General features: G+C 39.4%; 1 protein-coding gene across 4 annotated transcripts; it reads right to left on the bottom strand.

Annotated features, from left to right (window-relative positions):
- Nucleotides 1-4989: 4989 nt before the first annotated feature.
- On the bottom strand, nucleotides 4990-113480 carry SLC36A4 (solute carrier family 36 member 4). Of its 4 annotated transcripts, none has more exons than XM_037377294.1 (11): nucleotides 113372-113480; nucleotides 100048-100171; nucleotides 99184-99274; nucleotides 98009-98097; nucleotides 96596-96691; nucleotides 94889-94973; nucleotides 86545-86772; nucleotides 84630-84728; nucleotides 65852-66021; nucleotides 58746-58915; nucleotides 4990-5804 (listed from the first exon to the last, which is right to left on the bottom strand). In XM_037377294.1, exons 1-11 carry the CDS (start codon nucleotides 113397-113399, stop codon nucleotides 5497-5499), a joined length of 1488 nt encoding a protein of 495 aa, XP_037233191.1. In that variant the 5' UTR covers nucleotides 113400-113480; the 3' UTR covers nucleotides 4990-5496. The 4 variants fall into 4 exon arrangements, with proteins under 4 accessions (XP_037233191.1, XP_037233194.1, XP_037233193.1 ...); XM_037377297.1 differs by lacking the exon at nucleotides 113372-113480 and adding an exon at nucleotides 112265-112933; XM_037377296.1 differs by lacking the exon at nucleotides 4990-5804 and adding an exon at nucleotides 23486-23691.
- Between the last annotated feature and the right edge of the window lie 6229 nt (nucleotides 113481-119709).

Below are 119709 nucleotides of genomic sequence, written 5' to 3' on the forward strand. Positions count from 1 at the left end.
GAAAATGACATTTGTGCATTCATTTAGGAACTGAAAACTCAGGTTAAAATGACTTGGACTCAGAAGCAGGAGTGCTGCTGAAAATCCACTTGTAAAAGTACGTAGCCCTAAACAGATCCATGAGGGAATTTGACCATACTTGTGATTTTGCTCCTCCTTTAGGGAGATAAGGATTCAAATTCTTCTTGGCTCCCAGGAGACCGAAATGCATCTTTCCAGTCTAACAGCTACAGTCTCTCTGCTGGTGTTAGAGGACTTTCAGACCATTCTAAGTTTCTTACTTATAACACAGGTTTTTGGTGGGTCACTCTCAAGGACATTTGTATACTACTTCTGTCTAAATTGTATTTATACAGGCAACTCTGTAATGGGTCGAGTGTTTCTGGATGCCTCACTGAGCATACCTTCAAAGGGCCTTGTATTAAAGTGGGGAATACAAGTACTTTTGTAAAATTAGATCTCCAAATGCGTATCCAATAACTGGTGAGAACATGAAAGATTATGCTGCCATTTTTGTTTCCAACTATTAATCAAATTTAAGACAGAAACTCCAGAACTTTCATATCGGTTCCTCCATATCTAATTATCCAACACTCCATACTTAAAGGCCAAGTCCATACCAAGTATGTAAAAGCTTACCCAATTTTTAAAAGTCTGCCATTTTCTTTGCAGTTCTCCAGGTGGGAACTGGAATTTCAGTGGAAACTCCTGGATCCTTTTGCACATTTAGAAATTAACTCATTTACTAAAGCACCTCTAAAAAGATGCAGTAAGCCTGACTTTAACTGTGTCATCATGGAAAACCTTGGGGTGGAGGTGGGATTTTTCAGGAGCGACTATGTGACTTTGAAACTAGATCTATTATCAATGACAAGTCAGTTCTTGAGCTTGTCTGACAGTCTCAATTCAATCGCTTGCCATTCCTTGGAAAACTTCAAAGACAAATTCTGCATTAAGACAGCTATTTCTTCTACTGATGTAGTAGTGGTGTGACAGGCAGGATAACAGTGAGTTAGCAGGGTAATATTATTGTAGTCTTTATTGATACAGATAAGTTACAGAACATTAGGCAAACCCACCCTCTTATTTGCCCAATATTTGAGGATGAACAGTTACAGACAAGAAAATGATCCAGTTACTTATAGTGCAGCTAAAGATTAAATTACATTAAAACAGTTATCAATATTATATTGTAAAATATAATTGCGTGTACTTATATATATATACAATAGCTTTCTGTTCCTTGTCAGGAACATAAGCCACTCACTCATATTTTTCAGTTGAATTTAGCTTATGCTAAAGTACATTTCCATCTTAAATATATATTAATGTAAACCATACCTATTAAATCTCTCAGTTTCACTTAAATTGTGATTTATATTACAGTACTTTAAAAGCTGAATGAAGACTCTTATTCAGAAGAGGTTTCTGACAGAATTTCCTATCTTTTACATCTTTGGCAATGTTTCACAGGAACACTGTTACTATTCAGACTTAGTAGTTTTTTACTACATGGTATTTTCATCTTATTCGAAGGAAGATACTCTGATTCCTGACTCTTTCTGTTTGAAAGAGCAGGCCACACAAATTCACTGCGTGAGTGTTAACATAATGAAAATCCTACCCTATAGAGGAAGATCAGCATTGTGCAAAATATACCAATAAACATTTTAAAGATTCAAAAGACACAGTGTTGTAAGACATGGCAACGCTGGCCCATTGCATAAACACATTACTTCATACCTGCTCAGTCAGTGGCAATACATCAGTCCGGAAAGCTGCTCCTTGACAGGCTGCTCCCTGGTCAGACACGGCAGTAAGATGTGTAAGGGTTTGTATTCGGGCCAGGTTATCCAGAGTTTGATGGCTAAGATTAGATTCCTCAAACCTGTTGAGCGTCTAAACGAGCTGCCTGACTTTCAAAAAGATATGCTGCCTTTACCTGGGTACCAAAACCCCCTGTTTAGGTTCGAGGTACCCAGTTCAGCAAACCTTCATTCATAGTACTAGACCGGTATTCACTTGCACCAGCCAAAAATCACCACCAAACTCTGAACGGGTCAAGTCCTCCTGCACCCTGGCAGAAGCACCTTCCCAGAGCTGCTCTCTAGGACACAATGCAGAGTAGATAACATGAATGGACTTGACAGTTCTTCATTCTCCAAACATACATGGGTTAGAAAGATGCAAAACTAACAGGAAAAATAACTTGCATTTAAATCCTCCGGTCCTATTAAAAATGTTCCATGCAGAAGTATTTAATGTCAAGTAAAATATGCTGCACATAAATATATTCTATCAGTGTGTAGTGTATGGTTTAGGTAAACATTCATTATGAATCAGATGGAAACACTTAGATTCGATATCTTTTAAAAGAGCTTGAAGACTAAAAAACCTTTAGGATAAAAAGCTGGTTACCTTTTGCCTCTCTGCTAACCACCTAGGTTTGCTCCTCTGTGGCACTTTCAGAAGAAAGGTTAATTCTGTAGTATTGTAACTGCAGACACTCAGCCCTTTAGAGTGCCTGCCAAGTATTTAACTTTGTCCGTACTAAAAATAAAGCAAGAGCATTATGCAGAACTCTTGCTTGAACAAATACATGCAGTTTGAACTATATACTACAACGGAACGCCCTCATCAATATAAAGATGAAAGTGCTCAAATACAGTCATCGCATGGTATATGACTAGCGAAATATTCTGAAGACAAAATATAAGTACAGATATATCTAGCAGTATATTACTCTAGCACTGTAGTGCCAAATAGTAGATTACCAAATGTTAGATTTCTGAGGAATTTACTGAAGGCAAGCAATATGAATATATGTATGAATATAGTAGAGAGGTTTTAGCATACCCTAACTCCTGGGAGAATACTGTAATTAAAAATATTCCTTAGAAAAAGGAGTTTCTTGATAGTAAGAATGAATATATAAATACAGTTCTATTACTGTACAAAATATAGAATGTTTTTAGAAAACAAAACCAAAAATATAGATTTAGCATTTGGAGTGAAAGTAATCTATGAAGCGTAAGCCAGAAGGTCAAATACAAACCCTGAAAATCACGATTCTGGCTGGGGACTCAGCACGCAGTCTTGCTGAACAAAATTATTTTCTACCCAACTTATCAACTTGTTCTTTTTTTCTTCTAAAATAGACAAAAAGCAAAAATCCATCAAAGGCGTGTTAGATCCTATTTAAGGCAGGACAGAAGAACGCGAAAATAATTATTATATGTTCCAACAGAAATACAGATAGGCAGTCTACAGGCTTCTAGCAACAGGTTAAAAAGCTTACAGTATTTTGATACAAATACATTTATATTGATATAAATACATTTGTATACTTGAAAACAAGGATAAAGAAATGGTCTAAAAAATGGGTCAGGACAGCGGTTACCAAAAAGTACAAAAATAAACGGCTTGTCATTTGTGGTGTTGAATGGTTTTGCATCACAAATGTAATATTGCTCTGATAAACAACATCCTGTAACTTTTCATTCAAAATCCAAACAGGATATATGATTACTTTCTAAAAAAAAAAATCCTATTCTCACATGTATACCCTACGTCTCATATGAACTGTACCTACAAAGTACCAGTAGCTGAAAGCAAGTCCTGAGTCACTTCTTCAGACAACCTCCAGGCAGGTGGTGCGCTTGAGGAGGAAAGGGCTTCAAAACAGACATCCTCGGTGCTCCCCCCCAGCTCACAGTGCTGTGAAATCACAATTTCTTTCACAAATAACCCCCAGCTTCTATGTATGAATGTATGGGACAAGCTCCGCTCTAGAAAGTAGTGTCGCATCCTTTCCTTCCTCCTACAGAAATTAACATCATGAATCTTTAAGCTGCTCTGGACAGTCAGACCTTTGTGGCTCTACGGAGCATCACAGTTGCCATTTCCCAGTGGCAGGGGTCTGGCCATGCTGAACAGCTCACAGTACGGGAACATATAGTAACAGATCATATAAGATGGCAAGCACACTCCTAACTAGCTACCTTTTGGTCTAATAAAAGATGCACCTTTACCTCTAAACCTTACCTTACAGTCTTGCCCATTTGTCAGCTTAAATCTTAAGATGGTCAGCATGAAAAAATGCTTTTGTACTTACTGACATGGAGCCCACCACCAGCAGTGGTCTGCTGTAGTAACCAGGGAGGGCTTGGTCCTTCCAATTGCTTGAAGAACGCCCCTTGGAGCCAGTGTGAAAAGACTGAGTAAGTGTGTCCTGGTTTCAGCTGGGACAGAGTTAATTTACTTCCTAGTAGCTGGTGCAGTGCTGTGTTTTGGATTTGGTGTGAGAACAGCGTTGGTAGCACACTGATGGTTTTGGTTGTTGCTGGGTGATGTTTATACTCAGTCAAGGACTTTCCAGTTTCTCAGCCCTGCCAGCAAGAGGGCTGGGGGGACACGGGAAACTGGGAGGGGACACAGCCAGGACAAGTGACCTGAACTAGCCAAAGGGTGACCTGAACTAGGAAAGATACCATGGGGCATCATGCTCAGTATATAAATGGGGTGGGTGGGGTGGGTGGCTGTTGGCTGGGCATGGCTCAGCGGGTGGTGAGCAGCTGTATTGTGCGTCACTTGTTTTCTTTCCTCCCTTCCCTTTGGATTTCATTCCCCTGCCAGCCTCCCTCCTTTTCATTATAACTGTCATTGTTAATATTATTATTGTTCTTTTGGTTCCATTTTATTTCAATTGCTAAATTGTTCCTATCTCAACCCCTGAATTTTACATTCCTTTCCGATTCTCCTCCCCATCCCTCTGGGTGAGCGGGGAGTGACTGAGCAGCTGCGTGGTATTCAATTGCCAGCTGGGGTTAAATCACAACAGAGGGTCACAGGTTCTGCGCAGAGCACTCCGATTCCAGACACACTGACTCCCAGGAACCAGAGCCAGGCAACTGCAACTACCCAAACACTTCTCCATGGCAAACGTCTAGGTTCCCACAACAGAAATTAAAAACACAGCTGCTCTTTTTTAAAATGAAAGCATCTCTGTTCACTGGGGTGCAATTCCCCCTGTCAGAGACAGCCAAGAGAAGGCCTATGCATCGCCGAGCTCCCAGTTGGAGTTGGAGGGAAAACAGTAGTGACTTAACAGACTTGCTGCCTGGTTATGATGAATGGACTGGCTTCCACCTCTTCTGAAGAGGAAAGCATCTTGACTTTTTTATCTTTATAAGAATTCTTTTTTTTCTTGTAAATAACTTACAATCATATTTCCTTCCTATATTCATGTATATATTTTAAATCCTGACATCAACTCAGTTTTTCACTAGATAAGGCAGAGGTTGAGAGCACATGGGGTTATTAATTCAGGTAGCAATGGGAAGGAATGAAGGAAAGAACAAACAACAGAATGAGGAAGGGCTGCATGTTATCTTTCAAAAATTTATGTAAAATACACTGGAATATGTCCCACACATAGGTCTGCCATCCATCTAAGAATTCCTGTCAAGGAACAAAATAGCTCACAGCACCCAGTTATTACTTTAAACCAGTCACCAAGTCTGTAGCATTTAAACCCACAGAGATGCTCTCTGTTGAATTAACTAGAACTGTGGATGCAGGATAAATTATTTCTTCAACTGTCACATACGTCCCTGTTAAAAATCCAACAACTCCGATGACAGCTATAAAAATGTCTTTAAATATCATCCATAAACTTAAGTTTTCCTTGTAGAAAGTGAGAATTTCAACCAGAGGTGGCAGAATCAGTGCCAGAGTGCTGCTGCTGACAGCTCCGACAAAAGAAATCACCAGGTCTAGGCGAGGGATCAAAATCGCTACAGCACCTAAAACACAAAAGTAACAGTGGCTTCAGATTTAATATCCTCATGAAAAACAAAACTGCAACACACACATAATCTAGTGGCTCAGGCTTTTTAAAAAGTTCTATCATTCACTAGTTTTCCAGCTACAAGTGGCATCCTCTATACAGATCAATGCATGTATTTGTAAGATACACCTTCGTACTCATGTGAGATACTCAGTTTTGATTCTGAATTTTTACACAAGCTGGCAGAGCTTCAAGCTAAGGTGTTCTTGTACTTAGCAGGTAAAAAATTCTGGTGCACAAATCGTAGAGAAATGAGAAATATGAAACTGTATGGAGCCGTTTCAGTTTATTAGTAGTTGTTGGGTTTTTAAGATGAAAGAATAAAGTTGAGGAAGAGCAGGGCAAGGGGCTGTTGCATGCTGCCTAGGAGACAGTGGACAAAAACGCATCCCTATTAATTATTATATATTACTAATAATCTAAAAGTGACATAAAATTATTCAAAATGAACCAAACTTGTTGGTCACTTGGCAGTCTCATAATCATTTAAATCACTTTTACCTACAAACTTGCCTCTTGAGAAATCTTGGTCTATACAATTTCATTCAGTTTCTAAATGCTACTGTAAGAGTTGCCCGCTTAACTAAATGAGAATTTAGCTCTTCCAAGAGATGAGTCTGAACACAAGACCCACTAAGCCTTTTAGCATGGTATGGCTGGTCTCACCACCTGAAACTGTACCATTCATAGAAACAAAATCCACCATGCTGGGCAACAACCACTTCTGGTTTTAACCCCTTCAGCCGGAAAGCCTAGGCAAGGGACCCTGCTATTAACTCAGATACACCAGCCGACATGTATGTTTTGAGTCCTTTATTAGAAACCAGCTTTCAAAGGTTAACTGAGCCCATGTCTCCATATGATTCACGGTACGTCATAGAATCACAGAGTGGTCAGGGTTGGAAGGGACCTCTGGAAGTCATCTTGTCCAACCCCCTGCTAAAGCAGAGCCACCCAGAGCAGGCTGCACAGGATCACGTCCAGGCAAGTTCCGAATGTCTCCAGAGCAGGAGACCCCACAGCATCTCTGGGCAGCCTGTGCAGGGCTCTGTCACCCTCAAGGGAAAGAAGCTAGTCAGGTAGAACCTGTTGTGCGTGCCCATTACCTGTCGCTGGGCGCCACTGAAAAGAGCCTGGTCTCGTCCTCTTGACTCTCACCCTTAAGATACTTGTAGACATTGATGAGATCCCCTCTCAGCCGTCTCTTCTCCAGGCTGGAGAAGAGATCCCCTACCTTTTAGAGCCCTAACCCAAGGAAATGTCTTTTTTCCCTTCCATGAATATATCGCCTTCTAGCTGTCAGACATTAGCGTAAACATCCGCAGCATCTGCCTGCTTGCCATTTTCTATCGGTTCTCATCAAGACAAGGAAGGAAGCAATCAGGAAGAACGCCATTCAAGCCATGAAAGCAGGCACTGTGAATGCCCAAACAATATGGGATGAGTGCTCAGACCAGAACGACTGGCTAGCATGCTTGATATTTGTACAGCAATGCACAGTCCATAAGTAATTGAAAAGTGCAGCTGAAGTATTTTGGCAATGACTGGTAAGACTCTCAGCTAATGAATATGTTGAACATGTTCTTCTGAAGGAAAAGGGAGGGCTGCACATTTATTATCTTGCCAGTTTAATAGATGTAGTGGGTGTATGCATTAAATATAGATTTTTCAACTTCTGTAATAGACTCTTTCAATTCTACATATGTCCTGAATTTAGAAGGTACTCATTAATTTATACTTCATAGTTTTGTTTGAAACATCCTGCTTTAATACAAATAATGAGAATGTTTTTCATATTTTTTTAATTGGACCCCCCCTGCAGTTCATAATTGCTTCAGGTTACAGAAAAGCAAAATGCTGAGTGTTGGTTTGGATCTCATCAAATGTTTGCCTGGCTCATATAAATTTATATGAATCTGGATATTGCTGTGGGAGGAAGGTTGGAAACGTGTTTCAAGGTTTTAGTTAGTGTCTTATTTATCCTCTAATAAACAAGAGAAATACAACTCATGTTTATTACCTACCAAAAAATGTCCTCAAGAGTTAAGAAAGTTACCCAGTCCCTAGAAGTAAACAAGGGGCATTTCTGCAGGTAAGGAGCCTGATTTTCCCTGTCCTGCATGGGTTTTAAAAATACAGTGTCAAGAAGGAATTCTGAACCTTTACCAACAGTCATGAAACCTTCTGGTTCATAAGCTCTGGGAATCTCAACTGAAGAAATAAGCTACACAATATTAATAGTGTAAAAAATTACTTTCCAGATAGTACCAGATTTTAGATTTTACCTAAGTATTCAAACATAATTCTGACAAAAAACCCCCAACAGGTCAGCAGTATTTAAACATGTACCTCAGAAGAAAGGAAGTAATAGGTATGTTACCAGATCAGTAGTATGGCCCAAGCAAATTGTCCTAACAGCAGATTTTATAAATATGCATGGTCAAAAAGACCAAGGGTTTCTTAAGTATGAGAAATATTGGCTGTTACTAGGAAGTGGCAATTTCAAATAGTTGAAGAGCAGCATAACTGTCTCAAGCAGTTTTCTTCAAAGGCAGTGACAGTGCTGAAGAGGTCCCCGTTCTGCAGGAAGTCAGCGCGTCCTGATCTTTGTCCACTCTTCCAGGACCAAATCGGATGACTGGAGCATTGATGTATTAAAGATGGGTGTCCGACACACATACAACTTTCCAAAAGCATAAACCAAAATTGTATTTTTAAGAGGCAGATGCCTACAACAAGAAGAGAGTCCCTTCCAGGAAGAAAAAACGCCTCCAACAAAACATCTGCCAAAGAATCCTGTCTGTAGGCAAAACGGCACTTCAAAATGCCAGCCCGAATCCTCCTTCCTCTTCTCGTATCCCAGGCTATGCTCTCTGTCCATCCTTCCCTACTGCAGTAGCCAGTCAAACCGGCATCCTCTTCCGTTCTCCCTACTGCATTGTCTCCTGGATCCCCTCCCCTGCTGCAGCACCTCCCCGTTTTCCTCCAACTCACCCCTCCTTTTCCACAACACTCTCCTCCACATTGCCCGATATTTTTTTTTTCCTTTACCTGCTAAGAGAATAGAAAACCATTTCTCTGCTACAGACTACTCCAGACGGCTTAGCAGCTTTGGGTGCAAGGAGTTTATACGTGCAGGCTGGGCAACTAGAAAGTCAATATAGCTATGTCTTCTCAAGTGGCCGTTTGAGCAGGGGATCCGTGTTGTGTTTTCTGTGTAACTGTATTTCCATGCTCTGCACAAGAGTCATATCTTCCACCTTGACTTGCAGGCAGACAAAACAGTGCGGGCTATACTTCAGACATCAGCTGGACATTGCAGACTTACTTAAGAGAACCACAAGAAATCATTTATCTCTTTCATAAAAGTAACATGTTACATCACAATTTAAAAAAACCCCACATTTTAAAAACGAATAACAAAATCTTAAAAAATTTAGTATTTCAATAAAAAGCTGTTCATTTAAATAAGTAACAAAAAATAATGCCTTCTCTGAGAGGTCCACAGTGAAAACTAAACTGTGTATTGATACATAAGTACAAAGGACTATGAGACCTGTAGATACCTGTAGTAGATACTAATCTGAAAATAAACTAATGCAAATAATCACTTAAGAGCATTTATGAATAATTTACAGAGCTTTGCACACAGGTAGAAAGGAATCTACATATTGATGGATGCAGTTTAAAAAAAAAAGGATTTTGTATAAAGACCCTGATACTATGTAATTGTGAATTAGAAAATTATTTTTTCTGGCTAGAAAGGCTAATTAACATAGGGTTTGAGTTGGTGTTTGTTTTAGCTATTAAGACATCAAAAGACTATAAGATACATACAGAGGATAATTTAATTAAAAATTATTTAGAGTCAGTCTTGACCAAAAATAGTTTTCTTAACCCAATTTCTTAAAAAGCATGCTTTTAAATACCAGCTCAATCTCAAAACTAAAACTGAACAGAAAAAGGAACAAAGCAGAAGATAAACTGCAGTTATACTACGAAGTGACAAATTCTACTTTCACACTGGAGAGAAAAAGGGATACAGCTTGCATGCAGGACAGCCATATACATCATATGGTTTGGTTTTATTCCCTTTGGAATGAAAATCTCTTTTTATCATCATCTTCCTGCAACATACTGAATGCAAAGACAGAAACTACTTCACGTCATTTGCCCTCACGCTACAACTCACTGTTTATAAGTGCTTTGTCCTGTTAGTGGAAAAAAACCTAGAAAGACCAGACTCATACAGGAGAAGATGGTTTAAATATCCTCACCCTTCACAGTGAGAGGTAATCCAGGACTCTGCCCCGACACACAGCAGAGCCCTAATAACCAGTTAGGGAATGGGCAGGTCCATCCCTTCCCAGAGCCCTCCGTTATCAGTTTCTCAAAAATGCGTAAGTAAATTCTGTTTTTACAGCAAGCACTTTGCATCAGAGATTTCAAAGCTATTTACAAAAGGGTTTGCATTTAGTCTTTTTATTCCTTATGCAGAAAGATGCATAAAGAATGACATCAGACAAAACAGCAATTTAATGGGGGCACCGAGTCCAGTTTTCTTAATAGATTACCTAAAATACCAACAGTCAAAGCTAAGGATTGGTTAATGCCACTGGTATGAGAGCCCCCTTCCACAACAGCGCTCCCCCCATGCTCCACTAATACATCTCTCCCCAGTAGCTGTCTGCGTTTTACACAATCCCAAAATTCAGGTAGTGTAATTTGTTCAGGCTTCAGTTTAGGCACCCTGTCTGCATTTTACACAATCCCAAAATTCAGGTAGTGTAATTTGTTCAGGCTTCAGTTTCCAGGACCTGCACCCATTTTAAGCAGAATTCAGCGTCACAACAATCCCGTGCAGGAGGAGGCTGCATGAGCAGTTACAAATTTACAGGGACAAGGACGGAGTTGCAGTGACGGGGCTATAAGGCGATTCTTCCCACCGCTCACCTCCTCAGGACTACTAAGCATGACTTGCTCACTCCTAGTCAAACGTCAAAGTGGTAGTTACTAAACTGCTTGGCCTCCTCATCCTGTTCTTTCTGCCCCCCATCAGATCTTCAGAATTAATGCCTTTTTACTAAGCACGCTTCTTGGATGCCTAGTAAACGCATACAGCAAACCAGGCAGCGAGATGCTACGGAAGCTCATCACGCTGCAGGTTGCCTGGAGCTGCAACACCAGGTGATCTTTATAAAACCAGCAAGCACAGGTACGTGGCACAGCACATGCTGGATTATGTGCAAATGTGGGTCACCGTTTAATTAACTACAAACCGTGGGCTCACAAATGACATCAGGTTGGACTGTTACATTTGAAACATTGTATTTATCCATTCGTCTCTGCAGTAGACTTATTTGAGCTTTGCTACCAATACTTTTTCATAGAAATTTTTTTAAACATACTTCCACGAAGTAATGTAAATAACTGCTATATGGAGCTAGATTCAACAAATGAATGTAAAGCACACAGCAAAACTCATTAATATTGAGCTCCAAATGGATTATCCTAAACCATTACAGTACTGACACTGTTGACACCACCACTCGCTCTCCTTTAGACATGTGAATCTATGGACCCACCAGAAATGAGTCTGCAATTAAACTTCTGTACTCTTTGTCTCAGTCTGTTAAAATAAATTGCAACTCTCAGACAGCTGAAGGCCTCCCAAAAGCACAAGCAAAAACTGCTATTTGCTCATCCAAGGACAAGACTGGTTTTGCTACAGGGAGCAGAGGTGAAGTAAAATGTTGAGAGCAGCAGCTAAACCTTGAGGAGCCAGCCATGCTGCTTCTGATGCTGCTGGAAAGTCATCTGTTGCTCCACTTAGTGTAATCACTCTATACTCCCCAATCGTTCTCTTGGATGCACTATGTATATCAAACTATGTCACAGGAAGGTAGGCAAGTGAGCCATGGCTACTTTGTTGTCTCGTAACAAAAACAAGACTCAGGCAATAACAAGTTAAAATAATTTTATATAAAAAGTTTGTCTTGCCCTCACCCTTGAAAATAAAAATAAGTCATTATATACCTTTTATGTATATATCATATATTTACAGTGAGCAAAAATGTCATTAAGATTAAATTGAACATACTTAGCTTCAATCTGAAGCTACTGTACTTAGCTCCATAAACACTAAACATGTATGAGTATGTAGCTCCATAAATACTAAACATAAATACTAAACCTATGAAGGAGAAACATTGCCAAAGACACCTTTAAGGGTCCTATTTCATAATTAAATTTTGCATTTCTTTATTAAAGATGATTAAAGGAACAGCTGATTAAAATGACAATAAATATCTATGTTACTGGAATCCTTTTGTCAAAGTAGAATCCATCAGGATGCCATAAATTGTAACAATTATCTCAGATAAATTATCCTCTCTAATTATCATCTAAGGACTAAATATTTATTAAACAACAGATTGTTAGCTCACCCTCCTCCCCCCATGTTTTAAATAAATTATAGAACAAAGAGATTCTGTTCTGGATAACTTTAATAAAACTTCTGAGCCAAGAGGCTCTAACCTGTGTTTGGGTGGGGTTGTATGTGCTACAACTTCCATTAGCAAGAACACATTAATTCGCAAAATTTCAAAACAAGAAAATGTATCAGACCAGCTTGCCTCAGGAGGGAAGTCATGACAAAGCTCTAACCTAAAAAAAATCAGCACAGAGGATATGGAAGCAGGGATATGCTACAGAAGAGAAATTTAGAGATATCACATGGACGTATCTCGATGGTCTCAGGAAAGCTGAAATTCAGATGAAGCCAAGGGATGCCAAAGGCAGTAAGAAGAACTTTTAGAAGTTCTTGGTAATTGGTAATTAAAGGACATTGGTAATAAAAGGCTGAAGGACAGCGTGAGCCTGCTGCTGAATGGGGTGTAGGGCTTGGTGACAGCACACACAGGTGAGGCTGAGGTACTCAGCGCTGCCTTTGCCTCAGTCAGCGTCCCAGCCCCTGCCATCACTGAAAGAGATCAATAATTGCCATCAGTGGAGGAGGACTGAATCAGCAAATACTTGAGAAAACTCAAACCACAAAGGTATACAGAACATGACGGGCTGCATCCAAGAGTGTTGAAGAGAACTAGCCAGTGTCCTTCTAACACCGCTCTATGTTGTCTTTGAAAGGTCATGGAAACTGGGGGAGCTCCCTGGTGACTGGGGGAAAGGAAATGTCAAGAAAGGGCGAAAGAATAACCCAGGGTAATCCAGGCAAGTTAGCTTCAATTTGGTCCCTGGAAAAATCATGGAGCAAGTCATCTTGGAGCACTTTCTGGGCATGTGAAGGAGAAAAGGGTGTCTGGGAACAGAAAATGGATGTAGGCAGGATAAGTCATGCTTGACCATCCTGATTTTCTTCTCTGGTACAATGACTGGGTTTATGAACGAGGGGAAACCAGTAAATACCATTTACCGCAACTTCAGAAGTCTTTGACACTGCCCCAATACTCTTGCATCTGGATGGAGGGAAACCAGATGAGTATAAAACTTACTGGACAAAAAGAACAGTGGTTAATGGCTTATAGTCTACCTGGAGGCTGGTAAAAATCCTACGGCTAGTAAGGAAAGTAAAAGTTTCCTGTCATTGATAAAAACATGAAATGATCACTTAAGATGACAGGAATGATGTTCTTTAAGCCTAGAAAATGAGAATGCCCTTACTACAATACAAATGTCTCACAAAAACATCCCTGTAGCACAAAGTCGTAGTGCTGAAAGTGGGCTGATAACACATTTAAGTCCATATTAACTTAAATCATTGATATTTAATCATGATTCAAAGCTGGATTAAACTGATATTTTAACACTGATACTTCACAGGGTATTTTTTTTTTTTTACAATGGCTTAAAAATATATCCATTATTGCTTATTTAAATAATAGCAGTGCTAAGTATCTTACAAATCAAATACTTAAGTCCTCAGAGAACTTTTAGCCACTTTCAAAGGGGAAGTCACGCTCTGATTTCATACAATGTTAAAATCTTTTCATAATAAGCAAATGCTTGGATTTTCACGTAGTTTTTAAGTATCTGAGTTGGCCTGCTTATTTTGGGCTGCAAAACCACAGAGCTTTTTGGTATGATCAGTACCTATTGCATATGACACGTACTATATTATTACCAACATGCTAATAAATAACTTAAGAATTTACTGCAACATATCAAAAGTAAATTAAAAGATAACGCCCACAGGGAGATAACAACAACGCTGTGGTGGGATGACCAATGCATTTCCAAAATAATGCTTTGCAACAGCTGGTGTCACAGGCATGAGTTAGCTGCAGCCTGCTGTGTTGATTGATGATACCGTAAAAACAAGCTGCCAAGTGCCTTGGCTTCCCAGAGAGAATCACGTGCAGTAGCTAGTTGAGGTTCAGCTCCCTGTGTTGACAGGCTTAGGCAGATTAAATACTGAATTATGGTCTGCAGTCCAAATCCATCAAAAAAAAAAAAGAAAAAGAAAAAAGAAAAAAGCGGTCATCTGCAGATGTTTTTAATCTTAATTTGTTGACATTTCACCTTGCAAAGTGAAGTTGGGAGAGAGCAGCTTGCTTTGTTACATAGGAAAACTCAACTGCCAATTGCTTAGTGGCTTCCAGCTCAGCAGAGGGAATTTCAGGCACACATGTGTCTGAAGCACCGTCTTCTCCCAATGTCAAGCCAGCTGCACTTGCTGCACTGGACACTTTGCCAGATGTCTGGAAACACCCGCTGTGTGCTATGCATGCCCAGGAGAAGGGATCATCCTCCTTAGCACTCATTCTTAATTTTCTGTGACCCAAGTGAATCAATACCCAACATAAATATGTGACTGCATATCATAAACCTGTACTGCCACATACTGTCCTTTAGCCGTCATTTTCAAAGAGCTCACCATCATCTTTCCAGCTTGATGGGAGAGGGAAAACAATCACCTAGTGGTTACACCGGGATAGGTGGACTCAGGTTTGATGTTCTCCTCAAGGGATTGAAGTTTAAATCCAACTTCCAGTGCCCCAGACGCTGGGTTTGTAGGTGAAAACTATAAAATTACCTTTCTTTTTTTTTTTTCCTAAACATAATGCTGTTAATTATGTTACCCAAAGAAATCTGCCAAAAATTTTATTTTATTCTTGATTCAGAAGATTACTCAAGCTATGTCAGTTTTGGTTTAGGGTTTTTTTTTTGTTTCTTTTTTAAAAGATCCCCGAATTGCTGATTTACTGAAGTTCTGTCAGAATTCTCGGAATTTCTGCAGGGTATTAAAACACAACTCCATTTCAACACTTCTGAAGAAAAGAACACGCTTATAAACCTGTGTGTGTTGTCAACATACAAATGATATAGCTGTAAGTGTCACTATGGCTTCTAAGGAAGCAGTTTTCTGAAATGAACATGTTTTCTACTGTTCCTAAGTTCAGTAAACTGAAGTTATATTTCAAATTGACTTTTTACTTAAGGATGAAACAGTTTAATTTCCTGCCCTATAACAGTCAACATAAAACAGAAGGCAGCCTTCATGTCATGAAATTTTCTCTTAAAACCAGTACTTGTGAGGGCCAGTAATTTGACAGATCTGCACAGGCTGTAGTCACAGGCTGTAGCTTGGTCAGAAACAGCAGCACACCAAATAAGCACTTACCTGAGAAGGAAAGACAGCAAAGGAGCACAAAGCATCTTGATGGACTACAGGCTGAAAATTAACATTTTCACAGTCCATCAGGGGAAACCCAGTGCAGCTAGTTTAAAGAAATGGTCAATGAAAGTTATTTTCAACACTCTGTTGAAAGTCTATTCAACCTCAGAACAAGATGATCTCTCAAACAGCTTATAAATCCCCCACGGTTCTAATGTTTGGGATTGTAGGTCCTGTAATTTTGTATCTCCATAAGCAAAGGGCATGCACCATATCCTTAGAAATAAAGCTTTTAATCCGTGCACAGGAAACCTGTTTTCAGTATGCTTCACTTGCACTGGGTTGTTCAGTAGCTTTGGGCATAATCACAACAGCAACAACAGTGAGTTCCTTTGTAAGGCCCTTCATCAGTGACAGATAAAAACAATATGAAAATAATAATAATAAACTTTAGCATAACTGCAGTACCTGTTAGAGCTTTAATACTTATTCTGGAACTCTGATACCAAAGAGCTCTACTCTTACTTGTCCATGTACCTACACAATAAATGGTAAATAAGAAACTGAGCTTGTGTTACATCATCAGGCACCTTTTTTTTTTTTTTTTGGCTAACCTCAAATGCTCTGCATTCTATTTTTGGGGTAGTTTTCTTCCTATACCAAACTCTACCATAATCTTTTGGTAATGCTTTTAAGCGGACAGTGAAATGATTATGTGTAAATAATACTTTATAAAGCAGCATGGACTCCCACAGGATAAAAGGCAATACTAAATATCAAACATAAGCTATTACACTGCACTATAATGCTATTTTTTAACTAGCAGGCATTACCACCACCGCTGCCAACACCCTTGAAAGCAGCAGTAACCCAAAATAAAAATGGTGCCTGCTGGGAGCATTCCAAATAAAGATGCAAAAATCTGGTAAGTCAAACGAGTATGCTTCCAGTTATAGCTCATCGGAGATGAGTGTGAAGCATGGCACTGATGTCTATCCTACAGCTCTGTAGATAATCATTATCTAATTGTCTGCAAGGGGGGAAAAAAAACCCATAAGTTTTTTTCCCCAACAGTTACTATTGAGTTAATATTTAAACTCAATGTCCCTATCATTCTCAAAAAAAAAAAAAAAGTGTTTAAAAGTAAGATTTCAGATAAAAGTCATTAAATAAACTTTAATTTATATTAGGTATTATTATTTTACTTAGCAGTATAATTAAACAATTACTGATTAAGAGAATAGGATTTTCTTTTTTATTGTATAAACTGTTCTGTTACCCTGAAGTTCAATATCAACATAAAAGGACATGTGAAAGGAGACATAGAACATAGGCATTGGCTTCAATTCACCTGTTTCAGCATGGGCTCATATTAGACATAGCTTTTAGAGAACATTCTCCCTTGAACTTCGGAAAAAATACCATGTTTCAGTACTGCAGGAAAAATGGCTTTATGAGAAAGCCTCATCCCTCTGAAGAACATAAGCCAATTCAGACAGTCCCTCAAAACCACCATGCTTCTTTTCAATTAGCACGAGCTATGTGATGGTGACACCCAGGGATAGCATCACTCATGGCGCGATCCTGGCTGTCTGGGACAAAGGCCCGCTATGGAGCTGGTTTGCTGCTACACACATCCACAAGTACTATCACTGCAGCTAAGCTGAGCACCTAAAATCCCACTACTCACATGAATCTCTTTGGGACCCTAAAATCTCCATGTTTACGCCCCTTCCAGACCTTGAAACAAAGATCTATTTTGGTGGTGCTTAATATTTTCTTGTAAAGATGAGTCCAGCCCAATATCCACATCTCAGAGAAGTCAAGCTTGCCAGCTCCCATTGCTCAGGACAGTGTTAAGCATCAAGCTAGAGAAGTGTCTGGAAAATAAGTATCATCTACCCTCTTTTTAAACCTGTGCCCGAGAAAATACAAAATACAAAGGGTATAAGATCAAAATGATTCCCTAGCCGAGTCCCCTGATGTCCTAGGCCATACGTTAGATGTTGACATTTTACTGACAGATGCAACACAAATGAAATTACACTACACACTTATTTATACAACATTGTACATACATGTACCTACACTTGGGTCACCTAAAACAGAGAGCCCCTTACAGACCTAAACACCATCCCTGCTGGGAGCATACACTACCTCCACAGGTGAGCAACCTCTGTGGCCAAGTACCCTTGACACTAGAAGTTTGTGTTTTCTAATATGAATTTGTGTGATGCTAACCTCCAGACAAGAAACCTTTGCTGTCTGGCCTTGGTGATTAAAGCTCTATCCACTATCAGAAGTCACTTAACCATTTCTTTGGTAAAGACAATAAGCTGAGTTTTGTAATCCTCCTTCGATCAAGCCTACTTTCCATCATCTTTTTTTGTTGTAGACTGTTATTAATGTATGACACTCCTCTGCCTAAAAAACATTAGTACTATGTCCTTTCCTCAGTCACAACACCATACTTTGAGTTCAGGATCAAACACTTATTTCCCTCGTTATCCTCCCTTTCTTCTTAGAATGCCATCTTCCCACAGATATATAAAACATTATTCAAAATGCTTGTGTGCTATGTGTTCATCATTATTGTTGTGTTGCTCTTTGTATTGTCTGTGCAGTCTATCAGCTTTAACTCTAATTTTCAGATGATGGGCAAAAACACCAACTAGTGTCACATTTAGTACTGATTCCACTAGACAGTTCTTTAAAAATAGCCTGAATTCTGTATCTGGCCTCAATGACAGCTTCTTTATGAGATATAATCACTACTTATTTAATCTGAAATGGTTACTTTACAATGATAAATTACCATAATTTTGTGTGATGATAACCTAAATTTAAATCTGTCTCTTTATAAATTATTTTAAATCTAGTAATCCCACAGAAAAAAATAATCACATTTAATTGGAAAGATCAAGTTTGCATAAAACTATTTTGACTGCCAGCAATCATATATTCATCTTTTTCTTCTAGCTAACAGACTTCCCAAATAATGTCCTTTTTGCATGACTGTTAACACTTGTCACTTCCTAACAGCAATAAAAGCAAATTTCATTGTCACATCATTGCTAAGATTTATTTTACTTCTGATAAGCCCCAAATTAGCTGTCTTAATTAGATCAACTAACAAAGACAACAAGAAATCCTGAGAGTATGCAATACCATCTCCATACTCTGATACAAATGCTTGCATTACCTAAAATTTATTGGAATGTTCTTGTGGAAATTACTATGTACATTGGCTGTCTGTGGTCTTTGCATTACTAAAGATAGTGGAACACAAAAATGTGAATTATGGTATGTTTGAAATTCATCAAACCCCTAACTTTTTACTGTCAAAAACATTGCTGCATTGACTTCATTGTTACCTCTGGATCACACTGCATTTACAATGTAATAAACAAATTTAGAGTGCTTTTGTTAAACAAAACTAACCTTGTGGGGTAAGTACAGGAAAGATCTTACACTGCTTTTTGTTGCCAAAACATTGATGTGGATGCTGGAGCACTGCTTTACTCTCAAATTGAGGGAGCAGTTTATTTCTTGCCAAGAGCTTTCTAGACACTGATTTAAGGATGTGATTATAACCATGGAGTTAGAATATTGATCTACCCATTGTCAGTACAAGAATTAATTTAGAAAACAAGTGAATTATTAAGAACATAAAATTCCCAGAAGTTTTTTCAATTAGAAGAGATGATACTGCTGTTTATAGATCAGATGGGGAAGAATTTACTCTCATTAGTTTTCCTCTAAAGAAGTCGGGAAAGAAACAAGAAAAAGGAATTATGAAAACTCACAGAAGAATGGTAATATCAAACTATACATAGAATGGACTAAGAGGATTTTCCAACGTAAGTGAAAGAAAAAGGATGAAAAAATATAGTAGATGTGAATCTAACTAAAAGGGGCTTATGGCAAGGTAAATCAGTATCGACTGTTGCTTTTGCGGATAAACAAAAAAAATATGGTTGGATTATTCTTGAATATAAACAGCATGTCACAGAAATTCATTATTTTATAGGTTAGGCACAGCTGAACACCACAGAGCACTGTGTAGGAGTGTTAAATGTGGTCAGAAAACACAGTAGGTCAAAATTTTGTTCTCAGCCCCATTAGCGAATATCTGTACCTCAGTGGTAATGCTCTGTATTTGTGTAAATACAAAATTTAGCGTGTACCCCATGGACTAATTTACCCAGTATGTTTATTGGGTAATTATAAGTAATTATTAAAGTGTTATGTATTTTTGAAAGTATTTTTTAAATTTGCATGTTATATAATTTATATTTATTATATAAAAAAACCCTAACTTCTGTTACTGCAAAAAGGTATAGCAAGAAATATGTACTTAATTGCAGTGAATATGGACAGATTAGGCACAAATTCAAGACTGGATTGCTTTTACAGACTTCATCTCAGTGAGGTGTATGAGATGCTCTCCCAAAGACCTTGAAGGATTTATTACAAATGAAATTAAGAACCGTTTTTGTACTAAGGATGCTCAGATTTTTATCCCTCTCTTTTGTTATCACAAAGTATCTTACCCACTTCCAAGGTAAGTGATTCTTTTTGGATTAAGAAAGCCCTTCAATGAGGAGAAAGAGTGAATGACAAGGTCCTATCCAGCCTTTCTGCTTATGTCATGAATTGATCAAGTATATCCACATGAGCAGAGCATACAGCCATTTGTTCGTAAGCATCTTCCCCTTCACAGCGAGTTGCAGTGTTTCAATAAAGCAGGGAAAGGAAAATCCCATAAAAAGAAAATAAAACAGTAATGTGAAAATGCAACACTGCAAGGATGTAATTCATTTAAATATGCTATACATTCTTACTTGATTTTGCTCTGACGTTTTAAGGCTATGTACTGCTGTTATGACAAGTGATCTTTAAAGTCCCAAGTCATAATGAAGTCATGAAGGACTTAATTCTCATCCTGTTCCATCTTTATCTCAAAATTTCAAGTCAACTTTGCTGCCCGTTACACACAGTAAGTGTAGAGGAAACAAAATAAATATGTAAAAATTGCTAATTTTTAATGACAGCAGTTCAGAAGACACAAGAAGCTGCTATCACCCAGCCATTGCTCTCCAATGCTTTATAAAACAAGACAGACATCTGAAAACCAGTTGTGAGGATCAACTTATCAAGGCACCAATCTTGAATAACACTAAGACATCATTAGTATTTTAGCTTTTGTGCTTATTTGAAGCACTAAGCAAAGAAAATGCCTGGAGTGATTAATTCCAGCTATGAAATATTTTTTTTAAGAAACAATTTAAAGCAAAGAAATGTTTCACTTCTCTTGAAAAGAAAAAGAAGCACTAGGATGCCTGTATACAAACTAGCAGAAAAGTTGTACTTCAATGGCCCCAAGTATTTTCTTTATTGCTAATTGTTTTCAATATACAGTGAAAAAGCTCTCAAATATTTTTCAAGAAATGCTTTCCCTACCTTTACCCACTGCAATCTTCAAAAGGCTTACTTGCAATCTACCTATCATTCCTAGGGTCTTGACAGAAAAACTGCACATTTGACTCTTTGCAAAACGATCTATCAGTGCATGAGGAAAAAAAATTTCCACCATCTATATAAATTAGGAAATTATTTTTAAAATAAAAACCTTTTCTAATTAGAAGTCTGCATTCAGAACCTCCTGCTAGCTGCAACCCCACCTTAGCAGCAGATGTCCTGCTGGGGCTCATTTCAAAAGACTTCCAATTGATTTCTGAAATTTTTTCTCTCCATATCCATTAAATATGGTATTTCACTATTCAAACTTTAAATCCTCTCTCATGTTAACCTAGCAATACAGATGGGAAAGAACAGTTTTCACTCATTTTTTACATAAGCTCACACAACACTGCTGTCCATCGGAGGTGCTGACTGGACTTTCCCCGCCTTCTCCAGGAAAACTGTCTGCTCCCACCAAGCAGCGCTGCTGGAGGAATGCAGCCGCTGACTCCCTGGCACTCTCAAACGTGGACCAAATCTTACCTAAGTATCCCTTGTCGGTTCAGTGATACCCAGAGTGCCGCACGCACGTAATGCACAGAAGGTGTGTGTCAGTTCGTGTGGTGGGCTGACCCTGGCTTGTTGTCTAGCAGCTATTTTCCCTGCTCTTCTCAAGCCCTTCTCCCTGCGGCATTGCCCCTGGAGCCGGCTGGCATTGGCTCTGGCAGCCATGGGGGGGGCTGCCCCCCAGCCCACCAGTACTGACACCTGGCACAACTCTCCAGTGACCCTTCTGCATGGACAGCATCCATAGCAGGGAATCCACTGGACCACAGTTTGCCTCTACTTGAGCCACAGTTGAGTATCTTGCCAGTCTACTTACAGGTAGGAAAAATAATCACCACTAGAAAATTAAAACCACATGTCAACAACTTGTAAATACAAAATGTATCCAGATTTTCTTCCTTCTTGTTCAGGAGTGAAATCTTTCATGTGCTGCATGTAGCTAAGACATTAAAACATGTGTCCATCAGTGCTTGAAACATTTTCCCAATCAGTTAGCTGTACCAGTTCAGACCATTTCCTTCGAGCTTATTGTAAGGACAGCATAAAGAGAAATGAAATTCCATAGACCATAGCTGGCTAGTGATTCTCTTCTCATCTTGTTTCCTTCTTTGAGTTAGAAAGCAATCCTCCAAAGGACAAATGGTTTCTGTATGTAAGTTGCAAAGACTGGTAACAGCATCTCGTAGCATTTTGCTCCACATTTTACATACATTCCTGAAGTGAAACAAACACTCTCAATGTTTTTTGACAATACTTTTCAAATTTCTTTCCTCACAGAATTACTTTGCTCCCCAGCCATATTTGTTCCCTTGCTTTGTGGCTTGCTTGATAGTTCTTATTTATAGCACATATCTGAAAACAACCCAGAATTGTATCTAAATTGCTATCAAAAGTATATTAAGTAACATCATAAGTCTCCCTATTAAGTACTCGATAGACTTCATTGTCAGTTACTCAGAGGAATTTATTTGAGCAAATACTGCTCAGCTGTTGTTCCTGAACATTTCTGTACTTACTTTTTCCCAAAGCTGAACTACTCTTTAACTAAAATGTTTAACTTTACTGAGCTACCTCCTCAACAGGAGAGGACAACGTTCAGCATCTTCCAACTTACTAATTAGCTTTCATCTCTCTATTGGCTACATAAATATTCTGCTTGCGAAGAGGAAAATTAATTAAGGGATTCATTGGCTATCCCATCCTTCTTTAAAGCCAGAGCCCCAGGGAAGACCACTTGACCGAACACTCATGTCACTCCGGGCTGACTGAATGACACTGAAAATACAGATACAAATTTGCAAGAAAGGGAAAACAGTTTGTGACAAATCCCAATGAAACGAGGGAGAAATAAGTATGAAAGTTAGGCTTCCCTTTCCTTAACCCATATTCATAAGGGCATACCACAAGAAACACAGATCCATTCAGCAGCACAAGTCTGACATGATAAAGATGTATCAGATACAAGAATTTTGCCTAGGGCTGCTGTATCTAAAATTCCTGGGACTTTACTGAGTAAATTCTTCAGACTTCATTATTTCCTATGCAGAGAAATATAAATAAATAGAAACACCAGAAATTTATGTTTTCTTTAATGAGACAGCTTAAAAAAGTAGACTTACTTATTTAGCGCTCTAAAACAGAGAACTCATCTCCGTGGGCCTCATTTGTTCTTTTGCTGCAAACTGGCTTCCATGAAGAGACAGGCACATTCTGTGAACATCTATTTTCAGTCATAAAAGTAAAATTTTTTTTAAGAATTTCTGACATGTAAGCTGTAACCTACCACTGAAAGGACAACAAAACAGCGATACACTGAAAATCAGTAACAATGCAAAGCCAAACAAAACCTAAAGGAGAGCTTCAGCCATGATAAAAGCCATCAATTCAGCTGGCTGCTCATACACCAAGACAAAGAGATTTTACTAAAAGATTACTGTTGTAATTTGTAATGCAACTGTGATATCTTTACCTTCAGAAAACAGTTCTTTTATTGGCTTTTCCTTTCTGATATTATGGTGATTTTATCCTTATTCATGCTAGTTTAATTTTCTTCAAATATTACCCCTTAAAAATCTTCTTCAAAGCTTCTCCATCGGAAGACTGAAGACTTTTGTTTTATGTTTAACTCCCATACCAAAACCAGTTCCGCACAACTTCCTCCTGAGCTGTGTTAACTCTGCTAAATACCAAAAAAAAAAAAAAAGAAAAAAAAAAAAGAAAAAAAAGGCTCAGAATGGCTTAAACCTCTGCTACAATGTTTAAGATGTTTTCTTTAATTAATGACAACTTACCACTGTACAATTACTTATAATTTTGGTAGATTAAAAAACCCACAACACCCCAGTATCACAAACCAACAGATTCTGTATGATTTTCCCCACCTGGTCTTTAGAAAACTCTGAAGTTTCTAGAACAGTGCATCTATTCAATGCTAAGACCCACTATACTTTTAACTAGAACAGAAGCCTCAGATCCCCAGTGCTGGTGCTAGTTACAGAATGTTACATGGTGCCCAAGAGCAGCGACTGTGAGAAGTACCTATAGGTGACATGGTATAGGAGAGCAATGACCCTGCAAAGTACCTATAGGTGAAGTGCTGCAGGAGAGTAGTGACCCTGCAAAGTACCTATAGGTGACACAGTGCAGGGGAGCAGCATGCCTGGGAGGTACCTACAGGTGACATGGTGCAGGAGAGCAGCAACTGTGAGAAGTACCTACAGGTTAAACTGAGCAAGTAACTCAGGAGCAAGCACTAGTAATACTATGGTGAAAGGGCTACTACACTCACTGGAGATGTACATGTAAAGTCAGGACAGAAAAAGTTGTGTTATTTATGTGCACAACACAACTGAGACTAGGAAAGGGGGAACTGGGCACAGAAGAGTTCTGTAAACTAATTACAACTGATAACAAATAAAACCGACTGCAAGAAGTCAAGGCCAGACTTATCTAGAAAACACTTTATAATACAGTATTTCCCTCTTGTCTTCAGTTTAAGACTGCATGTTAGTCTAAGAAATGTAGTAAAGCATAACACTGATTACTTCTGGTGTAATGTCTAGAGTCAGGAATGCAAAGAAGTCATTTATAGCAAGAGATAAAAATAAGAACTTGAGGTTTTAAGAAAAAAATCTACTAAGAATGAACAAAATCAGATAAAACAGAAATAAAACGTCATGGTTTTTAAGCCATTAGCTTTTGACTTTCCTGACTCATAAGTGTTCATACTTGCAGCCAGATATTCCTTAAAATAAAGTTAACTGCGGTAAAAGCAGTATTTTTAATTAGACTAGCTGACGTAATTGGAGAAAATAGGAAAGTTTGGAAGATTAGAATCCCTCTGTCGAGTGACAAATGATAACCAAGTCCAATTTGGAACCCGAGCTACATAACTGACAACAGTAACTGTGGACAACCTTTACAGAACTTACTCCCAGAAGCTTCTGTTTATTTTTCTACATAAACAAAAGTAATAGAGTTTGAGACACCCCCGTATTATATATGCCAGTTCAGGCCAACAGATCATGCTAGAAGTTCTATTACTACGGGGCCATATTTATGCTTTTTTCCTGGCCCAAGCAAGGAGTTCAGCAGTTCTTTCCCTAAAGGACAATATGCCAGTCATCCTTCAGAAGAGTTTTTCCTGTTCTTCATCACCAAGATGAAGAGTGGCTTTCATGCACAAAGCATTTCAGAAGGGATGAGAAGAGGTTCTTACTCAAGCGCTTAAAAAAATCAGTAGATGGTCTGCAGAAACCCTGCAGTCCACCAATTTGTTGACAAGCTGCGACCTAATGGCCCAGGCTTTAATAAAAGGACTAACGGGGCACACAACTATTCGAAAGCTATGAGTTTTTTTTAATAAAAAGGGCTGCGGTCCCATGCAGGAATCTCAACAGAAATCCCCATTAGCTGCTTATTCACGTTGATTTGGCATCTTATTCTCAGTTGTCACGCTGCAAATAAAATTACAACTTTCCAACAGGAAATGTAGAGAAAACGCCCATTTTTAGAGACAAAATCATCAGTGCCTTACAGTTTCAATAAGACAGAAAAGTTGCACTAGGCTTCTGACATAGCAGCCTAATTTCCAAAGGGAGGTACACCCGCTCAAGTTAAGAGGTGGGCAACAGTGTCTTTGTTGGCTGATGTAAGAAACTGAAATTACGACAAATCTCTGCCTGCAATTTAAAAATATATGAAGCAACACACAACTAAGGAATGGAACACAACTCACTGTCAAAGACATTTTGGCAAAAAAGAGACTTAATTACTTATGGGCTGCATTATTCCATCTACAATCCTTTGTCTCTATGATGTCAAGAGGAAGTAAATAAATTCCAGATTTTCTTGTAATCTTATTACTGATTTTACTAAATAAAATAAAACAACTTTTGTTCTAACTTTCCTTCTGAAGGAAGTTAATAAATTACATTTTAAAAACGTCTTTGACAAATCAGCATACATTTTCAAAGAAAATGTAAGGAAATGTGATAAAAAGGCATGGTTTAATTTCCTCCCTAGGAAATACGCAATCAAAAGAAGCAGAGAGGAGAAACCACCTGAGGAGGAGTTGCAGAAGCGGCAAGATGGTGCACACAGCCTGTCAAGTGCTGTATCATGCAGTTCTACCGCAGTTTAAATGGCTTTCTGCTCACATTTTCTCAATGTTGGTAAAGAAACATATTTCACTTTTTGATCTGAGCAGACACCGCTTTTACTACTGGCAAACTTGTTGCTCTCACTTCAAGGGACTGAATGTCAAACAGTTACAAAGCTGCACCAGCGTGAGTAGTTGAAAACAACAGTGCACCGACTGATTCAGATCCTTGCAATAGTAATGCTTTTCTGGAAGCCCTGAATTAGCTGCAGTGAAAGAAATGGAGATGGAAAGAAGTGAAACAAAAGAGAAAGTAATGATTCTCAACAAAAGAAATTATTAGAGTGATGATGAATGCAATAAGGTAAGACACTGTGATGATTTAATATATGGACACCTATAGTATCACTATGGCAGGAGCTCACTGTTCTAAATGCCATATAAAACCATGATCAATTGTATTTCATACAGCTGTTTCCTTACAGAACAATCTCTCATGCCTTCAGGTGCACAAGAATGTCACTTTTGACATCAGCACAATTTTCTTGTAAACAGATATCAACAAACATGGAAAGGCTGCAAGGAGGAGTTAATTTTCTTTTTAATCCTACCATAGAATAAAACTGATGCAGCATCATGCTATTTTTTACAAGCTGCTTTATACTTACTGTATGTAAGTCCCCGCCCTGTAGAATCTATAATCAAACGAAAAGCTAAATATAAGACGCAGTAGTTGCACATCAGGACAAAAATAGCTGCCTACTTTAATGCTAAACGTCTTTATGTTTTGTTAGACTTGTATTATAGTGTCAGAGATAAAAAGGTAGTCTCCTCTAGATAAAAAAGTAGTCTACTCTACCTTATTGTTCAACTGCCCACAAAATACTACACTAAAAATGAAAATTGTCAGAAATTACATTGAAAAGCATCCAAAGCAACTTCATTTCTCCATTCGAGACAACAAAAATCAATTTAAAGAAAATCCTTTCCTGTATAATACTATAGCTTAATATGGTATAAAATAGAAACTTCTGAAATTTAGTGGTGTTGCTGGAGGCTCATACTTTTAGAAAATACCTACTTCAGTTAAGTACAGAGGAGCAGCCTGAAGTGCCTGACAAGCTGTAATCAGTATCGTAGCACTGCTGAGTTATGCCTTAACTATGCACTGTGTGACGTAGCAGCTGCAGAATGGTGACAATCAAACACTATCCAAATAAGCACACTTGTTACATCAGAAGTGTTGGCACAGGAACACTTTGTAAAAATAGTTTTATTTTTTTGTATTTAGAAAACCTCTTTGTAAAAACACAGTACAGTAGAACTTGCAAGTTCTGGCCATTATTCAAGATTCTACCATGCTAAAGACAGGAAAAAAACCCCACACATGCTACCAATGTAAAGCCCAAGAAGTTTGATTTTCTGCTTCACAGTTGCCACTGACGGATACCGAACTAACTGCAGAAAGACTAACTGAAATCAATGCAACATAATTTCATCCCCCAGATTTGCTGTGGCCAAATTTTCAAACACGGGTCCTCAAAAATATTCAATATGAAATCTTCCCAGTATTCTATCTCTACACCATGGCATCTAAATACACTGCCTGCTTTCCTCACAGCCTGATCACCTGCAGCAGCGTAAGACAAAACTACTGAAATCAATCTTAATGGCACATTGCACTAAAATATCGGCTGTGTATATGTGAACATCAGAGTGTTTCCAGACAGTCAAAGCTAAATACCACTTTGGCACCTCATCAGATCATAAATTGCTTCTTACCGATGAGCAGAAATTTAAAATTATTTACATATATTAGCCAAGAATAATTCAAGACAAGTGTCTTAATGGCAGCATTTAACCTAAGTATCAGACACAGAGCAGCGTGACTTGAAGAACAAAAATAAATCCTCAGGGATTTGCAATATCCTAGGATAGCAACAGGAAAACACCTGAAAAAAACACCTGTCTCATAAGCATCTAAACTTTCTCAAATCTAAGTGCTTTAATACTTGAAATTTTTAGACCTGGAATACTTTTGGAGATCAATGTTTAAGTTATATTTTCCCAGTTCTACAGGGTTGAATCTTTGGCTGCCAAGAAGTGAAGGAACTTCAGCATCTTGTTCAGCATAAATGAAGTCGACACTTGAATGCCAAAGTAGAGATGGTGAAAATTGGAACAACAGAGTTTATTAAGATGCAGATCAGAAGGAAAAGCAGGCATGGGAATGATTTAAAAACTGATCAGATTAGTCTGTGCTAGGAGAACAGAAAATGTAGAAATACAGTTAGATTTTGTGGAGGATGTTTCAAAAATTCAATGGCTAAAAGCCAGACGGAGTTGGAAAGGAAGTGAAAAATAAAGCTTGACAGACTATTTATTTTGGCTCTTAAGCCTTTGCTTGAAAAGAATACAGATCTTACTCAGATATCTGTGACTTTGATTTGGGCTAAGGTATCCATCCTGTTCAATGAAAGATATTTCAATAAATGCTAAATACAGTCTTAGGAGACAAAAGTCCTCCCTACATTAGCTGTACCAGGGAAAGACAAAGACACTCTAAACTGTAGGAGCTCAAAATAAAGCAAGGACTATATTCTGCATCCTTATTATACAGATGTATTTTTAAGGCTCCGGTCTTGACAAGCATAATATAGAAGAGTTAGTGCTGTTGTTTTCACTGCCCTAGTGACCTATTTATGAGTAGGAGTTCTTACTTTAGATTTCTAATATAAATGCTTTTCCCAAATCTTTGGCAACCTGAAGAGTATGTAGGCATAAATAATGGGTATGAATTATACAAACGTATATATTTCTATATTGGTTTAGTCTGGGATGGAGTTAATGATCTTCTCAGGAGCTAGTGCGGGGCTGGGTTTTGGCTTTGATGGGACTTTCCAGTTCCTCAGGCTTTGCCAGCAAAAAGGCTGGAGGGGCGCAAGGAACTGGGAGGGGACACAGCAAGGACAGCTGACGCGAACGAGCCAAAGAGGCATTCCATACCACGGGGATCATGCCTGGTATATATACCTGGGGGGTGGCCAGGGCAGGTGGATCATCGCCCAGGGACTGGCTGGGCATCGGTCAGTGGGCGGTGAGCAGTTGTGTTCTGCACCATGTGCTCCTTCCTTCTGTTCCCTCTGGATTTTATTCCTTCCCTTCGCCTTTTCATTGTAACTGTTATTGCCATCACTGTTATTATCGGTCTTCCATTTTTATTCTGTATCAATTATTAAATTGTTCTTATCTCAACCCCTGAGTTTTACATTCCTTTCCAACTCTCCTCCCCATCCCTCAGGGTGAGGGGGGTGTGAGCCAGCAGCTGTGTGGTGCTTAATTACCGGCTGGGGTTAAACCACAACACAGATACAAAATGTTGTATGCTCTTTAGATAATAGGAAGGGTTAAGACTGTACAGACAACCTTGATTTTATGGTTTCTTGATGTCAAAGCTTCGTAGCAAGGCCGAGGAATTGTACAAGATATCACAACTGGAGATCAGACTTGAACACAAAAGTGCATGCTGCTTGACTTATTGATGCTTGACTTGAATATGCTTGACTTTTAAAAAATAATGGCAACTTTTCCAGATAGAAATCCATTCAATTTTTCATCACTCATGCCATCATGGACATACGAAAAACATATAACCTATGAATGTTTGGTATCACCCACACAAATGTATTTAATCAACAGAAAAAAGGCTGCACAACACCAGTAACAAGAAAAAAAATTCCTAAGTTTTATTGTGGTAAATGTTGATTTTCTAGTTGTTTGATTTGATTAAAACATAAGAACCCCCTATTTAACACATTTTTCCTTTCCTCTCTTCTCTGTTTCAACAAAAAACTAAAATCACGTACCCCATCTTCAACTTAAGTAAGCACCTACACTGACAGACCCCATCATCACACTCAGGTGTTTTCTGCTCACACTACCTTTAAATAACTTCCTCATCAGCCTCATAAAGCTTAACAGTACTTATTTCATGGGCACAATTTAAATGCAGAATTTCCATGTAGTTTGTTTTAACTGGAATGGTAAAGCCATTCAATTAAAGCAGCACAGGTAAACAGCAGGGAGAAACTCAACCTCACTTACAGCCTTTAAAAAAAACATGCCACAAACTTGTGCTTCACTTGCTCTAAGTCACTACTTCAAATGTTTCAACCAATATTTGTGAGCGCTTTTTCTAAACCGGATTAAGGTAGCAATCTATTTATCACCTTCTACTGCAATTATCTGGCAACCTGTCAATGCAACACAATTCATTAAAGCTACATATTACACAAACCATCAAGTGCTCCACAAGGCTAGGTGTATCACTGAAACTCCTCCAGTTTCTCCAGCTGAGGTCAGAGTAGTAGCGAAGGTTTCTGATTCTACAACAGCCTTAAGCTTTCCCTTAGGCGTGATAATTCTGCAACCGACTCACGGAAATCCTGACAGTTGATCAAACAAAATTAAGACCTGAAGCCTAGAAGGAATGGCCAATTGTGCCTCAAAACAGCCCTTCAGATTGAAAAATGTTATCCATGATGCATGATGATTCTCTGCTTTCCTCCAGGAAGAGTCAAGAGTTACTGCTAACTACGGACAGGGACTGCCCCTTCAAGCAGCCAGTTTCTTTCTTTTCTTCTATTTTCTTAATCTAGCTATCACAAATGGCAGCCAAGGCATTACACAGTGTTTTAAGGTCAATCAAGTAAATACCATAGTTGTATTCCATTTCTAAAAGCCACAGGTACACTTTCTTTAAGCACATTTAAAAACTAAAACCGCTAAATCCTACTCCCCAACACACTTTGTCCCACAGGATTTCCAAGTGATCAGCACCAGAAATGCACAAAAATCCTTCACCAGGCCCACCAGGTATTTCCAATAGGTTTTGCCTTCCATGAGTACCTTGAGAAGCCAGTGCTAAGGGCAATCAGGGATTCTCTGCTGCTCCGGGTATGAGAGGAATGAAGTTCCCACAATATTTTCCAATGTAAATGGAAGCCTCCTGAAGAACTTGATTTAAATCAATGCAGTGATAATTAATATGGAAATGATACACATCTGTTCCCTTAGGATGTCACAATTCTTTTGTTGTTTGGTTATTTGTGGGGTTTTTTTCCTCACTAGTAATGTGCTGGATGTGAAGTATACTGAATCTATCTCTGTTTTTCATTATTTTCTTCTACAAAAACCACCCAAGAAGCGTCTCTGCGTTCAATAACATTTATATTAGCAAGGACTAGTGTAGATATGCATCACCTGTTTCTTTCATCCCTTTATATGCTCCTTTTGTCTACCAACTCACAAAACTTCACAGAATCAGTTTTCTTTGCTCCTCTGAAGATGGAGACGGTACAAAAATTATTTTGGTTTTATTATTTTGTTTCATATGTGGATATTTCTTTTTGTGCAGAAAAGAACTGGACATCATTTCTTCAATGTCACAGGTGTCCTTCTTTATCAGTTGAAGTAGATATGCTTAAGAATCATTATTAATTATCAGTAAGAAATTCCTGAGGAAGATTTTCCACTTCATTCATTGGTTTAAGAAGCCTGAATTTAAAAAATGCAGCAATGATGCCACGGCTGTAATGTACATAATACATGTCTTGCTGCATAATCATTTCTAACTTGAGCGCAATGAAACATCTCACAAATACTCTTTAATAAGAACTTGTGCATGGTATAGGTGATAGCAATGAAGATTTCATGACATTAAAAATCACACTACTATGGAATTTTACAATGCCATGTAAAGAACAAGGTTTTGAAGCGAACAGTTTTAGAAAAATGCTGAAAAATCTCTCCCCAGATATAGAAAAATGCTGAAAAATCTCTCCCCAGATAACTGCGCTCCCCTTGATAATCCATTCTGCTCCTGACGCTCACAATACAGCTCGGTTCCAGCATTGTTAAACATCTTGCTTCTCTGCTTCCCCTTCTTCTACACGTTCTTACAAATTGAACAATGTGATGTAAATCATCACTGCGCTAGATATTTGTGCCAAGTTTTGTTCTAACTTTTAAACAATGTGCTGTAAGCTATTTTACTTCCTTGGCTGCAACAAATTGTTTCCTTTACAGAGAGTTCATATATCACACTTATTTTTTTCCTCTAGACATATTCACAGTATATAATCACAGGTATTTTCATTATACCATTGCTCTATTTAAACCAAATGTTAATTTCAGATATGCATGAATGTGGATGCAAAATGAGTGGCTTAGTACAGCATGACATTTTAGGACAAGTTTGTGGTAACCGAGTAATCAACATCATTATATGTTTCAAGTGTTACTGTTTTCTGAAGGCAGTCAAACCTGCAAGCCCGATAGCATTTTACAAATACTTATCTACTGTAAGAGCAATGTTTACCTAACTAATGTTTGCAAGGCGCCCTACAGACACGATGCCTGCACGTGAAACACCCACATCAATTGTACACATTGGAAATGCCTTTGGAAAATAATTTCATCACATTATTGCAGAAATAATTACGGAGAACTCTGTGACCGGTGACTGAGGCATTCCAACATATACCACTTTAGCAAGACAATTCTCTTGCATTTTTCTCAGGACCACTTAAAAAAACCAAAACAGTAACTGTTAGAGGAATTAAAATGGGAACATTCACTTCACTAAAAAAAAATAGCAGAATTGACTCTCCATGCAATGAAAAGTGGAGCACATTAAGATCTAGTCACATAATATATAAAAACAAGCATAAAATGAAAGGAAAAAAAAGTTTTCACATGCCTGATAGTACATTCCTGTACAGAGTTTTAATTGGGCTGAATTTGGAAGATTGAATCACCATCAAGAAGCACCTATACACACTATCTGCCTCATCATCAGATATTTCAACATGAGATATGCTTATATAGAGAAAAAAACCTTGGTAATGTTTTAGATGTATTTTTAAAATGAAATGATTGTGTATTTTTTCTGCCTGCAGTCATGTAGTTCACTAATTATTACCTGTTTCTCAAACTTTTTGCTACACCCGCTACTTTGCCTGAGTACCTATGACCTACCACAGCCCTCAAAGCAGAAGCCAGCCCCTCTAGGATTTGAAGTTGCATTCATAACCTCCCATGGGAATTTGACAGCACTGACGCTCCTGATTTTAGCATGAGAGGTAGGTGTCTAGCATCAAGCCAAATGAGTGTGGTCTTGTGATTTAAACTAGCTAGGGTAGATCTGTGTGACTCAGGAAAAAAAAAGCATAAGATAAAACATTATGCAGTTCTACCACAGACCAAAACAGCCCATTTTGAAAAGTTTTGAAGTCTGCAATTTTGAGTCTTTCCTGAATGGTAACAGGCAACTCCTCAGGAGGCTATAAATTTTTTTGGTAGTAAAGAGATTCCCAGTTCATTCCTGCAACACCATTCCCATTGCCTACATAAACAAGAACTAACGAGTACAGCTGTAGGAACAATTTTTGCCTATCTAGGTCTCAAGACAACAGGAACCAGCAGTTAGAGAAGAAAAATGCTATGGGAAAGGGGAAAGCCCTATACTCTTCAACAGGCTGGGAGAAAGAGCAGCCTAGAGCAGGGCAGGACGATGGAGTTTCAGGTCCTGCTTAATGGCACAGGAAGGTACAGACAGCCACTCTTCACTGCTAGAAGTACTCAGAAACTACAAGTATTTGTAAAACATGACAGACATGATTCCAACAGCTACAACCAATGTACAAGAGCTATGTCCTTTTATCACCTCTGCTGCTCAGTGCATGTATTGATTTTAAAAACATTTTCAAATGACTACAAAGCCGAAGGATTACATGTCTTCTTGGCTAGGGGGACATGTTCCAAATTTGCTGGATAATCTCACAGTAATAACAAAACAAAACTAAAAAGAATAAGGAAAGACATTTCCTCCTTCCTCTCTGACAGATATCAGGAACTATACTATGAAATCCCTATTCGAACATCTGCTGGATGTCAGAAATGCCAACCACCAAACAACTACCACTTTTCTTCAGTTAAATTTGTTGGGTGGCTCAGCACTTCAGACACATCAGGGAAATTTCTAGATTTAGACTGTATTACTTGTAGGCTTTCATTCCTTAAAATATTGTCCACCTTATAAACCTAGACAATAAATACAGAAATATAAAGAATTTAGACGCATTCTACCGTGTTGAATACTTAGTATTTGGCAGGCCATAAATATAAAAAAAAAAATGTGTAGATGGTAAGTTCTCTGTTATAATGGAAAAGGAGTTTTAGGAACTGGCTACATGTCAGGTACCAGACCTCCCTAATCAAGGTGTAATTTTCTAAGGGGTTATATGTTTATTTATACATCTATTGTTCCACTGGGTTGTGGTTCACAGTCTTATACAGGAAATATTACTCCTTTTTCAACTAAAACTCATATGGGTGCTCATAAGTGTAAATGTGAGTTTTACCCTTGTGATCCTATCTTCTTAAACATTCTCTATTTTAAATGCCTCAGAGCATTAGGCTGAGTTTTCAAAGTGCTGCAGTAGCTTGGAGAACAAGCAGATCTGAAATCTGAAGAAAAATTGCTTTTAAAATACTTAAATGCATTTTAAAATGGTATTTTTAGATCCAAAGGACATACATTTGCACAGTATACAAACATACTGCTATGTGTTTGACAAAGGGCCACAAAGATGAATAAGGGATTGGAGCATTTTTCATGAGAGGAGAGGCTGAGAGAGCAGGGACTGTTCAGCCTGGAGATGTCTCAGGAGGATCTTGCCAATACGTACACACAGCTGATGGGAGGAAGTAAAGAATACTGAGTCAGCGTCTTCACAGTGGTGCTGCCCTGCAACAGGATGCGAGGCAGTAGGCACAAACTGAAATAAAATGATTTCTTTTTGGAGAGGAGAAAAAACATCTTCCCTGTGAGGGTCAAACACTAGAACTGGTCAGCCAGAGGGGCTGCACAGTCTCCATCCTTGGAGGTATTCAAAATCTGCCTGGACACAGCCTGGAGCAGCCTGTTTTTGCTGGCCCTGCTCTGAGCAGAAGACCAGGGCTGGCAGTTTCCAAGGGTGCCTTCCTGCCTCCAATGCTGTGCGATTCTGTATTTGTTTTCATGTTGTAGAAGATTATTTTGTCATTTAATTGTATAATGGAACCACTTGTATATAAATGCTATACATCTCAGGTTTTTTCCAGCTTTTTCCTTTTCCCCCCTTGTTGGAAATAGGGCCTGGAAAGGGGCATAAAATAACATAGACATACACGAACACTTGGAAGATCAGTATTTTCAAAAGCAAAGAAAAGTGTTGGCTTAGAATAAAAATAACTTGACCATATGAAGTATACAGAGTTGCGCAGACAGATTAGAAGGGCACAAGTAATTTAAATGGTAACAGTGAACCCAAAGTAAGAGAGAAGAAAGGTTAACTTCATAAAGCATGAACTGAAAAGCACAGGAAGTACTTGCATTAACTCAGTAATATAAGCATCTACCTTTTTCAGTGTAGTATGATAGCTAACGAACATTTAACAGGCTGCCTATTTCTCTACTCTGATTTTTGTATACTTCTAAAACAAACTGAGTGAAAGGAATATTACATACAGACTTTAAAAACTTACATGGTTGTAATGTACGTACCAGCTTTATTAACAACATAAAAATCCATGGTTTATACTAACCTAGACACCCTGTGTCTAATAATCTCAATACAGAAATTCTTTGTAAATGATCTAAGTGTGTCCCTTTGTTTCTACAGTCTGAACCGTTCAACTAGCAACAGGAAAAGGGGGGATCTACCGCACAGCAAGCAAAACCAGAGTACATGTAATGAGTCCTGTGTGCTAAATGGCACCGATTAGCTAGAATTCCAAAGTACATAATAATTAGGATATCTCTTGAGAGTGCTTGGACAAATAAGTAGGTTGCAGGAACCTCAGATGGTAACAAAGGAACATCTACTTTTTTGCAGTATGTATCTGCACCACCAGCTCAGTGGCCATCCCCTACAAAGCAGACAAGGCACAATGAAGACAGTGTAAGTACCATGTTTTACATCTCCTCTACACAAAAAAACCCTCAACCCAACACCAAAAAAAAGCCCATAAACCACCTCTAACAAAAACCCCAACAAACTAGCTTTGCTACTTTACAAGTGAAAGATGCTATTGATGTAGAACAGGGAAAACAGAAATAACTGGTTTTCCACATTAAAAAAAATGAATGAGATTTAACATTCATGAAGCCTCAAAACCAACATCTGGTTTCCAACAGTAGAATGTAATGTTCAGTTCTTCCATGAATATATCATATCCCAACTGAATATTGTAGTATGAGAACATAGGAGAACATTTTACAAGTCAGGAAATGATGAAGTGAAGGTTTCTCATCTAAGCAAAGATTCTGTTGCTACGGAAAGATGGTACAGAATTGTGTTGTGGATAAACAGAAATATTCAGCCTTTAAAATCTCTGATACATTTAAAGCAACCTTTTTCCAACAGTTTTGCATGCAATTGGTTAGCATCCATAACAATATTTTAAAATACAATTTAATTAAACATGTAAGCCATTAAATACAATTTTGCTACAACCAGAAAAACTCCACAGGTTTTGTGCACACCTAACAGCACAGGGTGACTGGACTTGTCTGGACCTATATTAGCCTGAGCTGACTTTAGCTTGTTTTAACTGTGAGAGCAATTCTCCAGCCATCAAGCAGTCAACTTTTTTTTTTTTTTTTTTTGCCTAACTTGTTCCAGCTTAGATCTGTAACTACAAGGTATGTTAACAATCTAGCAACTCGTGTACCTACTGAGTAACCCTACATTGTGTATAGCAACTTCACATTGTATATAACTTCTCTGTAGTAATTCATTTGGACTATGAGCATTAATATCATTATAACTGGACTAATAACAAATGCATTGTATTTTAATTATATTCTTAAAATATTAGACAATTAATAAATCCTTGCACCTGTGTACAATGTGTTCTTAGTCCATAGCAAAATTTTGAGTGTAAAAAAGAATGAAATTTAGGAATAATTTCTAATGGAGACTTGAGGCAACTGTATGTATCATCATGTGCTCTGCTATTGTATCACAATAGAGAAGATACTACTGATTACAGAACTTCAGTCTTAATACAATGTATGTTGGTTTCACAAAGCTAAAATAGCAAGTTTCAGAATAAACTTCAGATAATTTAATTCAGATCAACAGCATTTTGCCATTGGTACTAGTCCGATTCCACACCTGTACTTGACAGTAGCTGTTACATATTTTTCTTTCTAACATACCACCTCAGACACACTAAGACTTTTGTCCCTCCATAACAATTAATATCTTTCTCCTCTCTAAAATAAGGATTCATCTTTTCCCATTCCTCCCCTGGGAACTGCTACAGCTCCCAGATTTATTCACCCACCTTATGCCTCAGGATCTATAAAAACCACACATGAAGGTTCAGTTCCAAACCCTTTGTTCAGTTCACAGGCTTGGGATTGCACCAATAGCTAGGAAGATTATTTTTGCTAAACTACTAAGTAAAACTTTCATTTATGCTATTTTACTATCTACTGATAAGCATCCACATTTACGGAACAGAAAAATCTTATAACTACATTATAGTTTTCATCTTTCTCATACATGAAGTTCACTGGAAAGAAATGGAAACTGAAAGATAGCTGCAACTCAATCCGTAAGACATGACTGCTATTCCATTATATAGCATTTCAGTATAAACACAGGGTAAGTAAACAAGACTTAATTCAGATGCTGCAGCAACTCTGCCACTGCCAGCAGTGTGCAACGAGCCCGGTTTTGAATGATTTTGCTGTCTTCACCTCTGTATTGTGAAGGCACCATCTTTAAGAGAACTCTGTATTTGATACTGAAATAGACTTTTTTGTCAAATAATTGATCTTTTTATCATTTTTAAACCACATTTTCATGTGTCCTCTCTTGTAGTAGAAGCAAGCCACTTACAGACAAACTTTAGGAGAGAGTGAAGCCCAGCACTAAAAAGCCCAGGGATGCACACAGTACTGTTGAGGACCATAAACGAGTCAAACAAGACTTGTGCCCTGGTCCTAGTGCATTTTCTTTTAACTCTAAGTATATAGAGTGGTTTTAGTACAACACTGCTATACCACTTGACATTTCTAAACAGAAGCTGAAAACCACTATACATACATATCCTATGATCAACCTGGAATGGCTCTGATAGCATAAAGCCTGAAAGAAATGTGCAAAATCGTAGAAAGCTGGGAGAAAAAAAAAAAAAGGTTCCTTATACTAATCTCTGCATTACACACTTCGGAAAGGAATTCTAGTACACAAAATCATATTCCCAACACGAGCAGTTGAAAAATCAGTTCAAATGCCTATTACAAGGAAAACGATTGCTTAGTTTTAAATCCTCTGCTGTTTCTTCGAAGGGTAAGAAGCTACTGCCTGTACCTGTAAATCTAGTTATTTTAAAAGAGCAACTGCTGATCACAGAGGTTTAACCATCATTTACACTACTGCAGAATGTTTGTTTTCAACTCAAGGAAAGCTCAGACCCTGAAGCCTACACTTTTAAATGAGGCAACCAATTGCAAAATGTAAGGTCCAAATTTGTTTGTCCCCAAAAGCATAAGCACAATATTGAAGTAGACTTATGCAATTTGTCTCAATTTCTACATAAACATAGCAAAAAATGCAACTAAATTCTGGAATGTAGAAGCAAAAAAAAAAATAATTTTTTTTTGCTCAGAACAACCAAGATTTGAACTTGTAAATAAAGAGGCTTAATACATCTGAGATAATCAGTTCATGCATTGAACAGATTAGCATATACAACACTAACAGTTACATTGAACTGCTTTGGTCTCTCCCTGTGTGAACAGCAGTAGATTACAAGGGAAAAGAGTTCCTTGGGACCAGAAAGAAATATTCCCAGCACCATCAACACTTCCCCACTCCTGGAGGCAACAAGTCTCTAGGAAAGAATGAAGGTACCATCTTTTTCCTGCCATTCAACCATCTGCCCCCACTTCTCTGTGCATAACCTTTCATCATAAAACATTCCTTCCCTACCTGAGCTCCAGAAATTCCCAAACCCCCAACAGCCTGTTTTAATCTTTACCATCATCTCTCTTCTCACTGAGTCAGAGGTCAGGCAAATAAATCACCTGCTCTGTAGCAGTGCTGCAGTCAATACCAGAACCCACTATTAGAAAGCAAAAAAATCACCAGCATTTTTCCAAAATCTTGCTCTTTTGCATTATAGCTTCCTCCGTTACAGCTCTACACTGATTAAAACAGTTGCGATCAAGACCAAAGTGTAATCATCTGAAAAGGCTATGGAATTATAAAATTAAGGGAACTACAATTAAATACTCAATTACCCAGTTTCATTATTTAAAAAAAGCTATTATGTCATAAGAAACGCAGTTCTACATTACAACCTGTAGTAAACCACTTCACTGTATGTTCTATATCAATTCAAGGTCAAACTAATTTACATTTTAAGTAATTCATTGTTTTTTCACTGTAAACAAGTCCCAAGATTCTGGTGCAACCTTAGAGTTCAAGAAATAACTAACCACATAATGAAATCATCAACCTCAAAAAGTTCACATTAGTCTATAAACAAGAGATTATCACTCCAATCAAAACAATTCCTTTGCTCCAAAATTTAAATAGTACCCTCTGTGCAAAAATACCCCAATATAAAAGTAAATCAACACAGAAGGACTTCTACCAAAAATGGAGAAAAGCAAAAAGAGTTAAGTTTAGCTTTATGAACTTACAGCTACTAAATATGAAAGAATTACTTAGATACAGAAGTTGAAAATTATGTTTGTTTCTATAAATTCCCATGTTCTCAAAACATGTACTTATTACCAATGATTCAGTCCCAATATTTCTGCAAGTAAAACACCTATAAATATTAAAACAGTCTCCTTCAAAATTACTTTTTCCCACACTTTTTTATTTCAACACTATTTATGGTGGAATTTTTTTAGAAAACATTGTATTTTTATATATTAGGAAACTGTAATTAGGTAACCACTTACGTGAAACTCCAAATTTTCCATGGTTTCATGCACACGCAAGAAATGAAAAAGGATTTTAAACTGTTGTGTGGTGCAGGAATTTCAAACAAATTAACCTTCTGACCACAAAAAGAAAGGCAAAAGAAAAAATAGAAATTGGTAATAAGAGACCTTGAAAGGACATACAAGCACAATCTCTTCCAAACCCTCTCAATACATGCTAGTAGCCAGATGAAATATTTAATAGCCTGGGCAACACTGGAGATCACAGCACAAGTGAGTTGCAAGGAGAGGACAACAACAGTATAACAGCTTTTTTTAAAAGAGCAGGTGTTTTCATGCAGAAAAGAACAGTAACAGTAGATCTTCCCTACCTTTTCGTTTTCTGTAGTCCAGTGAATTGCATCAAACACAGATAATACTTTCCTAATGTTAAGTAGCTCCATGCAGGAGTTACTCTTTCGCACTTAAAGAAGAGTTAAGTGATTCTTGAAGGAATTATTGACACCTCATGTGCATTACCCAACTCTTGAAAATATGCACTGTCCTTCTCTGGTTATACCGTCAGCCATGAGCTTCTGTAAAGTCTCTTCAGGGTCCTCTAATTTCAGAGTTATTTGAAGTTCATACACAACAAGCACAGTATCAGGATTTTCAATGATTCCTGGTTCAACCAAGGAATCACCACCACCAAGGGACACATTTTTCTCACGAGCCTGTCTGCCTAGGAGAGACTCCTGGTATCAGGACTGTGTTATTGGCAGATTTTTTAAAGTAAATTTTACAATTTCACTGTAACCTCATAGACCACCTTTGCAGAAGCTCTGTCACTAGGCACTGGCATGCAGCTGAACTGTGCTCTGTGAAGACTTAAGCAGCAGAACATATACTTCTTAACCCATTTTCCTCAAAGTACTTCTGGCATCATCATCACTGCAGCCAGGAATTTCTCAATAAACTGACTCTGCTTATGCTATACAGACAAATTCTGGCCTTCAATGACCAATTCTCAGGTAGTCACTTAATCATTTGTTTTCTTGCCTGATTTTGTTTGTTTTCTATTGAGATCAAAAGTCTTTACTGACAGGGATACATGTTTTTCTCTGTGCATAAAACATCTAGTCCATTCATACATCAATTACCGTTTATAATGGCACATGCTTTGTCCTTCATCACACTTTACAGATTAACATACACACCAACTCTGGCCACATCTTTCAAAGGGTACAACCCCCCAGTTATTAATAAACAATATTAACTTATTTGTGCTAGTATTTTACTCTGCTTAAATTTTTTTCTTTAACTTACAATAGCTATCTTTTCCAGTACCCACTGTCCAATATCCATTAATGTTGTACCATTTCTAAGGACAATGAATTTGTGAAAGGAGAGAGAGATATCACAAAGTGCTTTTTGTTGAAGAACGGAAAAGCTATTTGTATTCCTTTAGATAACAATGATGAAACTAAAATGACATGTTAGGTTTTTTCATGACTCCAAATATGTGTCAGATGTCTTTGCTCCCTATTATCTGTTTCCCCTCTTTTACACACACACACACATATATATCAATACATGCACCATCTTAAACTCTTCAGTATCAGATAAAAATATTATTGGTATCTCAGCAAGCAGTTTGGTTGACATTTATTAATAAAAATACTACAGATTTTAAGTGGATCAAGGAAAAGTGGTCTGAAGGTAGGAGAAAGACACTTAGTGGAAGAGAAACACAGAAACTGCCTTGGTATTTTAGTGCATGAAATGCTGCTATGCAAGCATACCAATTAGGGGAAAAGGTTAATATATTAGCCATTACGTATGATTTTGATACCAGCTGTTATTGCAGAATTAAAGTCTTAGCCTATACACTAAAGACTATAGCCTATAGTGTAAGAAATGCTCATCTACACTCTACTGCTGTGTGACAGAATCCATGAACCTGGCTTTATACATGAGTGGTTAGTCTGTTCCATAAATTTTCTCTCCCTCATGTTTTGTAGCCTGAATGAGAAAGAGACACATATATCTGAATATATGCAACAAAACAACTACTACATACTGTATTTTCCAATTGTTTTCACTGTGATATCATTAGAGAAAATTGTTTTGATTCTCAGCTCGTAGGATAACTAGAGTTGTACATAACCCCCAGGCAGCCTCACAGAAAAGCTAACCCCTTTCAAAATGTCCTGTTTTGGAATAGCAAATAGTAATTATATCCTAAATAGAAACTCCTTCTCCAGTTCTCTCTGAAGCATAAAAAGAGATTCAGGTAACACAACACAGAAAATCAGCCTTATATGAATTATGCTGAATACAGATCAGTTTTTCTAGAATCTTCTCATTTGCAAAGTGTAGCTATTCCAAGTGACAGAGCTGAAGTAGTATGTTATAAAAAATCTAGCCATAATTTCTCTGTTCCCTTTTATTTCAGAAAGTAAATGAAAATGATAAATTATCTTCTCATCCTTCTGCTAATCACCAAAGAAACTGTAACAGTAATGTGAAAAAATAGCTACTGTATTACTTATTTTTGCACTGAACTATCAGATTCTTTTTTCTTTTTCTTTTTCTTTTTTTTTTTTTTTTTTTTTTGCCAAGGAATGGCTTTGAAATATATATTTACCAGCATGTATTAATAAGACACTGAATCTCCAGGAGCTAAATCTGGGCTGAAGTCAGAGAATACTTGCTTTTCTGGATATACTCTCTCTTACCCCAGTACATTCTTGTCAAAATAGAGACCAGAACTGCACTGACACTTAAAGCCACGGGAAGCCAAGTTTTATATGGCAGCAAAGTTATATCCTGTGTCTCCTTCTCTGACAATTTCATTGGCCTTTTTGCTGCCAGTGGACACTGAGCTAATGGCTTCAGAAACATCTTGACAATGACTGCAAGATCCCTTCCCAAGTTTTAGTGGGTTCTTCTAAGCCCAGCACTATTCTAAACACAATTCAGATTACTTCCCCCTTTATGTGTTACCTAACAATTTATCTAAAATGAATTTCATCTGCCAGCTATTTGCAAACTTCTCAGCTTTGCAAGCTCCTTCAACAGTTCTTTACCACTGGCGTGGTATTCTACTGCCCACGAAGTCTGATAATCATCTCCATCCCCACTAGACCTTTTTTTAAATATGCCAAAATTATATTGACAGCCTGTCAGTCCTATGGTACAAAGGCTCTTTATAGTATTAGTTCACACACAGTTCTGCATCTTAGTACTAAGTTCCTTCAGGGCTCTTGGGTAAATAAAGTTAACAGAGGAAAACAAGAATATTAAAGAAACCAGTTCACCTCTTACCATAGAAAAAATCTATACAAATATAAAAAAATAGGATTGAATTATTCTCACCTAAATCTAGATGCCTACAGACAAGCTACTTGTGTAGACTCCGTTATATTAGGTAAAGACCACGTCAACATTGTAAATTAAATTTTAGGTACAAGTCACCTAACCAAATATGAAATTCTTCAACCCCTTACACTCCACCGACCACATGGTTTAAAACTTACTTCACAGTAGAGGGAGCCAACACAACTAATTTTGATGTAAACACATATAGTATATGTAAATTGGGGGTCATGAGAACCGAACTAGAGCATTATACACCATCCTCCCGTTGTGAGTTTAAGGTTGTTTTTATTTCCTATAAGCACAAGTGTTGCACACATGCATCAGATATGTGAGACAGTATGTGAGAACTTACCCACCAAACAAAACACAACAAAAGGACTGAAAGTTGCCAATGGGAGAACAAATATCTGAATACCTAGCACAATCCATACAGTATAGTGCGTACATATATATACACATACATATGCTGGTTAAGCTATCACAAAGCGTGACTTTCATTCTGTGTATTTATTTTGTTATATATATTTAAAAAAACCATAGGATATAACTATTAAAAATAGGTCTAGTAACTCTCAGCTAAGATGCACTCCTACTAAAAGGAGTGCCAACAGACTGTAGAGATGGAAGAGTAACCAAAAACGTAATGACTAGCTCTGCAGATTTAGCTAGCGCTCCTCATCTGCCACACTCACAAAAGCATTACGAAGGCAAAAAGATGCAGAGACCCCACTCTTCTCTGTTCTCAGAAATGGCAGCCTCCAGTAAGTGGCCTACACGCAGTATTTCTGTTATTGAGGCACAAGCTAGATCTGTTCAATTACCACGATTCAGAACATGGTATAATCAATCACATAAATAAGACCTACCCAGAGAAAAAACGTCCCTATCTCCCCCCTTTCCCACCCTCCTTCCCCCCAGCAGGGATAAGCCTGCTTCAGAAGCCAAATGTACCATGCTTTGATCTTTGGATAAAACAAGTTATTTAACCCTATGAAACACTTTCCCTTGTTAAGATGTTTTTGTTCAACTGTAAGTTTCTCATTGGTTTACTTGATATTGAAATTAATCTGTTTCATGAAAATATTTGCATAGGAGGCAGTATAGGACTGTCTGTTGTTCAGTCTAATAATATAGTGCAGCGCGCTTACAGCCGCTTTCAACAGGCCTCCTGAAAACAATGCATAGCCGTTCCTTGCAACGTACAGGCTGAGTTTTCCATATATGCCTGAGTAACCCAAAATGAAATGTGCTGTCTCAGTGTTTTCCTCAAAGGAGATTCTGCTAGTGTTGCCACTCAACTTTCTCCTGGAAATTGCCTCCCACAATTTCTCTTCCACATGTCCCTACTGCCCTCCCAACAGCATTATACTTTACCAGCAGGCAGAGTTGAGCATTCAGGCTAAACATCTAATGCTGAACAGAATACACAACATTAAACTCTACCCATCTACCCATCTTTCCAGCTGTGGAAACGCCTGGTTCTCATACTTAGGTTTTATGAAAGATTTGTGTTAATTCAATCATTATTCAGACCACCAGCCTCCTTTCAGAAGTGGTTGAAAAAGTTGAGTTTAGGCTAACTTTGAGCACAAGGTTAGACTAGATGACTTTCAAGGGTCCCTTCCAATCTTAAATCCTTCTATTATTTCATAATTTTAAAAGCTACTTTTGGGGGGTACATTGATAGCACAATTGTATACGCCTAATTCCTTCAGAAACCTGACTTCGAACCAAATAGTCTCCAGTAGCAGAAATTATGTTTTAAACTAATCAGTCAATGTTTGTAGCTAAATATCTTATTTGATTAGACACAGATTCCTTGAATACTTTTAATTAATTTTTATTAAACTGTTTCACAGAGTGAAGGCAATAAAGCCAAAATATAAGTAACACATTAGAGCTGGGGCAAGTGATTCTACAGGAAGAAATCACTTAGCAGTTTTTCTGTCCTGGATTCTTCTTTACAATACAAAACAACCTTGGCATTTGGTACATCCTTCTACTCTTCCCTTATTTTTATAAGCTACTAATGTGCCTAAACACAATACCTGTACGTTAAGTAGAACAAAACTGGGAAAGAGTCTCTTAATTATCCTGGCACATCACTCACACTTACAAGCTTACAAAATTTTCAGTTTAAGAAAAAAAGAACAAAAGAACAAACAGAAATGTTACTTTTAAAAGAAAATATTGAATATATATTGAAAATACTGAAATATTGACTTAGCCTCTCAAAACTGAAACACAAGTATTTATGGATCTAGACATAAACCTTCTCTTTTACGTTATACAAATGCAACATTACTGCAAGTAACTGCTTGTCAAGTGGTCCGATAATGCATGTGCACACTGTGCCACTGAAAGGACAGTAAACAGCTGGAATAATTCAAGGCAAAAAATAGGCACAGCACAGTAATTCAACTCTCATTTCAAACAGGTATTGGATTATATTTAGTAGTAACATTTATTTGATATGGAACTTTTCACTGGTAAGGAATTATTTTTCCTTATGTTTCCTTAGAAACAATACATCCATACTGATTCTAATGGAAGAGATTCTTGAAATTCAGCTCCCTCATGTCTGTATACTTTCCTTGTCCTTGAAAGACTTAATTATCTGGCCAGAGTCTGTTGAGCTAGAATAGACCAGAGGAAACCAAGACAGAACTACTGCACAGATCATAACAAATTTTCAGCCCTTTCAGAGCTGAATAAATGTGTGTACTCCTCTTTACTATGCTTAGACAAATCACTTCATTGTTTCCACAGGAAATAAAGGAAATTTATTTTTTCTTTTATTTAGGAAATTTATTCAAAGGAAATAAAACAGAGTCTAAAAATACCAACAACCAATTAAAAGAACTGTGATGCACACACTGTTCAAGATAATGATTCAAGATTGTCTTACTCAACAATCACATTGGTGGTCGTGGTAGTCATGGAGAATTGATTCTGAATACCAAAGGTCTCACAATGCCCAAGAGCTATAGCCAAAATGGTAATTTGTACAATTCCCTGACCTGCTTCAAACCCTACACTTACATAACATGCATTATAATGTATCTTAGCACTTGCGAGAAGACAAGAGGATACCTCTGTCCTGAAAGGCTACAATTTTTTGATTCAAACTGCAGAAATCTGTTTGCCATCTTTCACTGATTCTCTTTAGGAACCATGCTCTGTAAAAACAACTACACAGCCATGCTACTCATGCTAACTGAAGTAATTTAATTTCTTTAAATTCATTCATAAATTCATAAATAAAAAAAGATTCATTACTTTTATAGAACTGGTCTGAAATCTGGTAAAGCTACTTGGTAATCTGGACAATTACCAAGATGAAAATAGGAGACTACCTAAGGGAATTTTAAAACTTACTCGCTCTAAGAGAACACAGAAATAAAAAGCAGCAATATGTACTTTTCTAGCCTCATATCCCAAACTGATGTTCTTCTCTTTTTTTTACATTCTATGGGACATGGTAACAGAACTCTTCCCCTATGGTTAGCAATGTCATTATCTGCAATTACAGAACATACTGTATACCAACATAAGCATGACAGACACCTTATGAGATTCAGCTGGAGGACAAAGCTTCTGAAGATAACAACAACAACAAAAAATCAAAAGAACAATTTTAGTCTTACTGCAACTCCTTATTGGCAGCAGTAGAGAACAACCATAAAGCCCCATCCATCAAGGAAGGTGAGTAAATGTACACAGGCTTTTTCCTCAGCCAGTCAGGACTGGGGTGAACAGAAGTCATCACACATCAATTCTGCTGTAATCTGAAAATTTGTCTACATATTTCTTTGCTAGAAAAGTGTCTTTGATACTAAACAGCAATTTTTAGCACAGCATAGACATACTTCTGATGTCCTTTTCATTTAAGCCCTCTTACTAGAGTATGTCTGAAACATTGCCCCAAAAATTAGCCAAAACAGTATGCAAATTAAGGCAGCCCAACCTTAATGCAGAAGCAAAGCATCCCATATGTCTTCTGTACTCAGGTATCTTGGCAAAACTGCCCTCTGAGAACACGGAGTCTCAGTAGGTAGGGCGTTCAGCTGAAACAATGTGGAATATACAGAACTTCAAAAGTAGCCTACTGCAATTTTCAAGCTTATAATTAAAAAGGGACAGCCTGATATTGTATGATTATCAGTTACATATGCTTTGTTTTACCCCAAAAAACGTGTTGCTAATAAGTTACTAGTTTATCAGACAGTAACTTTTTAAAAGATTTTTTTTTACTGAAGGAAGAACTACATTCTAGGTAACCTTACCAGAAAAGCCCATGTGAAATAAAAACACAATTTGACTTCGAAGAACAAGACACAGAAATTTTATTTTTCTGTGTTACAGAACAGCTTTATCAATAAGCAATTACTGTAAGTCAAAACACAATATATTCCATCACTTGCTGAACTGAAAAATACACAAACAGTTAAACACAGAACATGGGGGTTTGTGCTGATTAGTGAACCCAGTCTGCTCTTCTCTGATGAATGCCAGAGCCAGCATGAGAAATATGGGATTACATACGACAGTAAGATAAAGAAAAACAGAGATAAGAGAAGATACACTACATTTGTAAGCAGTAAGCTGTTCATTTGACTTGGGTATCATCAAAATGTAAAGATATTCCTTTTCCTCCCTCCATGTCCTAAATTCTAGAACACAGCTCTTCTGGTTGTACCAGGACAAAGTTCTGGGGGTCACAGTGCAAGTCAGATCAAAGAAAAGTTTCAGGTTAAAAAAAAAAAAAAAAAAAAAAAAAAAGAAAAGGAAAAAAGAGAGATTAAAAAAAAAGAGAGAAATAAAAAAATAGAGAAAGGAAGACAATTACAGGATGCAACAGGAAAGAACAAACTACTGAATCCTTGAACATGATGTTGAAAAAGATTAAAAACTGAATGGGGTATCACTTGTGCTACAGCTCCCTTAGACTTTCTCTAACTGTAAATTAGTGTTGCTCCTTATCAATACTTCTACACTGCAATTTTATCAAGTGAAAAAAGTACAGATGAATATTCATACTATTCAGCTCAGATAAACCAAGTAAGCACAGCAAGGCATCCTACTACTTTTGGTATTCCCATTAACACAGTATACCTTTTCAACTCTGTGATGGTGTGTATCAAAAGGGAGGAAGGAAGACCTATGCCATTTAACAATGCCAAGCAACATTATCTATTTCCTCTTAACTGGGTACTAGGAAAAAGGGACAGTTTTCCAGCTGCCTCCTCCTTTACTTCCCCTTTAGGAATCTTTGGATCTTACAGAAATTCCAAGTCTATGAACCACTGCATAGATGTAAAATGCATAAGGAGTACACGCAAAAATAACCGCTCCACTCAATAAGCATGACACAAAATCATGGATTTGTGTATGGCATTTAAGAAAAGCACCCCATAAATGACCTTCTCTAAGCTAGTTCATGCATAGAAATATAATGCGCCAAAATAACAGAGCGCTACAAAGTCATGAACATATTACAAAGTTCACTTTCCATGAGTTAGATGATACATATATTTTTTTGTTATTTGGACAAAGAATTTTCATATTGACATTTCATTATATTTGTACGCATACAGATTGAAAATACAAAGTGGAACCAAAAATAAAAGCAGGTTTCATTAGTTTTACAATTATTGTTATAAAGGAAAGGCGGGATTGAATTACAGGCAACCGAGCATCATTCAGCATCACTTCTCACTCTTCCTGAGAATGTTTCATCATACCAAACACTAGATATATTTCTGACCTATACTCTTTCAAATAGCCCTAAGAAGGCAACAAGCACTCCTTTGGCCCAGTTCAACTCATCCAGAAGAAAATATGTAAAACAGGTCAGATAAATTGTGCCCTTACCAGCACCTGTTTCTCTCTCTTGCTTACAAGGCGTCTAGCTAGGATGACCACTGCAGGTGTAGAGGTCCAGACAAAGACTTCTGCATGCTAAACTAGATGACTCATTCTTAAGCCACATAGCACTTTGCAACTTATGCAATGTGTCACCTAAAGTCTTCAGAGCACAGAGTGCCACGTAGGTTTACAGTGTGAATGGTATCATGAATCTTCAACTTCCACTTCACAATAAGTGAATAAATTTTGTAAAGGAGCCTGTAAAAGGAACCATAAATTTAACAACACAAACAAAAAAAAGGCTCTACTTTAATCCAATTTTCAATTAAAATACCATAATGCTTTTCAACAAGAATTGCTGCAGAGTTGTAAAATATATATTTAATGCAAACACTAAACTGTGGCAAATAATAAGGTCTGTACACTAGGAAATAATTAGTGCCCTGGAATAAGACTATTTCAGAGTATATAAAGGCATTATTACACTATCTATTCTTAAGCTCCTTTTTTTTTTTTTTAAATAATAAAACAAATGCCTGAAAAAGAAAAAGCAAGCAAATTTTATGACAAAAACATTGCTGTTATTTTAAATTATTCTAAAATTCTCTTATTTATTCCAAATCTTAAAAAAAATTCTAATTTTTGCCTCAATCATAAAGCCCATACTTTTCTTCCTTTCCCATAAACACAAAAAAGTTTTGGAAAACAGCTGCACTTCAAAATCTGAATTTATTCACAGAATCTTAATTAACAACTCAATAGAAGTCCAGCCTTAAACAGCAGTAATTAAAAAAAAAAAAGGCAAGACATGTTTTGACTTTTTAGGAATTTAGTTTACAACCTTAACTTTCCATACAAGGTTTAAAAAATATAATCATTTGCAAGTAATATCTTGTTTGGGTCCATATCAGAGTCACTGTTAAAGAAGATCTGACATCAGCTGAAGCAATGGACCAAGACGAAGAACTAAACCAGATGGCTTCATAAGGCTTTGATAAATATTAACATTAGACAATTCTGCTGGACCTTATGCTTATTTCTGGAGCAGTGCTAGTTTTAGAAAGAAAATCCCTAAACCATTATGTCATACAACTTATACTCACAAGTTAACATCTCTAGAACAACCAGTAATAAGAAACACTACCAGCACCATTCAAATAATCCACAACATCTAACCATTAATCGTAATCCACAGACCTTCGGTATCCATCTGTTAAAATCTGATTTAAAAAGTTTAACATTTGTACTTGGAGAAAGAATGTGTTATTACACATATATAAAATGACGCCTACACCAACAGCAACTCTTAAGGTGCGCCATAATTCATAATGGCCCATCAAAAGAAAGAAACCATAATCAGGATATAACCGATATTAAGAGATCCATTCTTCTTGCAAAGATACTAAAAAAGGTTGGAAGAAGCTGGATTTCCTATTTCTTATGCCTAAACATACACAAAACACCCAACGGTGCTTGTTCTCATCTCTCAACTGAAAACCGCAGCACAGTATCTTCTACTAGGAAACAAGAATTATGGCCATCATTCCCTCAGATTAAAAAAAAAAACAAAAACAAACCCACACTAAAAAAAATTAATTTATCGAATATTTCATTTTATTCCTCTGCTAATTCATGAACAATTATTTTGTGTTTAAGCCCACATTGAGGGGCCTGTTAACAGTCCACACAAATATTCTAAATCCCATTTGGAATTTTTTTTAAATCACCAAGGTAGCTACTCAATTTATCTGTCATTAACATTACCCTTCAAAATGAACAAGCTCTTTTAACAAAAATTCTGTGTCTAATGACTGATACACAAATTACTTCTATATAAATGATTATCCCTTAATCCTAAAAGCATGTGTTATAATCTACACAGATCTTAAAATTCCTTCATGTTACCTCTGCTGCTGCTACTCTAAGCAAGTATTTTATTGGCACAACATTATTAAACAATGTAAGATATCTGGTAAACATCATGTTATCTTGTGTCTAATTGTTCAGCATCAAGAACTGTTCTTTCCTAACCCGTTACAGTTAAAGTGGGGAAATATTAAGACAAGCATCACTGATAAATTCAACTAAATAATGCATTTATTCTCTTGGTAAAATTACTCACTCAGATCAGGCTAATTTATTTTTTTAATGGAAAGCAGCTCACTAACAGCTCAGTTCATGCTCAGCTGGATCAGCCATTCAATTAAACTTGTTTCATTTCAAGCTAACAATCAAAACAGCTGACAACTCAACCAGTATCTGCACAGCCACAGTCAAACACAGTATTGCTTAATTTTCATTTTAACAGAAGCCCCGTGGCTGCAGAAATATAGCCCAAAATTAAGCTATTTTTTTTTAATAAATAAATAAAATATATATTTCTTGTATGGATGGAAGATGCTATTAACTTCCAACTCCAGTTTTCTCCATTATATTTGCTGATGCTCTTCAGCAGCTTTTAACAATTCACAGAAAAAAATTTGTTCACTACTATCTTGAAACTAATAAATTAAACACAACTTATTCTTTAAAAACTAAAGTACTGCTTAAATTGTTCTTTTCTATTTTATTACTTCATGGATTTGCTGCCACCATTCAGATGAAAACTATTTTCTCAACATTTTTTTTTTTTTTTTTTTTAATTCTTCCAACACCTCAACCAAATACAACTTAATTGTAATGCCCTTCTGGTAGAGGACATGAGTAAGCCTTTGTTAGACAGCAGGCCAGAAATTTACATTCTTGTCCCACGTTAAATTTTTTAACTACAATTTTCCCTGAGAGGCATCAACAGAAATTAATACATTCAACACTATTAGCATTAATATTGACTAATGCTTGGCAGTTGGAGCTGATGATCTCCAGATCTCTCAATCTCCCTGTGCTCAGCATATTCTGAAGTTATTACATAGAATTAACTGTTTAGGCTCAATAAAACCTCTCCAAACTCTCCCCTTCCAGAATCACCGTGGTCTCAGTGCCAGGTAAACAGGGAAGAGTAAAAAAAAAAATCCAACCTCTCATAGTGTAATGGCAGGTTATTTCAGGCAATGCACTAAACAGGACTCAAATGAGTAGAAGGTTTTTTTCTTGTCCTCCCAGACAAATGGGTGTCTCAAAAGATAAAACTTACACTGTGATCTATGTAAAGATATTAACAAAGGTTTTAAAAATTCACCCAGGATGGTCCAGTTCCTTCAGAAGCAAAAAAGCTCACACTAAAATGGTTAATCCGACATGCAGTAGCTACAACCCCATCACTTAACGGGCTCAGCTAAGGGGCAACCATGGGCACAGTGCCCAAACTCTATCCAAGCAGATGCAGCAAGCACTGATACAAACTGGTTTTGTAACATATTAAAGTTAGGGTAAATACTTTCAACATTAAAAAAAAAACAACACCTTGACAAATATTTCCAAGCACTGCAGTTATCTGACAATCAAATGCCACAAACACAAAGTTAAATCTGTTAGAAAAATAAACTTCATATAAAAAAAAAACCACTTCAACAAAAATGCATACGCAACAGTAACAGAACCTACTGAAACTGTAAGGATGTGGTTGTCCTATCTGGGCACAATCAGAGAGATTTCCTGTCCTCTTACATATTACAACAAGCTGAACTGACCCACCAAAGGACAAAGATGGCAAGTCATCAGGCAGAGGCTGCAACACCAGCAGCTGCTGTTGATCTGGAGATCTTTACACTCACGTATAGAGGTCTGTAGTGATGAACTTCAAGCACGACCTTCATGTGTTCTCAGTGCTTTCAACATCCTATGGTGGCTCTCATCCTATTCCTTCTGTTTGTATGTGTTGTTAATTTCCAACTTTGCCCACCACAGTGATGCTTTCAATTATATTTCTGCCTAGCCAGCTACAAGACTAGCTCCCACCTGCTTTCAACAATTACCAAACTCTGTCTCCAGCTCTAGTCTGAACTTCCAACACAAGCCTAGCTCATCTCTCCAGTCAGTGCACACGGTGTTCATCTGAGTTTGTAAAACAGCTTAGTGTTGTGATTTCTGAAGTACAGTGTGATCTTCCAACACGCTACACCAAACACCGTGAAATCCAACCAAAGATGAAGAGATGAATGTCTCTTACAAATGAACTAAGTGTTCAATATCAAATAAAGTGGAAACTCCCACTCTCCCTCTTTTTTCTTAAAATTCAAAAGTGTCTGACTTGTATTTTTACCTATGCAATGCTAAGATGCTATTTTAACACCAACCTAAAACGGAAGAAGGGAGAAAAGTATTAGGAAATAAGCTCTGTTGAGTCATTTGCACTCACTGTCTCCTGGTTCAAAAAGTACAAACAAGGAGTTACAACCAAAGGAAAAACAAGCTTTTGCAAGTCTAGCACTCTCCCAGCAGAAATACTACTTGGTATTTGACTTTACCTTGAATAATAGCATGTCAAGAGTCCTGAAAGGACAGAAGTACAAGGATGATTAGGGAAAACATGGGCCCACTGCTGAATGAGGTGGGTGCCCTGGTAACAAAGGACACTGAGAAGGCAGTTACTAAATGACTTGTTTGCTTCAGGCTTCACTGCCAAGGACAGCCTTCAGGTCTTCCAGACCCTGAAGGCAAAAGGGGAAGTCTGGAGAAGGAAAGATATTTCCTTGGTCAAGGAGGATCATGCTAGAGATCACTTAAGCAAACCTGACACCCACAAATCCATGGGCCCTGATAGGATGTACCCCTGAGGGAGCTGGCAGATGTTATTGCCAAGCCACTCTCCATCATCTTTGGAAGGTCATGGAGGACAGGAGAGGTGCCTAGAAGAAAGCCAGTGCCACTCCAGTCTTCAAAAAGGACGAGGAGGAGGAGCCAGGAAACTACGGGCCGGTCAGCCTCACCCCCATCCCTGGAAAGGTGATGGAACACTCACCCTGGAGGTCATCTGGAAGCATGTGGAGGAAAAGAAGGTCATCAGGAGCAGTCAGCATGGTTTCACCAATGGGAAATCATGCCTGACCAACCTGATTGTCTTCTACGATGGGATGACCGGCCGGGGAGGTGAGGGGAGCGCGGTGGATGTGTCCACCTTGACCTCCGCCCGGCTTTTGGCACCGTCTCCCACAGCATCCCAGGCAGGCTCGGGCCGGGGGTCAGGGGAGCAGTGGGGGGCTGAGAGCTGCCCGGACAGCAGAGCTCGGGGGCTGGGGTCGGTGCTGCGGGGTCGAGCTGGGGGCCGGGAGCTCGCCGTGTGCCCAGGGGTCAGCACTGGGTCCGGTCCTTGTTCCACTTATTCATCAGTGACCTGGATGAGGGGACAGTGTCCCCTCGGCACGTGTGCTGGTGACACCCCACTGGGAGGGGCGGCTGGTGCCCCAGGGGCTGCGCTGCCATCCAGCGAGGCCTGGGCAGGCCGGAGAGCTGGCGGAGAGGGACCGAGTGACCTTCAGCAAAGGCCAGAGCAGGGTCCTGCCCCTGGGGAGGGACAGCCCCAGGCACCAGCAGGGGCTGGGGGTGACCTGCTGGGGGGCAGCTCTGCGGGGAAGGGCCCGGGAGTGCTGGTGGGCAGCAAGGTGCCCACGGGCCAGCAGTGTGCCCTGTGGCCAAGGGGCCAGTGGGACCCTGGGGGGCACCAGGAGGAGCGTGGTGGCCAGCAGGTCGAGGGAGGGGGTCCTCCCCCTCTGCTCTGCCCTGGTGGGGCCGCACCTGGAGTGCTGGGTCCAGTGCTGGGCTCCCCAGCTCCACAGAGACTGGGAGCTACTGGGGAGGGGCCAGCAGGGTCCTACAGAGATGATGAGGGGACTGGAGCATCTCCCTGATGAGGGAAGGCTGGGAGAGCTGGGGCTGTTCAGCCTGGAGAAGAGATGGCTGAGGGGGGATCTCATCGATGTCTGCAAATACCTTAAGGGTGAGTGTCAGGAGGACAGGGCCAGGCTCTTTTCAGTGGTGCCCAGCGACAGGACAAGGGACAATGGGCACAAACCGAAACATAGGAAGTTCCATTTGAATACAAGGAAGAACTTCTTTCCCTTGAGGATGAAAGAGCCCTGGCACAGGCTGCCCAGAGACATTATACAGTCTCCTCTGGAGACATGCAAAACCTGCCTGGATGTGATCCTGTGCAGCCTGCTCTGGGTGACCCTGCTTTAGCAGGGGTTGCACAAGATGATCTCCAGAGGTCCCTTCCAACCCTGACTGTTCTGTGATTCCATGAAAAAGTTTCTAAGAACAGATGTGAAATTTTAGATAGCTACTGCGAGCCTTGTTCTTGTATCTGTTTGTAACTTCCTTTCCAATATGGTAAGAAACAAGCTTTTCAACCGCTTTAACTACCAACTCTGTCTTGAAAAAGAGTCCATGTGATTTCACTGCTCCTTGTGAATGGCCCAGAGTGACAACCATCCAGCCAAGCCATGCACTTCCCAACAGCTGGGTATTCTTCTCCCCTGCCCCAAGCTTGAAGGCTTGGACTGGTGACATTAGGCGTGAAGTATATTTTCCATAGTATGTTTCAGATAATATCTCTTTTGTGAAACAGTAGCAAAGGATGTAAACACTTAAATCTAAAAATACATAATATACTTGATCACCCTCCTGCAATGCAAAGTCCCCAAAAGTGAGCAAGTAAATAATGAAAAAAATCTAAGGAACGCATACAGGTTTTTTGGATGCATGTTACATCTCCAGTCATTTGTCAAATCCTTACTTAAAGCAAACTTTACCAGATAAAAACAAACCAACAAATAAAAAAATACCATCAAAACCACTCCAGGGTATGCTTTTTACCAGCAAAGTTTCTGATATATTGCAACAATAAAACAATGACCTGATTTTTGAGTAATGCAAAAGGCCCCAAAACCAGTAATAACTGATTTTTCAAATCTTCTCTTTAAAAGCTAATGCATTATTAGCAACACAGCTGAAGGTTCTCCTTCCAGAGAATTATTTTCAAGCAAGAGGAGTCCCTTTAATCAGTTTATGACCTCTGAATGGTCCAGACATTACAACATACTCTGTCACTTATATCAACACCATTTCATTTTTAAAACTCTATTTAAAAGGGTTTGGAATTTTTCTATTCAAGAAACATTTTTGAATCATTTTAGGAACCATGTTCTGCACTTTGTAAAAGGGAAGCATTATTTAAATCAATTCTGTTTATAACCACTGTTTCAATGAAAAATGACAAACAACATGAGTGTAAGCCTGGGAGCTTACACACACAGTTGTTGGTGAAAAAGTATTATAGATGCTGCATGCATACAATTTGTAGGAACCACTGACAACTAGGGTAAATACAACATATCACACAACAGCCTGGCAAATATCAAACATTTAAGAGTAAACTTTTAATTTCACTTTTCTGTATATTGCAGCAAACAATTTAATACTCGCAAATATCCCAGTAACACCTCTAACACTTCAGCAGATCCATTCTAGAGATCTGCATGACAAATAAGTTTCAATGGCAAAAACCAGGTCCAATTTTACTATACACAATTTCTAAAAAGAAATAAAGCTATAGCATTGACTTTATACTGAATCATTTAAAAGTATTTATTATGCCTTCAGAAAGACCATTAGCTGCTGTTCTATAATTTTTTTTTAAAACAGGAAAAAAATCACAATGTGCAATTGCATGAAAACAGAATACATGTCAACATACCTCTGAAAGACAGCCACCACAATCTGTGCTGGATTAGATTTCTTCTGTCCCAATTCACCCAAATGTAGTTAATTATACCCAATAGATTATACTAGACTACATTCTACTATAAACAGAGTAATTTATAATTTTCCCAAGTCAAACAGGGAAATGTACTTTTAAACCTACTCACCACAGGCTATTCTCATCAGACACAGCTCTGAAAACATCTTTCACCTACAAATTCCCAAAACCTTCAGCTGTAACAACAGTTTGGATCTACAAGAATTTTAGCTTTTCAATTCTATTGTGGTATCATTACCGGGGCAGGTTACAAGGGGCACATAAAGAGAATGAGTGGAAGTTGAGGGCCTTATGACACCAAGATCTGGTTAAGACTGGAGAGTTTACTGGGGTCCTGGAGAGACACTAAAAAGCATTTTGGAGCTTGAAGCATTTTCATCTAGCTGTGTCTCAGGTATTACAAGAGCTATTCATCTATCCTCAATCTTAAAATCTTAACAGATTTGCTATGTACCATAAACATCTGAAGTAGAACATGGGCTATACGATGCCTCAAGAGATTTGCACTTCATTATTCAGGAAAGCTTTTTCATTTAATTTCACATAGCAGATATATTTTCAGAGCAGCAAGTTATCAGATCACTGGCACTTCCCTTTGCTTACTGCAGTAATTAACCTGCACCAACAATAAATTGTTTCTTAACAGGTTTGACCTTAAGGTCTCACTGGATTTTCAAATTTTCTTTGACAACAAACAATTATTAGCTGCTGTCCGGCACATTAGTCACTGGTCAGCATTCACTAAAACAGAGCCAACAAAAAATAAACTCTTCTCTTTCATCAATACTTTCCCCCCTAAAAAACAAGATGTTTTTTTTTTTTCACTTGATTGGTGGTTTTGATTCTTTTTAAGGTAAACAGCTCATTTCAGTAGAAATGGTGGAGTCAAGAAGCCAGCTTTGTACTAGAAACAATTTTTTATAACATCTTTGAGGAAAGTCTCCTATGTTATCCAGAACTTTAGATAGGAGCTGTGAAGTCAAACCTAAACCACCTCCTGAGTTTGTTATCTTCAGGAGTTTCAATTCCTAGGTGAGACCATGCTCACTGCTCTATAAGCACTGCTGATTCCCGCTAGTATCTATGATATCAACTAGCTGTGAGAAAAGCAAGGACATGGTAGGAGGCATGGGAAGAGTAAGGGACAAGTGAGAAAAACAGCAGGAGTAACAGGCAGTGAGGGCAGAGACACAAAATTAATCTGGAGCACTATCACCTAAAGTGGCCCTCCAAGAACTCTATGACCAGGCATCCATGTTTGCCAGTGGTATTTTATGGATACAGAACAGCACACCTTAGGCTTAATCCTCAGACCAACACAACAGAAGAACGATTTCTCCATAAGCACCATGTACTGCAGATCACATAGAGAAAAGTGACATGAAAGAGCAATGTGTATCCATTACTTGAAAATTTTCTTAGAATAAAAGTTTTTAAGTTGGAAGCTTTAGAGTATTATTGGCAAAAGATATGGCTGTCAAAGAATTGGTCACACCTACTAAAAAAAGTGTGATTAGAACACAAATACAACATTAGATTTACTTGTTCATAGAAGTCAAAACGTACTGAATCATCGAAACAAAATTTCAGGTTTACTAGCACTGGAAAACTAAGTAACAAAACATGTACTTAAATAAGCAGGATGCAAAAATGTGTAATAGCCAGTTTTTTTATGAATATTCTGCACATACTTACAGGTTGAGCAGACTAATAGTGCTCTCACCACAAGGTCACTGAGTAACTTCCACTTCTGCTCCACTTTGGAGGTGACAGCTGGAATAAGAATCTCTGCAGGGACGTAGTACTGAATTGAATAGGTCACAAAAATCCCAAAGGAGTACAGAATTTTTACAAGCTGGTACAACCTGTTGAAAACATTCACACACATTCCTGTAAGTTGCAAACTCTTCATAAAAAAATTAGCTTGCTAATGGCACTAAAGCTATATATACATAAAATATATATTTTCCCCCAGCAAACAAAAAGAAAACATTACCTGCTTGCAACTTATAACTGCCTATGAAATTGCAGAAGATAAGCTGACTATCAAAATATGGACAAAAAACCCCAACCAACCCAAACCACTCCAACATCATGCAGTCATCAATGAATAAACTTTAAAAAGAACAAATTCATCAGACAGCAATCATAAATGAATAAACTTTTAAAAGAACAAGTTAAACAGACAGCAATTGTTTGGGAAAAGAAAACTCCAAATTCACATCAAATATAATCTGTACATTGATAAACCTGTCACAGTGGCAGTAAACACCGGATGTTTTAAAGACCAATGTCAATAGCCTCCAGATTTCTGCATATTCACAGTGTTCCTAAAAAGACTTTTTCACACTGGGAAACGGGCATCTCAGGAAATACTGTTTACTATAATTACAAGGAGTACCTTCTAAGGCTAGAAAATATCTATAACCAAATATGCTTGCTGTCCACACCCCTCTCTTCAAAACCACTAGGTACAGAACACCATTAAATTACTGTCCCATGTCAGAGTATTTCGTAGGGATCATAGCAACACAAAGGAGCACCAAGTTCTACAGCTCCCAAATGTGCCAATCTTATACCAGCAGTGGATTGGTGGGATATGTTACTAAGAAAAAGAAACTGGAAAAGGAATGTATGCATGTGTAGAAAAGAGTTCATTCAGATGCAGGGATGTCCTTCCTAACACACAGAACTAGAGCTGCTCTAACTAGACAAACGTTTTATGGATCAAGAGAATTTTTTAGAACATTGTGTATTTTGTTGAAAATTTACTCTGGGATGGTTTTAAATTCTGTGCCAGACAAAGACAAGCTGCTGTGTCTTGCACCACTCCATGAATTTAGTTACACAAAAAGCAAAATTATCTCTACACAGACTGGTAAAAGGCACAAGCTGCATTTTAAGAAGAGGGAAGTATTTCTATTCTCATTATTAATCTCTTTCCATCCTAGTGTTCTTGCACCCCTGCATGTCACCAAAAATAGATAAAAATTTTCCCAAAATGCAACACAGTGGACAGTTTCCCTATAATATAAAACTCTGCTACATTTACCATCTTTCTGCCTAAATTGGTTCAAAATACCCTTTATTATTCCAAAAATATTAACTGACATCAGATCATCCAGCTTTAGTCTTTGTGCATTTTTTTTTCGGATCTGTGCAGAATGAGAAAACTTTATCATAAGAGTAAAGGAAAAGATTATTAGTATCTATCAGAAAAAAAAGTATCATACCAAATGTGAAAGAACAAAAAAATAATCAAAGAAAAATGTTCACATCTACCCTCATATAAACTGTACCTCAGGAAGAAATATAATAAAAGTACCTGAGGTGAGGCTCAAGTGTATAATACAGAAAATACTTTAAAAATTAAAAAAAAGTCTGAATGGGTTGGCAACCTAACTTCAATACAATTTTGCATGGACTTGTGCATTTTGCTTCCTTATATATGTTGGAAAATAACCCATATATTGGCACTATCTTGCCATATTCTCGGTAACAAATACTATTTCTTCTCCCAAGATTCTTTTTTTCAATATCATGCTCATGCTCTTATCTCACTTAACACAGTGACATATGTTGTATATGGTTGTAGTGTTATTGTCTTTTCCTTCATGATCCGTTTAGAAGGTTTTCCTACACCTTTTTGTAAACAAAACATCTGCAGGTCTACTACAAGAGAAGGTCTCAGAGAAATGAGTTTGAAAATTTTTGTTAAGTTCTCAAGAAACTAGAGTAAATCTTCCAAAAAAAATGTTAAGCGCGGACACTCTTACCATTGTTACTTCTGGCTGAATAAACAAGTGACAAAGAATTATCCATGCCACTAACAGTTAAATTGAGATGCATTTTTAATCCATGCTGCATAAACTACAAGCATTTGTCATAGGTCTGCTTACAGTCAACTGACAGAAGTTATGAGCCTCTTGGTATGATTTTCTAAGAACGCAACTAAAAACAGCATCAAACCTTTTGGGTAAGGATTCAGTTCACTTGCCATGGGGTGTTGTGTGTTCAGAAATGAGAGAGGAAGTATCTCTCATAAACAACCCAAGATAACAGAAGACAACGCCAAGCGGACCAAAGCCTCAAATACCCTTTTCTGCTTCAGTTCTTCAGAAAGAGGTTCAACTCCAACCAGAAAGCAAAAGCAACTTGCAACAGTAAGAAAAGAAAAAAACAGCAGCAAAAGTAAGATAAGAACAAACTGGACCTTTGTCTCTCTATCTCTGAGAGCCTAGCAGGGGTCACTCAAAGAATTCTCCCTTTGAGTATCACAGCCTGTATCTGTATTAGCAAATAAAATCCAGCCAGTGCTGCTTTTAGCCCCTTGTCCTGTGGCCAAATGGCACGGCATGGCAAAATTTGTATCCATACAGCTCAGCTCTTTCCCACCACAACAAGATGCCTCAATCATCCTTTCTTCAGCATTTTCAAGGAAGTGTTGAACACACAGTCAGTAACGGGTTTGGTACGCTTGAGTGGTTTTGAACAGAGGAATACAGCTGATGAACTTGAGTTTTATGTGCTTCTCAGTCCACAACTGCAAGCCAGTTCATCAAGCTTTCCATTTTTTATGATACTGAAAGACTGCTAACAAACAAATCAGCTCTTTTATTAGCTGGACAAATATACAGAAGGAATTAGAAGCATATATATGGGGAAAAAAGAAAAATACACTTTAAGTAAAAATACATTTTGACTAACTGGTCCTAAATTAATTGCATCAAAGGTTTGACCATCACTATACATAACTCAATAAAGCTCCAAAGGCATATTCAAAAGGGACAGAAAAACTATTACATCACCATACATGGTGACATAATGGTGTAGCTAGTTTAGAAGCCACTGCTTTTGTAACACACTGATTTTTGAGTAGCTTTTAGAAATGGAGAGCGAAAGAGTCACTTTTCTATCAGCTCTGCATCACTGTCCTTATTCTGGAAGCTTAGATGGATTTTAGCTGGTTAACAAAAACTGACCAGCTACCCACAATTTGCCTGTAATCCTCAGGCTTCAGATCACCCCAAACCTTTACAAAAACAATTTTTAAAAGATATTCAAAAGCAGGATTCAAAGCTTTAAATACACAGTGGTTCAAAGTAAGCATCTCCATTACAGTAACTATTTTTCAAGGTCTATAAGGATTCAAATTTTTCACATTAAGAAACAATTGCTTATATTATCAAACTGATTTTAATAGTAATTTAATACTGTATTTCAATCAGACAAGGATGGCTCCCTAGGCTACCTTTTTAAAAAAATTCTAAATCATTCATATGTGCTAAAAGAAGAAAAAAAAATCTGCCTCTCTTTCAGTTCTACATTTTAGATGATGTTGTGCCTCTTTCAAAGGAAAAAAATTGGAAACTAGTATAACAAAATATGCATATCAATACAGCTAGGCCAAATAGGGCATTAATTATGCTAAGCTTCCACGTGAACTAGTGCCATGTAACATCATCTTGAATTTTAATGTGCTACAATATTAGTACAGTAGTTAATGTTTGGGATTCACAGTAAGGGAATTGTTGCACAGACTGTCACATCTTAAAAAAGAACAAATGGTGGAAAGAACCTTCAGCCTCAAGAAAATAAGACCCCAACCAAAGACAAAGAAGAAATATTTTATGCTGAGGGTGTTGAGACATTGGCACAGGGTTGCCCAGAGAAACTGTGGATGCCCCATCACAAGAAGCCTTCAAGATCAAGTTGGATGGGGCTCTGAGCAACCTGGACTAGTGAAAGATGTCCCTGCCCACTGCAGGGTGGGTTGGAACAGATGATCTTCGAAGGACCTCTCCAACCCAAACCATTCTATGATTCTATGAGACCCCAACCAAGGACACTACTAAATGTCCCATAATCTATATTTCCCATAATCTATATTTGCAGATGCTGCAGGACTTGGTTCAAATTGATGGTCACATGACAACAATTATGCACTTTTTTTACTATAAATATGTACTGATTTAGGCAAACAGTGCTCCTCCTTGGCTTCAGTCAGGAAGTACCTCACGATCATGGATAAATCGGGTAAACAACACACTGTGCCTCTGTGTCCTCTCCTCAGTCAGCAACAAACTGAGCAAAAACATCCATCCCCTAGGTACCCTGTATACTTCTGAGGATACAAAAAACAATTACTAAGATATTCCAAACAGCTAAACATAACTGCATATAAAGAAAGAAAAAAATATGTAATGCCATAAAACAGAATTTCTTTGATTCCAGAAAAAAGATGTTGTAACAGATCAGCAAAATCAAGCTGAAAACTACTCTCTTTTCATTAAGTCCATTTTCAACACATTCTAATTAATATATTACGCTGAGTGACAATTTGTACTTCAAAACACGACCTAAACTAGAACTGCAACAAGTCTCTTCTCCAAGACCTCCAATCTAGCAGAATGTTTTTAGGAATATGAGCAATTGTCTATCTAAATTAAACTTAAGGACTTAACTGTTCTAGGGCCTGCGTCTGCTTTCTGGTCAATTCATCTACAAGAACATCAAACACAACTCAGAAAGCAGCAGAATTTTAGGTTTAGTTTGTTTTTTTTTTTTTATCAGGAAAGGCTTATTCTTAAGACAGGAATTGTCCAGCTGGAATTAAACACATAAGCCAAGTTTCACTGCTTAGCTATGCTCCAGGCTCTTTCACATGACCACTTCCTTAAAAAACTCATCTGCTCCTTGCGTTTCTCTAGTTCAATCTGACCACTTAACGGCTTTTTATGTGAGGACCAAATAACAAGATATTGTCATATGGTTCACTGGAAATTTGTTTTGCTAGCACAGTTAATTGCACACATTTGCTCATCAGTGCTGTATCAGGTAGACCTACAGTACTGCACAGCAACAACATTGTACAACACAACCACTGACCTGCTTCTCCTAATTTTGTTTGGTGCTCTGGGGTACTATCCAGGGTAAGACAAAAACAGATGACTTACCTCTACATATGTGCCCTGAGTAGCTCTGAGGTTATTAAACTTATAATGCTGATTCCACAACTTACAGAGCACCAGTTTCCACCTCTTTTATTATCTCTTTCTTTGCATTAGGCCTGTAAAGCCATCAGGATAAATATCATCTTATCACCACATCTGCACTGTAGCCAATAGCTATTTGAAAACTCTCATTTGAATAGCCCTGTTAGACAGCAGGCCTGTAGAATAAAGCAGAATATTACAGCAGAATGAAATTCATTCTGTTGCTTGCACGAGCACAAGAAAAAGCATCTGAGTAGCGGCCCTCTCTTATTCCACATTCCTCTCACGCCTTTTTTTAAGATCGCTTCTCTTAGGGCACAAATAAACCCAGAGCCACCATTTAAAACAAACCTTTCACTAATCATATCAACAATGAGCACTACCATGTAATGCTACAAATAGAAGTATTTTCCCTTTCAGATGCATCATACAGACATAATGGATGTAGTAAATGTTTGAAGACTTCTGGGTGTTATTAATGTGTGTATATGTACAATGAAAGGATATAAATAACGTATCATGAGCAATATGCCCCCAAAAACAGAAAAACAGGGAAACACAACACCAAAACCACCACCACCAAAAAAAAACCCACCAAAACACACAAAATAGGCAAAAAATTGATGCCCAAATTTCAGTTTTTAGGATAGCAATACAAAAACAAAACATGCAAACAAGCAACAACAGATACATGAAAATTCTAGCAACCAAAAAAGAACCACTCATCCTTCAAGGCACATTTTATTATACTTGCATGAATTTATCATTGGGATCAGTCAGGCAATTAAACAAAACTCCTTTTTAATAATATGAAAAATGCACAGCTCACACTGACTCCAAGGAATGAAAATGAAGAGTGAAAAAGTATCACTTGAAGATTAAGAACATTCTCCAAATGTGTTCTACTTTTGTTTCAAAGAATAACAAAAGGAATCAAAATTCAGCTTAGCAAAGCAATTTGTTTCACATAATTTGAGATTTCACTACTTCAATATGGTACCACAAGAGACATCAAATAAGTAGATGTGAGCGTATAAGCTGCAAGGCATCACTTGATCAGACTGAAAACATGAAAATACTTCTCAGCTTTTACACTTCTGCACTGTTGATATACCTAGTTTTAGGCCCATCAGACACAAAGGTACTGAACAAATTGAAGTTAAATTAATAGTTACAGTATATATCCATCCATAGACAGATACAGAACTAACAATGCACCAGTTGAAATAGCCTTCAGTGTTTCTTCAGCATGTGATATGTGGAGCTCCCATAGCATTAAAAAGAAAAGCTAAATCAAAATTATAATATCCCTGAGACACTGGCAAGCACAAGTTTCATTTTTCTGATAGGAAGCCATTATTATACATTATCCATGGACTTGCATCTGAACCACAAATCTATTCAGCTTTGATGTCTTCTATTCTAGTTGTTTACCTGCTAAACTCAGTGATTCCACTAAAAAAGGCCACTATATCCAATATAAAACTAGCTGGTTTCAGAACTGCAATATGCAATATGGAAACCACATATTACTTCCTTCAATACACCTGGCACTACCGCCTGCCAGAGCTATTTTACTATAAAGATCATCGATCCGTTTCCATATGCAATTCCATTTAATATGCAAGAAATTGCTGGCCAGGATCATAGCCATACTAAAGAAGCCACAGAGACAGTATATACAGAATTTTTTTTTAACAGTTTGAGCACCTATCAGTTATAAGTATGACAGCACTGAGGCAATGAACAACCCTTGCAATATTTTTGCCTTCTAGATTACTGGTTTTAAGTCACCTGTGCACTTACCATATATCTTGTGGCAGGTTTAAAGTTATGCTGCCTTTGATTTCATCTCCAAAGCGCAGATACCCTAGAGTAGCGAGTGAGATATACAAGGTCATGACTATTCCCATACCAATGTTCAGTGCCATTGGGAAGCGTGTTGTGTCTTTCATTCTGTTTTCCAATGGGAGTACCTGGAAATAGAGGGAAAATCAATTACATTTTACGTCCTCACAGTAAAACAACTTTTCTCCCCCCCTTCAAAGCCAATTTCCAAAACTTCGGTGATTTTATTAATAAATAAAAGTACTCTACAACGCTTTACAGCCTGAAAGATCACAGTGGTTTATGCACCCAATAGAAAAGTTCAATTACTGAAAAGTACCTATATTGTTTGCAAAACAGCATTAGTGTGGAAAGACAAAGCAGTATTTATAGGTTAGAAAAAGTGACAATAGAATACGTGTGGGCATATACCCATACATATGAGTAAGGTTACTTTTTTTTTTTTTAAACAGAATCATTCAGAATCCAAGGGTTATTCTGTTTTTATTAGGTATGTCTGCACTGTCAGTCTGCATCACTGACAAACCTACCACGCACATGGTTGACACAAAAGCTCACGCTTAGCAGACAGCCTCAGCTCTCCTGGCAGGGAACCTTGAGTCCATGACTACCAGAATACAGACCCAGGCTCTTTTTCATTTTTCTGGCAGACAGGGCCAAGCACACTGAGCACTGCTTTTGCTGAACATAGCGTATGTGCTTTGAGCCCGAACTATAGCCTTGCTGGGCTTGCCATCACTTCAAAGTGAAGACACATTACAACTATTACTGCATGCAGTCCGTGGGAAAGATTGCCTTTTACATGAACTGTATAGCATATAGAAGAATATGCTTAATAAGTTCCAAGTTAACTTTTTAGCCACGAAGACAAAAATTCCAGGCAAGGCAGAAAAACCAAGCAACAAGCTCACAATCTGCTCTTCCCACTTTGAATAGCATCAGCATAACAGATCCTTTCACGTCTTCATTAAAACACAAACTGAAGGTATGTGGATGCTCCTAGACAAGCATACTTTCCCTGTCTCTTTCAGAACTGTACACTCACCTCAGACACTCAATATGGGATATAGCTGAAGATTAAGACACCTAATGTTTTATGTCTACATCTAAGTAAAACATCTAAGCTTCTGTAATGAAGACAGGTAACTATAATCTAGTCAATATAGTCAATGGAATAAAGACCACAGTTCAGCTTATCTTTCGGTAGACATGCAGGTTATATTTGATTAACAGTACAGAACTAATTTAACAAGCTTGTCGTCTCTGGTTAACACTTCTGCCAAATCCAATACAGACAAAACAGTTTCAGTGCAAGAGGGTTGCCCTGTAAAAGTTACCGTCCATTACATTACAGAAAATTGCTTTTTAAATGACTGAGTATTTACTGTTTTCAGTTTAACCAATGTAAGTTATGACAAAAGCAGCTTTCATCCACTAATTAACAAATTGATATATTTGAATTTCTGTCATATTATTTTCTATAGGGCAATTACTCCTTTCCTTCTGGTCACTCAGTGGTATTCACTTCCTGACCTGTTGTTGAGCATCACCACTGCCAATCCATCCCACACAGTTGTATTTCTCCTACCCTAGAAATCCTGAAGAAGTCATTTTCTACTTGCTAACACAGAGATCTCTAAAAAGAAGCACATTCGGAGGCATTTCAAAATTTTCATTCATTTTCAATTAAAATGTTAAAGATCTTAAATGAGGATGATCTTTATGCAATTCAGAGCTTCCATTGCTGATGTTTTTCCTCCCAAAAGCAATCTGACCTTGCACCGTAACTTAATCTGGTGGAGAATGCAAAACCTAAACAAAGAAGAGTTTCAAAACTTTTATCAATTTTAAATTGATAGTGTTAGGCAGCAGGAAAAATACAAAAGGAGACATGTGGCTAGAAGTATTACTTTACTGCCACACACAAAAAATTTGTTCATTCCTCTAAATGAATGAAGCTTCTGTGTCCACATAGTGCCTAGCAAGTCATCTTTTTGTATTTCGCATCAAAAACTTCCAGGCAGAACAGACAGCATTTCAATTTATTTTGCCCTCAGTTGGAAGTAGATTGTTTTAATATGCCTCCTTACTAAGAGCTTTGAAGGATGAAAATTACAGGCAATTTTTCCCTTCATCCAAGTTTTCCCATTCTTGACTTCCTAAAGACAGACAGTATTTGAGCCTCAGCCAGTAATAAAAATTATCAGCGTTAATTCTCTGGTGATTATAAACAGAATACATTTTCTTCATAAGTTCTGCCATGTTCTACAGCTTCTGGAAATCCTAACAAACATAAATTGTTACAGTAAGATCTTACTCCAAGCTACATTATCTCTGCAGAGCTTTAGTGGCAATTGCTTGCCCAGCTTACAGATATCAAGTGTCTCAAGTTCACTGGCCCGGAGATTTGATTTCCGAAGTCTCCAGCATTCATTCCTTACATTCCCGGCAGAAGGAGAGCACAGACACACATGCCAGTCATGAAAAAAATCTGATGTTTTTCCACATAACTCCTGTCACAAAAGGGATGCTGGGGACTGCCTGCCTCTGAAATTGCAAAAGCAATCTGTAGGGGACTACTAACAGGGGGGCAAAAAATTAAAATCCTGTGGTTTCACAGTCAGAAGGAGCTCAACTCAAAGACTATGGGACTGTTTGCTATGTTGGAGTGGGTCCAGAGGAGGGCCACAAAGATGATGAGAGGGCTGGAGCATCTCTCCTGTGAGGAAAGGCTAATCTGAGGGTGTTCAGCCTGGAGAAGAGAAGGCTCCAGGGAGACATTATTGTGACTTAAAGGAGGCTTATAAGAAAGACAGGGACAGTCTTTTTAGGAGGGCCTGCTGCGATAGGACAAGGGGTGACGGTTTTACCCTCTTTTAGTTTAGATTCAGACCAAATACAAAGAAGAATTTTTTTTTTTACTATGAGGGTAGTGAAACACTGGCACAGGTTGCCCGGAGACATTATTGATGCTCCATGCCTGGAAACATTCATGGTCAGGTTGGACAGGGCTCTGAGCAACCTGATCTAGTTGATGTCCCTGCTCATTGCAGGGGGCTTGGACTAGAGAACCTTTAAAGGTCCCTTCCAACCAAAACTCATCTATGATTCTACACCTTCTTTCACAAAAAAAGCCCTGCAGGCTATTCATAAAAATGCAGAAGAGAAAGAAACCTCCTACTTTTGGCTAAACCTCCAACTGAAATAGAAAAACATTACAAATGTACAACAAACACCGGCTTATCTTCTCTTTAGAATGTCCATAAGTTTATATGACTGCATCAGATTTTAATCAATAACTATTACTAGTAATGACATTTTATATACACACAAATGCAGAATGGCTTCCACTCCCTGTACAGAGAGCAGAGCAGGAGGAAGGAGCACGCAGCAGCATCCAGGAGGTAAGCAAGCAGCAGTTGGGAGCTGAAAGACAGCACAGGAGTTTTCCTGCTGAGCAGCAAATGCTGCGAGGCAGTGAAGGGACTCGGGTCCAGCCTCCCAGGGACTTGACCCCAGGCAGCTCCAGTAACCAGGATCAAGGCAGCTGGCGCAGTCATGGCTGTGGGAGGGGGTGCACAGGAAGCCTGGAGACATTGCTCAAGACCATGTGCCACTGCTGGATCTGCATAACACAGGTGGTGACTAGCTGCACAGCAAGGTCCCTTGCACCAGCTTGAGTGGCCACCCCTGACATGTCGGGATTGAACCAAGACAAACTCCTGAGGGAAGACACCATCCAGATCTAAGACTATAGGGACTATGAAGTGCTCCTTCCTCACAGGCAAGGCTCAGGGCAATGGTTGCCTCATCTGCCCAAAGCATTCTCTGAACCCCCAAGCCAGCATGGATTTATCAAGGATAAACCACACTTAGCCAATCTCACGGCCCTTTGAAATTAAAAGATTGGCTCTATGGATAAAGGGAAAGCAGTGGATGTCATTTACTTCAGCTGAGCCAGGCTACCTATGCAGGATCCCACAGCATCCTTTTTAACAAAATTAGAGACACAGGAACTGGATGGCAGGATTACAAATTGGGTGAAAACAGTCTGGGCTAGAAGGCTCCAAGGGTACAAAGTTCATCAGGAGACCGGTTACTTATGTTGCTCCTGCAGGGTTGATAGTAGGGGTGATGCTGATTAATATCCTTATTAATGACGTGGATCATGGGACAGAACATATCCTTAGCATGTTGGCAGATGACATTAAGTTGGGAATAACAGTTGATAAAAAGGAAAGTAGAGCCTCAGTTCGGAGGGACTTCAACAAGCTGGAGGACTGGGCAGACAGAAACCTCACGAAGCTCAAAGACAAAAGCAAAGTCCTCAACACTGGACAGAGAAATGCCATGCAGAAGTAGAAGTTGAGGACTGTCATGCTAGGGAGCATTTCTGCAGAAAGGGACCCAGGCATCCTGACAGACAAGAAGTCAAACATGAGTCACCAGCCCACCTTCAAGCAGACTGTGCATGCACATGGGCTACACCAGCAAGAGAAGAGGCAGCAGGTCAAATATTCTTCCTCTCTGTGGCACTTGAACTGCACCTGGATACCATGTCCAGTTTTCACCACCTAGCACAAGACAGACATTGACATAGGGGGAAGTCCAGCTGAGGGAGGTCAAGGTGGCTAGCAGGCTGGAGCACATGAGAAGCTGAGAGCAGAGTTTATTCATCCTGAAGAGAAGGCGACAGCAGGGAATCTCCTTGAAGCCCTCAGCTAACCAAAGGGATAGAGCACTTGCATAGAAGACAGAGCCAATTTCTAAGAGGTGCACTATGAAAAAATGAGAAGCAACAGTGATTAGCTGCAGCAAGGGGAATTTTCAGTTGTACCTAAGGAAAAATTGTTTTAGAAAGAACAGCAAATTACTGGGAAAGACTACCAAAAGATATTGTAGAGCCTCCATTCTCAGATACTTTCATAACTCAGCTGGACAGAGTCCCAAGGAAACTCATCCAGCTGAAGGTAGAGCATTTTTTGAGCAAGTTTGCACTTGACTACCTCCAGAGGTCTTTTCCAACTTAATTTTCCTGTGGTTCTAATGATGCACATTGTTACCTTCAGCAAGATGCTATGATTTCCCATAGGTCATATGTGAAAAAACTGAAAATGTTATTATTATGAGAAATTCAACCTAGACATCAATATGTGAATTGAAGTAATGTGAAATCAATAGAATAAAGAGCAAGTACCATTTACAATTCCTCACAGGCAACCTACAAATATTGTTATATTTATTAACAGCTGTTATGATTTTATTACTATTTTTAGGCTTTTTATATTTCAATAAACTTATTTGTACAAGCAGACAAGACTGTCATAGAGTTGTCTATCAAACTTAGCTCATAAAGGAAAACAAAGGACCAGCAACACACATTATGTTCAACGTGCTTACATCCAGAAGAAGTATTCAAATATAAATTTCCTTTAAACTTCTACCTGTACTGCAATTTTTCAGTCTTTTGCATTTAACCCCAGTCTGAAGACCCACGTTTCTCCAAGAAAAAAAAAAAAAAAAAAAAAAAAAGACTTAAAGAAAATAAAATAGCTATTTAAAAACATTATAGGACAATTCCCTTAAGCATACTAACTCTTGCTTTTTAACCATCCATTAAATTAAGCATTGTGGTTTGAACCTGGCTGGATGCCAGGTGTCCACCAAAGCTGCTCTGTCACCCTCCTCCTCAACTGGATAGGGGAGAGAAAATAGAAAAAGCTTTTCGGTCAAGATAAGGGCAGGCAGATCACTTAGCAATTATCAGCATAGGCAAAACAGACTCCACTGAAGGAAATTAGTTTAATTTATTGCCATTCAAAATAGAGTAAGGTAACGAGAACTAAAACAAAAACTTAAGAACACCCATCTCCCACCCCTCCCTTCTTCTCAAGCCCAACTTCAATTCCAATTTCCCTCCCTCCTCCCTCCCTGAGCGTCACGGAGGACCGGGAACGGGGCTGCGGTGAGCGCATCACCCGCTGTCTCTGCTGCTCCTTCCCCCTCGCCCTCTGCCCCTGCCCCGGCGCGGGGCCCTCCCACGGGAGACAGCCCTGCACGGGCTTCTGCAGCGCGGGGCCCTCCCGGGGCTGCGGCTCCTCACGGCCTGTCCCGGCGGGGCCCCCCGCGGGGCGCAGCCCCTCAGGCCCAGCCGGCTCCAGCCCCCCCGGGGGCACCGGCCCTGCCCGCAGCCCGGCCCCGGCCCGGGCTCCTCCCCGCGGGGCCACGGGCCCTGCCCGGAGCCGGCTCCAGCGCGGCCCCCGCGGGTCACAGCCCCCCGCGGGCACCCCCTGCCCCGGGCTGCGGGGGGGAGCTGCTCCCCCGCGGGCTCCGTGGGCTGAGGGGCACAGCCTGCCCCGCCGGGGGCTGCCCTGCCCTGCCCTTCCCCGCGGGCTGCCGGGGAGCCTCTGCTGCGGCGCCCGGAGCCCCCCCGGCCTCCTCCGGCCCGGCCCGGCCCGGCCCTGGCCCGGGGGGCTGCGGGGCTGCTGCTCGCCCCTCCCGGCCCCCCTCGCTGCCGCCGCTGTTCCCCCCCGCGGGGGTTTTTCCCCTTCTCAGCCCCTTCTCCCCGCGGCGCTGCCCCCGCGGCTGCGGGGCTCGGCCTCGGCCAGCGGCGGGCCCGGCCTGGAGCCGGGGGGCAGCGGCTCTGCCGGCCGGGGGGAGCTGCCCGCAGCCCCCCGCTGCAGCCGGCCCCTGGCACCCCGGCCCCCCCAAACACCAAAACCTGGCCATACAAACCCAGTACAATCAAGTTTACTCATTAACCTCAATAATATCACTTCATGCTCAGTAATGATTAGGTCAAAATGAAACATACTACATCTAAACGTGTCCCCGCATCAACAATCTCCTTTTAACATTGCAACCTTCATTTATACTGAATTTAAGGAAAAGATATGGAAAAAGAAATGTAGAGTAATAATATCACTAGCCAAAGACCAGATCTTCAAATCTGAAACTGCTAATTTCTCCCTGCTTATCCCTGAGGTGGTATCAGGACTAGATTTGCCTCCAGCCTGCCCAGATGAGGAGCCTTTCCCACATTCCTTGGTCCAGGTGACCCTGTCCCCTTTTCCAGCCTCAGCAGTGAGCCTTCCCAGGGTCAGGCACCCTACACAGCACAGTTGCTGTCACTGCAGGAGATGCTTCCCTTGGCAGAACTGAGCCAGGTTTTACACAGTACCCCTGTATCAATTATTCCAGACAAGCGGAAAAGTTCTGTACTTCACAGGACTAACATGAAGCCAAATGAAAACCAATTACACATATATTACCCAAACTCCCTGCTCCCTAAACTGTTAAACTGCATCAGGATCCCAAAGATCCATGAAGTGTTCATAAGGAGACAGAGGCTGATGGCAGTCAGTGCTTCTTCTGACACTATGTCACTGTTGGGTAGCAGCTGCCGGATAGATTGTCACTCTACCTTTCTTCCCAGTCCCTGTAGCAACAACTTCAGAAAACGTAACATTTAAACTGCATGTGAAAGAGACATGGTTCCTTTCCCAAATCCTTTTTTGGGGGGGGTTTATTGCTTCCTTTTTGGAACACTGAAGCTGAACATGCTTTCTTGTACCTTTTCTGGAGCCAGAAGTTAATTCCACTCTTCAATTCTTTTCAATTATTTCCTTAAACAGCAAACACCCCACCTAGATGATTGAATAGCTTTGAAAGAAAAAAAAAAAAAAAAAACCCAAAAAATAAACCAACCAGCACCACACCACACCTCTGATTCTCTCTGTCCTGCATAGTAACACCTTCTCTCAAAAGAGATGTCATGTCAATTCACACTATCTCACACTAAGGCTTCAACGTTACTATATGCTTATTCAAACGGCCACTTTGCTGTAACACACAGTATCGTTCATCTAGTCCAATACCTCCCACACTCTTCAGACCTATAACCTATCACCACATATACAACCACTGCACAACCTAGTGATGTTAAATACTACGGTCAGGGAAAACTCTGGGGAATTGCCTTCTCTCCCAGGCAAGATCACCAGGGGCAGAACACTGGAGGTGAGAGAACCATGAGATGAGTTAAGTTTCAGAGTTGCAAAGATATTTTTTTTAAAAAAGAAAAAACGACTTTTTTAAAGGGTCTTTTTCCTGCTTCTGATTTTCTGCTGTTTCCTTCATGCTCTTTTTCCCCCAGTTCACACTAGTCCCCTATCTTAGCCCTTGACACCTATGAAATCAGATATTTTAGTTGAAACTGATCCTTTTCATAATTTCTCATTTTCCACCATTTTTCTCCCTCCTCCACCTTTTCCTCTGTCACCTGCTCACAAAATTCTTCCTGTTGTTTTTGAGACAGTGGCACACGTTGCTACTATTAGCTTCCGTGAAACTTACTACTTGATTCCTTTAGTAACTATCAAGCTTTGATTTCTTAATTTACTAAATAAGTATAATCCATCTTCCTCTCACCCTCCACCAAATAAACTCAAAAGTACCTGTAATTTACTGGAAAAGCAGCGTAACTGAATCTCTGAAATAACCTGGTTCATCTACCATCATCCATTATACAGAGTACCTTCTCTTTCATTTCAAGCTGCATGAAGTAGGTATAAACATCCCCCAGGAATACCATCGCCTCCTCATTCCTGGCCTTGAAATTACTGCTCCACTCAGTCTTCCTTCAACTAAGCTGCAGGGGACTTTAATTCCCATCAAAAATCTCTACTGCATATTTTATATGACTGGACAAAAAAAAAAAAAACAACAAACACAAGAGAATTCAGCCTGAAGATAATCAAATAAACTGTGATTTAAGTGTCATGGCCACTAAAAACTAATCCTGTAATGGATAACTTACTAGCAGACATGCTTAATGTTTAAATGCATACGGTCATCTCTCCTTTTTCCAAGAAATACTGCTAAAATGGTAAGAATAAAGCAATTCTCCATCCCTTAAACTTTTAAAATAAGTATTTCATGTAGGTGAGACAGCTAAACAGATGTTTTGATTAGATTAAGGTACAGACAACTCAAGAATTTTGGAAAATTAAAGCCAATAGCAATATTTACTCAAAAAAGATAGCTATAATCATGTCCTACCGTAACAAAATAAAGCTCTTTTCATTTAAAACAAAAAAGCTGAGGAAGCTGGTATCAAAGGTATTCAAGGTATGTAAACATAAATTCTACTACCTAACCCCCTAAGACAGAAGGCTGAATCCTCAGTAAATCAATGCAGCCCAGGCCTGGCCCACCCCTTGTCTGCAGGAAGTACCAGTGTATTTATTTGTTCACTGAAAGGTGGAACTACAACCCCGCAGAACACCGGGGAATGTCTGCAGAAAAAATATGGTTTCTCCAAGTCAAATTAGGATCATGACATATGTCATTATTACATTGCTATGTTTTGCTTCTCTGTCCTTGCACCTCTCCCCTTCCGTCGTACAGAAAAGGTATTATTTTTAATTAAATTTCTGAGCAACAAGCTTTCTGAGTCCATGTCTTTTAGATGCATTTTTAAAGCTCACTCTCTTGAGGAAGATGCAGAACCTCACTGTTTTGCAACAAGTACAATAAACAAACTAACGTTCCTTAACAGATCCCTTATGACTGCAAATGAAAGTGTGTCTACTATTACCCAAGGAAAGATGCAAGCCAAATGGTGACTGTACATCCATTTTTGTAATGAAAGATTTATACAAATAAATCCAGAAGACAGGTTCTCATTACAGAACACTGCCTTCTGAAATGTAATGAGCAATCCTAATTCACTCCAAAATCCCATCTTCTCGGGTTCCAGCAAAGCAGCTTCCTACTTGTTTCACCGGGAAAAATAATTACTCATACCCACAAAACACCAATCCATTGCCCAATTCTGATGGCCTTGATTTAACAATGGTTGAAGGAATTATATATATTCTACTTGGCTTGCCATCTGAGTCTGACATTTTCTCCAGAAGTTATTTTTTCCTTTTAACTTTTTTAAGCCTGTTGTCCAACACAGAAAGCATTTTGCAAATCACATCTTACATTTTAATATGACCATCATCAAAACAAATAATCATCCTCTTCCAAACAAAATCAATCTATCCAAAATAGGGAGGGAAGACACTGACTGATATTTGCTCTTCTTAGATGAGCAGAAAGTTTCATACACTTCCATTTGACATGAGAGCATGGCACCTTGACAGCTAAGCCACGCATCGCTGCTTCTGTGAAGTGCTAAAACAGCTTCAGTACAAGACAAGTTGAAGGATACACAACAAAGACAAGTTGAAGAATACAAAACATAGCACTTCCTGCTATGATCTTCTTTCAAACACCTTTGCCATTACAATTTTTCCTTTTCACCTCTCCCATTTCCCACAGGATTAGTTTTCTGCTGCTCTTGACAGATCAATATGATAATTTTAAGCCGCAATGTTTATTAGGGAGCCACTACTGATGCTTGCGAAGTGTTCAACAGCAAATGATTAGGGCTCTTTCAAATCAGGAGAACATGTATTCATAAAAAATTTTTGGGTTAGGAACACTATTCTTTAGTGAACATTCAAGGACACTACTGAGTGTAAAAGTCCTTTGACAAAAATCACAGGTCTATTAATATCAGTACTTTGAGCCGATCAATAAAATCACTTTCTTTTTTAAACTGTCTCCATCATGCTTGATCGAATAAATGAAAATTATTCTATGAATTACAGTAGATTTAATCTACAAAACAACTATGTTGGCCAAATATTTAAGAAGGAAACTAGAACTTAGATTTTAATTATTGTCACATATACACACACACTACAATGCTACCTTCAGCAATGAAAAGGCTTGCAGAGAGTGGGAAAAATCCTAGTGAAATTAATCATTAAGATGGTGAAATTAAGATGCTGACAATTAAATGACAGATATTAAAGTCTAAAACTAAGGATACAAGCATTTATTCCAGTTAGCTGCTCTCTCCAGAAAAAAGTACTAACATTTTTGCATCTTCATAGCTATATTCAAAAGGTTTGTCATATAATGAGGACTTGTATTTAAGTATTACTTAGACAATTTCACACACTGCAGATAAGCACTCAGAACAGCAGAAAGGAGGAAATCTTACCTGAGACCATTGCAAGTTAAAATAGAAGCAGCTTAGAAAGATTACAGAATAATGTGCTGGGGGGAATGAAAAAAATCTGACACCAGAAAAGCAAAGTAAATTACGTAAAAATATTTCTACCTGAAATTATTTAACTACGCTGCTGAATTATACATATGTTTAGCATAAGCAGCATGCATCTCACTCTGGCTCTACTGCATGTATACTTAAGACAGACAAGTTTTCCATCTAAACCAGGGTCACGTCTAAACAGAAGAATTAGCTTTTGTGCCTCACTGAAGCCATGTATACCAGGCCCCAAAACACATCTCCCACGAGCTGGCAAAGCAGAACACGACAGCTTGGCATGCTGTCACTCTTGCTCTTTCCCCATTCCTCCAAAGTCACCGAATCACGTGATGATTAAGAAACATTTCAGGTGACCAAACAGTAAACTTAAACGCCATTATTTTCCTATTTGTGTAAATGCATGTATATCTTAGGTTTTCTAAGGAAAAAGAAACATTTGAATGTTGCAAGCATCAAGTACGGGATGCGGCCTGAAAGAAACTCGTACTCAGAGTCTTCTGTTTGTAAGATTCACTGTCAATACAGGATGTATTAAAGTTTGAATATGCACAAACAAATGGTTCTTCAGGGTCAAAGGAACTTCCTCCATACTCAGGAAGTCCAGCATATTGGTAAGGAACATTTAACTTGACAAAGAGGTAATATCGAGTTGCCTGAGATTTTATCAACATTCAGCTGAATATGGCAGATGATGAACTTTTTGCAGTTTTGGATACAACTTCTTTTTTTATCTGCTATATCTAACAACATTCTCTATTCCACCTGCCCATAACCTTTTTCCTCCTATCTCACATCAATCATCTTCAGAAGACATCCAAACCAAGTGATTATGTATAGTAGTTGCAGCCAACACAGTAGATTTTGCTGACACAACATTTACCACGTACATTCAGGAGCAGGTCATCTCCACAGTGATCGACTCCAGTCACCTACGCTTGTTTGTCCAAATGCAAAAACATCCTCTGAGAACTCCCGCCTTTCCTATTTTGAGGAGACAAGCCTTTGTATCACCTCAAAGAACACCAAAGGAAATTGATACACTCCAGTCTAGAAATGGCCAAGTAGATTTAGATGATGTCATGCTACCTGTTAAATGTCTGCTTCTGACAAATCCAGTCTGGTCTTAAAAGACAACAGAAGAGTGTCATTTGGTTTCATTATTATTTCTTTTTAAAGGACAATACTAATCTGGCAAAAGAATTTTTGACAGTGAGAGGCTTTTATCTCAAAGCCACAGGCCTAACAAGCTCATCCACATCACTTTCAAAATCCAAATAACGACATTTTAAAATTATAATCCACTTAGTTTTCTCTTTTTTAAATCTCCTGGAATTGGTTAGCTGCTGCCTAATGAGATTCCAGAGACTGTCTTTTGCTATACAAATACCACCCTGCCTTCTACTGTGAAGCTGTGATATTCAAGTTTAAAAGCAGTTTGAACAGACATCTTCAAGTAATAGGCTAAAATATCAGAAGCCTAATTTTCCAAACCTGAAATTAATGTTGGAAAATAACATTTTCTCTTTGCTAGGCTAATCAGTCTGCAGCAGTCAACAGGGGAAAAAAAACAAAGCCACAAACCACACTTAATTGTAGAAACCATATTTAACTTAGTTTATTATATAGAACAGAGAAGAAAATTTATCTTTCTTTTTTAAATATTATGGATCTATTTCATCCTTTTCTTGTTTAAATGTTATGAATCTATTTCATCTTCCTTCCCCCTGAAGCTCATGTTAAAACATCACTTCCACATTTGGATTTGGTTTTTATACTTCAAACAAGAAAGCCAACCAGACTTTCACTGCAAAATATTCATTAAGTGTAACTGTGTAACATTATGCAAAGCTATTACCTGCACATAGTAATGCTACAGGGATACGCAAGCCTGAAGGCTTTGCTTTTACACTCCTCTGAAAAGTACGCTTAAGAGGTTTAACAACATTTTGGGAACACTCAGGAGCACAGTCTGAAGTTACTTTTTAATTCAGTAACAAAAATCTCACATTTACTATAAAAACTGACCTACTCGCCTTTGGAATATGCAAGAGGCTCTCAAACATGGTTCTTACAAAACAATGTTATATGTTCTGTGAAAGACACATTCACCCCATTATACCACCTGCAGCTCCTGTATTCCAGAAATAGTGTCGGTACTCTCTTCTGTGGCCTGAACACCAGCCTTGTGATTCACCAGGCAGCATCAACTGGCACAGGGAATCCACAGCCAAAGTACAGAGGGAAAAGAAGCAGCTGCAGATTCTCCCACTCCCAGCAGAGCCCTCTACTCAAAAAGGTCCACTGAGGGCTGAATATACATTTTCTCCATCTCCTAATTAACATGTTATTCCTTTCTGAACCAACACCTTCACTTAAATATTAAAACAAAACCAAGTATCTTAAATGGTCTGTTGTATCCACTTAGGAGTACTGCATTTCAGTTGCTACTACCATTCTACAAACTGTACTGATGCCACTAGTCAATACAATTTTCACAAGGTCACCCTGATAATCTTAAAATCTTACAAGTGTTGAATTCCCAAACCAACTCTCACCACTATAAATTACAACCACCAGACTGACAGTACTGAGCTCCCAGTTGCTGTTTGCTAACTCAGCATTAAGGGATCGCTGGGTACCCCGATGCCAACTCCTCCTGTTAGCACACAGCAGCGATTACCACCTGGCCGCCAAGACGTTCACAACTTGCAGCAGGTACCTTATACCAATCAGCAATGACCCCACCTTTACAGACAACTCAAACATGGAGCAAAGGAATGAACAGCACAAGCAACACAGCGCAGCACTTTCTCATCCTGTTACAAGTATCACTCCGTTTAGCACGCATTAACATTAATCAGCCTTTTGACAGCGCTAACTTTACCTTTGCTGTAGCAGTTGTAGCAACAAATCAACAGCTGGCCTGGACTTTAGTGAAGCGACAAAATTGGTCAAATCTGCCCTCAAATAGGAGTTTAAATTCACCTTGAAGGCAGACATGAACAGCTCAATTCATCATATTAATATCATCAATTCAACATTTTTTAATTAAAATATCTCAAAATGGTTTTACAGCACTGGCTGATGAAATGTTTAACTACCTCTTAGCATTATGCAAGTACTAGTTTCTAGGCACTACCCTGGTTTATTTGAGATTCTGTATTTCAATTATAAATAGGCTGTCCTTCCTCCTTTATTACAGATGCAAGTCAGTAAAATTAAGCTTTTTAAAGTCTGTTTATCTAGGGATCGACCAAAGTCAAAGCAACAATACTCCAAATTATTTCCATACTGCTGATTTTCTTATTACACAAGGACAGCTAATGAGTCCTAAACTAACAACAGGTTTTAACCAAAGCCCATATTAATACACTCACCGTCTAAAAGAGAAATACAGTCTCAAGATGAAGAATAAAATTCTACCAGGAATCTGCTGAATCACTGCACCTCCCTGAATCACATTCCCCATAGTGAACAGGATTTTATACTCCTCTGTTTACTTAGTCTCACTAATTTTAATAGAATTACTGAAGAACTACAGTCATACTTTAAGTGATGACAAGTGCTGAACTAGAAAAGAAAAAAATCAATGTATAAAAATTTTTTTAGAATAGTGGGATGAAAAAATAAATCGGTGCTAGAGTATTTCCCCTGCAGCCTACTGTTCAGTTCAAAGAAACCAGACAAACATGTTTCCATGCTAAGCGTGGCATTTATGAACTGGCAATTACTATTTGTCTACATTAGCCACTCCCCTGATAATAAAAACAAAATCAGTTAAGTATCTCTGAAATTAAATCCTCCTGACTGCTATGGCTAAGCTGTACTGTTTTATAGGGAGCCTTATAAACCATTCATTCCTATACTCGAATTGTTGATCATTAAATATTCCTAGCAGGAAAGACCATATTACACAGAACAATAGTGGTGGAAAAACCACACCAAGGGCATTTTTCCACTTTTGTCAGGTTCTGCTTAAGATGATTTAACCAGACCAAAAATCTCAGAATTTCATTTGCTGTCCTTCTTTGTAACATTCATTAACCTGGCAGTTCTCAGATGAGAATTACCATAACATATACTTGGAATCAAGGAAAAGGAAAAATGAACTGTCATAACCGTTTATGGCCAACTTATTGCATAAAATGAATCAATCACAATCACCTTCTCTGATAAAATTAAGACCTTAAGGCATCTGTTTATAATGTTCAGATAGATTCACAGTAATAAATCTTATTTGCAATATATTCCAGAATAAAATCTAAAATCAAGTCTCTAACAAGACCAAGATTATGTAAATCCATTTTGAGTGCCTTCATCAGAGAGAGCAGACTACGGAGCCAATCTGATTAAATGTGGGGTTTTTTTTTTTCCTTACCAGATCAGTTCAGCCACATGGATATAGGAACATGGTACCAAGGCGCCACCTCAGCTATACAACAGCAACTGACTATGCGAGTATTCTTGATCCATTGCAATGTGAATTAAAACACAACAGCTTACATCTCAGTGAGGGAATTTTAAACTCACTTGTCTCACTTCACATTTGCAAGAGGTCACAAACACACATACACATATATCACAGTCCAATTATGATGGTAACTTACTGAGCTGTAACATCTAGTTATCAATTAAATCAATCACCAAGAATTGTATGAAATCTTAACTATGTAAAGTGGAAATGTCTCACTTTGCTTCACTCATCTTTTTTACTTCATGCTTCAAAAATTTTGTTTAGTCCTGATTATTCAAACCCATAAAATTATTTTTTCTTCAAATCTTCTCTATGGTGCATGCAACAACAGCGTAAGAAAGCACTGCAAACATTCTGCATGTTCAAAATACCCCTGAGAAGCAGAGACATACTAATATCATTCTGCATATAACGAAGAAATATTAAGCTCTACATTTTCACTTTCAGATTAATTTTAATTTTTAAAGGTAGCCACATCATTTTAATGGTCTTGTGTAATGTACACACACACAAAGTATATCAAACCATAATGAACAAACATTAGTTTATAAACACCAGGAACAAAAGTAAAAAACCTGAAACACTTCATTTACTTTGAAAAGTAAATTACGATCAAGTAAGAAATTGAGACAGCCTATACAGAAATGCATGCAATAACTGAATAATGCTAGGACCTGATAATATTAAGCGGTATTTTTAGGGTTTAAAGGTACAAGTCAAATGAAACCTACATTACATGCTCCTGAATAAAAAAAAAGGGAAAAAGTCTGGTTGTTACTAATGCATCTTTTAAGAATTCCAGGAATTCAATCAAGCAAATGCTCTAGGCAGTTCTTTAAAGGTTTACATTAGAAGTCAATGTTGCTACTGCTGATGTAAATTTAAGGAGCTGTCTGATGTGGGATCTAACATGCCAGAAAATAGTTACCATATACCAATTCCCTACCTATAATTCAATAAACTACCACTACCAAATGGTAAGCCTTCCACACTTCCCTGAGGCTCACAGGACTCTCATTTGGGATCTCCTGGCTACAAATACACACCTGCGGGCTAGGCAGCACACGAGCAAATCTAATATGACTGAGATACCTATCAGATCTCCTGCAAATAACTCGCGTTTACCCACACACAGTTAAGTACAGTCTTATCTACACAGGCTATACAACTTAAGAGCAACAAGCTTAGCGTAGTCCAATCTGTCTTACTGACTGTGGAGTTTTTGCCCAAGACTTGTAGCCATCAAACAATCCCAGACAAATGACAGAAGGAAAGATGTCCAGATACACACAGATATATGGTAGCTAAATCTCTGCATCAGTCATCTCAGTTCGAGAAGCAGTCCAGAACAGTTTGAATGGAGACTCACAGTCACTAGATCCACATATCCCATGTGTGAAAACACACTTTTGTAACACAATAGGAGTTAAAAGGTTCTCCTGTTCAGCTCTTCTAGCAGTTATAATGCAGCAGCAAGGTGAAATATTCTGGTTCAAGTCAGAGCTGACAAAAGAGATCTCAAAACTCTTCTGTAATGTCAATGACAGACGGTCATTTCAGGTTAATTGCATGCTGTTTTGCTGTTGTTTTCATTTGGGTTTTTTCGGTGGTAGAAGAGTGAGTTGGTGGTTTGTTGTTTTAGTTTTAAGTATACAGTAACACTTGCTGAAGCATGTAAATATATTAGTAACAAATAAAGTGTCTACAGTAATTTCTTCACAATTTAAAGACATTATGACCTCCCACTCCCAGAAGCCTCTTCAGCTGCTTTTTAAAATATGCCATGTGAAACAAAAGTGCTAACTAACTTGCAAACTTTGCTAGTGTGAGATGCGATCAGAAGGCCCTTAGAAACAGCAGTGAGCAAGACGTTAAAAAAGATCCACTTTTAAAAACTAAATTTTCAGAATGATAGATCTATTTAATTGACACCTTTCAGGAAACAATGAGGAACTGAGGTTCACTGTCAGAAGGCCATGAATCAAAAAAAATATTCTGAAACTTCTATCCTTTTACTTAGCATCGACATCTCTATCAAGTCAGATCTATAGACAAGTTTGCAGCAGGAAGAGTAAGACATTTCTAGTAAATTACTTTGTGCTCAGTGATCCCAAATGAAAAGGAGGATTCTGAATATGTTTCTATTTTTACACACTCATCACCTAAAACTGAGGTGCTGAATTTTTATAATTATAGTATCATCATATTATTAGCTGAGTATTATTTTATTATATAGCATATTATGATAAGAGTTATTATTACACTAGTGTCTCAATCTATTTGGAAAGAAAGGCATTCTTGTAATTCGGGAAGGTACTAAGTGTCCAAGTAGCAATCAGTATTCACCGAATTCCCCTTTGATGGGGCTGTTGCTTCTCAATTTTTGCCTTATTTGACAAGGTAAATTAACCCTTTTCATACCAATATGGGAGATCAGTGCTTCAACAAAATCAACAAAATAAACCACGACACAGTTTTACTCCTGTTGTTAACCCCAGCCGGCAACCAAGCACCACTCAGCTGCTTTCTCACTCCCCCCCACCCAGAGGGATGGGGAGGAGGATTGGAAAGGAATGTAAAACTCAAGGGTTGAGATAAGAACAATTTAATCGGTAAAGCAAAAGCCACGCACCCAGCAAAGCAAAGCAAGGAATTCATTCCCCACTTCCCTGGGCAGGCAGGTGTTCGGCCATCCCCAGGGCAGCCGGGCTCCGTCACACGTAACGGTTACTCGGGAAGACAAACACCATAATGCCAAATGTCCCCTCCTTCCCTCTTCTTCCCGCAGTTTATATACTCAGCATTACGTCATATGATATGGAATTCCTCTTTGGCTAGTTCAGGTCACCTGTCCTGGCTGTGTCCCCTCCCAATGTCCCATGCCCCCCCAGCCCTCTGGCTGGCAGGGCCCAAGGAACTGAAAAGTCCTTGATTTAGTATAAACATCACCCAGCAACAACTGAAACCATCAGTGTCATATCAACATTGTTCTCACATCAGAGCCAAAACACAGCACTGCACTAACTACTAAGAAGAGAATTAACTCTATCCCAGCTGAAACCAGGACAAACTGCCCGTAACCCATCGTCTAGCACAGATTCAGGTATTTTGAAGAGTCAATAAAAAGCACTTACCACAGAGATTCCTTCAAAAGCAAATATTGCAGTCCCAAAAAACAGTGGGTATTTCTTCCAGTCAGCCACAGGAGGCAGTTTTCGAGGATCTGCTATACCCTGAAGAACACACAGCAAAACAGTGCTATGTAAAGCACATGAGCTGTTCCTACAATTTTGATTGATGCATTATGCTACAGGAAAGAAAACTCAATACATATGGTGTATACATTGCTATTTACAATCCCTGGTTTCCCTCCCAAATTTGGTACATATTTATAGCCACCTTCCCACTCACCCACAGATCTTTGCACATATATTTATTCTAGGTTCACATTACTGACACTAGAAATTTACATATTTAAAGTATCACACTGGTGTGTATGAATGAGCGTCAGCTAAAACTAAAGGGGAAGCTCACATCTTAAGCTTAATCCTCTGCAAACTTCTCAAGAGTACTGCATTTTCTAATCTGCTTTCATACTGCATAGATTTTCTTCATAATCATAAGGGACAGTAAAAGAAAACCTTTTTAACAGAAGCTGAGTTCCTGCAGAACAATTAATTATTGTCTCCTCCAATCTCTTCTATGTAATTTCTTCTGCCTCCTTGCCCAGCCAATACCTCTCGCTGGCTTTTCTGCCTTCCTCCCCATCCGCTTCCTACTTGTCTCATAACACGTGAAAGCTTTCTCAAATAACAGTGGCACTCACCACTTACCTACATTGTGTGTGCAAGTGATTGTCATCACTTTTCAAAAATCCTAAGAAAGAAAAATGTAGACGTTTCTACATGTGATTTTTTTTTTCAGCCATGTGCTATCCTTGGCTGGGGTAGACTTGATTTTCTTCATAGTAGCTAGCATGAGGCTATGTTTTGGATTCGTGCTGAAAATATGTTGATAATTTAGGGATGTTTTAGCTGTTGCTGAGCAGGGCTGACACAGAGCCAAGGCCCCTTCAGTTTCTCACACCACCTCACTAGCATGTAGGCTGGGGGGGCACAAGGAGCTGGGAGGGAACAGGCGGGACAGCTGACCCCAACCTACCAAAGGGATATCCCATACCGTATGGAATCATGTCCCCCACGTGAATCAGTGGGGACATTTGGAGTGATGGCGTTTGTCTTCCCAAGTCACCATTACGCATGACAGAGCCCGGCTGCCCTGGGGATGGCCGAACCCCTGCCTGCCCGTGGGAAGTGGCAAATTAATTCCTTGGTTTGCTTTGCTTGCGTGCGTGGCTTTTGTTTTACTTAATAAATCGTCTTTTTTCTCAACCACAAGTTTTCTCATTTTTACTTTTCAATTCTCTCCCCATCCATCTTGATGCAGGAGGAGTGAGTGAGCAGCTGCATGTGGCTCAGTTGCTGGCTGGGGTTAAACCACGACAAGCCATCAGTTTAATGTGTTTCATTAGGAAATGCCTCCAAATATGAAAAACAGCAGCAACCCAGAAAACGCAGCAACTATTCAACTTCTCAGGAGATGAAGTTTGCAATAAGTATTCTCTAAAGGGAAAGTCTTCAATTTTTCCTGACTCTACTGGAGAAACATTAGAAATAAACTTTGCTGTTGGAATTGTTCTTCTGTTGCAACAAAAAGATTGACCACAGATTAAAACCTTGCACATTCTGTGTGCAACCCATAAAAATTCATGTATTCTTCCACTCAAGAACCCCAAGTCATTACATTACATATTTTTATTAAGTGCAGCAATATTATCCTTTCTTTCAAAAGTACTTTAAAAGGCTATGTTTAAAATACGTCTCAAGTATTAAGGCATCTCCTTAAATTAAGATGCTTCAATTAAATACAAGATAATTCTGCCTTTCAGAAACTGTCAGTCAGTATGTGTCTATCAGAGACCAACTGCCATATGCAACAAATATAACTTGCCACACTGAAAAAAGAGATAATAAAATTTTTTATACTCACTCTAACAATGTACTGGTAAATGATCACCAGGCTGATAGCCGTGGACAGATTGGCAAGCAATGAAAGCACAGACAGGTTCTTAAGGTCACGAATAAAGACCAGAAGGATTATGAATGGCAGGAAACACAGCATGTATATTCGTAAGTCAGTACTCCTTTTCTCAGAAGAACTGCTGGTGGCACTGACATTTATGGGAGCGTTCTTGTTTTCCAAGAATCCTTCATGGACCTGTAGAAGAAAAAAAAAAAAAAAAAAAGTGTTACACAGTGGTAGCACTGAGTATATGGTCACATCACTATTTTTCTATAGGGAAATTTGTCCTTCTGCTTTATCTGCTAAGTGTCATTTGTCCTTCTGCTTTACCTGCTAAGTGTCGGGTGTTCTGAGATCCCTGTAACTCTCAGTGCAGAGGACAAGACTAGGCACTTTTAGCAAGTGTTTCATCCTTCAGACAAGTGATAAAATCAGGACCTGAAAGCGTCTTTATCACACCACTGACTAAAGAGGAAAGCCACAAGAGCAGTTTAGATCAGATTTCTTTCAGAAAGGGCGAGTTTGGTAAAACAAACCAAATGAAGGCAAGCAAGATGGATCTAGGCCTAAATCTTAAGAGTCTGAATTTTTCTAAGGCAGAGTAAAGGGGTTAGATGACCAACTGCTATTGTACCTGAGTTCAGTGCCCAATAACCTGTGCCTTTGCCATACACATCATAGCAGCATACATACAAAATAATGTTAGAATATGAACTTCCCTGTCTTTCTTCTAATACAAATTATTTCATTTTTCGCTCTTTTACTAAGCAATGTTATCTCAATTTAAAAACCGCTAGCTCGGAGTTGAAAGTCCTGTATCCACAAAATTGACATAAATTAATGCTTATAGATAAACAGTAGTATACAACATGAAAGAGTATTAGGTTTTTTGTATATAACATTACAACAGTTGCCTATGGTGCAGCTCAGAAGACTGAGTTTGGCACTATTCACAGCTCTCATTGCTTCTTTCAGAAAAACGTTAATGTGGCCATAACTGCCAACATTCGTTTTGTGGAAATGCATTCTGTGCTATGTGCACACCACCATCAAAACATCAAGAGCTGGCAATTACCGTGCTTGCTACAAAACAACAACAGTTCAAATCCATTTTTTTTTAATCTTATCATGCCTTTTCCCTAGGAGTGTATCCTTTCCTTTTCCCTTCCATTGCATTTGCCATCTTACAAATCAGCACATGACTGTGCTTAACCTGTTCATGCTGCAGAAAGCCTTGGCCTTGACAACTGTGAAAAGATACCTAGGCAGGGGGGAGGAGGGGCAGTTCCTTATAGCACAAAGACTTAAACACAATTGGGAAATCAGTATATAAAAAAACAACTGAAGACAACACTCTGATTCCTAAGTACTGTCAGACTACCAACTACTTAGCCACAGTCAATACAGAAATTAACTCAGAGGAAGGCTGTATAACCCTATAATCCCAGGAAGTGTGGAAGTATACATACAAGTGTAGCAATTCTTATATGTTATTATCCTTATCACACAGTTCACAGGCACAATCCCAAGACTGATTAATATACGGACAATTCCTTCTATGTGGTTTGTTCTTTAAACTGTCAGTTATCATCTGTGCAAGTGAAATAGTAAGATTATAGATCCTGCCTCAAAAATCCAAACATGTTAAGCTGTTAAAATAAAAGGGGCAAGTATTACCATTACAGCGTAAGTTTTTATGTAGCCATGGCAGTCCTAAGCAAGCACTACAATTGCCAGTACATAATGGCATTTATTTTATTTAATAGGTCACAGTACAACAGGGCTTTTTGGTTTTGTTGTGTGGGTTTTTTTACTTTGAGGAAGAGGACGAAGTGGAGAAAAGAGGACAGGCTGGAGATATGGTAGGCAATCAAGGGACACTGGCACTATGTCATGAGGCAGAGGGAGTCAGCTGATAATCTAAAACCAAGTGTATGTAAACCAAGTCATTCAAATTGGCCAGTACGCCAAAACTCAGAAGTCTAGGAGAAAAAATAATTGCACAATTCACTTCATTTCCATTGTTTCAACCAATCCACAAATTCAACAAAACAGAATTAAGAGTCTTTTCTCTAACAAAAAGCACTAAACAAATTTTATCATTATGACAAAGACAAAAGATACAATTCTGCAACCACATTTTGCAGAAATCTCACTTTAAATGAAAGCAGAGACCACCACTCATTTCAAACACCAACAGTTTCCACCTTGCAAGAATCTTGTCACTTACAAGACATTTAATGTCTGTTATTTTCATTATGATAACATTTTTAGAAAGCTACAAAGATCTAAATACATTTAGAACTGAATTCTAGTGAATTCACGCAGCTGCAGTAACTCCACTTTACCAAGCAGTATGTCAACCACTTAACCAAATTACCTCCCTAATGCCACATGAAGTACAGCTCTCTGTACAAGTTTCCTACTTTCCCACCATGCTTCAAATAGAAACACAGAACACTTTAACAAGTCTCTTGTGTTTACTTACTTGCATCATTTGCAGATAGCCAGAGCTGCTCTGCACACAAGGACTTGTAAGACAGTTTTCTAAGAACTTATAATGTGCTTTGAGCATGTAAGTCCCATTGAAAACATCAGCTATAAAATGTGAAGCCCATGACTTATAAAATTTATATTTTAATTTATTAAAGAAAAGAAACTTTTCAAAGTTTCAGTTCAACTGTTGACTGTCAAGGTGTTTTAATTATGTCCATTACACGCAGGTTTTTGCATTACTAAAATCCTTTGGGGATTAATTTATTGTACACATACATGTACATGTAAGCACGTAACTGTCATTATGGACACAGTTATACTGACATATAAGTGCAGGAGGTCAGTTTATCCCCTTTTGTGGATATATACACCTTTAAATCAACTTCATATCAATAAAGCAGCTTTAATAGCATCAATCAAGGTAGTACCACTTATGGGTTTAGGCAAGGCCACAGGCAATATCCATACTGCAGAGGTGGGTTTTGAGACATGACAGAATAATGATTCTGTACATTGATTCAGAAGACACACACCAGACCACATCCAGCAAAGGTTTATCTTGTGGGAGAGCTAAACAAACAGGCAAGGGTGACTGATGAGTGGAAGAAAGCTGAGTCAGAAAGTAAAATGCAAAAATTATAAAAAGTAATGATTACTGTTCTCCTTCTTAGAGTGGAACAAATGGCTGTGGGAGATGTGACAGTAAGAAGCAGCAGAGGAAACCTCTAATGAAGATGAGATCATAATGATTTGTTCAAGTGCAGGCTAACATTACGGTCACTTTGAAAGTGTTTTACTAGATTTTTTTAAAAAAATTCATCAGATAACACTTAAAATTCTTCTAACAAGTAACAAAATACAAAGCAGCAGGAGTACATTTTGTTGCGGGGTTGGGGTTTTTTTAGACTCTTTCTCAAATGCTGTTTAGCTCAGTGCAAGTTTACTGCTGATTATGTTAGGGTGGACTATGACTCACTATCTGTCTAACCTAGTCTCCTCGATGTTAGAATTAATATAGTCTCAGATTCCTATTCCAGACAACAAATACTTTCAGTCTCCTGTTGCTAGTGCATTACTGCACATGGCAGTCATGCTGGGCCACGAACAGCAGACATTATTATCTAACTGTCTTTTTCCGGAACAAAGCAACATAATCTGAAATATCAATGGAATATCAGCCAACTTAGAAGAATCTTTTCACTTATCCATCCAATGGATCTGTTACTGAAAAAGGCTTACATACATATTCTTTTATGTATGTCACAGAACTCAGTGAACATTGTTCAACTTCCAACCTGAACACACATTATCTGCATTTTGTTCTGTGCTTATCATGACTGCACCTGGGAGTTCCACAAATAATTCCATAAAACACATGTGGAAGTATCATTGTGGTTTTAGAAAGGAAGTACAGAACCACTGAGGTCCCTAGACATAGCGACTACAAAGGCTAATGATGTGCCCAGTTACAAGGTGACTTAATCAGAAGTTACCTCAGTTATTCAAACATTAACTTACATTATGGTGTAATGTCTGTTTTCTTTCCAGGAGTGCTTCACCTAATGTCTCATAGCCCAAGCACAGCATCTACCAACTTCAGATGTATCCAGGAAGATCAAACACTTGTGCAAACCTGGTTACCAGATTCCTTATGTCAGGCAACTCAGGAAACAACTAATGCACAGCTAGTGACAGCAGAAAATTCAGTTCAACTGATGAACATGATACTTAGAAGAACGATCTCAGAAGCAAGAAATGTTTCCTTAGTCTCTTCAACCAAGACCCCTGTTTCCTTGCCTGTACCCCAAAACCTGCTCTTCCTGTTATAGAGTCTATGGACTTCTCAACATCTAGCAGGATCAAAACCTAAGTTTTGGGAGGTTTTTTTACTTTTTTATAAAAACTGGGGAAAAAAAATCTAAATTCTAGTATGGAGCATCCCACTGATGGGTCATCTTCTAAGTGCTAAAGATCTAATAAAGTGCTCCCGGAAAGTCAAAAAATGAAAACATGTTCATGCTGTATCAGCAAACAATGAGAAAAGAACACTTCTCCAGAGAACTCAAATATTCATGAGCAAGCTGATAAATGCCAAGGCTCTACTTAAGGTCTTCTGTTGCTTAATCAGGCAAAGCAAAGTAACTATGGCACAAAAAAGAACCATGCTCCTTCGAGCACAGATTCTTTTTCCTATGCCAGTGTGTTCCTGCCCCAGTATTGCTGCAGCCAACCCCCAAGCTCTTTGTTCCAGTTTCATCATCCTTCTCAGACTCTGGACAACATCACCCATAAGCCCCTTACTGCATCCTGTCAGAGTTAACCAGAACTCTCCACCAACTTAAGCTTCTTTGGTGCCTCAGGAAAATATTCCTTAGGAAAAGCTTCATCTGAAAGTAATGCAGGCAACATTGTTTTAATCCCACAGACACTAATGAGAAAAGATTTAACACCAGAAGTTATACTGCATCAAAACATTTCACAGAACTCGAAAGATGTGAGTCTAAATATTTACTTCATGTACCACTGTGTGTCTAGCTAAATATTCACCTCCAAGTAATCTGGACTGATGAATATTCCATTCATGTGCCAGAACCATTTTAAAATGCTCTGTCACATCTCAGTTTTCTGAAACGGTAAATAAAGTGAAGGAGGAGACTGTGAAATTTGGGTTGATGCTAGTTTTAACTAATATCAAAGCAAAGATCCCAGTGGAAGTTCCCGTTAGTTCCAGCGGGCTTAATTTGCACACACCAACATGCAAACATGATCAGAAGAGTAGGGAGCATAACGCAGAGGTATTGATCAAGTAGTGGTATTAGTAACATTTGTAGTATGTTCTTCTTTGATCTTAGCTCCCCACGCACCCCCCCGTTCCCCCTGGTCACCTTCCCCATCCTTCCACCACCCCAAAACAAGTTCAAGCAGCACCGACCTGTGTGCTTTGGTGCCCTCTAGGGACACATTTCTGCAACAGAAAGCTGCCAGGAAGAAACCACAGACTTCTTCCCCACCCCCACCCCCCCCACCCACCCCACCCCCGCCAGAAGAGAGGGCACAGGGCAAGCTAAACCAAACGCACTTGGAAGTGGAACTTCCGAATTGCTGATGACTAATTTATCCATAGGGTACATGTCACGGGTCTCTGGAGCTACTGCTTTTTCAGTCGTTGCTTTCCTGTAAGATCTTTCAACTTCTCTTCAAGATAGCAGAAACGGCTTTCCTGAAAAGGTTTTAGTTGGTTTCTTGGTTTGGGGTTGGGTTTTTTTCCTCCCAATCTCTACAAAAGCCAAAGTCAGTAAGTGTTCAGTCTCATCTTTTGCTTAAAGTCCAAACACATATATAACAACTGGCAGATTAGACACTTATTTGATAGGAAAGTCTTTAACTTGAATTTACATTACAAACGATGCAAGAAAAATCCCCACTTCAGCAGCACAAGGACATCAGATGTAAAATCGGATTTTTAGGTATTGAGATAGATTGTGACAGTAGGACTGTAGTTTTGAGGTTGTCTTTTTTTTTTTTTTTGTCCCCCCCTCTCTCCCAAGATACAAATTACAGAGTATCCAGCTTCCAAATACACAAATCTGCCTCATCTTGACAGGGTTCTTCACCTATAGAACTTATCTACAAGAGGAGGAAAAAAACATACTATCTTCTATGTACTAACTCCCCAAAGGGACACTCTTCTTCCTAATTAAATTAAGCTATGCCAAGACACCTTTATTCTACCTCGTGCGTAGAGTAAGAGTCCATAGGGATGATTAATACCCAGTAACCTGCCATACCTTATTCCTCACCCACTTCACTAATTACAGCAGCACACATACTTAGACACAGACCCAGATTCTTCCCCATTAGTTTTATGGAAGTGACTAAACATAAGCTTATGATCAGAAAACACAGCAGAGGACTTTGGTAGAGTCCTGGCATCTTAACAAGCCCATGGAGGAGAGCACACCCCAAGTTCAAAGTGCCTGTGGCTCCTGTTTGAGCACCCAACGTGTGCTGACTGACCTCCCTTGGACCACCTGCTCAGACACACAAGCTGCTGACTGCGGTTGCTGAGCACGCAAAGAGGAAGGACCAACAGACATCAGGAACCCATCAACAGAAAAATCTCCACCACTGAGAAAAAGAAGAGCTAGAAGGACTGGAGGATGAGAGACAAAAAGCACGAACTAAAGCAGGAGCAGCTGTCATGAAAGTGACAGGCATGGTTTTGGTTGCTTTTGTCAGCGACCAGTGGTTGTAGGGGAGAAAAGGAGTAGCTGGGTTTCATTGAAATGTTTGGGAGTTGCATGGGAGGTGCATAGGCATTTGTGGGTGTGGGGATCCATTTGAAATTTTTAATTGACTTTTTCACAAATATGGCATGATGAAATATTTGCTTTTTAGACATCCTTAAACTTGCACAGTATTTTTCTAATAATTAATACCCAGTCTATTTAAAAAATCTACAACATACAGAAATGTGTTTCCATATGTTCAACACTACATATTATATGCATAATGGTAGTTACAGTAAAGCACATGAAATGCTACACAAGCCATGCTATTTAATATTTTCATTAATAACACAGATGATGTAGTAAGCAGGGTTTAAACATCTATTCCAGATGGAAAGTGAAAGAATATTGAAGAAAAGGATTAAAAGTCAACCTTGAGAACTGTTAAAAATTAATCCAGTAAGAAAAAAATAAAGGATTCTATAAACAAGCAGAAACCATCCGTACAGAAAGAAAGAACCAGCAGAATTGCCTAGAATGCAGCTCTAAAGGATCAAGAGACCAAAGTGGATCACAAATCAATCACGGATTAGCAATGACATGGTCCTGCAAAATGACCGTTATACTGAAGTGTCATGTCTGAAATATGATCTGTAAGACCTGTGAAATAACCTTTCAGCTCTATTGGTCACAAGTAAAACTTCAACTACAGTAGCATAACCAACTTCAGGGATAAAACTTGGAAAAAAAAAAAAAAAAAGAGAGAAATGTGACCAACTACAGAGCATCCACAGAAAAGCAAGATGAATTATTAGGTTCTGTCATGTCCCCCCTCGATCTAATAAAGGGGAGACATGATAACAATATTCAAAATATAAAAGGCATCCACAAATAGAAAAGAATAAATTACTTTAGCTAGAACATGAAATAAAGGACTTAAAATGCTGATAAATTTTAAGCTTCTACAAAAAAAGAGCTGTCTGACAGATAAGAAAGCATTGGAACTAGCTACTAGGAGGCTGCAGAAATGTCAATGTCAGGCATTTTTAAGAAAAAAAAACGAGGACTGGTTTAGATACAATGGATTATGTGGCAGATAAGACCATTCTAGAAAATGGAAGGGACAAACAGAACTAAAGAAATATTTCAGTGACATGAAAAGGATAAAATATGCCTAGGAGGTCAGGGGGAGGGGGAAAGGAAGCCAGCACAAGGCCTGGCAAAAAAAAAAACCAAAAACAAAAACAAAAAAAGCCACACACCACAAACAATCAGGGACAACTGTCTCCTAGTCCAGTTTCAGCCTTATTTTCTATCATTTCCACAATCAATTGTTTAATTCAACACAGAAATCAGAGTGCAATGAAGCCACAAATACTTGCACAAGATCTGAATTGACTTCACCTTGCACACTACTCCTTATTACCAAAAGCTCTTTTACGGAAACTGTGGTAGAACCCATTCTGTACACCTGTCAACTTCATATTTTACAAGTAGTTCTAGTGGACTTTATCAGGATAGGAAATAAAAAATGAGGAAAAATTAATCTAAACCCATAACTGTTTCCATACAGTAACATTACTCACTTGTTTCACATTTTCTGCCAAGAACACAACATAAACAATACAAAGTCCCAGCTGTGTTATCACCAGGAAAAAGTCAACAACATACCTGAGGAATAAAACACAAATATACATTATACTTAGGATCAAAACAATTAACCCATTTCTACCTAATATGCAATTATTGCTCCTTGTCACAGTATGCTAGACTTAAATGCCACGTTAGTCTTACAAGTGCTGCAATGCAGGTTCCTCTTATGGCAAAACAGGGTGGGGTTTATGTGTTCATTTTTTAAGGTAACATTAAGTAGGCATCAAAGATCCTCAAAAAAAAAAAAAAAAGATGTACTCACATATTTTAAAGTGGCATAAAATTAAATTCAAAGACTTAACAATGTGGTACAAATATAAACAACTGACATACATATTCAATGCACATATAAAATCTGCTGGCATCCGTCAGCCCCCAAGACAGCAGTTTTCCACCAGGACCAGAGATCAAATGTCTCTCATAGTCAAAGTTATGTGAGTTTTAGCAATTCAAGATAGTAAGATGTGAAAATGTTTGTTAAGTGAGCCTATATCAGTGTATCCAGATACAGCTTCTGAATGTGTATCTCACTGAAAAAACACTCTAACCTATGGTTCAGATTGTTTTTGAAAAATCTTACAGAGAGTATCTTCAGGCCACTGTTGTGTAACAAAACTCTTTGCTAGAGTCAGGCATACAGCAGAGATCTGCTTCAGAGAACGGATCTGCTGCAGCACAGTGTCTCTGGAAATCAAATTACCACTTGTGGCTTGTAACACTTTGGTGCATTACAGAATTATCGTTTTATTTCATTACAAACTACTTTTCCCTCTAACTGAGCCCTACTCCGTTCCTATGAAGTCATCACAAAAGATCTCAAAAGACTAGCTCACCTTTTCCTTATTTCAAACAAAGTAATTGCCAAAACACATGATGCAAGCAAGATGCTGCATCTTTGAAAATAACAGGACCAAAAAATATTCTTCCTCAAGTGTGGAAAACAACCACTTTAACATTGAACAACACGTCTCAGTTTCTGAGTTTCACTACTGTGCAGTCATACAATAAACTCCATAAACAGCTATACAGCAACAAATGCAAAGAAAAAATAGTGGCCTTTTTTAAAAAAGGAATTAAGACTTTAAGAGAGACAACAAGTTATTAATGTCCACATATCCTTATTGTGAAATATAGTAAATACTTCTCCATTATTTGTATGCTATATTTAAACAGGAATCAAATACTTTCTTTGCCTCCTCTCAGAATAAACATATTGAAGTAATTAACATCTGCAGCGTCAATCTATTTAAAGAGTGAACTGTGATGCAGAGAAATGTGCTTATGGCAAAACAGAATGAAAACTTAAATTACTGCACTACATTAAGCAATACAAAACGCATTTCTGGTTTTACCACATCTCTTCCCACATTACTAAACAGAATTCTTTCCTTCACAGCTCTCGTAGACCTGAAAATTGAAATGCCTAACAGAGAGAGACATTCCGCAAATCCTCCCATGTCACTGCTACTAGCTGGCTGCAGGAAAGAACAAATAACACTGCATCAGAGTATTTCAGGCATGGAGAACACATTCATCATGTAGGTAGCATCTTAGTGAAAAGGAAATCTCCTAACCATTCCAGGTGTAGCCATTATTTTTTAATAACAAATTTATTAAATTAAATTCTAATGCAAATTTACCGTCCCCAAGAAGCTCGTTTCTGAAGAGCAGTCACGGGCCCCACCTCCATGGCGTAACTAACTGTATCGCTATACCCCAGCGAGGATTTTTTCATCCTGAAATTGAAGAGTGAAGAAAGAACGGAGTTACCAGAAACTATGAGAGCCTAGATCCCCGCATTGAAAACGCTGGTGGCCTCCCAGGATTATAGTAAGTAATCATCTCTGGCACCATTGTGCAGCTGCTGAATTTTAGAGGTATGGTTTGGGCTTCTTTCCCCAGGAAGGGCTATTCAGCACTCTGCAAGCATGTCAACCACGATGTGGCTTCCCCCTAGTTCAACAGTACTAAATCAGTTTCTTACAAAACAAGTTTCTTGGTCACAAGTTTCTAATCCAAGATCAGGTTCTTATAATATCTTAAGTAATCTCAAATCTACAAGTCACAAAGAACTTCAACAGGATTCAACAGATCTTCCTGGACAAGCAGTCAATCAAATTGTTTCAGTGATGTTAATTTTATATACATCTTAAAAGGCCATTCAAGACTACAAAGGAAAAAGCAAAGACTTCAGGAATGACAGGATGCCTTCACAGTACAATATCACATTAAACTGATAGACAGTTTTTCCAGCTACAGGGACATGAACTGTTTTGTGTTTCTACTCAGTTCAAAAACTTCATTGCACTTTTTAAATACAAGACATTCCCACTGCTTCTCTTTACCACCTGACAGTAAGATAAAAGTGTTCAATAAAAGTCACTGTTAATCAAAATACTCTATCAGTCAAACTGAGTAACTGCTTCCCCCTGGTATTGTACATCTCACTTGGAGGAGTATCTAGTGTTCATCTGCTCACTGCCATCACTTTAACACATTCCTTCAGCACTACAATTTTGAAGAATCAAGTTGTCACAATCCAAAGAGACCGAGCTCACATATAATCATGAAAGTATTCACAGCATTTCTCAGTTTATCTTTTACTCTTATAAAGAATTCAAAACCTGGGTATTTATAAATTGGACACTTTTCAAAACAATGAGAATTCAAAAGCAATGAAGAAAGCTATTAAGATAAAGACGGACTAACAGACTGAAGCTAAGCAATTAAAACTGCAATGAGAAAGACTTGGTTAGCTGTCAGCAGAGACAAGGACCAGGATACTGGGCAACACAAGTTAAAACAACTTCATTTTGTGTATAAGCAGAGAACAAATAATTTTTCAATGTATTAAAACAGTATTGCACAAAGCATAGCTATCATTTATAGTTGCACAATAAGAATTTGAGTGTTGTTTCTTTCAAGTACAAGGTTCTGAACTGAAGAGAAGAAACTGCTACAGCATCAAGACATTCATTAAGCCAAAAATCAAAATAGAAAAACAAAAAAATAATACTCAAACTCAGCAACAGAATGAATAGCTCCACATTTACCTCTGACATAGACAGTGGCTGCAACGTACCAAGATGTGCATACAATGAACAGATACAACTCCTATGAACACAAGGCTGATTGGTCCAATCTGGTATAGAGAAAAAATAAAAGAAAAAGAAAAAGGACACAGGAGATAAACAGAATTTTTCATGAAAATATCCTGAGGGAAAATCTGTACATGCAAAAATTTCACACTGCAACAAATAAATTAATAATTTTAAAATTTACACATCTGGATTCCTTTCCCCTCAGAGGATTTGCTGCTGAGTTTTATGGCGTTCCCTACTTTTAGTTCACTACTTGACAGAAGGTTACTCCAGGGCGATCAAGCCATATATACCAAATCAGCATAAACAACTTCACTCCTCTAACAGCTTAAGATATTGTCAAAAAAAATTGTCAAGAGAGAAGACTGCACATACTGCACAATTCAAAACAGTGGTTTGAACCATTTTAAAGTGGCAACAACAATGAAAGTTTCTTTCCCTTACATTAATAAGACTTGATCTGCAGTATATTAAAAAAAAAAAAAAACCAAACCCAAAACACAGCACTGATAACTTCTACTACAGAAGTTCTAGATAATTTTCAAATTAAATAATTTGTTTCAGGGTAGAGCTCTGACCAAAAGTTTTCACAGAAGGTACTTGCTTTTGTAAGGTGAAAAATTCACCTGATTAAATTTACCTTGCCTTAGGAAATGCATTGTTTGCTGCCTGGTATAAACAAGCTGTGCTACACCCTGTTTCTGCAGAAACACAAGATTGATTTAGCAAGCTGATGCTGCATCCTAGGACAAACAGCCTGGCTCTAGAGAAGTCTGGGCAAAGATAAGACAACCCCATAATAACAATTCCCATGAGACATCATAGGAGTCAGAGTGAATAAAAATCTTTTTTTTCTGACAAAGTGTTTGGGTTTGCCAGACTAAAACACTTTGGCTAAGGAAAAATATAACACATGCTAAAAAGTCTTCAGGCTGAAGTAGTAACAAAAAAAAAAAAAAAATCTCCATCTTCAGTACTAACTAAAGAGGAAAGAAGGGAACATGACTGTTGAAGTTGGTAGTGACAAACAAAAAAAGTATCAAGACACTATTTTTTCAGGCCAGGCACATATCTGTAGATCTTTCTAGATAATTTTTCTAATCTGTGAAAAATAACTGAATTCTTACCACAATGCCAGCATTTTTTAGTGCAAGAGGAAGACCAAGAAGCCCAGTTCCAATGTTTCCCTTGAGGAGGTGTGTAAGTGTTTGTATAAACCTGAGGATAAAAAAAAGAAAAGAGTCACATTGGGGGGGGGGGGCAGCAATCAAAAAAAAAAAAAAAAGGGCAAAAAAAGCCACACCCTCTGTCATTTCCTGATAAAAGGGATAAATTGTGAGCTTCAACTACTTTGAAGTGGTCCAGCTACTTTAAAGAATGTCCAGCACATTCAAATGATGTTCTTATCTTTACATGCAAGCTCATTCAAATACTACATCCAAGTTATATCTTCAGTTCCTTCCTCCAGCTTGTGAAAGGTTATTTTCTGTGCAATTTTCTTGTCCTCTTGCCTCAGAGTCAAAATCACCAAATTTCATCAATGCTATTTTAGAAACAGTAACATTCAAAACAATTACCAGAAAACACAGGTCTGACAGCCAGAGCTTTATCAAAAAAAACAAAAACACCAAAAAAAAAACCAAACCCAAACCTTTGCAAGTTCTTCTAACTAAACTTTAACAGATCACTTCCAAAGGCATGTGAAGTTGATTTTATTTTTTCATAAAGAAATCAGAACCTATTTTGAACAGTGACCCAATCACTTCACAAATGAGCACCCTGGAATATTTTATGACCAGTACATTGTTAGCTTCCAAAGAACAGACAACCTACGCAATGTGGGCTGTTTTTTGCCAGAACCATGTGAAGTCCTGATGTATAACCACAAAATTGTACTGCAGGTGCAAGAAAACCCCCTAAGAGTTCTACTCATGAGAAACAAGTCAGAGGCAACAAATTTTAACAAGCTAATACTTAAGAGTAATACATACGTAATGCCTTCTTCATTAACAAGCTGGTAATGCTTCTCAACTGGCAGGAAATTGTTTTCATGCTCTTCATCTGAGATGCCATCTGAATTTTGTTCATCAATTAAAGGCTTCATTACTTCCATGTCTGTACAACAGAGTTAGCACCACATTACCATTAGAAACATACTTTAGAAGTTTATGAAGTAGAAACACGATGAAAACTTCCCATGCCATAAGGTTTACATGTGCTCCTAACTATAAATCTGACTCAGGCAGATAGATAACACACAGCACAAGTTCCCACAGGAAAGTCTCTCTATAAATGAAGTGGCACACCATCTCATTATCCATATCATTATTATTATTATGGGAAAACACTACACTTTTTCATTAAGAAAAACAACTCTTTATCATCAAAATGTTGATGGTTTAGATCATTTTGCAAGTTAATACAACAAAGCACAACAGAAAAGTCATCCATTGTTCCAAAAAGATGAGATTCATCTTACTCACCATTAGCTACTGCAAAACTAAGCATTTAGTCTACTCTAATCAGGGCTGAGCAAGGGCACTCCCCAGAGTCATCCATCCCAAAATGGACAGGTAAGACAGGTACCACAGAAGATGTCCCCAGTCAGTGGGGACAGTGGGAGAACCAACATAAAGAAATTAGGCTGCATGCTTTGAAAGCTGCAATTTCATGAACGTTTTAAAGTAGCATGAACTGCCACCACAGCCAACAAATGCAATTCCACTGCCCTGCTAAATAACAGCGCCAAGCAACAGCAAGCAGCCAGCAGTGAATAAAAGTGCCTTTCAGGCAAAACGAACAGCTTATGCCAGTTTAATGTTGGTCAAATTATAACCATTTTTAAAATTATTACAGTTAAGCAAAACAAATTCTGCCAAGAGAAAAAAGATTATTCACCTTTCACTTGCCTACCACAGTATCCATTCAAAAAATATACTGGATAAGTGTCAACTGTCATCAATTTCACCAAAAAAAGAAATCCCTACAAATCTAACATTTTCTATTTAAAAAAAAATAAAGTATTACTGAGTATTTCTAAGCAAGCAAGAGCACACCTTACGGAATTAAGGCATTATTTAGGGAACTCTGAAAACACTGAAGAATACCACAAAAGATATTGGGTGCATTAAAGCATGCTTCACAGTTCAGCAAGCAAAAATATTTTATAGTTTGAATGACCATTAAATAACTTAACCGGACTAATCTTATATATTTTGTAAGGAAAATAGAGATGCTAACTGAATAGCTGTGAAATCTGTAACGCCAGGGAAACAGGAAATACATTTAACAGAAGGTACGGTCAACTGACATCTTTAAAGTCCATAGCTATGAACCTGCCAAATACGGGTTTTATTTGGGGGAGTTATTATGGTCAATCTGATCAAAATTTGTACTTCCTGTGGAAAGATACACACACAGAACCAGACAGGAAATACCGAAGACGGAAAAACCAGCCAGTGTACCGGGGCTGCGTGCCCGGGCGTCGGTGCCGCGGGCAGCTCCCCCCGGCCGGCAGAGCCGCTGCCCCCCGGCTCCAGGCCGGGCCCGCCGCTGGCCGAGGCCGAGCCCCGCAGCCGCGGGGGCAGCGCCGCGGGGAGAAGGGGCTGAGAAGGGGAAAAACCCCCGCGGGGGGGAACAGCGGCGGCAGCGAGGGGGGCCGGGAGGGGCGAGCAGCAGCCCCGCAGCCCCCCGGGGCAGGGCCGGGCAGATTTCAGCCGACCCCAGCCCCGTTCCTCAGCGCAGCGGTGGGAGCAGAGGTGCCGGCAGTGAAGCTGAGCCTGGGAAGAAGGGAGGGGTGGGGGGAAGGCGCTTTTTAGATTTGGGGTTATTTCTCATTATCTTACTCTGTTTAATTGGCAATAAGTTAATTTATCTCCCCCAAGTCGTGTCTGTTTTACCCATGACAGTAACTGGTGAGCAATCACTCTGTCCTTATCTTCACCCAAGAGCTTTCCTTGTATCCCACTCCCCACCCAGCCGAGGGGACAGAACAGCTTTGGGGGGGGCACCTGGCCACCAGCCAGAGTCAACCCACAACAGCCATTCAACAACTCGTTAAGGTTCTTATGAAACCCTGAAGCTGTCTGACCCATCAGCAGGGCACTGTAGACAATCCCAAGCAAGAGGAGTTTCCACAGAAGAACTGCAGAACAAGTGTAATACATACTATAAAGCAGAAGGCAGCTTATCCAGGTTACTGAAATTAAAAGCATATAGCTCAAACTCTCCTGAAAACAGCAAAGGGTCATCTGAATTTGCTGTCAATGAAGTTGAAAGCCAGTAATGAAAGCACTTGTCAGAAGCAAGAATGCCCAGCGGAGAGCAAAAACAGAGGTCAGAGACTCAGTCATAAAGTACACTGTAAAGCACGTTCATACTCAGTGATATTCTAATTATACAAGTCAAGACTGAGTCATCTGTCACTGCATGGCATATAGTCCATGAATTGATCAAAAGTAGGGTCAGCAAAGAAGTTCCCTCCCGCTACACCCACAGCACTGTGCTGACTAGTTCTCGAGGATGCTACAACCCCCCTCTCCCAGCTCTGAGCCACTGCTGAGATCATTCCACGCTCACCAAGACCTGCATACCCTAGTACTGGAGTAAAAAAGTCTGTCCTCAGAGGGGGCAGAGGAAGCCAAGTGCCGATGCTGGAAGTTTTACCCAGTGGGCAAGTGATAAGGCTCATTTTCATTTTTTCAAAATATTGAGTCTAACGATCTGAAGTGTTGTCACTAGGAACAAGCAAAACTACAAGTGTGCAAAGTCTGTGATCACATGAGATTCAACAACATAGGAAATAAACCATCGTTAAATTACTTTTCCAGTTTTGTAGGATGCTGTTTGTAATGCTAAACAATAATGACAACATGCAGCAATAAGGTTCCTATTTAGCAGCGTGATGGGATTGACACAACTCTTAGGACAAACAGCACTGGTGACCATCCACAACAGACGTCAAGAGAGAAAAGTGAATTTCTCTTCCTCCATTCCAGCCTGCTACCGACTCGTTAGGTATACACATACTTCCACACTGTTTACCAGGCAACCACATCACACTCAAGACTCTTGAATTTTATAGAAATCCCATTTTACTTTCCATCCAGCTTCCCAACCCTTCTTCTGATTGCAAAGGTAGTCCTCTAGGAATGGATTAGACATACTCAAGCATTTCCCTCATTTCTGAATAGGAATTTTTCTAAAACAAGCTATTCTTTCCCTCCTAAATTCTTCTGCCCACATCAAAAGCCATCTAGACATGTAGGGGTTATTGTTATCGCTATCCAAGCTCTCATAATTACTTAGCTTGTCATGTCTAGAACTGCTAAGCAACTATGGAAACATAAGAAAACAGCCTCTGCCCTGAAGAGTTTGCAATCTAATCCTCCTCAGTTCACCGTGTTAAGTTTTTTTTAAGTTGGGGGTTTTTTTAAACATTTGTCATTTCTAACTTTTCCTGTGAAGTAGTTTTGTAGCTTACTGAAGGACTGCTTCAAAGCAAGCTGTCCCTAAGTAAGATTGCTTTTGAGTGGTTTTATGGGTTTTGTTTATTCTGTAATCTATGTAAATACCAGTCCTGATTGCTTCAGCAAACTCCAAACACACATGTGAAACACCGTACCAAAGAAGCCCAAAGCAAAATACACATACTTACAATAACTGGTAGGTTTCATTCACATCTTCAAACCAACAAACAAAAATTTAAAGCACCACAGAACAAGATTTCAGTATCAAAACCTTCAACAGAGAAATTTTAGAGATATTCAGAGAACTTTCAAAGAAGTTCACATACAAGTCTATTTTTCCTAGTTATTGGTATTCCATCAGACACTGTCAAAGAACTTCGTCACCAAAGAACAGCACAATCAGACTGGCAAAACACACTGATTTTTTCTGGGTTCTACTCTGGCAGGAAAATAAACTAGTAGCTATTTAGAAACTAATGCATAGCATCTATGTAAATTCTACGTTACATCATTAAAAAAAAGTTTTCTTCTCTGTGTAAATTAGAGATACACAAAATCTAGTTCTTATTTTTGTTCTATTTATTTTGTAACAGTAGAGTGGAAAACATTTACTATACTCTTACTACACTCTTGACCAAGATGACCTGAACATGCATAAATTCGTCCTCATGGAGTGTACTTTAATCTGGAACTTGTCTTCCTTACTTTCAGGATCTTCAGTTTCATCACCCATTGTCACCGCAGCAAGGCTGCCATCCACCATCTTCCATACTCGTGAGCAGCAGAACCAGGAACACATTTTCCCTAGCTGGCTCATTGAGCACTTGCATGAAAGAAATCATCCTACAAGCACTCCAAAAAAATCCTCTATTCCTTAGGCCCTAACATATGGCATCCCTGGGAGGAATTAGGTGGTAAAAGTCCCCCATGACAACCAGGACCTGTGCACAGAAGGCTTCTTCCAGTTGTTTCATCCACCTCTTCCTCCTGACTTGGTGGTCTGTAGCAGACACTCACCATTCCATTGCCCTGGTTAGCTTTACCTCTGATCTTGAGCCATAAGCTCATTTGTCCCACACAACAGCTGACTGATTATGACAAAAAGCAAAGCATTTCTGGATGTAAGAATTAATGGAACAGAATGAAGATACATGCAGGTCAGACAATGCATACTGTCCCATTTTCCTTAAATTCACTGTTACTTGTCATGGAAGACCATGATAACCAGGATGACAGATAACCCAAGAAATGGAGGAGATGCTGTCTTTCCAGACTGAACCATCACTCAGAGAGAAGCCAGCTTCTTCACCTATGAGACTGAATGTCTGACCATCACCCCTTTTCTTCATTTCTTCCTCATTTGACTTACATCCCGATCTTCGTTCAGGACCGAGACAACGGCATTAGTGAAAGCATAAGCATTCTCAAAGAGGCAGGAAGAAAGCTCACACTAAAAGATTTACACCAGCAATCCACTCCAAAAAGCCAGCCTCTCCTCCAACCGATGAGCCTGTTCCTGCCTCTCCAGCCTTCATACCATACACACTGTCTTGAATATTTCACTACTTCCAAGACATTAATTCTTGTGGGGGAAAAAAATCCTTTGCCATCTGAAATACCAGTAACCACTGTGCTTTACAGGGACACCTCCTGGAGAAACAGCAGGACACTTGGGTAGTAGACTACTACTCTGCTTGCTACTGGTAATAGTAAATTTGAGTTTTAAGGAGATACCTACATGAGCATGATGCAGCTTTTAGGAAGTATATTTCACACAGAATTTTCACCACACAATTTACTCCTAACATTGCACCCAACCACGTGACCCACTATACTGACCCAAAAGAAAGATAACCAGCTTTGCCACCAGAAGGGGTCCTACGCAAAGTTTTCTTTCGGTCCATACCTGTAGTCAATATAAACCTTAAAAGGTTTATGGCCTTTAAAGATCATCTAGTTCCAAGCCCCCTGCCACAGGCAGGGACCTTCCACCAGCCCAGGTTGCTCCCAGCCCCGTCCAGCCTGGCCTTGAGCCCTGCCAGGGATGGGGCACCCACAGCTGCTCTGGGCAGCCTGGGCCAGTGTCTCACCACCCTCACAGTGAAGAATTTCTTCCTAATATCTGATCTAAATCTACCTTCTTTCAGTTTAAAGTCATTCCCACTTCTCCTCTCACTACAGGCCCTGGCAAAAAGTCTCTCTCCATCCTTCTTAGAAGCCCCCTTGAAGTACTGAAAGGCCACAATGAGACCTCCCTGGAGCCTTCTCTTCTCCAGGCTGCACAACCCCAACTCGCTCAGCCTGGCTTTATAGGAGAGGTGCTCCAGCCTCTGGCCATTTTCAGGGCCCACCTCTGGACTTGTGTTGGGGACCCCAGCGCTGGATGCAGTACTCCAGGTGGGTACTATCTCATGAAATCTGAACAGAGGAAATCCACATATGGTGCAATTTTATGCCACTTCCTAAGCTAACAACAGTATCGTAATAGTCCTTTTTTAAAATTCACAGGAGGAGAGACTTTGCATTTCCAATCATATACTGCTGGAACACAGTGAGTAAAAGTAACCCTCCATAAGAAAAACTATTGCGATGCATGAGTTGCATACGCTAACCTTTACTGGGCTTGGATTTTTGTGATGGAATATTTTGTCCTCATGCTGTTTCTTGAGCTTTCACTTAAATGATTTCCCATATAAATGATCTTCAAGCACACACAACCTTTTACAACAGGTTCCTCTTTTTCATCTTTTCACTCTCTGCTAGATCCACTAAATTATCTCCAATTCGAAATCACACATAAAATACTTATGGTTCGATTATTTTCACCCTTGTGCATTTACCTCCATGACATTACATTCCTTCTCAGTCTCGTAACTATTCATTTTTTCTGCATAAAGTACAAATGTCTATTAAAATCTTCTTTGTAACTTCTCCTTACGCCTTTTGGTTCTTGTACTTGAACTTTTGTCCAGCCAGTCTGCCATCTCACGATTCATTGACAAGATTCAGGAAGAGCCATAAAACTGCCAAAAATCGGAGTGGAGCTCTCTGAACTACAGCACAGCACACAACCTCACAACTGAGAAAAACAACTGTCAGCAGGTGCACTCAGCGTATTTTCTTATTCCAACTTCAGACCACTTCAAGCATAGTTGTGCTCCTTCTTCACCACAAGGTGTTCCACACTACACCATCATCTTAACCAGAAAGGAAGGCAACAGGGATTTTAATATATCCCCACTTTTTTATCCAAGTGGCTTAAGCTAAGTACCTGACCATCCTTCCAGGGAAAAAATGGTGTGCAAATACATTTATCACGGTGGTTTGAATATTTATTTCCAAGTCCTAGGGAGGTATAAGCTACATATTTTTTTAGTTATGTTTCCCCACACTATTCTGCTATTTTATTAGTGTCACTTACGCAATAGAACATCTCAGTTTCATACTCAATTGCCTTCCCAGCTGAAAGCCATGAGCTACCACTGGTAAGGACAGAAAGGCAATGTATCATAAAAACTATTCACTCTGAAGACCACATTAAAGTTTTATTTACAAAGTGGCTCAATGTACAAGGCAACACATTTCATAGAAAACTTGAGTCCCAATACGATGGAACCTCCTATTTGGAAGGAGTAGCTGCTATTCTGTAGTCACTATATGCAAGAACTGAACATTTTCTGCACCCATTACGACCTTCTACAACACACTACAGTTACCTACATTCTGCTTTCATTACACATCATGCTAACCTGTCCATCATCATTGGTCTACAGGTTGATATGAACGGAGACTTGAATGTCAGTAAGGGTTACTAGGATAGCAGGATCTTGGGATTTTTTAAACTATGCTTCTTTCAAACACAGCTAAGTGGAAGAAGCCAGACAACATTCACATGTCAAGCCAATTAAGTGTCAAAACAATGTTTTTAGAGGGAATTTCCTTATGTGAAGAATATAGTACCAGCTGTTCCAGAGAGTAGGGAGGACTTCACCTTACTTAAACATTGAAAATGGGTCTACTTGGCCACAGAGAAAGAAAGTGCCACTAAAAAACTTTTTAAAGCTGAATTCAATTAAAATAAACATTTGAATATGTTTATTTTTACAGATACAATCTTTGCCAACCTTCACTGCAAAGTATTTGCATTGTGTAACTGATTTTACTGCTATTAGTTTACCACACTGCTGTACTTCTAAAATGCTGATCAAACCGATAATCCTCAAAAGAAAAAAAAGTTAATTTAATATATCTCAAAAATACAACCAGGCCTTCCAAAGCTCCAAGATCACTGCCATCCGCTTTTCCCTGAGGTGGTAGCTGATCACAACAGCACCAAAATTGCACACAACTGGAGCACAGTAGGAGGCTTAGTTAATTATGTTCTATGACTGGCCTTTTCTACCAGATGAGAGGCATTTATTTTAACTGTTATGATGTAGACAATTATTTGTCTGAGTATATGCCTGGAAAAAAAGAAATTATTTTAATAAAAAAACAAGATTCAAAGCAACAAATTTTAATTTAATGTAGACAGCAATAAAGAAAAACATTACTATTGTAATATCTTACCCCATACAACACAAATTAATGTTTTATGTAATTTATGTATATAGGTCATAGTAAGTCTTGAGAAGTTCTGTGTACCGCTACAGACTAAATCTCTTGCCTCTAAAATATATTTGCAGGTCAGCAGAAAAACCAGTAGAAATCCAAGACTACTTCTGAAGAAATTGAATACAGAGTGAAAGAACGTTATTTTAGACCAAGCACCCAGTGGAACTCTACGCCTGTAAAACTCCACAGAACAATATAACCCTTTCAAATCTACATCAAATTATGTACATTTTTTGTCTTGTGGGACCAGTACATAACCATGATAACAGTACCTTTTAACGTCTTCAACCATCCTTTAGCGTACCAGTCCTGGGCAACAGGAGTAGATTAGATTGACTGTTCACCCATGTTCTTAGAAATAGCTTAAATTCGATCTCAGAATATCCACTTCCTATCTGTACACCCAGGCTGGCAGTTTGCTGGTCCTATTCTAACATAATAGCTCATGTGAAAATAAATTCCATAAAAGAGTTTTAAAACACAGGTAATAGCAATCAGCACCAACTCATATTGCGATAACTACGCTTACTACAGGTTCCCCTGAAATACTGTATTACATCAAATACTCAGCAATGCTGTAAGGTCTCTATTCTAGCCACATAAATGCCCCTGAATTGCCTCTATTCCCCATCATTCCTCCCTTATCCCATGACTGGTGTATAGCTTTGGCCTAAAACGTGGATCCATTAACAGTAATGGTACTAAGACACAGCACGAGGTTTGGATCATGCGCCTTTCTAAGCGTGGGTTTTCATTTGATAATCCATCTCCACTGTTGGAATACTGTGGCTACATCCCCACTGCACAGTCCATGCTCACAGTGACATGTTTTTATGTCACCTGAGTTTAATGGGTCCAAACTTGTGGTCTAGAGCACACCAGGCAAGAAAGCTTGAGCTTTCCCTGCCCCACAAAGCAGAAGAGTAGCTACTTAGACCAAGCCTGAAATTAACTATTCTGGAAATCACACCACAATCACTGCCAGAATATCAGCACAGAATACACACATTCACTTTGATTCCTTCCTAGGAAGGTTCAGTATGTGCAGTTTAAACGTGATCTCACACTCCAGCTACAAGAACAGCATATGCATGCCATACCTGCGTCAGAGGTGAAGTTGGCTTCCTGCTGTCTCACAAAGCATACAGTGCAGAGCACACCTCAGCCTACCTTAGGTCCATGCTCCACCAAGCTGTCCAGACCGTGTCCAAACACCATACGCTATTAATGATCCACTCCAGTCCTCAGTCACAGTACTCACTGAAAATTCTGCTTCATCTTTATTCAGCACAACTAAGACTTTGGAAATTCACTTCTACACACCCTTTTGTTTGTACTTAGCCAAAGTACCAGCCAATTTTCAGCACCGTCTTTCCCTCAGCTACTACGAATTCCTTTTCTCCTCGTACCACAAAAATCTTTTCCGACCAAATGTTGTCTTACGATTGTCTTTAACAGTTCTTTAAATATCTGTCATTGTTTCCACTTTCTTCTGTGGACACCCACGTAAGCAGGATGCCAAAAAGCTCCGCAAGTACTACTACTATCAAGCAAGGCAACACGAAATGCATTTCAGCTTTTCCCAGAATTACCACGGCAATGTTAAACTGATTCCTTAACCTACTGGAGAGAGACATTCATTACGCCTCACACTATAAGCATGCATAAATGTCAACATTGTATCCTCAAAAACACCTGACCAATTCCAATCACTAGTTACATAATGAGATTAAATCTGTAGCGTTTCAATTGTTATCACCACTATTTCCACTCTTTTTGTATCTTCAAGTGTCATTTTCTATCTCTTAGAAATACCCAGCATCTTGCCAACATTTATGGACATAATGCCAAAGAAACCTTTGAGCTGTTAGTAAATGTCCTTAATTCTAAAGCTTTTATAGCATATTCAAGTAATCTTTAGGTTCAAAAGCTCTGCAAAGAAATGAATTTTCACTGAGAACTTTAGTTAATTTTTCTATACTGCTCGAGCAATTAACACTTCCGAAATTAACTGAACCTCTTAACACCACAAGGGATAAAACTAATCTCCATCATTTTCATTTTATGGGAGAAACAGCGACAAAAGGGTGAAGCAGTTTGCTAGGGCTGCATAGCAAGTTAAAGGCTAAGGAGATATTAAAAACAAAGCCAAATACCATCTTCCATTGTTCCTTCAGAAAAGGTCACCCCCCAACCTCCTATCTAAAACCCCTTTTCCAAATCAAATTTTGCAATATGATACGGTTTTTTTTTTTTCCTTGAGGGTTTTGAAGTCAGTAGCACCAAACAGAGAGAACTGGATTTGACATATAAGCATGAAAAGATTTGGAGGACAAGATATAGCTTATAGTTGTTTACACCAGCTGTTTTTACTCATTTATGGGAAAAGGAACATACAGGTCTTGTTGGACCACCACCTCACATGTATATTAAACACCTGACAAAAAGCAGTAGGCAAAGGGGGTCTTGTAGATACTTCACTGCTCAGTCAGCTTCTGGCTGCGTTAGCATGTTATTGTGCAGAAACGCAGCACAAGATTTGCAGTCCTGTGAAATTTTTTTATTTTAAAAGTGTGACACAGTGTCTCTGCAATAGGGGTATAGACTCAATTTAATAAGCAGCTGTTTTGCCTGCTGTATAAAAGAAAAAAATCAGAACCACATAACCTTTACATTAGCCTAAAATGTGGTTTTATGCTAGTATTTTCTCACAGGCTATAGAATGCTATATTCATGATCTAGAGGGCATACCCAGAGCTTCTGTCACCTAACCAAGCCTGTGGCTGCTCTTAAGGGACAAGATTAGTGATTGAGTCTCTGAACAGCAGACACAGTCAAGGAGACATCACTACAGCATAACACAGAGAACACATCAGTATCGGGCGGCAACCACAACTGTGACAACATGAAAAGCTTGGTATTCCCAGAAATGGCATTCAATTTACAGATAGTCAGTTTTATCATCTTAACACTTTTCAATTCAGTGTTCTGAACCAGGACTCTCAGGAAAAATTTAGTTACAAAGAAAACACTGCCACTAATTATTTTCAGAATTTACAACTGGTTCAGTAAGCAGTTCACCCCAGAACACTGTTACTCCCTCAACCACAGAAAGAAATATCTGTTTCTCCACTCCCCAAACTTCAGCCTACAAATAAACCTTCCCAGCATGTCTCCAGAAGGCATCAAACTGGGAAGTACACCATCATCCACGAATCACATGTGAATTTGGCAGGATCTGCCACGTTACTCAGTCACATGCCTCCACAACCACCAAAGAAAATACAATCAACACAATATGACTATGTATAATAGTGCTAGGAGCATACAGGTCCAGATTTATAAACTTCTGTACATTTTTCAAGTTCAAGGGGGATGTAACAGATAATCCCATTCAATCATACACAAGTGAGCTCCCTTTTTATTTTCTACTACCACAATTCCTACTGAATACAAGAGACACAAGAACAAACAAAAAACACTCCTTTTTTTGCTACTAAATATATTTTTCAGAATGAAAATTAAAAAGCAAAACTCATCTGGTTTAAAAATGTCTATTAAATACATTTTCCAGAATAGTAAAAGTTTGCATTAGCTTTTGTTGTTTTTCAAGAGCTTCAAAGCTACGCTTGGTGCAGTTATTTGAATCATTCTGCTTTTTTCATGGGAAAATATAACTTCATGTCATTTATTTCCTCTCCATTACAGACTGTAACTTAATAAAGTAGATTTATTCTGCTTTATGGTGGAATTTATTAATCTTGAGAACAACTTTCTAAACAAAAGTGAATCATGCCACTCAGGAAGCAGGAAGAACTGTTTGCTTTTGCATCATAACTGTCAAATCCAGAAGGTTAATAAACCAAGACACTTGAGTTATTAAACCAAAGCGTACACAGGTCTCCATAGTTTATTACACACTTTCAGAGAAGCACTTTTACCCCAGCCCACAACAGATCATTTGTTTGGAAAGATGTTAGTCTTAAATAATCCACTATCCTGTCTAGACCAAGCCACACATTCCTACAGGATTAACATACTTTCAAGTGACAACACATAGGTAAGACTTAAGTTTTATTAAGTACTCAGATTTTTTTTACACGGTTTGGCTCTGTTGAAATCTTACCAGGTGCTGGCTGATCTGTATTTTTAAACGGTTACTCCCATAAAAAATTCTGGTTCTAAGGGTTCTGAGAACCTTAGGGAAAAAAAAAAAAAAGATAATTTTTATTTCTACCACTTTTGCTCAGGAGGTGGCAATCTCCCATTGCAAGATGGATCTGCCCTGGGACAATAAAATCGGAAGCACGACTCCTGCTTGCCATCATTACCACTGGACAGGCCAAATTCTTCAGATTACAGTGGAACACTGCTTTGAGATAAGATTTTCAGCCTGCCCAGTCCAGCCCAGAATAAGCTATGCTTTATGACGACACCTGCTACGAGTCATCCATCTACAGACAGACGAATTAAGAGGTGAACGTGTATATGCCCTCCCACAGTCAGATTTAAAGGTCCGAAGACTAATCTGCAATAAACACTGCTAATGCATCCACACACACGCTGGGGCGGGGTGGACGACAAACCACGAAGAAGCAACAGAAAAAAACCGCCTCTGCTTTCCACCGTAGATAAAAGCATCACCAAACGTGCGAAGAGAAAGTATTTCCACAAAGTTCTATGCAGGCCTCTGAGTTCCCACTGAACCCGAGAGCCCGCCAGGTGCGGCTGAGGCCCTCAGGGGCCGGCCCGGCCGCCCGGCGCGGCGGGGTCTGCCAGGCGGGGCTGGACCTGCCCACCCCCCGCCCCCGCTGCCCGCAGACCCCGGCCGGGTCCCCCTCCCCGAGGAGGCCGCGGCAGGAGGAAAGGCCCCGCGGTCCCTCCGCGCCGCCTGGCCCCAGGTGCGACCGGGCCGGCTTCGAGGCGCCAGGCCCTCATCACCCGCCCCGGCGCCGTGCGCTCCGGAGGCCCCGGCCGCCGCCGCCTGACGCGGAGGGCTGTTACGAGTGGGCCCACCCCTCCCCCAGGCGGGATGGTTTATCCCTCCCGCCTCGATGCGCTGAGGGCTGCAGCGCATCCCCCCGTGGGCCGGACCATTCCGCTCCGAGGGGAGGGGGGGGGGAGTTGGCCGGCCGCTCTTCACGCCCACCCCGCCTCCTCTCTACCCCGCGGCGAGCCGCTACGCCGCTGCCCCTCGGCTGCTCCCGCCGCCGGGCCGCACGGCACGCCTCACCCAGCTCCTCCTTGCCGACGCCGTCCATCTCCCCGCCGGCTCTCCGCTCGCCCTTCCGCCACTGTGGAGCCGGCCGGTAACGGCGCGGCGCATGCGCCCTGCCCGACGGGCCGCGCCTCGCCGGAGCGAACCATAGATACCAGGCGGAAAGACAAGACCTGCGCGCGGCAGGGTGGGCGTGGGTCCTCCAGGCTGGGTGTGTTATGGCGGCTCTGTGATGCATCCCGGTTTATGGCCCGTGCTTTCCTTCGTTCGCTGGCACAGGAACCCCCTTAAGCATCCGCACTGTACAATGCCTGAGCCGCCTCATGGGCGCGAACACGGCCCGCCCCTGCGTGCGGCAGGTGCCGCAGGTCTGCCTCACGACATGGCGGCGCCCCCCGGCCGCCTCAGGCCTCGCTCTCCGCAGAGCTGCCCGCTGCCTCGGGGGCACCCGGGCCTGGCCGTGCCGCCGTGGCCCTGCGCGGCTCCCGCGCCATGGCGTGCAGGAGCTCCAGCCCCCACCGCCAGCAGCAGGCCTGGGCCTGGCTTTGGACAGGGCATTGGAAGCACAGGGCAGTAATTAATAAGCAAAGAGTGAAAAGAAGGGTGGGAGTCAAGAGTTCAGCAGTGCTTGACACAGCTCGGCTTGTCAGTGATTTGCAGCTCGGCCTCCTGGAAGCCAGTCAGCTTCAAGGAGTTCAAATGTTTTTCCCCATTTGAAACAACTATTCAAAAGGACATGTGAGAATCAACGGTAATGATGGATCAACCTTTGAAGTGTCATGGGTAACTAATCGTTTCATTACAGATTACTGCCTGAAACTGATGTCCACTTTCTGTGGATTCCACAGTAACACTGCATCTTCTCTGTGCGCTCTTGTAGGTGAGAATATTTCTTAACAGCTTCACCAACAAGCAAAATAAACATGAGGGAAATGCACATAGTGAAACAACGTGAAGCAGCATGGATTTAGAAGTCCTCTGCTTAGAAGTAAATGTTCTTATCCATGTTAAAAGAAAATACTATTTTCTGTATTTCCTTAGATTTTTAATCTTTGGAAATCAAATATATCAAGGCGCTAAAATAGATTTCTGCTGTACTCTGTAATGAAAACCATAATCAGAGCTCCAGGCCACTCTAAAGTGATGCTCAGAATCCTTACTCTCTAAACCTTTCCTCTGAAATTAAGTATTTTAGACTTGTACAATAAAAGCTCCTATAATTCCTGAACTTACTATTTTCACTGTTTGAACATCCTAATATAGGGTTGTTGGAGGGGGGGAAAGAAGGGAAAGAATGTTGTCCTATCTTAAAGTAAGACATAATGCTCCAGAGGATTTTCCACTGAAGTTACACTGTTGGATTTTCAACTGAAGTTGTACTGTTACAGTCTAAAAGAATCAACCTTCAATAGAACTTTCTCCTTGCAAGCTTAGTCTACCGTGAATTTTGAACACTTAGAGACTTATCTTCTACTAACCTGTCATGCACCCTTTAACCCATCTTTCAGGCTAGTCGCTCCCAGAATAACCTATCTATTTTGTCATCAAAACTTTCAAGGTTCTGCCTGTATCTATGGCTGATTTGACTTAAGTAATAAAGTTTCCATCTGTTGGATTCCTAAAAGAGAACTTTTTTGTTTGTTAGTTTGCAATGGGAATGTATGATAAAATAATTTGACTTTTTTCTGCACAGGAGAAATGCAAGAATCTTCTGAAGCCTCAGAAGATTCAGTCATCTTCAGACATGCTTCATTAATTCATTTATCTACAGTGAATAAGTTCCAATGGGGAAAGCATTCATTTTCAATTGTCAAATATATGTTTATTTCAGGTTACGGTACTTCTCCAAACTTACATTTAAAAAATGAGCCGTGTGCGTGAGCTATTGGTTTCCTTAAATTTATTTTGGAAAAGGGTTCTCAGTAGGCAATCTGTGACTGCAGGTTATTGATTTAAGAAACCAACTCACTAATTACAATGTTTGTTTCAAGCCTTTGCACAGTGTATGTGTATTTTCTTTATATTAATGGATATTCTGTATTCTCCATTGTTTCTAACAATGCCAGAGTTTGTTCAGAAAAACATATCAGGTCATTAATGTATATTCAAAACATATTAAGTTAGGAGTCTTCATTCCTTCTACCTTGTCATTGCACCTCAGGATTTGTCTCACAGTAAATCCCACATAAATGTTGAAGACATTAAGGTTGTAATACATCTTTATTTCACATCCTACCCAATGGAAGAACATTTGTTTCTACTACTTGCCACTATTTGCGTCAAAGTTCCTTCTTCCAGAAGGAGGTTTGTTATGTGTTCAGAGAGATTTTTTTAATGTCCTCCAAAACCTGATATCAAGTATCTCAGTAACTAGTGGTGATCAACGAATATTCAAAAAACTTAGGTGATACTATAATGTGATGGATAGTCATGAGTTTGTAATATGCATTTGGTTCCTGTTTGGTAAAGATTTGCTTTAATGCAAACATCTGGTTAAATTCTAGTCATCCATCCATCGATGCAAAATTACTTCATGATGTGAATGCTGCAGTCACCAAATGCTTATGTACCCTAGGCTTCATATTCAAAATAGCATATACAGCTTGCCTGTTGGAAATCATGGCTTTAACTCATGTTATTTTTGTTGGTTCAGAGCAAGGCCAGATGGAGCGCAATACCTGTGGATAACGGACTAGCTGAAAAAGGTCACATAGACATAGTCCAGCCGGCTGGACAAAAATGCACATCGCTCTCAGCTTATCTAAAGTAAAGCAAAAATACACTGTCCTTGGCTGTTCTTGTTACACAATAACAGGAAGATTGCGGTGGGAAAAGAATGTTGCAGGTGGGAACCGATAACTACAGAAGAGAAACTAGGGGCGGGCTTGGTAGTTAGGCAACTAACCAATAATGAGCTTAACTTTTGTAATATGTATGAGCTAATTATAACAAGGCCTAAAAGGTGACTGTAAGGCACAATAAACGAAGCCTGCTGATCACTCATATTGAGTGACTGTGTCTTCCCTCCGTCGCGACAAATGGCGCCCGAACAGGGACCCTAGAGAGGGCTGAACCTGCGAGCCACGAGTCGAGGGAGATCGGGTACCGGTGCTGAAAGCAGCGCAGGAGGCGGAAGGGCACAGTCCCCGCGCCCGGGAGCGCCTACAGAGGGTCCCGCCGGCCACGCGTCGCCGAAGTCTCGCAAAGGCTGCAACAGCGCTGAGGACGGTATGGAGAGACAAGCGACGTACGATTTGCTCAAATGCTTTTTAGAAAAGCGGAGCGTTCGGGGCATAGATTGTAAAAAGGAATTACCCGGGTTATTAGCGTATGGGGTAGCGAGGGGTCATTTTGGGAATCCGGATACGGTTTTCGAGCCTGCAGAGTGGCGTAATTATGGGGAAACGCTGTCTGCCGAAGTAATAGTCGACAATAAAACTGCCAAAAAACTGATGAAACCGTGGCAGGCTGTCACTAATGCCCTTTTGCAACATCGAGCCGAACAGAGAGCGGCTGCTGCTGCCTCTGAGCGACTGGGAGTTGCAAGCGGGACTGCAATAGCCACACGGCAGGGGGAATCGGCTTCCCCCCCCGACTGCCCGCTGCCTCCCTCGGCGCGTTCGCTGACGGTTCAACACGGGACTGCGGGGAGGGGGGACCAGTCGCCCTTCCCGTCGCCGCCCTCTTCGAATCCCTCAGCCCCTCCGTCGGGGAATGATGACGTAAGCGAGGAACTAGAGCGTAAAAACCCGGTAGAGAGTAGGGAATGTACGAATCCTTTTGCAGAATGTCTTCGGGTTGCCCAAAATAGGCAAAAGGTCTGGAAGCAGATAGCAGAAAGCGCTATGCTTGAGGGTGAACGCGATTTTGCCGCGGGAATCGTGCATGAGGCTTTCCCGGTCACGTATTCACAGCCAGATGCGCAGGGGAATATCACGGTTTCTCTCACTAACTTAGATTGGAAGTTATTAACTCAGCTACGGGCTACGGTGAGTGAGTCAGGTTTGAAAGGGGAACCCACCAGGCAAATGTTAGATTATATTTGGGGAACTAATATCTTACTCCCGAGTGACATACGCAGTATAATGAAGTTAATCTTGAGCCAACATCAGCAGCTGCTGTTTAACGCTCATTGGCAGGCTGCTTGTCAGGAATCGATAGCAGTGGTTAGACAGCCAGGGGACCCGCTGCATGGGGCTACTCTACAGGAGCTGATGGGTTTAGGACCCTATTTTCGAACCGAAGCTCAGGCACTGATGGGACTGGATAAGGCGAAGGAGGCGATGAGGCTAGCTAGACTAGCGCTTGACCGTATAAAGGAACCGGGGGGAATCCCTTCATATATGGGAATCAAGCAGGGAAGAGAGGAGCCATTTGGGTTATTTATCGATCGGGTAGCAAACGCCATACAGGCGGCTGGGGTGCAAGACTATCTCAAAGGCTCCATTTTAAAGCAGTGTGCCATACAGAATTGTAACCCAGCCACACGTAACATCCTAGCTACGCTACCAGGGACATGGACCATAGAAGAAGCTTTGGAAAGAATGGCACAAGTGCCGGTCGGGCCCCAGGCTATGTTAGTTGAGGCAATAAAAGAACTAGGGAGTACTTTAAAGGAGCAGGCGCAGGCTACCCAAAGTCAGGTCTTGGCAGCCCTTGCTCCTTTGCAAGCCTTTGCTGGGCGATCAAATGCCCGCGGCCCATCTTGTCTACGGTGCTTCCGTTGCGGTGTCACCGGACACATGAGACGGGACTGCAATGTCAACTCCGTATGGTGTCGAAACTGCCGCTCAGACACTCACAACGAAGCTGCTTGTCGTCGATCGGGAAACAGGCGACCCAGTGGGAAGAGCTGCCCCGCGCCGACACAAAAAGCGGCTGCTTGCCCACAAAACCAGGTTTTAACAGAACAACTCAAGCATAGAGGCTTGGTAGTAGCACCCGAAAAGGTGCAAGAATCAAGCCCCTGGAAGTATCTGGGGTGGCGCATTACTGATACAACAATTCAGCCTCAAAAGTTGTCACTCCATCTGGATATCCAAACCCTTCACGACGCCCAACGACTGCTCGGTGATCTGCAATGGCTCCGGCCTGTAGTGGGCATCCCCAACGAACTGTCAAATCAACTACACCCCCTGTTGAGAGGGACAGATCCCTCAACCCCAGTACAGCTTACTGAACAGCAAGAACAAACGTTACAACAAATAGCATCAATGGTGACTACGCGCTCCACGCATCGGCGTGTTGTAGGGTTACCCATCGATTTGACTATCTTATGTGGCACTCAGTACCTCATGGGTGCTCTAACACAGCAAAAAATAAAAACGGGGGAGAAAGGGGAGTACACCACCATCGTATTGGAATGGATAGCTCCCCCGCTGCAACCACAACGCACAATACAAGACAAAATTTCTACGCTGTCGGAGCTGATCAAGAAAGGTCGCTGCCGTATCTTACAGGTGGATGGCACTCCTCCTGGCACGATATGGGTGCCGATGAGACAGATCGACTTGGAGTGGTACTTGCAGAACTCCGAGGAACTGCAGGCTGCATTACTCCACGATGGAGCAGCGATAATAGTTAAACCACTCCCATCGCCCATCCTGTCGTGGATGGAGAACATGGGCTGGATTGTTAAGCCGAAGCGATCCAGCCAGCCTATCCCGCATGCTCTCACGGCCTTTACTGATGCGGGTCGACGCTCTAGGACCGCTGCCATAACATGGAAAGATGAGCAAGGGTGGCAACACCAAATTCTACAAGCGCAGCCAAAGGATTCCCTACAGACGCTAGAACTCTTTGCAGTGGTCTGGACATTTATTAGATGGAGAGATGTCCCACTGAACGTAGTCACAGATTCTCTCTATGTTGCCGGCATAGTCAGCCGGATTGGAGATGCAAGCGTGCGTGATTTAAAGAATCAACGCTTGACAGAACTGCTTGTGAGCTTGCAGCTTGCAATCACACAGAGATCGGAATCGTATGCGGTGATCCACATCCGAAGCCATCAGTGGGAAGAAGGCCTCGGAGAGGGCAATGCTCGAGCTGATCATCTCGTCGCAATCGCTACTGAACCCCCATTAGCACCACATTGTCGAGCCCGAGAAGCCCATTCGATCTTCCATCAAAACGCGAAGGGGCTGGCACGAGCCTACAAACTCTCTATGGAGGAGGCTCGGGCCATTGTGAAGGCTTGCCCTATATGTAGTCACCATAACTCAGGCTTGGGGCTCGGTTGCGGGGTCAACCCACGAGGACTAAAGTCTAATGATGTTTGGCAGATGGATGTTACTCATGTTCCTGAATTCGGTCGATTGAAATATGTGCATGTTACTATAGACACCTATAGCCAT

Source organism: Falco rusticolus, chromosome 2 (genome assembly GCF_015220075.1).
Source record: "Falco rusticolus isolate bFalRus1 chromosome 2, bFalRus1.pri, whole genome shotgun sequence".
Taxonomy (NCBI): Eukaryota; Metazoa; Chordata; class Aves; order Falconiformes; family Falconidae; genus Falco; species Falco rusticolus.

Coding starts and splice junctions, on each gene's coding strand:
- SLC36A4 (XM_037377294.1), bottom strand. CDS start 113,399: ATGGACGGCGTCGGCAAGGAGGAGCTGG. Junction 100,172..113,371: donor CGTCGGCAAGGAGGAGCTGG/GTGAGGCGTGCC, acceptor TCTGTTGTACAG/ACATGGAAGTAATGAAGCCT. Junction 98,098..99,183: donor TAAAAAATGCTGGCATTGTG/GTAAGAATTCAG, acceptor TCTCTATACCAG/ATTGGACCAATCAGCCTTGT.